This window comes from Neodiprion fabricii, chromosome 6 (assembly GCF_021155785.1).
Source record: "Neodiprion fabricii isolate iyNeoFabr1 chromosome 6, iyNeoFabr1.1, whole genome shotgun sequence".
NCBI lineage: Eukaryota > Metazoa > Arthropoda > Insecta > Hymenoptera > Diprionidae > Neodiprion > Neodiprion fabricii.
In genome coordinates, this window is record NC_060244.1 from 18,467,113 (window position 1) to 18,611,291 (window position 144,179).

Genomic DNA, 144,179 nt, shown 5'->3' on the forward strand with positions numbered 1-144,179 from the left:
GTATACCTATAACGTTGCGATATTTCACTCCAATCTTCTTCAACGTATAATGACATTGTAATTCTTCGTTGATAGTCTTCAATTTTCAATTCTACCAGGACCTCCACCATTAGCCTAGCAAACTCAAAATAATCGTAGGTCAGATTCAGTTTCGAATTTTTATATTTTTGACACAGGCAAGATCCTTCCGGTACATTGAGATACATGTGTAATTTTTCAACAGAGAATAATTGTAAATTGAAACTGATCAATCTTCGACAGATATGTGTTTTCATTTAAGCTGTTTGTCAAACAATAATTTATTTTATCTACTTACACATCCTTATTCAAGTGTGAATCGTGGAATTTTGATGAACGATGTATTTTTTAATAACACTGTACAATGTCGAACTTTCAGCAAACAGGAAATGTTTTCATCTTTACCGATATACGTACATAAATAACCGCGCAGTAAGTCCAATTTCAACTCGTCTATAATTGCGCACTTACTACGTCATGTACACAAGATAAATCCCATCGACACGGACAGTAACAAGGATGAAATTGAAACAAGTTCACCCACGCGTGGAGTATAAAAATGAGAGACAGAGAGAGAAAAAATGATAAAAAAAAACTCGATGTTAAATTTCAGATGAGTAATGGCGATGGAAAAATATTGGCTGAGAAAAAGATGAGGATCCGATCAAGCGGTGACTGGCTTGGAATTTATTCGCCATTTGATATCGATGTTTACTGAAGCAGAGCTGCGTATCGTGTGAAAAAATTGCTAATGAGAGTAACGTTTCGCGAAACGTCGAGCGTTGCCGTTTCGACAAGCTTCAAGCATTTTTAATTTGAGTAAGATTGAACGGCTATGTTGTCGTTGTTATTATTCTTGTTGTTGTTGTTGTTATTGTTATTATTATTATTATTCGAACACATTCGGTTGATCAATTTTCGCCAGTGGGTATCGATATTTTTATTGCGGTATTACGCCGTCGAACTTCCCACCGTAAGGGGCAGAAGGAGGAGAAAGAGGCGGAGAACAGGCATTCCAACAGATTGGATTTGCGTATTATTTAAATCAAATATTTACTTCGGGAATACTCGAAATTGCACGAATTCGCTCATGCTGGAGCACGAGAAAGCATCCACGCATCGCAGCGGCAAGAGTCAATATCCGGAAACTCATCCGGAGTACACGTGCGCATCGAGCCTGTTTTGTAAACTAGGCCAATTTTTTCGTATAACTCTATAACGTATTTTTATTTTATTTATTCATGTTCTTCGTGAGCGGTCGAATTTTTTCAATCAGAATTGGAAATTAATTTTCTGAACACTGCAAACCACCCCCCTCCCCCATCCTCTCATCCCTCACCCCGTGCAAATTCAAACATCCAACTCTCTGAAGAAATCAGCATATCTTGAAAAAAAATGCTACATGTCTGTCAAATTTTGAACGCAATTATAGCTTCAATATTACTGACGTAACTGCAACCTTCATTACGAGAAACTGGTGCCAAGGGTGGGATGTGCGTAAATCTGATTCGAGAGGTTGGTTAACCCAAATATGTACCTTTAATAATTTTATTACAAGTTTGTCTTATATTGAGTATTTGTCGAACACGTATAGATTCGAATGAAGATCACTTTGAAAAATACTTGAATAGAAAGAATCTTGGAAAGAAAACCTTAGAAGTCTGTGTTTTATTTTAAAACACCTCAGACTCATTATATTGGAAAAAAGTATTGTTTAAGAATTCACTTGCAAACTTTTATCTTTTATGTTGACATCATTGAATACTTGATTTTACAACATTGCACCAAGATTGATAGTCAGAGAAAAATAAGAATGTTGAATTGACAATGAGTACTGAAAGAAAAATAGTACATTTCAACGTAGAATATAGTCATCTTAATTTTCAAGCGATCCGAAATGAAGCATCGATATATAAACTTTTGTATTTAATCCCAGTATTTTGTATTATTTATTTTTTAAAACGATCTTCGCAGCTTACGAATGTAACAATTTGATACATATACTCGACTGTCCGTGTTGAATCTAATAAACTGTATCGTTATTTAGCAAACCAACCTCTTAAAATATCGAGGGTGAAGACGAAGCATTGTTTGCGAAAGCAGCGAACATTTTCTCGGGTAAATCGATGGCTTGTATTTTTTCACAAATCAATCTCACTGAATTATTTTTGAAACGTAAGCGATACGCGAAGACCACGTAACATAAATAACAAATTACACAGTTTCTAAATAAGTAATTTGAACAATTACGAAACGTTCAGCATCTCTTGAAATTGCTTCTATTCGCGTAAACGTACCCATAATTGGTCGTCAGACCAAAGGAATCACAGGGCCCAAGGTCTAACCTTCGCCAACCTTTCCTAACCTGCGCGTCGACCCCAGAAGCGTAAAACTATTCCTGGCCCGACAGCGCGTTCCCAAAGATTTTCAAATCCTCACGCCTTTCTGCCTCCGTAATGAGTTTGAGGCGTCAAAGGCACCGCGAAATCCAAAGTGAGGGAGGGTCATGGCGATAAGGGTGGGGGAGGGGGAGGGGGGGGGGGGGTGAAAAGAAGGACGGCAAGGGAAGGTTGAAGGGTCCCATCGGCTCCCTCGAGTCGCTCAGAGGTCCTGAGCGAAGACATTCGCCACTCCGGCCGGGGCGCTACCCTTGCCGTTTATTTTGCGGGTGTTTCATAGCTGCGTACACGCTGGGCGATTGAGGGAGGGCGGGGGGTTCAGGGGTTGACGGTTGAGACGCGAGTATCTGGTACGTAAGCGTCGCCTCCACCCTTTCGGGATTGTTTATCAGCTATACGTTTACCGGCGATTAATTGTTCAGTTAATTACCCGACGCGGAGAGGCGAGGCGAGGTCGCGACTTCATTTTACATTCTGTTATTCTCAGCCCTCCGGGATCTCATAATTAACATTCGCAAACACCTTACCTTCGCGCTATTTCATCCGCTTGCCCATCGGCAAATTTTCACTGATTAATATTGATAGGATTACAATACGGATTTACTGCTGATATTCATGTATGTATACTATGTATATATATTGTATATACTTTATTTTCAACGTAGTTTACGTCCGAATTGAGCTTCCCAAAAGTTGCGAGCACCGGCAGTTTCTCATATAATATTCAAAATAACTGTACAGTAATCATTTTTTCTTACAAGTCTACTCTGATGATCAATAGACTCTTTTTAGAATCTGAATAATTTCAGCTTTTCTCCGATACTCGGTGACTAAGTAGCTGTATTTGTTACACGAATTATTCACCCCTTTTTATTACACGGCATCTCTGCGTTTTTTATTTTTTCTCTCTTTTTTTTATCATTCGATTGCAAAGGAAAAGCTCTCGTATCAAACATCGGTAACGCGTTTGCCAAATTCTAGATTTGTCACTCCGAAGTTGAATACCTTGATATGTGTGTCGTACTCCCTCCCTTCCTTCTCTCTCTCTCTCTCTCTCTCTCTCTCTGTCTCTCTCTCTCTCACTCTCTCTCACTCTTATGCACTCTCGGCGTCTTCGTCAGTAAAACATAACTCGCGATATCTAGCAGGTTAATCAGATTGTCCGGAACTTGAGGCTAATTATCGCCTTATCGCGCGAACCCCCCGCCCATTAAAGCCTATTGTTCGTCGACAACGGTTGAAATTGGCCCCGGAAACGTAAATATCTGGAGCCTTTCATCCCCCAACTGAATCCGCCTTCCTTGAATCCAACGCGACCATCGCAAGGCCAATTTCTAAAAATCTCCACCATTACAATTGAACAACTCACACAGTTAAGTATGGATATTGTGTGCAATTAAGGAGGGCTCAAAGCTTAACAAGTTTTTGAATTCACTGATTCTGAAATTTATATCGACGGCTTATCACTATTCTTGAAACGACGCTTTCGGCAATCTTTTCAGAGATCTTCGTCTCTGTGTTTCGTTCTGTAGAGTGAAGGAAAAGCTTAATGAAAAATAATTCCAACTGATTAGATCAACAGTCCTTCTAAGATTTTCTACTAAAGGTTGAGATGACTGAAGTATAGTCTATGAAATTTCTGGAATTTCCACTTAAATACTTTTGAAACTACGAAGAAGAAAAGATTGTTTAATTTTTGAATAATTCGTGATCGAACATGTCAATGCGAGCTAGTCATTTTAAAGTAAGCAGCACGAAACCTCAAACAACCAAACTGACGGGCTTATTTTTATTTGTTTATTTTTTTTATTTGAGAAATAGTTTAACACTAGATTGGCGATAACCAGAGTTAATTATTATTCGGGAACATCAATCACATCGGCTGAGAATTTTTTATCTTCAGTTAGTCAGCTAATACAACTTATACGAAAGCTGCGAGGTAATTTTTCGAATACCGAGCATTCTTCTGAGAGATTAATTATTATTAAGATTACGAAAAAATATTAGAAAATAAGAAAATCACACGTACAAATGATATTGCAAACAACTCGACACTCCGTTCGCTTTTCTTTTCTCTAGCAGTTGAGGCCACGTTTTATTTACCAGAGCACTGTAACTATATTGAAATTTGATGAAAACCTTGATTAGGCTTTCACCGTGTTTCGCATAAGCGTTAACAAACAAGCCCAAACGTGTCGCCGGGTCTTACCGATTAAAATATCCACCAGGGTGGCCAACGCGATATTGGGAGTGAATCGAGGTGACCTTGAGACGATCCCGATCTCTCGGGGTGGTCAGAAACGGTAATGATACCCCGGCACAGCTAGGCTTTTGGCCGGCTCTTCGTCCGACCGCCCCAAAGGCTGGGGGTTAAGGTCGTCAGCCACATATTGACCAAAGTTTAAGGGCTATTGTAGACTGATAAGGAAGACGGCGGAGAATCCCAAAGGAAATTGGTTTGCATAAATTCAACCCAAGCCTCGCGCGGCGGCAAGAAACGGTGAAATTCAATTTTGCCCTGCAAAGTTTGCCTTGTTTATTTATAGTGGTTATGCTCGGGTTCTGCTAATAAGCCGCAAGGGGTGAACACCCGGCCAAGCCCGAATGCCAGGGTTGCCGTGGGAATCAATTATTTTCGCAGTGGCTAACTACTCCGCATACGTACTTCATCCCTCTTCCCCTCTCTGGCTATATAATTTATCCCGGCAAACGGACCGCCTCTGTCTCTCTGTCCATCCGTCCTCGGTCTCCAGGTTCCGAATTAACGATCCCTTGCGATGTTCGAATCCTAGGCCGCGAACAATTTTGGGTCCAATTAGCCTCACTCAGCTCGGCAAAACGCCGGTCTATGAATATTTCAAAAACATATTAGCCACAGCGGGTGAACACGTCGCTGAATGTATTCGCTCGTCTAACGTGCAGCCCTTTCAGACTTTTCACCTGTCACTTCACGCAGCCCTTCGGTTGGGGAGAAACCAGAAATCCAAGCGAATCCGGCCGGCGTATCATTTCAGATAAGATAAATTGCCCAAGTTCTATCCCCACCTCAATGTCATACCAGTTTCTAATCCATTCAACTATCGCGGAAAGGAATTTTCGGGCTTTCGTTGCGTCGTGTTGTGGAAGAATTTTAGTGCCCACATTGATATACCACGTATAGGTATGTGCAATAATAACCATTTCGTATAACTTATCATTTTTAGTCACATTTGATCTGCATTGAAAAAAAATTTCGTTCCAGTGGGTTTTTTTTCATTTCACTCATCGTAGTTAACAAAAATGGCTCGCAAATTAAAGAGCGGTGAAACAGATGTGAAAGCTTATATTCATTGGAAAATCGTGGTCTTGTATTTTGGTTGAAAGTTAATTCGTAGTTTTTTTAGATCTCCAAATCGGTCGATTCGTGAAAAATGATCATTTCTTTAGGGTACTGGTTTCAGAATTTAAGAGTGAATTTAAATTTATTCAGATTCACTTCTATCACAGGTCAGAGATGCTGTTTCAATCACATTCACTATCAATGATGTACTTAATCCCCATTTATCCTAAAAGTTACATATTCAGGGCGGTTCCGAGTAAACTCCGTAATATGTTGGGCTGCCTACCACTGAGGGGAATAAATATCGATAAAACAGACCTAACGAGTCATCACTTTGGTCAAGTACAGTCATATAATCACTTAAACGTGGCTCCGGAACGTGATCGCTGAACGCTTCGGCACAGATTTTAAACAGGGATACAACTACTCGACAAAATCCACAGAACTTAGCAACGCGGGAAGTTCCAGCTCACTTGCGAGGACTTTAAGCGCGCTACTTACCGATAACTCGATAAGTCTGTATTACCGATATTTGTTTCCCTCGGTGATAGGCAATCCAACACACTGCGACGTTTTCCCAGAAACACCATGTACACAGCCTCATCTAGAACACACACATGGTACACGTGGATTATATCAGAATTGCGCGATGCCTAGGCACGCGTTATAATATTTATGCGGCTATAAAATTTCTATGCGCGTATACACAGAGAGGGCGCTGTTATGCGACGGGAAAGGGCTGCGTCGTAAGAGGTCGGGCAGATATGGACTTGGTACGTGAATAGAATAAGAGGCGGGATTGAAAATACGTCCAACCTGACACCCGCCCAAACACGTAGCTCCTCATGGCAGCGGCGAGCTCTGCAACGGGCCGAAAGAATCCGTCGTAACCTCTTCATTCCACGTTTCTTTCGCGAGGTAACACATCTTCAAAATGTCTTCTCCGTTTGAAAATTGAGCCATTTTGTTTTCCTTCATATCCACCACATTTTTTAGTAATTTCAACAATTTTCAAACCGTTCATGTAACGATACCCATTATAATTTGATTTTATACTAATTACAATTTACTCTGTCAGTGTAACAGACAAGGTGTACCTGTTTTTGGAGACTTTCAGGATCAACTCCTGCAAGATATCATTTTCTCTTTTCTATATCCAGCTCCGTCCGTCCGTGGAACATGTAATGTTTCCCGGCAAATAACAGTAGTCCCATCGGTTTTGTAACGCGGTGAAATAACGCCGATTCACGCAGCGCGTAAATCATTTTCTCGTTATCTATTTTTTCTCGTTTTAGTTTGATACGAGATACGTATTCTGTACATCTATCTTTTCCCGTTAGATTCAGTGCCAAGGTAATCGCTGGCTCAAACCTTATCAATCGTGAAAAATTTACTTCCTATATTCTACACTGCTATACTTATAAAACTTTTCACATTGATTGATCACCTGTCAAATTTTCTGTACACTATATATTTCGAAATTTGTTCAATTATTTCAGGAATTTTAACATTATCTTAGAACTTTTCTATATTTCACAGATTTTTCGAAGTTTCACAGGATCCCATAAAATTTAGAACACTGTCAAAATATTTCAGATGATTACAGAAAATTAAAACATATGAGATGTCGGTCAATTTCAAACGATATCAAAGATTTGAATGCTCGGTGTTTATTCGGTTTCTATGAGCCTTGATCGATATCAAATTGCATATTCAGCGGGTGAAAAATTGAGGTATTAAAAATATGAACCATTTTTCAGTCCGCACAAAGCGGCTCTCTAACCTCATGGAATGCCTAATAGTATGAAGATTTTTAAATTCCTGAACAAAATAAACTGAACCTTCACCTACCCATATAAATACTCGTAACTATACTCGGAATTGACCACGAGGAATGCTGATGGAATGATAAAAAAAAATATATATATGTATATCGCTTCAACGGAGGTGAGTGTGATGAAGTGCAAGATCCGCACAGCCGAGGCGTTCGCATGGTTCTAAAACTAGGAGAACGAGAGGAGGAGGAATGGCAGGATGGATTATTCCATTCGTGCAGCAATGATGAAGGAGTTTGAGCGAATACAGATCGAGTGTACACCGGGAAGCTGGTTTCAAGGAGAAAGGTGAGGAGGATGAAGAAGAGGAACTAAACCAAGAGAAAACGAGATGAGTCGGAATGCATTTGAGCGGGTGAAGAGCGTTCCTCCCTGGTTCCTGCAGCGATGCGAGTAACAATGGAGCCGGAATAAGAAAAGAGCTTTTCGCAAGTGAGGCTGGGGGCGAAGATTCGGCCGGGAGAAACAATTGCATCTGCGCCCCCGAGGTGGGATCCTGCAGTAAACGACTGATGCCTCGAGAATTACTTTGCCAGATGTTTTTCGAATTCTTATTCGCCTGCAAGTATCTAGCGCGTGAAACTTTTCCGCGCCAATTGCAGAGACTTAAATTGCAGGGTGAAACCATGCAGATATCGCCAAGTATCGTTTCAGGATGTGCGTTACACGTTATATATGCAATTTTGGGCACACCTACGTTACACGTAAGCCTTGTATATTTCTTATACACGCGTAGTATATGTATATGGATTGCGTAACGGACCCACTAAATATTTCACATACATCCGCATGTGACCCTCGTGACGCGGACGGTGTAATTCGAAAACCACTTTCCTGATTAAAACCTGCACGTATACATGCATGTTTGATCAGGTGAAAAACCAGAGGCCCGCGCCAGCTTGCAGCAGAGATTGCGTGCTGATTTATAATATAATCTAACCGATACCTTTCCTCGTTATTTTACACGTTTGAAAAGTAATTTGATTGCGAGATTTGCTTAAATTCTATGCTGTGCGTTACGAGTTGGAAGGGTGCTCAACTGTAGCCGGATAAGCAAAAAAGCTTGGCTTTTTGCAATTACGGGTATGATAGTTGCGTTTTGAAATGGTTAACGATACCGAGGGAAAAACGGGTACATTCACAAAAAAAAAACGATTTGAAGTGAATTTTAAACGAAAGACTGTTTATAAATTTTAGGGAAATTCGTGAAGTAAATTAGAAAATCAAGTACTGTTTTAAAGCCTGAGTTACCACTATTTTGTAACCGGAAGTCGGTCGAGCCATTTCTCTGTAATTTGAGATAGACGTATTACTAATTGCTGTAAAATGTATAACTTTCCCGTCGCTTAACCGGAAGCAGTAGAAGCTTTGAAAGTTTCATCGATCATCTCGACCCAATATCTACTTGATTTTCCACCGCCTCGTCCAAATCGATGAAGCCGTCCACCCAGAATTCAGGATGTAACATTTCCTGAGTTCACACACACACACACACACACGCACTTGTTGAGAAATACTAGAAAACAGTTGTATGTGCGATGAAACGTGTTTACTAGTCAGATTTGTCATTTTTTTTTTTTTGCGAAGCGACGTTTTCCCTAATAAAAATAGGTACTACAATAGACATTCCGCTTCGCGAGCGCGTTTCAAAAGTATACCTGATCTTTATTATAGAAAAAGAATTTTATCTTTACGCTACAAAAGTTTCCAATAAAATTCAATCCATCATTTTTACTACAGCGATATTCAGGGGTTGTTTTTCCGAGCTACGCCAGCGTGTAAAACCATCTTCTCAAATAGGTATGTGGGGAAAAAAATAAGCGTTGACAAAAACGAGGTTTTTTATTTATTACCTACCGCACGCGCATTGTCTGCACGCATGCAACCGAGTATCTGCAGAGAAATGCAGATCGTATCGGACGCGCTGCGGTTGAATCGAAGGCAAAACTAAAACATCGTGGAAACGCATTTCCGAGATACGAGACGCGAGGAACGGGTCCGTATGCACCTTGTGCGGAGGAGCGGAGAAACAGGGTTGGATTGGGGCGGGTAGTTACGTGCAATATGTGAGCCACCCTTCTACCCACTTGGCTCGTCTCGTCGCGCTACAATAGGTGCAGTAATATCCCCGGGCTTGAGCTTACGAATATTACAAGGTGCAAGGCTGACGTTTTACACGGAGAAGAGCACCGCACCTGATATGTATATGTATTTTCCCCCCATATTCTGATATGCATATTACCGGAGCGTGAAACGCGCTGTGTCTTTCGGGCGTGACGAGGCGGCGGTGGGGCGAAACCTCCGAGCTCCACTTTCGGAAAAAACAGCGAGTCAAATTTTATAGAAATTGAAATATACGCTCGCAGCGAGCCGGAATGCGAGGCGGGGAAATTTTTTTCTCCGATTTCATATTTCCATTCTTTTGATACTCAATTTTCATTTCCCAGTTCGAATTTATTCAAATTCGAGCGAATGATTTCACGGCTAAAAATTTTACCGTCGTCCCGCGTATTTTAATATCGCTAATACGGAGGCTGTGGATAAGAAAAAAATTGCCTTCTTTTTTTATTCTCGACTGTAGGAATTAATCTCGACTCGTTTCTTTTTTCAAACTCATCCTTTATACGTTCAATTACAACATATTTTTATTTCATCCTTTCTTCATTTTTCTCTCTTCGTGCGAACGCGTGCCATCCGTTCTATTCGAAGAGGAGCCCCGCCGTGTCTTCAATTATTAACAACGGCAGCTGAGTGCCACTGAGGCGCCTTGAATAATAAGAGGCTTCGAAAATGGTGAAACGAGCTTACACCGAAGAACCGGACCTTCAAAGCTCGTACGCCATACCTGCCTGTGACCACAGGTCGATTTCCTTCTCATTTGCAGTAAAACTAATCCAGGTCATCGCTACGCGACATCCTTCTTCGATCAAAGAAAAAGTTGTCGAGTAATTGATAAGAGAGGGAGTCTGGAATCTACCGTCTGTTCGTAAGAAAAATATGGTTTGCTTTTTAGTTTCAGTAGATATAACAAAAGAATGGAAATCCCCTTAATTGCACCATTTGGATCCTTCGATCAATCATAATCAGGTAATTTTGAACTTAGGTTATACAGCGTGTTTCCGAATAAACGCCACAGTACTGCGAGTCGCCTACTACCGAAAGGTACAAATATCGTTAAGACAGACCTACCAAATTATCGGTAAGTAGCGCGTTTAAAGTCATCGCGAGTGAGCTGGAAGTAACCGTGTTGCTGATTGTAAGTTGTGCGCAGCTCACTGACGAGGACTTCAAACGCGCTACCTACCGAGTTACCTACCGATAAGTCAGTAGGTCTGTTTTAACGATATTTGTGCCCCTCGGTGGTAGGCAATCCAGCATACAGGGTGTTTACTCGCAATCACCCTGTACGACACGCATTGTACTGCCCGCAATGTTTTGTATGATGAATTGATTTTTTTATTTGAAAACATTAAGCCCGGATGTAACGAGTTTATGATACTGGACAACCGGGACGGGCGCTGGTTTCGTTTTTACGAAGCAGTATATCAAGCAAAGTCCGTCCAGCTCGCCGCTTATCTCTAGACAGATCACCCAGCTTACCATTAATACGGATGTCACTTACATTTCAGCTCAGGCAGTAAAGCGTGGTTTTAAATCGTTATTAAAAACCGGTTAAACGCTCAGGAGTGCGGTTTGAAAAAATTAGTCTCACCGTTCAATATTTTCATTTTTCGTTTTCTCCAACCAATCCAGATTTTCCCGCACACAGAGTTTCCAATATCCTGCAATTCGGCGACAGTATTTATCTTCTCTTTTCCATTTTTCAAAATTAAATGAAAAGCTCATATTTAGTCGAGATCCGCGTGAAAGCTTTGTTGGAATGGGACAGTCGAACGGTCAATTTTGATTCATACCTTGACAATGTACCCTCGGCATGATCGGACCGCAGCTCCGATAATTATTCAATTGTAGTTTTAAGTTGAACCGCGAAATTATTGTTTGAATAATGGGAAAATTTATCGCACGAGAATATATATATTGAATCGTGTTTGTAAACGGCGGAGCAAATACTCGATAGCCGTATTCATATAACTGTACGAATACCTTATCATTCTCGAATCGCTTGATTAACGGGCGAAATTTACCCTAATTATTTATCAACACGTACATTGCAGTCGGATTTGTCCCATGCGGCTATTCAGTATAAAATATTCACGCGTTTCCGATTATCCTACCGCTGCGGGAAGAACAGTTTCAACGATAATTATAATCTCACTGCAGTGTTGCATGCGAGTGAGTGCAAAATCTCTTTTACAGTAACGTCTATTTTGTTAAATCGCACGGCAAAGCCGCAAACTTTCTTTAAACGTAGTCAAACCGAGCGAATAAATAAGTTCCATGTTCCGGAACCGAGGGTGGCCAAAATACCCGGCCTGTGGTTCCTGCAGGATTGCGAAGTTGACGGGCACTCGACACGCCTTTAATGGACCCTTAGTCGAAGCGACGCGTCGCCCGTGTTTAGCAACCGTATACGACGTGTTGAGTAAAGCTAATCCGCAACTTTGCACGAAAGCTCTCGTTGTTCTACCAGTATCGTTTACCGGCTGCAGGTGTTGGTTACACCTCGAGATAGCCGCCGTTCGGGTGTGTGCGTCGAAATAACTACACGAACTACGATTGCAGGGTGAGGAGGCGTGTTTGTCTTGGAAGGAACTTCCCACCGCGGTGCTGGTGCACGTTCGAACGGATAGTCGAGTGCGAAGCCAAAGTCCATAATGCTCTGTACAGTGTGTTCCCTGCAGGTCGAACATGACTCGGGGAAACGTGACACCGGGAAACGAGGAGCAGCCCGATCGTTAAATTAATCGACTTCTGATGCAATACTTTGCACAGCTGCTGCAGGCTCATCTCCTCTCCGCACTCAAGTGGACCATGTGATTCCAACTTTCCCGATGAAACTCGACGAGACCAGAAATTACGGGTAATGGAAGGATAAAAGGAAAGAAAATCCTTCGCTAATCGTATCCGTTTTAAACTTTCGTCGATGGTTCGAGGCACGGATACGATTCCTGAAGGGAGGCTCTCTTCCACTGAGCTGTCGGGTTATTCAGAGATAGAATTTCGCCACCGGTAGGCGGTTGTTAAAAGACATCCTGTTGCCCTGCGGACTACAACCGGAAGCGCACAGTTGGTGACTGTAACGGAGTTGGAATAAGTTAGAAACCCACTGGATGAACGTAGCGGATTGCTTTCATTTGACAATCGCACGTAAAGTTGGTGAGTTACTCTAACGTGACTCAATTTTGATAATCCTCTAAGTTATACCTACTCTTGACACGTGCTAATGGAAACAGCGATGAAATTCTACGTGCCTACATACCTGAGTTATCTGTATGTATAATTATGTACTTCAGGCCTGACGTCGTATCAATTTAATTATGAAAATGCGCGTTTCAATTTGGATGTACAAGATGTAAAAAAATTATCAGTCGCCGTTTCAGCATATGATTCTCCAGGTCAAGGTCGGTTAAGATCCTGTAAGAGATGTCCTCGCAAAATTGATCTTGAGTTTGATTATCAAGGTCAAATGAGGTGAAAAAAAATTTATATTCCTAAAAAATTTTACACGTCGAAAGGAACAAAAGTCTGATAAAAAATGGTCTTTGAACGTATGAAAAAAATCCATACGATCAGGAATAAATTAAAAAGCGACATTCCACCGAATTTTTAGGTTATTTAGTGAATTCTCTTTATCTGTCAGTTCGAAAAACGGATTTTTCAGTCTCTGATCTATGAGTTATGACCTAACTGAGAAAAAGAACGTCTTCAAGACTAACTGAAAAAAAACAGAGAAGGAAACAGAACCCCGATGAATATCAGCACCAATGTTGCTTACGAGCACGAGTATTCAAATGATCTTGAAACTTTTGTGACGGTGAGAAATAATCCGATAATAAATAGGTAACTGAGTCTGATATCTTGTAAAAATTCTAACAGTAAGTAAACAATTTAACAAATGGTCACTCGAAGTAGATGGTTAAAAAAACAATTGTTTCTTGTGTGGTTACTCGGCCAACGAATATTATTTTAAAAACAGTCAGTCTCGAGATTTGAAAACGAGAACACCTGTTCAAAATAAAAGTCGCTTTTTCCATATTGTTCTTTTTATGAGACTTCTTTGGCTCGTTATTCGTTTGAAACGCACAGGGAACCCTTTATTTTACGTAGGCGGAATTCGTGGATTGCTCAATATTACAACATAAATAAATGAATAATTTTAAGTGACGTTCGGTTAAAAAAAAGTTTCAATACTTGTCAGCTCATACCATATTTGCTCCCATTTTCTGTTCCACTAAAACGTTAAAATTGTTTGAATAACCGTTCCCGTCCGCGATGTTAGAGCTAATATTCGTTGAGTTTCTATGTTTGTTTTTTACGTTACTCTTAGAAATCAGTTTTTTATCAGTTAGGTCCATATTTCATGAATCAGAGACTCGACAAGCCGTTCGTTGAACTGACAGTTGACGAGAATTCACTAAATAATATCACAATTTGTTGGAATGTCGATTAGTAAAATTTTCTATAATACCACTGGAATGTGAAGGAATTCTGTTCCTGGGTTACAATTTTTACACAAAACAAAGATCACAGAGTCTCCATTTCATAGAAATCACATTACGTTGGTATAATTTAAACGAACAGTCGATAAGTGTCTTGGAGAACGAAGGCTGCACGACTCGGGAGTTTAGAAGGATGAAAAAACAGGTGAGAATTCCTTATTCGATACCGTGATGTTTGGCTTGACTGGACAATATTTGAGGCGCGAAAACTTTGAAGGGTGTGTGTGACGAGGGTGAGGAGAGGGGAGAAGCAAAATAGTAAGATTCCATGAAACTGCTCAGCGGAGGTGGCTTGTGTCGTGAATAAAATTGGGGCTGTTTATCTAATCCAACCAACGGAAATTCCATTCCATTCGTTGGCACTCGCGGGCACCTTTATTGTCACTCTTATTTATTTCATTCCTGCCATTTCCGCGCCTTATTCCTTTTCTCGCGCATCCTTCCGTGCTCACTTCAACTACCTATGGGGTTACTTTTTCTCCGACTTTGCCTCCCCGAAACGGAAACCTGCCTCCTCATTCTCCCCGTGATCCTCATTCTCGGCAACTCGGTCTTCGCTACCCACTGCGGGGTTATAGCCGGTTACATATTGCTCACACCTTCGCATCCGAGAAAGTCACATCCGTGCTTTCTGACAAGCCTTACGCACATCGTTTCGTGCCAAATTTACCTAAATAATTCAACCCCGGAATCTGCTCAACGCCATCCGCTAGGACAGCGAATCCTTGACGGAGGGATAAACGGCTCTTCACAACCTGCGTGTGATATTGCTTTTGTGTATCTACATCATTTTCATTGGTTCTCAGGTGAGAAACATCCTTCAGTTTTTCAGGGACAGACTCTGAAATCTGGACTTTAAAGGAGAAAAGTTTGTTCACGAGTTCAATGATCTGACCGAGGCTTGGTTCAGTTTTCTCAAAATGAGAAGAAAAATTTGGAGGATTTATTCGATGACTTCGTTCCTCTCACTGGACAAATTTACTGGAACTGATACATCGACAGTGTACTGAAATCGAAGGAACCATTTCCGACCCGAGATTACATGTTCAGTTAGTAATCAGACGACGAAAGAATCCAATTACCGCGAGAATTGCTTCAAGATAACAGCCCTAATACCTTTGATTGGACTGTTGAACATTTTTAAGCTTCTTTCGTGGATTGGACTGATTCTTCTTCGAGAATCTTGACTCGGTGTCTGAGTTGTCTGAACGGTTACGATGAAATCTTAATACTATCGGAAACTTAAGCCTCTGGTGGAGTTATACCGGCTGGTGTGCTTTCTTCGTCCAGGCATTTGACCTGCCCAGGCATCCAGGAACCCGTCAACTAAATTAATTATGCAGTCACGCCTCTGGCTCGATTTTCGACACTCTGCATGCGGCTATCCATATCCATGCAAATCACGGCTTCAATTTCTCAAATTAATACCGAGTATAAGGTATTAATGTAATCGCGTATATATACAAACCGTTCGCTATTCGTAGACTGCTTGTGTTACATTCTATATTCACTGAAATTTTTCGAAGCTGCCTAAAACTTACACCACCATTAATACAAGAGCTGTGTTATTATCATAAATCCCATACGAAAGTTTCTTTAACCATATCTTGTTACATGGGTACAGATCTTATTGAATCTTTGACGTGGCTTACTTAAACTCGAGTATGCTTTTAAGTAGGACTTGAATGTTAGCAGACGGCTACAATAGTAGATATACATATAACGTACAGACATATAATTCTGAGAAACGGAAAAATGTTCGTTCTCTTTTGCCGTAGGTATATTTGTTTGTTATCCTTTTCTTTTTTTTTTCCCCCATTCCGTGCTATTTATAGGTACAATCCATACTTTTACCTAACGCTGGATTTTCCATAACAGAGACTTTATCCGGGAATCCAAATAACACCTCCTCGAAGAAAATATCCGCGCTACGGTGTCCTTTTGACAAGGTAAAAAAAGGTAGGGTATAAATCTTGTTGTGGAAAACGAATAAGCAAAATTACAAGAAATTCTCCATCCTCACAAGTAAGCGGCTTCCGTCACAAATCCTCGCCATATTTCGTCGCCTTTGGTAGAAACATGAATATAAGTATATTTATTATAATTAATACAACGCAAAGGATTTTTCCGAGGAAAAGTTTTGCTCCCTACGCCAGGTTAATTTCATCGTTTGATTCATACGCCAGACGAGCCTTTCTTCCTCTCGCTTGGTACAGCTCCTCCAGCTCTGACTTCTCGGCTTCTTTCCTTCTCCTTCTCCCCGATCCTTTGTCCTGACCAGGACATTTCCCCCTTTTACCCGCCGACCCGGTATACTTACTATTCAAACGAACTCCTTTGCAAAAAGCTTTGTGCACAGACGCCCTCGACGCCCGCCTCGCCGTCTTGCCGCACGTCCGGAGCTGCCTGATCTCCCTAATTTCGTGACAAAAAACCCCTTCGTTTGAAACGGGAACCGGATCTCTCCCGGGGAACAGCCTACGCGGGTCTTATAATTGATCCTGCCACGGTCACACTGAGTGAAAATAAATAATTGCGAACACGCGATTCGAGTCAATTACGCCGACAAGCCGGTGCAAATTTGATCATTCGTAACCGCGATCCCTTGGGATATTGAAGGAATTCTTTGACCGGTTCAACACGTTTCAGAACGGTCTCTGTTCAGTGAAAAAGACAAACGTAAACGAAAAGTTAGGGTGATTGATCGGCAGAAAATCGATGCTCGTTTTTATTTCATTACGACATAATTTTAGATTGAGTATTTATCGAAATTATTGTATTCCCAAGCATACGAAGACCTTCTTAAGAATATAAATATAGAAATTACTTCACTTGTTGAGAAAAAATTAGATATCGATCCGTCGTTTCAAATCGCTTCAGAATTGTAAAAAATCTGTTAAAGTCGTTCGATTCCACTCTGCGATAGCTTGTTTCATTTAAAAGACTATTTTCTACAAATTCGCTGGAATCAGTAATTTTTTTTTTATTCTGAATAGTACAATGCTGCTCCGATATTGATTACGATCAATAATAATGTCAATGTTAAAAATTTACTACTGTAGGAAAATAAATCCTGTTGCAATAGACCTAATTATAGAAAATTATAGGCGTTTGAATAAAATGAGCCATCATAGAATAAAATCGAACTATCATAATAGATTTTCAAAGAGATTATCGTGGCTTACGAAAAAACAAAAAACAATACGATCATCTCTTAAGAAAATTGATTAGGAGATAATTTCTACTCGATATAAACTTGGCAATAAATTTCAAAGAAGCTAGGGTGATTCGTGTTATGTTTTTTTTTTTTTCGTTTCGTTCATTTTTCTTAGATTAATCTCATCGGCGACCCTTTGAACGCATTATTCGGTTCCAGCCTGAGCGGCAATTCAGCGGCAACATCTTGGTGAAACGCGAGGATCAGGACGACAGGACGACAGGCTTGCGGGATAAAGGTGAATGAGGAAAGGACTAGACTCGGGTTCCAATTAAACCTGAATGGGATGCGATATGGGAGAAGGTCTTCGACGCGACGTACTTGAGGATTATTGGTAGGTACAAACGTGCAGCGTGTAAGTTGAGCCTGGAAGTCGCAACCTCGGATAAAAGTTCGCCCCATGAATGAGAAGAGAAAAGTAATTTCCTTCAAAGAGTCGGCGGTGATCTGAAACCGAGAAAGAATTAGAAGAAGGAGAAGAAGCGCTGCCGCTGCCGCTGCCGCGCAGGTTAAAAGTTGAAACTTGATGAATGAATCGGAGGAAAAATTTTCAAATCTTAATTGCGGGGAAATGGGTTGTAATGATGTAAAATATTACCCCAGGGCGGGAGGGAAAAAAGATGCTGACTCTTATTACCGGAGAAACTGAACCTTTTAATCTAACGGCCAGCTGCAAATGCTGACGTTGCACCTTTTCAGCTGATTGGCTACAGCTAGACTTTTTTTCGTAATTTATTTTTATTCTTCCTTTCTTTCCGGTTATAGGTAGTTTTCTCGATTTCGCGTTATTTTTTACTTGTTTATTTATTTATTTTTTTATTATTTTTTTTCATTTTTGTTATTCTTTTCAACTATCATCTATGTACGACTGAAAAACGATTATTTCAACTGCGCTCTGCTTCATCCTATGACATAATTTGCATTCTTCGCGAAACTGAAATCACCCTCTAATAGGTTTCGTAGTGTAATGTAGAAGCAAAATCCCAGAGTGGATGTAATTATGCTAGAGAATTATTCTTCGGATTCGTATTTTATTTAGAGCTTTTTTTTTCATTCCAGTTAAAGTGTGATGTGTGGAGTTTAAGAATTTTATCGAAGTAAGACTGAAGCTGTTCAATTATGAATTCAATTGAAATTAGTCAGTGACCCCCTTGTACGCAAAACTTCCAAATGCCCTTCAGATCGATTGAAAAAGAATGACTGTTCACAATATTGCACATACTGCAGTATTCTGCCATTTATTTAACGGTAAAACATATCCGCCATTCAATTCTGTGAAATGTGGCGTATCGTCCCATCACTGAATATCCTGAAGATCTTGTTAGTCAGTTGAAGAAATCTGCCATCCCAAATCGCTGTAGTTATTCACGAACGATAAGCTCATAATTTGATTGAAGATGAAATTGAATCATAATTTATAAAAACTCGGAAAACAATATACAATATTCGAGCTAATCAAATGATAGAATTACATATATGCAAAATCTTCAGAGTTAACGATACTTACTTCCACCTTTCTGATTGAAGTTCATAATCTACAGATTTTTTCCCGTATCCGAGTCAATTTTCATCCTATATAAAAATCAACATACAAATATGTTTGCAATTATTTGATCGTTACAAAAAATTGCATCAATAATTTTTCAACATGAGATCGAATTAATTGTTCGAATTTCCTATTTCTTCAGCGTCCACGTTTATTGTTTTTTTGCAGACTAATTTCGGTTTCGTCTTCGATTTTTTAACTGTCGGTAAATATCACACATCACGATAATCTAACGAAAATATTATTATTCGGATCAGTTTAACTGATGCCACGTAAATTGATACGTTTCTTCAATTCATTAATTGGTATTATTCGTGTGGAAATGACTGATTCTGGACAATCACAAATTCGTAAATCCATTGACAATTATTTCCGCTAAATCGTGAATTTGAAAAAAAATAAAGTCGTCATTATCGTTGTTGTTGTTTTACTTTTACGAAGACTAATAATTAAGAAAGCTAATATTGTTTTTCCAATTCGTGAGTACGAAATTTAGTGAAAAGAAAAAATCAACCAACGCAATATCTGTGACGCTTCGGCCATGTGCAGTTTGTAAAAATTATCAATGTTAGGCGCCAATTGCTTCCTGAAATAATAATTAAGAATATGGGCTATGCATAGACCTTGGGTTAGGTAAATGAGCGTGATGAAAAATGAATATGAGTTTATTCAAGCAATTATCACGATAAGAGGAATACATATGATGAGTTGGAGCAAGGGTGCTAGATATTTAAAAGTTAGCACAATTTCAAGTGTATTTGGGATGGGTGAGTACTTTGGATAATTCTACTTCCGCTAGCGGATAGCTGGACATGTAAGGATAATACTTAACCTCCAATATTGGAAAGTTGTACGCAGGAATAAAATGGTAACTAATAATAAAACCTCAGCTATCGGATGGTTAGAGAATAAATAATAATTTCGGTTTCGTTTTGTTCCTGTTAATCTTTACGAGGACCTGCTAACGAATTATAACTTTGTAATTTAAATTACGATGGTAACAAGAAGTGTTTAACTCTTGGTTAAATGTAGCGCGACGAAACGTCGTTCCGGAAGTTATATATATATTTGACTTTACTGAGCGAATAACGCGAAGCTAGGACATGAATTTAAATATTAAGATCTGCTACTTTCAAAAATCAATATCTTGACGAGCAGCAGGACCAAAGTCAATCGGGGCGCACGACTGCTGATTTAACTCGTGATATCAACGAGCCTCGGTGAGAAGAGTTCACTAATTCAAATTCAAACGTTGAAGGTAAATTCAAAACATATTGACAGACAGAAGGACCGAAGTAAAATTCACGATGCGCCAGTTCAATACATGTATACGAGCAGATCTGATTAGCTGCTTTTACCGATTGATTAAGCCCTAGTTATTAATAATAATATGCTAATTTGTTTATGGGACAATTATGAGTCCCAACAAAAAAGAGTCCGGTCAATCGCCAACATCTTGGCCGCCATTTTTTAACGAACCGACATTGTGGCGAGTTTTAAATACATATAAGTAGGTAGAAACGTTGATGTTGTATGATAAACATATTGCAATATTACACTGAGAAAAATTTCATTTGTCACAGTAACTAGAAAACTTGAGTAAAACAGCTGTCGTTAAAAAAACTGTTTGAATATTGTTGGAATTACGAAAAACGAAGTACGCGTAACGATTTTGCGCTATTGCCGACCCTTTTTTGGTAATTGCAACGGAAAATCAGTTTGTGAGGTTTACTCTACTTTTTTAGTTAAATAAGGCTTTAACGTCAATTTACTGTTGCACAAGCGTTAAATCTTCGCAACAGTTACAAGAAAATATAGTAACACTGATCGTAATGAGAAAGAATAGTAACGGATACTAGACTTTCCGGTAACAGCTAGAAAACTAATTTTCATTTTCTACCTAGAACTATATTTTTCGATTGTGGTAAAAAAATGAAAATAGTCAAGGACTGAGCGGTAACCGAAACTAAAAATTTCTCTCAGCGTAGCTTGTGATGTGTTCATTTATTATCATTAACGTTTCTACCTACTTATATGTGTTTAAAACTTCCCACAATTTCGGTTCGTCAGAAAATGGCGCTCAAGATGGAGGCGATTGACCGTACTCTGTTTTGTAGGGATATTAGATCGAGTGAAGCTCGTTGTTTTACCCCGCGCACTCATTTGTTTGCCGGTCGGCGGAATAAATTAATAATATTGTGTAAAAACAGCGAGTGAATTCAAATAAATTACAAGTGAAATTACATTAGACGTGGTCAGACACGTTACACATCATTGCATATTTTCATTCATATCTTGTGTGTAACAACGGTAGATACGATTAATTAACTATTACTTTCGCAAAATTACAATCCCTTCCATAACTAAGTCTGTAAGAAATAATTAATTGAAAAGAAGAACCCAAAGCCGTGCATCGTGACCTTTAGTGATGTACCATGAATCGTACAAAGTATCTACCGATAACCTATAAAAAAAAATAAAAAAATACAACAATACAAAACCCTCGTAACAGTTTACAAGACGGGCTGATTTACTTTTTCGGATCTCGCGACCGCGTCGCGGCGCTGCGGGGGCGGAGGGACGAAACGAAGCGCCTGCGCCGCCCCCAGATTCTCCAACAGTCTTCGGTTAACTCCCGAAAGCTTCGGACCGCGTCGAATTACCACCGATTTACCGGCACGCGTTTCACTGAAAAAAAAAAAACAAAAAACGTAAATGAGAATATTGTCGATATGTGAGGAATTTCGCCCAGGTTTCAACCATCGTGAAAACAACAGCAGCACGCAAATTTCCTCGTCACGTTGCGATGGTGATTAAACTGCTCCTCTGATCGCAGCTTTTGTGCTACCTTAGATTTGTGTCTGACCGTAACGGTTATAACGCTACTTAAATCGTTAAAAGTACTTGTTTCGATGTCGTTGAAAACTGTGGATGTTGTGTGAACGTGAAAATGGAATAGAATCTTGTATTTACCTTTTTTTTATCAATATTTAAAGTGACAGTTGGAATCTCCGAAGACTCAAGTCGAAATATTACGACCCCTGCACGTGTCCGATGTGAAATGAACTCGAACGGTTGGGGAATTCGGTGTGAAGAATGTAATTAGCGTGTAATTATTTGTGATAACTCGAGAGATGATATAGTATAATAAATTCGCATCGTGGAACGACGAGTGGAATTCGTACAGTGAAGTTGAAACTAAAGCCGAGGAATCAAAATCAGGAGAGAGAGAGAGAGAGAGAGAGAGAGAAAAAAATCGCAGGAAGAGGAAAAAAGGAGTTTATCACAGATGTGAATTCAACCCTTCGCTTGCAAGCCCCAAATGGTAAGAATTATTCATTCTATAAGGTACGGAACATTAATTTCAATGAAAAATAAGGAAGGGAGGATAAAAATAGCGGATGATAGAAAAGGCTTGCAATTTTTATCTCGCATATTGCGAGTTATAACGTTCAGCCACACGCCGATTCTATCCCGAGTCCTCAGTTTTTTTTTCCGTTTTTCAAATCTGACAGTGCCTATAACTATTCTTGGGTGATAAAAAGTCTACCTTTTTCAACCCCCCGCGGCACGTTTATTCGTGCAGCCATTTTTTTTCGCACATCGCCGCGCTGCGAACCTTTTCAAATAAAGAAACCCGGCGTCGTAAATTAAGTTATCCAAAATCTGGGAGCCGATATTGCGATTGGGGTCCTCCGCTTGGAACCGAACTTGGCTCTCTCTCTCTTTCTCTCTCTCTCTCTGTTTATCTCTCTCAAAGAATAAATGCTCCTCTCTTCCTCTCCACTCTCCCTCTGCCTCCTTCGATTTGCCATTGAACTCGATCCTTCGAGATCATCTTGGAAAACGATACAAATCGGTGAACAATCGAACAAAGATCAACAAGAGATGTTTCTGCCCGCTTCGAGTGGCCTTCATCATACATATACATATATGCGTGTGTATAATTTATGTGTGGAACTGTTTCCGATTAGGACTATATTTTTTACATATTTTATATTAAGGTGGTCTTTATTTAGGGCGTTGACAAATTTTTTACGTGTTGTCCCTCAAATCGACCGCAAACAATTCAAAAACAATTTTCTAAATTTTTTATATTGTTATCTCAACTCTTATACTGTCCCACGAAGCTTTTTTTTCGCCATAAGAACAACATGGGATTTTATGCTCGGTTTGAACTTTATTTTTTTCTCTACGGCAATTTTCCTGAGAAAAATCTAAATCAAACGGAGATTTGTCAAGTAGATCGTCAAAAAGAGCTCGAAGGCAATTCTTTTCAAATTATTTGGAGTTTATTTGTGGGGCGAAACGGAAAAAATTCGTCGACACCCTAAATAGGGACCACCGTGATGGTATATATGGATGTATTTTTTGCTGGAAGAAGGTCTAAGCGATAGTTTTCGTCAAAATTCCTACCTCTAAATCAAAGTTCATAATTTGACAAAAATCTTTCCGATGTATAGGATTTTTAACTCAAAACTTAATTTTCCGACCTAGTCTCAGTAATAGAGAAAAATATTGCCCTGATTCAAAACAGCCCAATACACATTCTTCAATTTCTATGAATCATTATTAAATGGCATTGAGACTTTGATCGATGATTTAGAGGAGTAAGTAATTATATCGAAGCCTCCTTGCGACAAAGCCAAGCAATTGGGTGATATAATTTGGCAAATATACGAGTTCCTTATCAGGTGATATTTGACGTTTGTTGACATCAACTTGCCTAAGAGGATACCGTACTCATCGTCATTCTTTACCGACCGTATAAAATGTCACGTATTTTGACTGTTATCAGAATCTTGTAGGCATCGTTAACGCGAAAAAGCCGATAGATATATTCCTGCAATTAGTGGTAATTCAATTATACAGGCTTGGTGTATAAGCCTTTTAGCATAACTGTTGCGCTAAAAAAGAATTATTCCCACGTTTCTGATCGACGTTGCATGCGGAATTCCGCGGTTTTTTTCCGTCAGCTTGGCACGCAAAGATTCTAGTAATAGTTAAAAACATAAATGACACTTCAAGCGGTCGGCAACGACTCATTACAGAGCCTTCTTAGTGCGAAATAATACGACGTTGGCACTCTAGATGAGTGTTGGCGGAAATGGAGTGCCTGAAGACCACTTAAAAGTATCGTTGTCATCCCTTTTCCGAAACGCGACTTTAATCTATGCCAAAAGAAGAATATTTCTTTCGGCACTCGTCGCATTAAATGATACGATAAAAAAAATATATCTATACCTATATAACACTTGCTCATCTGTCAAATTGAATTTTTTATATTTATTTCTAGTTTTCTCACTCGCCACGCTCCCCCGGCTCGATAATCCGTAATGGATTGACGGAAACTCCCGACGTGGCGAGGTTCCCTACCAATAAAAGATATTACGGAAATAAGGTTTCGAGTAGATATACGTCGAGGTAACTCGCGTTAGAAAGTTTCTAGAAAAAAAAAAAATAAAAATTCCAAATAACCGACAATATTTCACATCTTTCACCGCAAACCTGGCCCAGCTTTTTTTTTCTTGCCCTTTTTTAGGCGGGATTACTTTGTCTGTTTTCGTAAGTCTGAACGTTTTTTTGAACGCTCTTTCTCTCTCTCTCTCTCATTTAATTAACTTTTTACCTACATCGAGTGAAACGCTTTTCTCAAACGTGAAAACAACTTTAAAATTTGACTGAACTCTTGATGTAAAACCGCTACGTTTTCCAACCGTGATTATCCTTCATCAATGCCAATTTTCCATGAAAAAGGGATCGTGTAACAGCCTCGCACACTGTTGGGCTTACCTTCTGCAAAGAATTTCTGCAAAGTTCTGACTATGCTTCAACATTTTCGTTAACGTTTACTTTTAAAGGCCAGGAAGGATTATTTTGACCCTGGAAATTGAGGGATGTTTAAAACAATGTGTTGTTTCGCAATCGTATTGTCGATGTGCTGCCTAAATATTTGAAAAAAACGGCTGTGTGAATTATGAAAAGTGTCTCCAAATGCGAGAGAATTTTTTTTAATGTATACATACATACATATATTATTATTTTTTTTTTTTTTTTGTAGTGTTATAAGCGACGTTTTTTTCGCTGAAACACATACAATATGCGTCAGGATCGTGCCCAAAGAAAGAAAAAAAGAATGGAGAGAGTGAGAGAAGGCCATTAGGTAATTTAAATATTCACCCGAAAAAAACAACAATAATGCCAACCCTTAGGATATTATCGTAGGCAAAAAAGTTGGCACCTGGCGAGTCGCGCAACCGATTGTCACAGTGATTATCATCCTGTACATCAGAAATGTCAAGCTGGCTTATAACCGTATGAATAAATCATTTCTAATTATCTCTTTTTGGGAAGTGTGGGCGGGAAGGTGCGCCCCGGGATATTTCGCACTTGTCTCAGAATTGGTACGCCTGTAAAGTGTGTATGTATCTATGTATGTATGTACAAACGATATTTCGCAGCTGTCTGAAAACTTTTCTCAGTCATCAACATGCCCTCTCTCTCTCTCTCTCTCTCTCTCTCTCTCTCTCTCTCTCTCTCTCTCTCTCTCTCTCTCTCTCTCTCTGGATTTTAGCTATTCGCTTTTTCGATTGGACGATGGCTAACTTTCTAACCGTCTTTATAACTCTTGCGAACCATTTTCGATTATTATAAATATACGAGTACCTACACGTAATTACATATTTTTTATATTATCATCGATGATAAAATCGCATTGTTAGCCTAATGCCTCTGCTCGTTGTAAATACATATATCGCTAGCTAGATGCGTGCTCAATACAGGTTGTCACGTTAGGTATTCCAGTTTGAGATATAATCAAGAGGCAAAAAAATATACATTAGTCATCGTGCATTAATTTCAATACCTTTAATGCTTCCCCGTGGAATTTGGTGATCACGATCCGTTTTCATAGCTAGATGAACTTGGCTGGGGAAATTTCTCCGCCTGTTCGATTCTAAATTGCCGATCTTCAGCCGGATGCAAAAACGGACTCAATGGAGATTCGGCTGAAAAAGAATGAAATTTATGCATGATCTATGACATTCTGCATAGTGATGGGATTTTTTATCGCGAAACATAACGGAGAATGCGAAAAAGAGGGTCGAATAGACTCGCTACCTGATCCTGAAGACCCCTCAAACTACGACTTTGGCCAAAGCTTACAAATCCAAATTCATATCACATCCGCCGGTCAGTTGATTTATTTGACAGGTATATTATTATACCGAAAGCGAAATCGAGAAGAATTATATTCATTATTAAAATTGTAGACGAATAGTTTTTGGAATCAATGAATTAATTATCGGTTGATACACGAACTGTGTATTGAATAAAATATTTTCTCTGACCAGGCAATTTTTTCCTCGGTGTATAATTTTTTTTCAATGTTTCAAGTCAAGTTTCACATTGCAGAAAGTCCAAATCTTATCTAAATTCAATTATTTATACATTATAAAAAATATATGCCATCGATGAGGAAAATTTGAAAGACTTTCCGTCGTGTTTTTTCGATTTATCGGGAAACTAAAATGCATATAACGTAAATATCTAGTATTCCATCCGGTTCGTCTCGACTCATCCTATAAATTTCAGGTCGCTTGTTTCCCGCTGTATCAAATCTTCCAAATCGCATTACCGTTGCGGTAAAATTAGTCGGAAATTTCATGCCAAGAGAGAAAGAGACGGGGAGAGATTCTCTCTCGGGTATCTGGAATAGTCGAGGAGCACGTTACAGCGAGAGATGCTGGATGCTGCATGAACCGAACGAAGGGATGGGCGGGGTGAGGCATCAGGGATAAACTGCGATGGGTAAGAAGAGCGACGGTGCGCAGTGGAATATCGACTATCGGGGTGAAGCTTATCTTTTGGAAACATAAAATCACCCGCCCCCGCCCCTGGAATCAAATATCGATGCCGCGTTTTCCCGCGGTTTCCTCTGATTCAGCTCTCTCTGAACGATAGCAAATTCTAAGGAAATGAAACAAAAACAGCCGCGAAACGAAGAATCGTAAGAATTCAGAACCTACCATCCACGATAAATATGCAATTATTCAATCTAATCGATTTTTTTGAATAAAGCCTTTACCTTCAAATTTTTTGCCCTTTATATTGTAAATTAAACGTATACAATTTTTTTTTTTTTACACTTTTGTCATTTTTCGGGTACAAAATATATCTTCGGGTAGATAGATAAGACAAAAAGCTGTGGAGAATACACGTTTTTTATTTTTACGTTTTCAGTCCTCTGTGTGCGAAGGATCATAAAACAATTGTTTATATTTTATTGTGATAAAAAATGTGTACACCTTGGACTACCTCCATTGATTTTTAAAGTGGGATGAAAACTGGGTCGTTATTTATTCAATTTAAGTATTCGAAGGAACTTAATATTTATACCGATTTAATTACGATCCCATTTTTATGACACTCTAAAAATTGCACGAAATACTCGAAAAACTGTATTTTTTCATTCAAAAAAAAAAAGTAAAAACAATTGATCTTTTGTTCCTTCGCTTGCCCAGCACTAAAAATGTTTAAAAAACATATTTTTTCGCAGTTTCGGAGGGTCTAGCTGAAAATAGATTTCACATTCAAAAAGGTCGGGCTGTTTTACACGAAAAATACATTAGGTCATACATCTTTTCTGACGGTCGGAAATGCCAAAAACGATAAGAGACAGTTTCAATTCGAAAACGTGACAAAAATTAACAAACGTGTTTTTCGTACACGGTGAGGCCAAACGGCAAATAATCGCATGATTTTTACATCTCACCGTCAGTTGACATTCGAATTGAAGCCAGATCGAAATTTTCACACCAAAAAGCTCACCGAGAGTTGGTGATTTTTTAATCCGTAGCATGCAGGCGTCGATATTCTTCGCTTCTTGTCTTATTTCGCCTTTCTTCGCCTTTCTTCGCCCCTCGGGTCAACTTGTCCAATTTGCTGATCGAACATCCACACCTCAAGTTTCCTGCTCCTCGATCATTCTTCTTCTACCAAACGCCTCTCTCACACTTAATATTTTACTGCTGGCTGGTCCGTGTCATTCTCCACGAGGAGGAGGATGAGGCATTGAACGGTCCATGAAAATCTCACGCTTCCGCTTTACCTACACGCCTTATAACATCTTGCTTTCATCCGAACTTTCGAATCTCCGTAATCCGGCTCCGACGAGCTTTTGGCGTTACGCCCGATTCGAAATCTTTCAGCTAGCTGCCAAGGTGAAATAGGATTGCGCTTCCGATTTCGCGAGCTGGCTACCGGCAAGTTTTATGCACGTGTTTGCATCCCTGATCCCAAAAGGATGAAAAAGAAAAGTACACTCGGAGCTGTCCTGGTATCGATGGAAGCCAACGCGATAGGACAGAATAATATGAGAATTACCATTATTGATCTCTTTGACAACGTTATAGGTATAACGATTATTTATTCATGTATGAAGAATTTATCGGGTATAAAGCTTCTGGGTTACCGAAATTTTTAATGACATAATGTCGTAACTGCGATTATCGAAAAAAAATTTTCCACTTGGTTTCACGCCTAAAGTAAAATCTTACAGCACGGCCATCAATTATTCATTACTCATTTCACAGATCATTATACATTCTGAATATGAACTGAGAAATTTTACTTCAAGTCTAAAAGCTCGACGCTTTTTTTTCAGAAACTAACCGACGAAAGTCAGGGTTCAAAATTCTATGGTGCTTTAAAACTATATCGGTGACCTACGCATTGCTACATCAAAAGGTACGGATATTACATACAAACGAATGATATTGATCATCTCCGTCTCGATACATTTGTTACAAATCTACCTAGTCGTTTGACTAAAACGGTAGTATATCAAGCGGACAGACAGTCACACGTGACGCATTTGGCGCACCGTGTCGTAAATCGATTCGATTTTCTCGCCCCAATACTTTCGAGGTTACCCCTTTAAAATGCGATACAACGTGAAATGCGCAAAAAATCCGACTTTAACACCACCGATATCCTTTTTCCTCGTTCAGTATTCCTCTATTGACCGAGTCCCCGGAAACTGATAATAACAATACCGTAAATAATAATAATAATAATAATAGTAATAACAACGACCAGAGCGTGTGTTGCGAAATTTATCTTTTACCGCAAAACGAGCGAATGTAGTTGTATTTATTATTATAGTATAAATGTAGAAATAAGGACTGTTCGTTTTTCTAAAGAAATTTCTGTTCTTGAGAATGAAAATAAACAGTTTGTCCGTTTTAGAAACGATAATCATCAACGGTGCCATGCGGCATGCATATATTATTTTAAACGCTTGATCCTTGGTTAATGTTACGTTTACTAAATAGGTGTACCTATAATTTCTTAAAACTGATTAAGGTTGTGTGAAATTGGAATGTTCAACCATCGAGTCATCCGTAATAATAATCATCATTTTAAAGTGAAAAATGATTTTGTACGACGAAAAAAAAAGCATGAAAACTTTCAAGGCAATCCGTTCAACTGTTGCATTATTAGACTTTGATAATTCAGTTTTCTGCAAAAGAAAAAAAAATGTTCGTGGGAATTGAAAACAAGCTTAAAAAAAGTTATAGGTTTAACCATATTCCATCTCTTCAAATGATCTTAAGCTTTTACCTTGTGAAAAATTTATGAACATTTGGAGTGGAAGGAAAACTGAAATGAAGTGAGTAAATGTTGAAAAATCAAAGATATAAATCTTGGATGGCAAAACTTGAAAATTCGTTAATGTAGTGCGCATTTTTCCCAGCGAAAATCGACACAGTCAAATACAAGAAAGAAAGTTCTTGAAATATTCAAGAAACAGGAGAAAATTCAGCAACAGTCGAGAAGATATTTGCACAAAAAAGTTTTATAGTTCTCGGGGCTAAATTTTCGGCAGTCAAGGCGTCAAATCCATCTAAAGTGAGTCTTTGCCGTCTGATCTGTGAAGAGAAAGACAATTTCCGAGCTGTGATTGCCGGCTTAACTTGGAAGGACGTTGTAAGTCCTAAAAAGACCCAATAAGACCCACGCGAAACGACGCGAGAAGGTTTATCCGCCTGTTTCTTATTCTGTCCCAAATCGATCCAAATCTCTGTGAGAATTTCTGGTCTTCGTGCATTTTCGTTTTCCATTCTTTATGCGAACTTGCAGGCACCTTATAGAGACAACGTTTTATTCTTTAATAGTCACTGTTCTTCAAACACTGAGAGAAATTTTTAGTTCCGGTTACCGCTCAGTCCTTGACTATTTTCATTTTTTACCACAATCGAAAAATATAGTTATAGGTACAAAATGAAAATTAGTTTTCTAGCTGTTACCGGAAAGTCTAATATCCGTTACTATTATTTCTCATTACGATCACTGTTGCTATATTTTCTTGTAACTGTTGCGAAAATTCAATGCTTGTGCAACGATAAATTGTGATGCTAAAGCCTCGTTTAACTAAAAAAGTACAGAAAACCGAAAAAATTGGTTTTGCGTTGCAGTTACCAAAAAAGGATCGACGATAGCGCAAAATGGTTAAGCGTACCTTGTTTTTCGTAACTCTAACAATATTCAAACAGTTTTTTTTTTTTTAACCATACCTGTTTTACTGAATTTTTCTAGTTACTACAACAAATGAAATTTTTCTCAGTGAACGAGCCCTAATCCTCGCTAATTGCCAATCGTAATCAACGTTCGCGTCTAGTTCGGGTATCGCCATATTACGCATCCCGCGTATGGCCATAATTGAAAACGTATCAAACGAAAAGAATAAGGGAAAATGTCTCATCCAGAAGCCGAAATTTCAACCGCACGAGTAGCGAGCTTTCTCCGAAATCGTTTCTCCATTTTCTCGAGTATTCGCTATTCCCCCTGCAGATTTCTCTTCCACGCACAAATCAAGTGCGTTCACCGTGCCCACTTTGCGTTGAACGAGCGTACATTGAAGGAGGGAATTGACGTCGCTTGTCTAGTTTTATTTTTATTTTCCCCACTCTCGCGTGCGATGAAAGTCCCAAGATTGTTACGAGAACTTCGAGTGTCAAAACATTTCAAAGAGTTCTTCAATCGAATTTCAATGTATTTTCCATCAACCTGCAGTATCTGATAGAAAAGTTCGTGAAAAAAATGCGAGGAGCCTGAAGTACGTTATCAGAGAGTTTGAGCTTCTGTCTTCTGTTCTTGTAAAAAAAAAGAAACAAAAAATACCGTCCTTTCGATGCCTTTGAAGAAAAAGAAAAGTTACACTTATCGACGGAGACTTAGTACTATTGAAATTCGCAGACGAATATCGTCGAATCCACGGTATCGCAGACAGCGCAAAAATGAAAGCTGAAAGCCGTCCAAGTGATGTATCATGACCCGTTTTTAAAGTCTAAAAGTCGGGCGGCATATTTTTTCAAGGTAAAAAAAAAACACAAAAAGAAAACGGATCGTAAGACATTCTTGAAACGTCTTTTTGGCGTCATTCAGTATTCCGCACTCTGGGACTTTCCACGAAAATTTTATAAATTTTTGTTCTTTTGAAATTGAAGGAAAATTGAGAATTAGGAATCTTCGAACACTCTCGACGTCACGTGTGTTTCAAAGTGCACCGGAAAATGAAAAAATAAAACGAAATTACGCGTTATACAAAGAAGTTGCCGAGAGAACAGCGCAAAGTCTTATATACGGAAGTGACTTCACGCAGCCCGGAAATTGACGAAGTGCATTAACATAAATTTCACTCTGCCTGCAAGCAGAGAAAATATCCTGGCCACTTTCACATATTTGTATCTGCTCTCCGTTTGGCCCAGTCACGACGATATACGTGACATCTATATGTATACGTTTACCCGTTGAACAAAGCACTAAAATTTAGTGATGACGATAGGTTCGTTATTGCAAAGCTCTCTTGGCGTACGACGTATTATATCCCATCGTTATCATTTTCTTTTTAATTTCCTTTCCTTCCCATATTTCGCTCAGTTTTATTTCTATCTTTTCTTCCTCTTATCCTCATCTACACGTATGCATGCGGCACCTGCGCACATGCACATCGACCCTCCTCGCTCAGGATTCTGTTGTTCTAACAATTCCCCCCCTCCGTGTTAGTCGTGTTTTTTCACCTCTTTTTATCCCGTTTCTTTGTTTCCACCCTCTCTCCCTGGCCCTTTGTTTCCTTCTGACCCTCGGCGCGAATGCGTTACCTCTAACCAAACTCCGTCTACATTTTCTCACGTTGAAGGCCCTGATGTATCAATCTTCGAACCCTTGGCGAACCGGCCAAGATAAAGCTAGTTTTACCTGGTACCTATATCACAGAGCTGGACTTCAGATCCTATTTACTTAATTGTCAGCGATGTTGAGTTATGAGAATACGCAAGCTCAAGTCGGTACTGGTTAAATCGAGCCCTTTGCTTCCCTCTCTTTTTCAAATATTTACAGGTACTCGTAGTCAGTGGATTATTATACGAACACGTTCCTCTCTACGCACCTCGCGTCGTTCATCAATTCTTATGTATAGTATAATATAATATTCTTCTGCAGCTCGATACTATTGTTGGAATATACGTGTGCAGGGATTCCATTTGCGAGTGAAGGCGGAATGAAACCAGATTGCGAGCCGAGATATTCCGATAACAACGCGTCTGGCTGGAAATAAAAAAAAAACAAGATAACTTGATAGTTAGGAAAAGTAAAATAATTCAATGGTAACGGTATCAGTGATCAATACTCTGCTTCGTACTGGTTCGCGGTAAAAAAGAAAACTGTACCTGAACCTTTAGTCCAACTTATAACTTTCCATGCTCACTATGCCGATACATACTCGAAAAATAATGAAGTGAAAAAACTGAAACACACAATTTTTAAGTATCTAATAGTCGGTGAATCATTTCTCATGCCATCCTTGCCACGGTCAGTGATGCACTTGTCCCGCATCTGGTTACAGCGATATACAGAGCCACTTGTTGGCAAGATGTCGTTACGGTCTAAGTGCCATCTTCTTCTTCCTGCACAACTTGACAACTGTGCTAATAGGAGCACCGAGTGCCAGGGTTCACTGAAAAACGAAAAAAAAAAAAAAATAGACCTACCGAGTGAAAAAGAGTTCAGAGTCCGTGAAATTTATTCTGGTTCACCAATTAATGATCACGACTTTGTCAAGTCGTATTTTTCCTCGTCGTTCATGGGATTGAAGTTCGTAACGTTGATGTGACGATGCGCTTTTTAAAGACTCATTATTTTATAATTACTTTAGGATTGTCTGAAATTCCGCGAACCCTAATTAGTATTAACGTAGTTATATTTGAGAAAGTAAACTGCATCTTCGAAGTTGTATACCATAGTTGCAAAGCAGTGATTTTTCATTCACCATTACGTTGGTACGTTAACGTTACATCGCTGAAAGAACAATACAGTGAAAAATGTCCTCGACCTCCATTTAAGGTCAAGATGAATCATTAAAACCGTCATAGTGGTGATAAAAATGGTTAAACTATATCCAGCAATAACTCCATTGGACTTTGAAGTAGAAACTAATAGTGAAGCGACTGCTGCTACTCAAACCTACAAACGTTGTGAATTTTCATACCCTGTGGAACAGTTCTATTTACCATCTAAATACGAATGAAGACTGGGCTTCCTCGAGGTATCCAAGTTCACCAAACCCAACCAACCTCAACCAAAAAGGAATTTAACACGTCTGACAACACGCGTCGTTATCCTTAGACGCAAATCACTCGGCCCTGCAGCAACGTCGTTTTATAAACGGGAGTAAAAACCTGCAAAGTCGTTGTCTTTTATCATGGTTTAGAAGTTACCGGAGTCCGAAACCTTCCCGCAGGCAGGTTGGTCTGAAAATTTAGAAACGTGGCTTCTTGGTGTAACAATGATCTCGCGCCTGGGTTTCTCCTCAGGCCCCGCGTCACTCTGGCGAATGCCATGCATTCAATACCCTCCCAGTGGTACCACCATCCCCCCGATATATGCTCCGAATATATTATCGCCCCTTCGCCTTTTTTCGTACTCTTTGTTTTCCTCGCTCTCCCTCGGCTCCCTCTCCCTCTCTCTCTCTCACTCTTTCTCCCTCTCACTCCTCTTCCCTTTCTTTCGCACATCATTCGAGCTCTTTGTTTTCTTCCGTTTTTTAACCACTCGCCCGCCCGCCATCAAGAACCTCACCAGACAAGCACATCAATCTTCTTAGCTGGATGAATATAGAAGCAACCACCGAAGTCGGAGACCATGAGCTCGCTGAGTTGGGGGAAAAAGAGGTTCACCAACTATTTACTCTCGGTTTTTGCTCACTCGTAAACAGTGTCTGTAAATCCTTCGGGGGAAACATGGATGATCGGCCCCCATCAAGGTACGGGCAAAGGCTGCATCTTCCACATTTACCCGGAATAAAGGTTGAAGAGGTATTACGTATACATATTTACCTTTGGCGGAACGATTTTCACGGGCCGGCGAGTCTCGGGAGAGCTTTTCATTTATTTATTTATTTTTTTCTGTTTTTTATAACGCAGTATCTACTTCTTCTCAACTTTTTCTCGTACTCTTCTTTCGAAAGAGTTTACTACTCTTTTTAAGTGTACATATCCAGGGTGAAAGTCGGAATCCTTTAAACGTCGTATTTCTCATAGCTTCGGGCAGTCAAAGTAAAGGCGTCTGTTGTTATATTATGCTTCAGCAATACAGCTACGCAGTCTTAGTCGAAAGCCTTTGAAATCCAATATTAAAATTATCTCTAGACTCGGAAAAAATTTTCATTCGAATCAGCGACTTCTTTGTACTCACGTTCAACGAACATTCAACGTATTTGATCAAAAACTAATTATTCAACGAGTAGAGTCGAAAGAAGAACGGCTTAAGTTATCCAACGGAATTTTGAACCCAGCTCAATGACGATTAAATTCTGTATCAGCGTGCTTTGGAATTCCCAACTAATTTATCCAAGTCAACTCACGATCAGTGAAACGGGAATCAGTCAACTCTCAACGTGATCGTTGTAGAAGACTTGAACCTCCGAGTCAGCGAATCCAGTGGCTTATTATAAAATGCGAAGTCTCATAAAGGAACCGTCAGAGTCCAAACAGCTGTTGTCTAATGTTGACGAGATTATGAGACTGCACAGACGTCACGAAATCCATTTATTAAATAATTCATGTTTGACGAACCGCAGCCATTCGTTGAAAAAAATCCATCCCGTGCACAGCTTGACCCATTTCTCAGCTTTGCGGACTTCGTCGCATAAGCCGGGAAGGATTTGCAAACTGTCTTGCATGGTTCTTCATTTATCGGAAAATTGGTGCTGTAATATTCAGATAAACTTCTGACGCTGAATTTATGCTCGAGAGATCATCCTCTGGGGACTAAGAGTGACGTTGGATGAGAAAGCTAGGAGAGTGTAGGGAAGACGTCAGGCTGCATAACATCCAACGTCCGACGTTCTTGTCAGTCGCAGCATGTCTGGTGCAATAGTTGGGTAAGGTTGAAAACGTGGATGCAAAAGCCGTTCCCACACGCTTTGATCACCTACGAGATCCATAAAAGTCAACCTTCACTTTGGTCCCCATGTTTTATACTGTCACCGCCACACTTTCTCTGTCCGTGGTTATAATCTCTTCGCGAGATGATAGTTACCCTTATTTTTACATAAGGATATTGATTATGCGACAACTGATTTTTCTCCCTAGTCGAGTGAGACGATAGTGAGAAAGAAGAACGATATTCTTTTGAAAATTCGAGGTTGTGTAAAGAATGCTCGCAGGTGCCGGGTGGATAAATAATTAGGTACACTTTGTTAACAATTGCACAATAATCTTTTATTACAGCCTTAGCACGAATACATCTTCAATTCAGCGAGGTTCACAAGTAACAGGAAAAGAGGAAGAGACAGACGGTACATGTACGTCAGTTTCATTGGCTTAACGCAAGTAACGCTGTACACAGCGAATACCAACGCCCCCTGTTGGTCAGGTTTAACGTCGGTAATGTAGTAAACTACAGAGGTTAAAGTATCGCAACTGGATAGCAGTTTTGAGAACTACGGTACAACTTTTTTTATTTTCTTCTTGGCTTGGTCTGTTACTCGTAAATGTCCCTCAATGTCCCTACGAATTTGACCTGAAAAATAATTCAGATGAAATTCTAATGAAATTTTCAAATTTGTAAAACATCGCGGAGGCTCCATTTTTCTTTTTCTCTGCTTAATCGTTCTTAAATTCGGTTTATCGTCGCGTCGAGCGCCGCGGTGATTGGAGACGCCATATCTGACAGGCGGTGAGCTAAGTGACAGAGGTGAACCGAAGGGTTTAAAAATTTGTGGAGACTAGCAGGTGCGTCTGAAGCGCCGGCGTCGAAAGACGGCGGAGTTTATATAGGATCCGAAAATCATTGAGGCCATAAAAGCGAATTCCTGTTGTACCAGGTGTTCGGTCGTATTTATCGCCATGGTAGAATTTTCCACAAGGGAAACGGGACAAGGGCTGATGGTGCTGTATAGTGACTCATAACTTCGAGTCGTCGATTATCGAACGGTTCACTGCGTAATTGAAATCGTTTCCTTGAAACTTTCGAGGGTGGGATTGGCTTGTAAACTGTACTTTTGACAAAAAGAAAACTAACTCATTTTACTAGAACTTGCTAATGGTTTTCCCGATCGCTTTATATTAGTTTAGCGTTCATAATGTCCCTGGTTCATTTTACCTCCGCTGATGTGTGCATAAGGATTAAATTCTTGCCCACAGCTCGCAGTCTTCCCTTCGCCTTTTTCCGCACAAGTGGTACATTACGAAACTTCTCTGTAACACCACATTATGCCTATGTATAACTGTGAACTTGATTCACCCACTATATCACTCACTATACGTGGAGCATTCCAGATATTTTTGTAAATATTAGCTATTAACTAAGAAAAAAAAATACGGGAATATGATTTTATGAAAATTGATATTTTTCTTAATCTTGAACTTTTGAAACATTCCTCACTAATGAACGTAAAATCTGTAAATGACAAACCTGCCGTGTTCCACGTTTACTGGTAATTTAAGGGAAAAGTTGGGGAGATTTGTAAAAAAAAATATGCCGTAATCGATTCCGATCAAATTTCCACACAACACTCGACATTAGGAAATAAAAATTTTAAGACCAGAATGGATATGTCCAGAGTTCTAGTTTCGGAGTTACGAATATTTAAATAATTCGTTATTAAATAATGATTTGCTTTCTTTCAAGTCAAATCTTACTTATGGATGGATGAGTTTTTGATTTTCAGGTGACAAAACTGTGTGAAAAAAACAGATTAAAAATCTTCATTACATCCCCCCTTAAACTACGAGTAAACGAAATTTACAGAAATGTCTCCTTCACGGTGATAATACGATATGGCAATTTTTGAAAAAAATTCGCCGTCGTGAGTTTCGTTCGTTGGTTGAAATGAGCCGAAATGCCACATATTAAACACGCAATTCGGGACCACATCAAACATTAACCCCCAGGTTTACCCGGGCATGAGATACGATGTGTAAACATTTTCCACGCATGTTCACCGCGCACTAAATACTCAGCCCATTAGCTAATAATAGTCAGATTTTAAGGGCAACCTCACCATTATGTGTATGCCAAACTCGCAACTTAATTAGCCAATGTCAACAGCGCCGAATGGCGTAAAAACAGTTTTAAAAATTCGGAAACATTATCGACAACGAAAATTATGCGTAAAATAGTACACATATCGTTCTATCAAAACTTGTAGCTAAAACTAAATATTGTGAAATTTTGGTTAACAAATAGTGGTACCTATACAACCTATGGCCAAAAGCTCGGTTTACTTTGGTTGAAATTGTCGAGGGAATATTTACTGAATCGATATTGGACAGCCGTACCTTTAATTTGCGTGAAATTTCGCATTTCGCTGGAGTCTCACCGAATGCACAACAGCCGCGAAAATTCCACTACGCGTGTAATCGATGATATTCGTAAGAGTTTCAAATCGCCCTGGACAGCGGTAATAATTTCCAGGGACTTTTACTACAACGCTCTAGAGAAGGATGAAAATTTTTGAAAAATTTTCGAAGACTCGAACTTATCTCTTTATTTATATTCTTGCATTTTTGTGTATCTCTTCTTGTTTGTTCTTCACCAATGACGCCTCGTTTACTCCCCCTGAAACCACCGAAGGCTTCCATTCCGGGAAAAAAAGAAAAATTAACCTATACTTCAAAGGCGCAAACATTTGAACTTCGGTTTTCACCGTCAGGCATCGGTCGTACGAATTTACCTGTGTCTGTAAATATTTTGAGTCTGTGATACATATGAATATTGACGATTAGGTGTATATAAGTATATACAGGCACAACTCGAGGGTTGATTTTTGATTACAGTCACGAGGAAAAACTCATATTTTGTTGAATCGATAAATGCGTTTACAATCCTTCGTTTCACAGTATCGGGATTTCTTTCCTCCCTTCCTGTCTCACTTTCTCTATTTCCACTTATTTGATTTCATCGTATCCTTTTGACACCGCGAAATTGGTTCCATTCGTAATAAGAACGATATTCTTTCCATATACGGATCGCTGATAGATGTATCGTGTATACGAAAGATCTTTGAGCGTAATTACCAATGTTATTTTTTTCTATTGCCCTTTCGTCAACAATAATTTACACAAATATATGTATAACGGAGATTCGTCCTTTATGCATCGACCATTGTACGATGTTACTTTTGTACTTTAGTACGTCAAAGACGTGACCAGCAATTTGTCGTTGTTTTTTTTTTTTCAAGTTTCAAGCAAATCTCAAAGCTAAGATATCAAAGCGCTCGAGTTTCACTTCCAACGACTGCTAACTCTCCGTTTTGAATAGGTATACTTTCATTCGCAGTATAATATGTCTAAGAGCAACACGGCTGTGAGATTCGGACTCGCTGTGTGATCTTTAAGAAAAGCCAACGGAGGATGTAACTACTACGTGTACGCACCTACATACATATCACATATATATACGAGTTTCAACATCAATCCGAGAAAATATCGGTACATATTATGGGGCTAATTAAAACTTTTCCGCTTTTGTATAATATAACAGCAATTACTTTGTACTTGTGCAGAATCAAGCTCGTTATTCAAATTGCTCAGTGGCTATGGTGTAAAGATTACGGTACAATCTTTGTTGCCGCCAACTGAATTCTCAACAGCTGCTCGCAGTGCTTATACAACCTCGAACAGAATATCCACCGTTTTTTATTTGAATAATTATTATCAGAATTATCCTGCAGTATGGGATTCTATAGGTATAGATTATACCGATTAATGCACTTCTCCGCGAAGAGCAAAAGTTTCACTAACTATTATATTTCACTAACGTATTATAGTTTCCGCTGGGAAATCGCGGAATTAAATTATAAATATTCCTATATCTTCAACTGCGACAATGTTTTAATCATTCATTTTTTCTCTTCGATCACTGAAGCGATTGTCATCATTTATTTGCAAGCTAAAGACGCCGTGTTGTATCCGATGAAAATAATCGGTCTACAGTCTGGAAGAAATCCATCGGCTAACCCGCATTGCGAGTATAAAAGAAAAGGTATTATCTTCATTTAACGCATCCGACAACCCTTGTGTATCGATAGCCCTCGTCTCCAGACGCGTGAGGGTAAAGTGCAAGCACAGATTTGTGTGTATCGACCAATGATTTTGACAAACAGTATAGGAAATCACTTGGGTGAACACGCTGAACGGATTTACCCCACCATCCCTCCGCACTCCATGCAGGAGTTATTGAACATGCACTGAGAAAAATTTTTAACTCCGGTTATCGCTCAGTCCTTGACTATTTTCATTTTTTACCACAATCGAGAAAATATAGTTCTAGGTAGAAAATGAAAATTAGTTTTCTAGCTGTTACCGAAAAGTCTAGTATCCGTTGCTATTCTTTCTCATTACGATCACTGTTACTATATTTTCTTGCAACTGATGCGAAAATTTAATGCTTATGCGACGATAAATTGACGTTGAAGCCTTGTTTAACTAAAAAAGTAGAGTAAACCTCGAAAACTGATTTTGCGTTGCAATTACCGAAAAAGGATCGACAATAGCGCAAAATGCTTACGCGTACCTCGTTTTTCGTAACTCCAACAATATTCAAACAGTTTTTTTAACGATACATGATTTACTGAATTTTTCTAGTTACTGTAGCAAATGAAATTTTTCTCAGTGTAAGTGTGAAATTGGTGAACCGTGATTGTTGCAGCTGGAACAAGCGCAGTTTGAAAAATTACGTCATCGATCAAAGTCCGAACAAAGGGATTGACGATAATTCAAATAACGCCACCTAATTGATGTAAAAATATAAATATAGAAAATTGCCGACCTTTGGTGACAGCTAAAAAGTCATTCGGTTGTATCGACAAGGTTAACGTACCTGTGAATACAAAAGTAACATATTTCCGTGATTTTACCTTCATTCAGTTACATTCGAAAAGGGATCGACACGCGAGTCGCGGGTCGAAAGTGGTCGTTGTTCCAATGTCCCGTCGACTGTTTATCCGCAGTGTAATATAATCTCGGATAACGCATATCGCCCCCCTTTTCCGAGGACATGACACGCCCTGATCAATGCGCGTCAAAAATTTTTATCTGCAGCCGGTAGGTATTATGTGCACACGTAAGGATGATTGAACGGCTGTGATTAACGTTGACGTGAAAGCGGTGCGTTTTACCAACATGCATCCTGTCCCGCACAAAAGAACCGCGATTTATACGACGCGCTGATAACACGCTTCCACGATTACAATATTCAAGGCGCTATAATTCGACCGGACAAAATACAATACAAACGGGGAATACAATGGGGCTGCAGGGCTGAATTCGGGAGAAAATATCATATTCTCATGCTCAAATAATCAACGTTGCGCGTTATCGGGGTGATTTTATCCAGTATAATCACCTCGGATATATTCACCTCATCTTTTATTCTTACGGAGATAGTGTGAGTTACGTTTTCTAGTCTTCATTTTCACGTAGCTAAATCTGCTGTTCATCTTGATATTTTTTTACGGTAGGGAAGATAAGATAAACAGCTTACTGAATCGTATAAGGTGACGTCAATAGGACTCGAAACGCAGAAGTGAATTTTGCGAACGTAAATTATGCAACAAAAACGTTCCTCTGAAAGAAACTTCTCGCAATTTACTATCAATGAGCGAAAGGATTTGCTTCAGAAAAACATATTTCACCACTTAAATTACATTTCACTTGATATCACCAGATTTTTCGTCATTTCAAAAAAAAAGAACAACCGTCAAGACGGTCCCATTAAATCACCCTCGTTACCTCGACAAAAAATTATTCCCAGTAACAACATATCTTTTTCTGACGTCCGCAAAAAAACATTTCCTGCAATCAACATTAGTTGTATTTTTTTTTTTTTTTTTTTAAGTGTATTAAGAATCTCCCGTTCTTATGGTTATCTTTTTATACCACATTACGTGTAGAGATAATTGCTTGAGGAGCCGTATCTTTCATTTTACCTCGATAAATAATCTCATCTTCGTCTGATAGTAGTACTCGTTATCTTGCAAGCTACATAATTATAACGAGCTCCTTGAACTCGATTTTGAACCTCGCGCCCAAGCCCAACGTCAAAAACATGTCAAGCTCCGACCGTTGGTGAAAGAAATTTGGAAATTGTTCGCGCTCCGCGATCGCGTCTCAAGTATTTCCGGAATTTGATTCTAACCTTAGTCGTAATCCCGGATCGTCATCCCTCCGTCCCCCAAGATACCAGCCATCGACAACAGCAGATGTCAGAGCCCCGAAAGATGGCCGAGCGAGGGGAACTCGTGTCTATGAGACACAGAGGGTATAAGGGGGGCAGAGTTTTATTGCCCCGCTGATAACGGATGAGAACTTTTACTCCAGGCGGTGCCCGTGACTCATCGCATTTTCCTAGAGAAGAAACCCGAGGTCTGCAGGGGTGCGAGACCGGCGGACCCTTCGAGAAGGCTGGCACCGTGGCTCCGACGTCGATGACAGTACAAAACGGTACGGGGGATGAAACATATTGTGCTCCTTCCCCGCAGGAGTCTCATTTCCAGCTACATTTCCGCCCCGTAACCACCGCAATGAAATTCCTTTTTATTTCCGTTTTATTAACCACCCATTTCTACCTCACTTCCTTCCTTCAAATACTCTTTGTCTAGCCAGACTCACGCCCCAGTATTATCTCTTGGCGTTTCCTGTTTTAACGACTGTTTCCTCCTTCGTTTGAATTTCGAAAGTTGGCGAGTATGTCGCGTAATCGCCGAAGACTCGTTACTACTAATTTCAAGTATCCTTGCCTCGCGGTCATAGTGATGTAACAAACTTACCTGGCGTTGGGTAGACTTGATTATATTAGAAGCCCCTGCGAGGCTTTGAACCTTGTGTAGAGGATTGTATCATCATATGCAGGGCGACTTGTGATAATCAAGTGGAAGTAAAACTTCTTTAACGTACACGTTGACGAAGCTTGCATAATATTGCAAAAAAGCTGGCTATTTACATGCTCATTTGAGGCAGGCATTTTTTCTCATCTTTAATAGACTCGAAATTTGGAAATTGGAATTACTTGATTTCGATGAAACTTGCTACTTCAGAGTTTTTTGAGAAGCCTGATTACGGGCATAAAATTGAAATCCAAAAGTGCAAAATAGTGGATCTAGAGAGCCTACCATTTTCAAATCTTAGATTCTTAATTCAAAATTGTAATTAATGCCTTCAGAAACACTCAGGTACCAAGTTTCGTTTAAATCCAGTAATTTCCTGTATTTTAGTTGGAACCATAATGGATCCAAGCTTCAAGTTCGAGTTCGTAATTATCGACTACGAAAATCCCGGGTCTTCAAATTTCGATTTAATCAGCGGTCAGGAAAATGTAGGCCCCAATTCGTTGAATACAGCTTGCAGCTTTGCTGCATCGTAGCTTCATCCAATACGCGCGCTGGAAAACTTTCACTTAGACTTTACCATCCTCATTTTGCATGCACATCACGACTATTGGGCTGACGATCTGGGAGTTACGATACACGTTGTATAGAGACTACGAAAAACAGTTTCTCGACCATCTGGACCGGACGTACTTTTGCCACTTTGAATCCAACGAAAAAAAAATACAACCGCAAAAAAGTAGTTGCAATTGCAGACGCGTATTTATACGCATAGTTTCATTGATTGCAACCAAGTACGTAACGAGTGATGACAATAATTCGCGAAAAGAATAGCGGCCATCTGGCCCATCGTAAAAACCCCGGAGAATATCCGATGAAAAGACCACTCGTTCGAACAATAACTCGTTCACAGGGACTAGAAGTGGGAGGAATGAATAGGCAGTTTCAAGAAACGACAGGAAATCGGAAAACGGACTTCGGATTAATGACGTCCATTATCGTCAAACTCGATTATTATATTTTTGTGACGCGGAAGTAGTCATCGTACTTTGAGCCATAAGTGCAGTACAAGTACTCAGCTTCCCAGAACTGCTGTTTTCTTCAGCCAATGGACGATGCTATGGGGTACTTTTAACGTTACAGAAATTCTTTCGCCTCCTGCATTACAGTTTCAGCTGGGATAGATGTAACGGTTTTGATCACTTTACCACACTGAGAAAAATTTCATTTGTTACAGTAACTAGAAAAATTCAGTAAAATATGTATCGTTATAGAAATTGTTAGAATATTATTGGAATTACGAAAAACGAGGTACGCGTAACCATTTTGCGCTATTGTCGATCCTTTTTCGGTAATTGCAACGCAAAATCAGTTTTCGAGGTTTACTCTACTTTTTTAGTTAAACAAGGCTTTAAAGTCAATTTATTGTTGCACAAGCATTAAATTTTCGCAACAGTTACAAGAAAATATAGCAACAGTGATCGTAATGAGAAAGAATAGCAACGGATACTAGACTTTCCGGTAACAGCTAGAAAACTAATTTTTATTTTCTACCTAGAACTATATTTTTCGATTGTGGTAAAAAATGATATTAGTTGAGGACTGAGCGGTAACTGGAACAAAAAAATTCTCTCAGTGTACCAATCGTGGCCATATTCATTGCGTGTAACCTGAGCTGGTTACGACCAAAAACGGTACAGCGATGCTTCGATCTACGCAAACGCTAATCTTCAGACAGTGAACTGTACCAAGTATCGAATACTTCTGGCCAAGACCTTTTCAAAGTCGGATTTTGGTTACGAATCGAGCAATCGAAGAGATACAACGTCAAATTAATGTTTACGGGACTTTACAAAAAGTGACGTTCCAGCCTCGGAGTCCGTGAACAGGATGAGTCGTACGTTACTAATCAACGTTATGAAGCGTGACTTACAAGAAACGGTTCGGTCGTGGCGTATTACTCACCGTCGAATCCCAAGGGAAGCAGTCCCATTTCTCCTCGTCTTGTCATTCGTTTTTCCTGTCTCCTCGGTGTTCCCCGTCGTTCTATCCTGGAAAAGTGACGGACCCTGTATCAGCTCTCTTCTATTCCCGTGTTCCAGTCTTGAAAATTGTCCGGGGACCACGGCGTACTAACGAACGTGACAAGAGCCGAGCGGACTTATCATTCTTGGGATCATATCACGGATATTTGAAATCGGTGGTTCGGAACAGACTGTAATGAAACGTCACCCCGTGTTTGATCTCGGCGGCCGGAAATCCACTATAAATAATTCATCCGGCAAGATTCCGCCGGCTCGAGGTGCTCGTAGGTGCGAGTCCGGTTCCTCGCACTTCGGCACGTCTAATGAAACAAACCTGCTGTTCCTGGCCATGGTTTGAGTTATCGTTTCTCTCGTATCTCCGAGACCCCGCGCGATCGGAATTACGTGAGTGCGGTTGTGTGTCCTCGAATCACGCACCGGTTATTGATTCAAAGGTAGATTTCTGCGAGCGTTTTGGAATCGGAAAGAGGATTGAAAAATTTAACGTCATTTTACAACGATCCCGAGTTGTGTTACGAGCTTTGTTTCCGATCAAACAGACGCAGGTTTGACCGGCGGTAAATTAAGACGAAAATTCTTGAATACTCGCGAAGTAATGAAAATTCTTTCCAAGAGCGTGATTCTTTTACCATCGGGTGAAAAAAAGAAAGAAAGTTACACGAACGGCATTGCGAAAGTTTATCAAGAGCGCTTCTTGAAATTCATGTAAAAAGAATTTCCGAGATTATTTTCTAACATATACTACTTGCGGATTCTTTCTTTTTTTTTTTTTTAATCCTGTAGACGTAAAGAATCTAATTGAACTTTGATGACGAACAGCTGAACTCTGACTACGAAAAGTTTTCATACCCGAAGCATTTCCTCGAGAAGATCTTTCCGACAAATGGGGGAAAATACTGATTCGACCACGTTTGAATTATTCTCTACCGTATCCCGTAATTCTTTAGTGATACGAACGACGCCTCCGGCATCCAGAAACACGCTTCTGGCTCTTTCATTTTTACTTATTTCATTTTCCTTCAAGGTTCACTCATTTCACCCTCGTATCTCTTCAAGATTCTGTATACAGAACTGGTTTTGGCGTACGAGGCTGAAATTCTCAAGTCAGAAACGGTGCCACAGAGACTTACCGGTGCGAACATACATACACACGTATTACACACATATAATACATAGACACACCTGATCCTGCTAAGTAAATTGTAAATTTAAAATTCTGAACGTCAAACGACTAGCAAAGTATCCGAGGCTGCAGAGCCGCGCGTCTGCTCGAGGAAATATGCATCCAACTTTTGATACCTACATATTTTCTTTCCGGGCGAAACGCGCCTCGCGAACATCCTGCTCAGCCGTACCTGACCCTGATTGTTAATTCAGAGTCCATACCTGCAGTTCGGCGCAAAGTGCTGCAGCTGCATTCGAGCTTAAATCGTTCCTACGTTTTTCCCGTTCTCGGTAATTTGCGATGTGTACCTGTAATACAGTTTCCTCGTATCTTTTTTCCTTTTCCGTCTCTTCTTCGAATCGGGTGAGAGGAGAAGGGCGGATTTATGGCCTCGCCTGGAGTCCATGAACCACTCGATAAGCGGAGGGTATAATCGTTGATAGGATATCGTCGATAAATACTGCGAAAGCTCTAAAGCTCCGTTGCGGATCCGCGAGTTGTTGGTGTAGAGCGTAATTGCAATCAGCACCGGAACAAGTTGATAGTCGGGAGGTTCATTGTCTCCTCACCGCAAACGAGGGAAAGTGTCGGTAGCGCGGTGCACAACAGCATTGGCTGAGGGTGAGGGGGTGAGTTTCACGGCGTGATTAGCAAATTTCATGCAAATACCCCCGCGGCGCAGAATTCGCGGAGGGGGAGAACTACCCACCGCATGAATATTCCGCTTGCCATTCTCGCGATTTATCCAACAGATAAAGTAGTCCGTGGTGACTGGAGCGAACAGCCTCCTCTCTTCTCAACCCCCGAGCCAACAGAATCCGCGCCTCTTTGGACTCCCCTCTCTTATAGAAATTTCTAGTAATTATGGTCAACCGTAAAATCGTCAACCATTTTCAGTCCTTTACCATAACCGAAGAATACAATTCTTGGTTGAAAAATGAAAATTAGTTTTTTAACTGCGTAAGATGAGGACACGCGTATTTCACTGTTATTTTTTAATTATTCAAGGTTACGTAATATTTTACTAGATAATGTAGCTAACTAAACAAACTAAACAAAAGGATTTAACGCACGTTGTGATGTGACCAGAAAATTTATTACTTGTACCACATTTTCTTCTGGTTTGATCAATATGTAAACCGTTGTTGTAAAGATACCCGTTTAACTATAGAATTTTTCAATAACTGTAGCAATTGAAAATTTTCTCAGTATACAGACGACGAAATAACTATTGTTTTACGGAATTGTAAAAGGGATTTATTTTACCCAACTTGACAGACATTGTTTGAATTAAACCCTCGCGGATGAGCCATGCGATCTTTTAAGCGGCGGTAAAGTTTTTAACTGCGGAACTTGTGCTATTTCTGTATCAACTGATCCGGACTTACTATTCTTGTTAAATCGATTGAAAATTTCTAACCGTCGCGTGACGTTTTATAATCTTGCAAATTTTATTCACCTTCGAATAATTGAATGCCTATTGAATATTCATGTACAAGGTTTTTCGAATATACGTAGTATAGGTATAACCGTTGAAGGATTTCCACTTAGAAGAAACACGTCTTGCTACATGTACTTGGAAAATTCAATTAACATTTCAAATAAACTTGAAATTTTCTTGGTTTTCTTCATTATGTTTTGGTTTTCCTTTTTTTTTTCGAGATATTCCGTCGATACTCCGATTTTCCAAAGCTGTCCCACATAACATGAAATCTTTCTAAGAAACTTTCAATAAAATATTTTATAGAAAGATTATGAGAATTTTTTTAAGAACAACAACAATCAAAAAATCTTTTGCAAGTTTCTCGCGCGGACATTTTCAACTTGCAGCAACCATTTTTTGAAATATTTTTGAAATGTTTCTTTCTTTTCATGAAAGATTTCAGAAAGTTTTCTGAAGCATTCATCATTATGTGGGTGTGACTACGAAGAATTAAATTTGTGCACTCAAAAAGACCTCACACGGCATAATTTACTGCATTGTTTACATTCAAAATTAGTCGCAATCACCGATATATAATTTTTTCCGCGATCCGAACGATTGCTTTTTCCATAAAAAAGGTAAAATTTGACTAATTGTTAATTATAATACCTCGCGAGTAAAGCTCCATTGATCATAAAGAATATCTCGCAGAACGAATAAATGCGGATTCAATTTTCACCGGTTAAATACATTACACACTCCTCGGGCGATCGAATCTATAAATTAGTGACCAAACTAAAAGGAGACTGGGATTAGGATACAGTTCTGTGCCACTTCGCTTGCGACGAGAAGAGAAACTAATTGCTTGTTCAATGTCATTGGCATTATTCTCGTATCAATCATACAACCATCCGTGAAAAAGAATATGACGTAATGATGTATTGAAATGAGCAACTGTAACAGCTGTTCTTTAAAGTCTAGAATTCGATGTAAATCCTAATGAGGAAAAAAAAAAACCACGTGACGAAGAGAATCGAGGAAAAAGCAAAAATATAACAGAAGTTGGCAACTGCAAATTGTGCAGATAGTCGGGATCTGAAGTCAACGCGAGACTCGGGGATCTCACCTCGACCGCAATTCGCCGAGCAAACATCGCGACTGAGTTGTCACCGGTAATTTTACGATCGAATGTCAACTGAATACCCCGGGGAACATTAATCGAACGTTGCGTCGAAGGTGTGAAACGGCGTTGGATAGACCGAAATAACTCTCCGAGGTCTACTTAAATCTCGTTCCTCAATTGAGGTCAATTTTCCTTAAGCCCTCAGCTTGCGAGTAATCGGTCGTAACGACAAGGACTTCTGCAATTCTCGGACTGGATGCAGAGAGAAGATTTCTTATCCCCGATAGTAAGAAGAAGAAGTAGTAGATTGGTTATTTATCCGTCGTTTAAAGGTCTGCGGTTTATTTTATTTGCGAAATAAACAGTTTAATCTCTAATTTATATTTACGACGATTCTTGCGGTTATACGTACGGCATAAGGTAAAAGGTTAGCGAAGACATGCGATTGCCTTGAGAAACTCACGGTCGCGACGATGCCGTGCTTTATTTTTACTCGCGTAATCGAATCCATAATCGATTTATTTGCACAATTTATATCCGTCATCATAGGCAGATGTATTCCATAGCCGGCTTACTGCATTCACCGGGAAAACAACGGGTCCTCCATCACGGTTTGACAGCCTTTCTTCCGGTTCCGAAACCCGAATATCAAATAGACCATTCGCATGCACGACAGGAAAACGCTGGGATTATTATCATCACGGTAGAAGTCCGAAGGAAGACTCAGGCTGCGGATGGGCTGGAAGTTGTTGTTCATAATTAAAGCGGAGCCAGCAGGTCGAGTTCGTTATAAATTACTGTAAATGGGAAAGTTGAATGAGTAAAAAGCAGCTAGCCTGCGAAGCTACTTTTGAAATTCCCCGCCTACGCTTTACTTCAACCTTCAAAGCATCGGGCTGGCAATTTTTTCGCGTTTCTCTCTTCCAGCCCTCCTTTTACGCCCGCTGCACATCGCCACCGTGTTCGAATTCCAGCGCAGCTCTTCGACCCTTCGACATCGTCTCTTCCAACGTCCGCCGCATGCTTTACTCTGCTTTCATTCTTATTTTATCCGGCACCAATTTTGCACGGTCCCCTGCTTCCACCCCTGCAGCTAATTTACCTCCCCGACTAGCCCAGGTTTCATCTCTCCCACCGAGTTTTACTCCACCTGGACAGGCGACGAGAAGCCCTGACGAAACACCCTGTTGGTCAAGACGGACCGTGGGCTGCGGGGTAATTGGACCCGGAGGCAAATCGCTAGTTGGTTAATTAAGCGGTGAAACTATGACGGCCACCCGACGAACCTGAAACGTGCTCGAGGCTGCGGTGAACGGCGTATGATCGACGTCGATTTCAGGGATCAAAGAATCCGAATGAAGGAAATGTTCTTTGAGATAACAAGGTTTCAATCGAGATAGCAAAGATCATTGGAGATCGTTGCGAATCGGTTGAAATCACGTGACAGGGTTAAAAATCGTTGTAAGTCTTGTCGTAAAAGACAAGTGATTCATATTCATTAGCATTATATCGATGTTCGTCCTATCATCGTGTGCTTTCGTTAATTTTCAATAATTAGCTATTTATTTTTTGAGATTCACTGCGATTATATCCAATCCGGAAATTACTGAAAATCGCCAACATCACACGCAAATCATCGTAATTTAACGGAGATCACTTGGTAGACTGGAAACAAAGTAGAAATTAATTGAATTGAAACCAATTATTCGATTTCCATCATGTAGATTGTTTAGGAATTCCGATTATCACCCGACTGAAGACTCAGATACTTCACCTCGTGTTATCTACAGTGCAAAAGATACTCCGATGCGCTTTTCTTTCACTTGCTAATAAGCCCGTACACAATCATTGCTCCTGGTTGTAGCTGAAACTTGGTTGTCAACTTCTAACCAGCACGTAATATTGCAGTAAGTGTGTAAAGTTTCAAATATACAAGATGACGAGCTCTTTTGCGTACCCGCCCGGGCACTTCGAACATTCCCTAGAAATAATGGAGTATAGAGGAACAGCGAGGAAATTTAAATTGGCATAAATAAGTGTGCAGAAAATGGGACATTGTTTCAATTTACATTCCTCTCACTGTTCCTTGGACATTCGGCACGCTCCATTTTCGTCAGGGTTCACAATTTTAAATTAGGTCAAAACATTTTCAAGTGACAGCAGAAGCCTCAAAATACTCCTGAATTGTTCTGAGCCTTTTTCCCCCGTGTAAACGTTTTTGAGTTTCGAAATATTGAAAACCCTCTACAGTACGACCTTTTGTAAAATTGTTACAAATTTCTAAAGAGTGTATCTCTTTTATACTGATAATTTCAAGATCAATTCTACAACGGAATTATTTCTTCTTGATTATTAGAGTAGCCTGAAATATTTGTCGTTTAAAAACTTATAAAATCATTCTAAGCAACGTCGATTTCAATCGTCTTATCGGTTCAATTCCGTGATGGATTCATTATTTATTTCTTTTTGAAACACTGTAAAATCTTTGCTCCTTTCTAAAAATTTCAAAACGCTTCAAGAGCCAAGAATAATAATTATTTCATCAAAAAACCAACCGTTAAACGAGGGGAAAGAATACAATTTTGATATAATAGAATATTCTGAGAATTTTAAAAGTGGACGAACTGTTTGTTTTATTCACCCATTCTTCAAGTAGCCAGCGGCTGCTTGTCTATATAATAATATTCTTCATGATCCAGGAGGTTCCAAGTCACGTGTAAGATTTTGATACATGCGACTACAACAATATAAGAGTGGATCGTAAACGGATCATCAAACTCGTGGTATACGAGACTTTTAAAAGGTGGTTTAAATCGTAAATTTAACACAAACGGCGAGAACCTCACGTTGCAGTATTACTGCAATGTGTCTTTAATATTCCAGCAGTACTTCTAGAACTTGCATAAAACTACAGTATTCGTGCAACGTTTTCAACTCCAACCTCTGCAACATATAAATATTCTGACAAGGTTTATGCAATATTGCGTGCTGTGTGAGCGGAAGTGCTTTTGTCCCGATGCTCTGAGATCGTGGAATTCTGGGCCCTTTTCTTCCAGTAAGCACTGAGCTCTGATTTCTGTTCCAGGTAGAACGATTGCACGATGAAGACTACATAAGTCGCGCGACCATGAGGGCGTTTGTATTGATCCTCCTCTCCTTGCAACTCCTGGTCTACACAGCAGGTAAGACGTCATTTCTGGGCTCGTTCCTCGTCAAATAAAATCCGACATTCACCGAACTTAACGCAGGAATTCAAAAATATCTTAATTCGATCCCGGTAATATTTTCCTCCGATGATTGGAGGTCGTTAAACGCAGCTAATTGGCGATGGGATGGCTCGCCGTGTGTTTAACCGTCCAACCAATCAACCGGATGAGAGAAGTTGGAGCAGCTAGGAAGGCTCTGAAAGAAGTTTTATCTTTCCGATTCGAAAGTTGATTAGTGCAACTCGTCGTGCCGAGAAGAGACGCAATGTATTTGGAACGAACAAGCGGTGTCCCGTTTAATCTTTCCTATTTTCTGTACCCACTCATTCCGCTACACGGTCACCAATTTTCCACATCGAGTTTTTACCATTTTTTACCGTCGCACCGCCTCGCTGGAGATGAATCCTGCAAAGTCGTTCGGTATAAACCAGCCTGTGACTCGAGGATTGCAAAAAATTCTGACCCCGAGTCGTGGTCGAAACACCGCGTTATTTTAGCGGCGAAATTATACCCAACGCGTCAATATTATACGGGTAAAAAATCTGCTGCCTAAAGAATTTTTGAAAATATCTGGAAGTCAGCGGGCTCTTTTACCCTCCGAGTGGGTTCGGTCACCCCCTGAACCTTTCTGGAATTCTGATGGCAAGCGTTTCTCCCGCGGGAACCACTTATCTCACGACTTACTCTATTCCAAGTGGCTTGTTATTTGGCCTAACAAGTGGAAAAAGGTAGAAGAGGGGATAAAAGAAAAAATAAAACATATTTCAAAACGCATTTCTGTATTCTGCACAGTTATACCGTATCTATTAAGAGACGTTTCCAGAGGTTGTTGACAGTTTTTTCAATTCGAACAAAACGCAGTCTACAAACGTCGAATTTTAATACGTGAACGGTACTTATCGGTATTGCGTCATTATACATAACAATTGAAGAAAGAGCCGAAGTCAAGGTTGATCTCTGACTGACAGTCAGTACCTTCTCAGTTTTAACTTATTTTTACACTTTCTGATCCAAACTTTGGAAATGATTATATGCAAATTTTTCGAAAGTTAAGTAATGCAACTGAGAGTTTTGAACAAGGTACACTCAATTGGCGGCAATTCCCCGCGTGGCGTGTTTATATGTGTGAATACCGAGGCGCAGGAAAAAGGAAGAATCTCAAACTTGAGTGAATCCACTTGAGTGAATCCACTTGAGTGGCGTCGCTTGCTTCGACTTCCAAGTAGCAATTTTACTCCAACTTGTTCTACTTCCATTTTTACTCGCGGGACTGAATGTCGAATGGATTCAGCATCGTCACCTACTAGGCCAAATTTACAAAAGGTTTCCCAATTCAGAGCAGAGCAGATAAAAGGAATCATGTAAAACAGGTTCTTCGTTCGGGTAAAATTGTAGGTTCACCTATGTTCCGAAGGGTTCTGCAGTAGATGCGTGCACATGTATCGAATGCGAATGAAACGATCGGATTCTCCCGTTCTGGCCAGGCTTTCCGCCCCCACCGTGGATCGGCAAGTAGCTCCACATGCACTGCGGGGCTGGCACATGCCATCGAGTATGTGCAACGTACACCGTCCCTCTTCGACATAACCCAATTAGAGTGGGTATATCGAAGCTACCGCTGCAGTTACAAATAATGGCCACGGCGAAATTCAATCGCGCTTATGTAGAGTATAGGAAATGATTGACCACAGCGCTAGAGTTAATTACGCTCCATTATCGGAAAACGCCCGGCATTGCGGCGAGACATCGGCACCGATCAGCGAACATTCTGACCTGACTTTGACGCGAAAGTTATAATTCTCAATTTCAACAGATTGCCAAAATACAGATAAAGTTATGACGTTTTGATTACTTGGCTCGAACTCGGTCTGTGTTTTCTATATCGTAAATTTGGTAAGACGGTTACCGAATCCGTAATCCTGTATTTTGTACATCCAACCTTCTTAATGAACTCTGGCTGAATGATTCCTTTTTTACTGTACACACACTTTGGTGGAATCTTCGAGATGAAGTTAAAAGGACGAAATAAAAAATGCCAAAGCTCAGATTACTCCCAGGCTTCCGCATTCCAAACTGTGTCCGTGTGGCAAGCCTTAGAAAGAAGGGAAAATCAAGCGAACCTTCGCCACAATAGCAACTTGGTTTGAATGCGAATGAGGTCCTCGCGATCGAACTCTGCTCTAATTAAGAAAGTTCGAGCTCTCCCTCTCACGTTAGAAACTTCATAGAGATAGACCAGATCTTGGGCTTGGCTTGTGTGATTAAGCCCGCTGCTTTCAGCCATCTACACCCAGCCATGATCAGCATGGTTTTATGTGTGTGTACGTACTTTGTGCATTATGGGTTCTTGAAGAGTTTTCATGTTTCGACCGTAAAAGCTTATGAAATAGATATTGGCAAACAGTTTTGCCAGATTAAACCGTGTAGAAGGATCGTAAAAGTTACAACGATAGTATTTCTATATACATGACATGCAAGCTTCTTCACCTTTCCTCGAAAAATGATTTTTTCCCCTTTACTCTCTCCTTTTTCAGCTCCCAAGTACCGCTTGTTTCATTCAACCAATCGATTCACGACGCGTGATAAACGCACGATTCTATCGATCCTCCGGCAATTGTCAATTCACGGTTTTGCGACTACACCTACGTACGTACTATACCTAGGTATTTATCTACAGCGTGAATTGCTAATGCTACTGAATGTTCGGTCGTCCGCTGTAGTTTAATGCGCATGCGCTACAATCCGAGAGCAATTGTTTGCCAGGGCGACCAACCGTCGCGACCATAACCTCAAAAATTTTGACAGTGATCGTTGGCATTTGCGTTCAACATTTTTTATGTTACATACGTCGCGGCGAACTGTCGTCTAAGTTTACGAGGGTTGGTCGCCCTGGCAAACAATTGCTCTCGGATTGTAGCGCATGCGCATTAAACTACAGCAGACGACGGAACATTCAGTCGTTAGCAATTCACACTGTATATTCACGTTGCACAATATCCGGATATTCGAGCTTCCAATTTTCTCGGGAATGTGACAGTTATTTACATTTTAATATTGATCGCATTTCCACTCCGGGCAATCATTGCTCCGTGTACACATACCCACTTCAACCCAAGCTGCTCGATTCTCTGGGTAAATAATTACCGGTAGCAAAATTGCACGAGCCGATCATTAATTTCACACGCCGTTTTAATCGCTCGATATTTTGGTATAATTACGTAACATCACTGTACAGTATAATTGCATTATACTTGTATCGCTCAAAATTTAACGTCAGATCATTTTTGGGCAATAAAATTCGTTTCTTTGTCCATCGTTGTGAATTTTTTAAGACGCAAATATTTATTTACCGTTCAACCTGTGCAATCCAGAAAACAATATTCACTTGATAAACATGAATCTTATACCCGACTGAAATATAAAGATCGTTTGATTTTACCTTCAGGCATTTTCTTTTATCCATTGATATTCATGTGCAGTATCAAATAAATATTGACTCACAGCTATTGAAACGTACATCTGTATCGAACTTCTCAAAGAATTCTGCTTTCCGCTGTGCAGCTTTCATAGCTTTAGCGAATCGATAAAAGTTTAACTCACTCCGGACATACGGAACCATTGGATTAGATCAGACGTAATGAGATTTTTTGCAACGTTCGGAGAACACCTGTCGACCATTGAGAGTGAAATCGCCCATCGTCTCGGCGATCGTTTCGTTACGATTCTACTGGAATCGAGCATCGGAAACGTATGAAAACGGGAAATAGGAATAGAAATAGAAATAGAAATATAATACTTAATAACGGAACAGCACTTGCATTGAACGTAATATCGCGTATGCATCAGAATATACAGCAAGTCTGTCACGCGTGCGAGAGAAAAGACTTTTGGCATGGCTGAACGGTGAATAATTTATCTCTGTCAAGCGCAGGTATAAAGAAACTCTGCAGGCAGACGTATTATGCTTTCGGGAAGAAAAACGTAGTATGCCGCAGTGACAGGCACATCAAGGAAAACAGAAACCGATGTCGTATAACGGCGTTACTCAAACGGGCGACTGCGCTTGCAATCAGTATAAACCAGTCACACTATCGATTCGCCATTTTGAACGATTTAAGGACCAGGGTTCTTTTTGCAATATCTTTTGCTGCTACGAAAAATTCTTCATCATTCGCAAATATATAATCTTTTGATTACTCATTAGCCGTGCATTGCTTCGTTGTACCAAGTTGTAAAAACAACCATGCATGATAGACTGCAATTGACTTAAATTAAATAATGTTCTGTCACAACTTTTTTGTTGATATTCTCTAAACTTTTCCATACGCAAACGTTTTTTCTCAATGTCATTATCATCGGATACAAATTTAATTTTTCTTTTAACCATGTTAGTGTGCTTATCTTGATTGTTGATGATATTAATTTCTTCGTTCCTTTATACAAACTGTCCCACATTGACAGCCGAGTCTAGAAGAAAATAGCGACTAACCCACCCGTCCAATCGGCGCGTGAGTCAAATTTCAAGAATGCTTCGAGATTTCGAGGTTTCGATTTTGATCGGACAGAAATCTTTCAAGATTGGATTCAACGCAAGCGAAAATAACTGGAAGCTTTGTAACAAGAATGATCAAAAGTCTCAAGTTCTTGTATCGCCATGCTAAACACTTCACATAATCTCATCTAGTTTTACTTTGATCTACGTAAACACTAATTTTAAAACCACAAGGTATATCAATTATTGAAAACCGTTGTTCAAGACTGTCCGAAAGCCATGAAGCGACTGTTAAAAGTCGAACTGTTGAATGTAGAACTTCTTGTAGGTTGCAGGTACACTTAGGGACAATGAATCTGATAATGAGACGGCTAATTTTTTACACCAGACAGTTATGTTGGCAACACAGAGAAACCTACAGCGCCATAGTCGGCCGAGCGCGAATAAACTCGATCTTAATAAACATAACGTAACCCACGACCGTCGACTCTAACTTTAGAATACCGTGGGGATAATGACTTGTTGGATTGACACGTCAATTCTAAGGTTAGATTCGTCGATCATAGGTTATGTTATATTTATTGAAATTGAGTTTGTTTCGCGCTTGGCCGACTATGGCGCTGTAAGTTTCGCTGTGTTGCCAACATAAATGCCCAGTGTAAAAAATTAGCCGTCTCAGATTCATTGGCACCAAGTCTACATTGGAGTGACCTAAAAAGGGTAGACACCCGATTAGAGGGCAAATACATACAGAAGCCTCGATAACGGAGTGAGTAATGCGGTGAAAGAGTCGAATCAAGCTGTAGGTAGGTTGAATAATTACGTTGTAGGAAAACATTTGCAGTGTGTCACAAACGAGTCTTACATACCTGTAGGTATATTCGAAAGGATCTTGAGGGAAGCTCTCCAAGATTCACCCTCGGTCTGGAGGTTTGGTTAAGCTCCTTGCCAGCTCCGTTACACCGAAAGAGGTACCAGAGGAGAGTTGTGGTTGTTGGGTTTTCCCTCTTCCCTCTTCACTCCAGCAGCTGGCCACCCTTCCCACCGACTAAAACCGACCCTTTGATCTGTCTCGTCTTTCCTGCACCATCTCGGGATCCTAGTCGTCGGTTTTCCGTCTGGTGCGATACGCTCCGCAGCGCCAGCACGCGTCACGGGTACCCGGACACAGGTTTCTGGAGAAAAGGCATGTTTAGCTTGACAAAGTTGCAAACTAAGTTTGTTCGTCATTACAAACTACGGTACCACTGCCTCTCGGGGACTCGGTAACAACGAGACTCTGCGCGGACTCGACTCCCTCTGCTGCTGCCTTTTCTCGCCGACACTCTCGTTTTGTTTTATAACCACCCCGAAACACCCCGTCACACCTCTGAACTCACCGACTGGCTTCCGCCCCGAGAGCGGTTTGGCTTCCGCACCGCCACAGTTCTCAGGCTCACTGAGCTTCTCCTAAATAATTAAACGACCACCCTGATTAAAATCAGAACTTTTACTCTGTCGGGAAGGAGGGGGGGGGGGGGGGGGAGGAGAACTCGCAGAACCAATCAGTCCCTGATGGATTTTTTCGAATTGTTTTTTTTTTCATTCTATCTTCCTTTTACCTTTCCTTCTCTAATGTTCTCTTTTCTACGTGTATTTTTCACCTCTCATGATGTCAATATTTCATTCAACGTAAGCACGTGTAACGAACCTCGAATAAGCAAAATCCGGAAATTACTTAACTCATGCTTTTTCGAGATCGAAGGATAGACTCTCGTTAGGGATGTGAAACCGACGCTTTGCTAGCCCATTTTTACAGTTTCCATCACTTTCAGTAAATATTCGCTACATTTTTACTTTCATATTCCTTTTTCATCCGGTAATTCACTGTCACATGCATGCTGAACGCAGCTAACAGTAAATCTGAATCACTCGAGTTAACTTTTACTTCTAGTTCACAAACTCAAATTAGTTTCCGAATACAATGAGAGGTTTCAGAGATTTTGTTATTTCCAGACAGTTATTAAAAAATGTTCGGTTAAATAACTTTTGTTCGTCAAGCTCCTGACTTTTCGCTTGTAAGGTATATTTTACTGCATTTCCACCTGCTCGGACGGGTACAAATTTCACAGCTTTAGGCCGCAGCTAAAAAGAGAACGTAATTTTAGACGTGGAACTCGTGTATGAGAAAGCTGATTTTTTACCACCGTAAAAATTGTATCTCCTATATACAATCTTTCAAAACTTGACAGGAGATTGGGAAATGCTTTGAGTTGCGTTTGTCTGTGAAAAAAAAAATCTGATATCCTTAAAAGTGTGTAGACTTGTATGATAAGAAAAAAAAAAATAAACCTTCAGAATAGAAGAAATCCCAAAACCCTCGTCACAAATGAAACCGAGCATGTATTTTTCTTTGCAAAAGAGACAACTGATTCACTTGTAAAAACAGGAAATGGGATAAAATTTGTTCTAGCAGGTTACGTTCGATCGTTTAGACTGGGGGACATTTCTCAGAAACCCTTGTGTAAAAGCAGAACAAATCTTGTGTCAGGCACCTCCCCACCCACCTACCTCTTCTGAAATGAAAGACGTGGGTGAAATTTTATTTCAAGGTGTTGGCACTTTGCGTGAAAAATCTACTACACTTCGTTTCACCAAAATTCAAGCCATTTTCAAGCTCCAACGAGCTCCAATCGACCGTTGCGTTGATGGCTTGGTGCAAAAAAAGAACAATAACTCTTTCACTCTGAATTATCTAGTCAAAGGCAACAAGATCGACTCACAACTTGATCGCTGTTGTTCCAGAATAATGGAAAAAAGTGAATACGTGTAAATTACACGCCGAAAAAAAAAACTCTAAATTGTGAAATTTGATATTTGATTATAGCATACATTGACCATAGGACTGCAAAATTTACACACCCTGAATCTCTGTCGACATCCAAATCTGCACTTGAGGAGTCTCCCTCAGGCTCTCGAATATGTTATCGGCTAGGTTCTTATTTTAATTTTTTATATTCATTTTAAGAATCATTCAATGAGCCAAAGACTTTCCACGCGCCAAAGAGACGAGTGTATCAAGATTTTTTGGAATGTGAAATCTATTTCCACCTAAAATATCAGGAACTCCCGAAAAGACGGGTTTCTTACTTTAAATTTTCAGTCTGTACTTGCGAAGGACCGAAAAATTGATTGATGTTACTTTTTTCGAAAGGAGATAGACGTTAGGGAAAAATAGATTGTATCTTCGGAAGGATTGAATTTTTTTAACACATAAAATACTCCAGGCCATATTCCTTTACGACCACAGGAGGTGTTAAAAACTCAAAACACAAAGGTTTGATGCAAAAATATGATAAAATTTATCACATTTTATTATTATTCAATATGACTTCCACTCGTCAGAAAAAAAAACAAAATTTATGCTATCGAATCATGCTGTAACCAACAACTACCAACATCCTTGGAAGGATTCAGTAGACAAAAATACAAATTATGAAGTAAAATCGAATATAGATATTTTTCTTATTCAAGTAGTTACATTAATTTGATAGAATAAACTGAGAGGCTTCGGCTATAGTTTCTGTTGTTTTTCTTTTAGAGCTGCATGCCAATTGCAAAAAACAGCAGACATTTTAATCGGAGAGCAGAGACGAATCTCAGGGGGTTTGGAATTACTTCCTCGGGCCTAATTCACATTTCTTATTCATCAATGTAGAATGCAAGAAATACTTTCAATGACGCAACTGGGTTAGAAGTAACAACCTTTGGAGTTTCCATATAATCTCCGTTTATTTAATCAAAGTAACAAAGGCATAATTACAGAATTATGAGACATTTAAAATTATAGAATTCAGGGCTCTTAGAAATTAAAAGATAGTATAAGTAAATCCTCGATTTCCATTCATATTGAATGTGACTTGATATTTATTATTTAACTGCTTGCAATTCATGAAATCTATATCATATTTCCTTCTATCCTAATAATTCTCTACACTCACTAAAATTCAAATACAAACAAAGTCTTCTAGCAAAAAATAAATTGAAAAATTGTATCGATTATTTGATCATTGTTTAAATTTTAGATCATGAATACCGTCTGAAAAATATGTCAGCCAAATTCGAGTTTGGGAGATGAGGTGACCTTCCCTTATTTCCGTACTTACACTGGATCGTGCCAAAATTGCATCAAGATGAAAATTTCCTCTGTAAAAATATTTACCGGCAATCGGTCAATCGGCCCATATAAACATACGCATACTTTATAAGGTGCGACGTGGCTCTTGCAGGCATTAAACAGTCGCGAGGGTCGAGATTTATTTACGTTGAACCATCCCTTCCAGCTCGGCCGGCAACATACGGGTACAAGAGGCCCTCTTCCTCTTTCTCTCCTTTCCTAGAACGAAAGCACATACACCCATATCACATGCGTGTACATTGTAAATAGGCGGTGGGTATATACATAGATAGACCGCGTAGAGATAGACCCGGTGGTTTGAAACTTGGGTAGCGAAGCCTTGTACATTTAGCGGTCAGACGCTAGGTGTCCACACGTAGGCGTATATACGTAGGAGTTACATGTACCGAACGTACATAACGTATTTACCATGACGAAGTTGTAAACTAAGTTTACTCGTCATTAAGCCCTCCCGAGGTCCGGGAGATAGTCCGACACTTCGCACGGTGTCATTTCCTCGCGGTTTCAATAACCCGTTTTAGCACCTCTGTCCAATCATTTGTCATTCCGTGACACATTGCAGCTGATCGGCCAACCCGAGTCTCCCTGGAGGATAGATGATGAGATTGAATCGAAAGTTGGACGTTGAGGCTCCGTTGAAGCAATTACGAACCACCGTTAAATATACGAACCTTCGGTACTTCCATTGTGGTATCGTATAACGTCTGCTGTATCGGATCGCTAAGCGTGCTCAGGGATCTAGAGGCGGACAAAGGGGTGAAGGTGTTGAGATGAGAAAACAACGCGATCATATGTAAAAACTTCCGCTACCTCAATGGAACTCCCCTTTGTGTTTTTCAACCTACTTACACCACCTACCTCTTTATTCCGGCTTGTAGAAGCAGACAGTATTGAGCTCGAACTTCAATAGCTCTCGTTTGCATCGTTATTGGTTATTTTCAAGTACTTTCCTGCATGAATGACGCTCTCATACCGGCGCCTATTCGAGCCTGTTCCCAACGTCTTGTAAATTTCTCACAAGTACAATCCGAAACTTTTCTACGGATTTGACGACGACTTCTACCGCTGGGAGGTGACGATCGTGAACGAAACGACCGGGTCTTCTTGTTAAGATCCATTTTACGCCAATCTAACCGGTGCTTCTTTGCCAGGAGTATAAATTGTTGAATTTTTATTTCTCCCCCGCTGTCCTCGACGCGGAATACCATAAAGCTGATTGAAAAATTCCGAAAAACTGCCGCCTACCGCCTTTGGTGAGTGCAAACGTGTCAAGACTCGGTGATTAATTCGTTTCCACCTCAGTCGGGCTCGCGATTCGAAAACACTCTTTGCAGCCTTCACAATGTTCGAGCAACAGCACCGCAGAAGTTCAGCTGAAGGTAATGGACGGGACGATAAAGTGCCTGTGTGTAACCTTGCCTGCGTCGATGAGTGAACCTTGTACTCTTTGCGTGAGCCTTATATACCGTAAACGAGAAACTAATCCGTGGCAAAACTGATTTATACTTGTATTTGTCTCACTTTTTTCACTACTTTTATGACGGATAACCCACCATTCATGATTTATCGTTTACTACAAGTTTCTGAACTCACGCGTTCCTTTTGCTGCCATATATAACGACGAGAAGGCTCTTTTTACGGATATTTGAATCCAAGCTACTTCGAGTATCGGCAAGGTACAAAAAATAAAAGAAACTCAAGCAAGTTGTATCATGTGAAAGACAAACCAGGGCTATAATAATACAGTAAACAATACACAACGTTTTGACATTTTGGAATAAATGGTTCCTTAGGTTGGATTATTATTTCTTCGGTCCAGAAGCGTCGCTCTGATATAACCGGTATTTCCGTCTCTAATGGACGTCAGCTTTTGGAGTACCAATCTTTCACATGTAGGCTTCTCTCAAGAGGCAATTCAGTCTTGCGCGAATTTCATCTTTGCAGCCCTTTCACCTTTTTCGTCTTCTATTTTTATATACGTTCAGGATAATCCTTGACCTTTGCACCTTTCAGGGTCTTCGATTGATCGATTCGCCAAAAATTTGAGAACATCGTTCGATGACATTTTTCCCATACTGAAAGACCCCCATACGTTGTTATCGCTAATGTGATTCTACTACGTACTGCGATCTTCACCGAATCGTCGCAATCAGTTTGGCTTGTCGATTTAGTGACAAACTGACTCGCCGTCACATTATGAGGATTAGTCTTGCACTGTATAAAACAATGTACCACAGTTGTAGTGAAAACAGTGTTAAAGAATGAGAAAAATCGTGATACCGCAACAACAAGTCCATCCATAGTTACTGTGTCCGCATATGCGAATTTCCGGTACACCATTTTCTCCGTGAATTCAATTCTCAAGGCCGAAGAAGCACCGACCAATTTCAACGAGTTCCTTAATACAAAATCGTCGAAGTAATTTCATTTTCACGCTTATCTTGTTCGAATGAGAAAGTCGTTTATTATACTTCTTCGGAACTAATAATTGTCTGAATTCCTAATCTGCTCGGTTCACCCTCCGGAAAGCGAAGGGTTGAACGATAATAACTGTTGATCATTGCGCCCGTGGGAGGGTGCTTGAAAGAGACGCCGGTCTCTTATTAGGTGAAAAACGTAGGATTTCGAAGGGTGGAAAGGACGAGAGGGAGGGTGGGAGGGGGTGGTGGTGGTGGCAGGGGGTAGAATAGACATTGCGTGAAACGATTTATGCGCGCGGTTAGTGAATATAGGTGGTGAGCAACCGAAAGGGCTGAAAAGTTTCCTGTCTCAACAACCATGCGGCATACGGAACGGCCGCAGTATGTATTGGCAAAGTTTTCAGACTCTGCTTGTTTGGTGGAGAACTTTTTGACGTGGGATTTATTCGGCACCCCTTTCTACACTCCTCTACTCCTTCAACCCTCAACCTCTCGACTCGAGAGTCGAACTCTCCAGCACGCGATGCGATGTCTCGCCCCAACTAAACTATCTGCAGCTCACGGGCCTCCCCAATCCCGAATTTCCAATCCGAAATACGGATCGATGACGCTTTTGTATATATATTGTATAGGGTAACCCCTACATATCATCATATTTTTGTATTTTATTCTTTTTTTTTTTCATTTCGAAAATGACTTTTATTATAGTTGTTTTTGATAAGCCCACCTTTTGATACCATGTCAGCTTGCGATTATTTATCTTGTTAAAAAATGACGACCGATCAAAATCAAACAATGAACGAATAATAACGAGCAAGCGGTTCTAATTATTGTTTTATCGATAATTATTGAAAGAAGGGCCACATTTTCATGTAAAACCTGCCGCAATTTTCTAACGTTTTGTTAGCCATCGACGGTGTATAAAAAGCACCAAGTATTTACCGATTTATCCAGACAACGAGTACCTGTTACGTATAATGCATACGGGAAGTGCCACAAGTGAATAATGAATGAGATTGGGATCGATCGAAGCGACGCTGACGCAGAGAATATTTTTATTATTCACGTTCCGCTGTAGCGCACACACACACACACACACTCATTCGGTTGAATAGATATAGCATAGATTGTGTCTATGCCCACGTGTCCCTGTAAATGAATAATGATCAACAGACTAGAAATGAATTGTAATGCTGTAGCATTAAAAGGGTGGAAAAATAATCAACCATGAAACTCTTGCTTCTGAAATTGAAGCGAATGATTCAATGCTCGACATACGAGTACGTTCGTACCCAGATGTATAATATACGGATTAATTTGTATGGCGAATCAAAGACTGTCGAGCTGCTGTTTTTGTTTTTTTTTTTTTTTTTCTCTTCTTTTTACGATTTTTTCGTACAATTTTTTTCTCATTAATTTTAACTTTTCACTCACACGTAAACAAAGCAGCAAACAAACAAGCAAACAGATAACAGTGCTGTTTATTCCCATCCAATAAACTTTCTCACGCAGCAAATAATAAGCTCTAATTAAAATTTGTCCGATGATGCGAAGAGAAGGTAAAATTAAAAAACGCGAAGAAGCTTGTAAAGTAATAAAATACTTGCTAAATTCACCCGGCGTGATTGCGCCTACTAAAAACAACACGCGAATTTTACAGAATATCTGAAAAATTTACTCTTTCAATTTGAAATCCTGATTCTTTGTAATTTGGAAATGAAACAGAAACAAAAGGACAAGTGATCAGAAATCGGTTGTCAATTGAAAAGGTTGGTTGACGTAAAATCGATACAGTTTATTGACTTTATTACGGGACATACATTGTTGTACATTGAGTATTTATTAAATTGATGCATTGTATGTAAATATACAAAAATAGAAAATCGTCGCATTATTAATGAAAGCTCGTGCATCGATGCTTCGTTTTAAATTGCTTGAAAATTTTCAAAACTCTAGTGCATTAATTCCTTCGACCTTTCTCTACGATGACTTATTGACTTATTTTATTTAAAAGACTGTTTTCCTCAAGGTCACTGAAACAGATTTTCTTGTTTTTTGGTAGTCAATTCTATACTTCCAGTTTTCGATCATATTCAATATCGGTGCAATATTGTAACATAAACAATCGTCAATACCAACATGGCAAAAAAAAAAAAAAAAAAATGCTGCTGAGCGAAATCGAACGAATCTACTACATTTTTAACCATATCGGAGTAATTCGAAATCAAAGATCGATGTAGATCTAGGCTTCGCTTATAATTCCAGTATTTTCTATTTAAGTATGTTCAAAGAGATCCTCATAACTGATAAATATAACAATTTTATAAATACTCAATGGACGACTACCCCAACCTCCTTAACTCCAAGTCGCATAAGGAAACAATTACAAAGATCAAGGCTGAACACCTTCGAATGTGTTCAGACTTCATCGACAGAGAGCAGATGCTGAACGGCGATTCGATAATCGGGCATCTATACGTATAATATAAACACACAACGTAGGAGCTGGTAAATCTCTGTAATCGTTTGAGCAAAGAGAGGATTAATGGACCAGCCGCATAACCGAGAGGGAAATGCATGCGCAGTTACATAAGAGGATTACGCAGTTTGCGACCCGACAAACCAAGGTGAAGATTATTCAGGACTGGAAGGAGCTTTGCTCTATGCACTTGGCGTTAATTGACTGCGGTATTCTCACGAGTTAAACCCACCCCTTGATTACTGCCATCTGACGTCGTCTCGACGTCCACTTTCCCCGTCGTAGAACAATTTCTCTTATCGCAGTTTAAGGATCCAAATTAGCCGAGGTGCCGTGGAAACCGGAGAAGAATTATGGGAAATAGAAGAGAAAAGAAGAGAAGAGAAGAGAAGAGAAGAGAGGAATACTTCATTCGCTTCGGATAATAAGAACGAATATGGAATTTGAAAGTCGGGACTTTTTCACGCGATAATTCTTACTGAGAACCGTTGTATTCTGAATCCCAGGAAAACCGCTTCATCGATTTTAATCATAGTTCGGTGGAAAATCAACTGTTGGGGCGGATGATTCACGAAGCTTTCGGAGCTTCCACCGCTTCCGGTTCTGGAAAGGCACATTTTTTAATTTTTCAATAACCGTTTCGTGTATCTTGAATTACAGACCAACTTTTACCAATGATTTCGACAAAATTTTAGCGATACATCAAGTATTCGGTACGTGGGGACGTGTCACGAAACTTTTGAAACTTCTACTAGAGTTAGGCTCTGCATACAGGCTGCGAGACACGTTCGATTCGCTGCTTGATTCGAATTCGAATTCGATTTACAAACCTTGCGATGTCCATGCCTGCAAACTCTGATATTCGGTTCGTTCCGCTCGTGAATTCGGTTATTCCGGGTCGTGCCAACTATCACTGTGCGTGATTAAAATAATTCTTTCGACACAACACTTCGATTTAAAATACACATTTATCAACAAATAACAAGTTCTTCTCGATCAATTCTTAGCGCCAGGGTTCAATACTTGAGTTCGAAGTTTCTGAATCTAAGGATTATTTGATTTTAGTTTATTTGCTCTGCACGTAAATTTGAAATTGATTCTAAGTTTAATTTAGTTCTGTACTTTTCGATGTTGAATTTCGTTCCGAAGTCTAGAATTATTCTCTACCGTCTGACGTCTAATTACGTTTTTTATTCATCGATTTAAAAATACGTTCTGCTTTCTGTCTATCGAGATTTCTGGCAAGATGGAATTAAGTAGAAATAGTTTGTGAAGAAGTTCGATTGGTCTATAAAGGCCAATCGGTGGGTGCTGCTGACAGGACATCGTGTTATTCGCGTTTCAGTTTGCAGGCTTACCTTATTTGTCTTATTGTGTCTAAAATCGGTTGCAAGATTTATTAATCCGAATCTAAGATTACGCATCCTGTGTGCAGCCTAATGTTGAAAAACGATATGTCGTTTAAATGTGAAAATGTATATATGTAGTATATATACTGCTTAGAATTGCGTATCTACGAGTTGGTTTCCCTTGATATTGCATAAATCGACGTAAATTCGAACAAAGTTTGGGAAGAAAATAAAATATTCGATACAGATGTGACACAAGTTTTTACTTTTAATATATATCTAGACTTCCGGTTGGAATATGGTGATAGGCCAAACTTCAAAAAAGTTAATAATTCTCAGAATTTTCCACGAATTTTCCTATACTTTAGTAGAAGACCTTTCGTTTTCAATTTATAATTATTCGCCCTTACTTATTCAGGTACAATTTATTCCATAACGTTTTACTTGTTTGTTTGTTCAATTCCTTGAATTAATTGATTTTTGTAGCCAGTTGGCGAAAATTTTATTTGATCCGTAATAGTGAACCGGTTTTAATCGAGCTTAGAATAAAGAGATCCCCCCATTCAGACGAGGAAAAAAGTCTGTGGGGTATAAAAATAAAAAGGGAATGAGACCGCGAAAAAATCCTTTTCCGTTAATGCGATATCGCAGAGCCGGCTGTGGCGAATAATTCGTCGTAAGTTTTTGAGTAATTAAATTCAAAGAAAAGGTGTAATAAATATCCAGGCCGTTTTCAGTCGCAAAAAAACCGCAAACAATGCTGCCGGCGACTGATAGAAAAAGGTGGTTAGGGAGGTATTTTAAATGTCCGGGGTTTAAATTTTATCAGACTGCCGGTACATATCGCGGTATGTAGGTATGCGCGTAAATTACCCGGCATTACGTGTGCAAACCTGCGGAAATTCAGTTCTAAACTGAACAATGGCTTTTAAATAAATTAAAGACAGGGTTTCAACCAGCTTGAAAACGGTTGTCCATGCCAGTGAACATACATTTGAAAATTCATAACAAAAGTTTGTCTCGTCAGATTTTCTTTTTGATTTTTTTTTTTTTTTATTTGAGGGATGGGTTTCGTCAACAATTTCAGTACCTACGTGAAAAAAAATGAATCGAAGACTGTCCTTTCATTCAAGTATGTTTTCTACTTGAAAAAGTACACCCAATGTAGTCGAAAAAAATTCTTGTCATTTTTGTTCCCATTCCAAATCTTATAGGTTATTCAGAGTTAGTTTTTTGTTTAAAAAAAAAAAATATTCATGTGTCTGGAATAGTTTTAAATGTCACGTAAAACAAATATATAAGCTCGGCACCTATTAACGTAAAGTTGTAAATTTAAAAAACTTTACGTGTCCACTGTAATGGAAATGCGTACAACTTTTGATAAATATTTAGGATAATTCTGACAAAAATTTTATTGTTAGTCGAAAGATGCAGAATTGAAATACGTTGAAAAAAATGTTTGTCCACCACTAGATGTAATTCAGTTTTGAAAAGGTGAAGTGGTCGCTATTAATCCGCGTTAGGTATTCTCTGCTTCTGTCTTAGGTTACATCTTCTTCAAAAATCTACTTTAAATTATTTTGAAAACCACAAACAATTTTCAAATGTAACAACCTACCCCACACGCGTTAAACATTATATATTTAGGCAACGCGAGAATATTAATACGCCGCTTGGCAGGACGCCCATTCCTGCAGCTTCGCCTGTAATTCCAGGTCTCACTAGGTTCTAAAATATACACGTGAAAAAAGACTTATAAAAATCGAACTACGCTTTCTCTCCAATAACCATATGTTAGGATATTTTTGCGCACTGTATTTGGCATTTATCGTTGACCCAGAATAAAGGTTTTAAAGATTTGTTTTTCTTCTTTCACTGTTTTTGTATAAATCTATTCAAATTATAGAAGAAGATGCAGGGGTAACAATATCGAATTTTCGAATATAGAAGAAGCAATTCAAGCTGCAGAAAGTTAAAACGTAAAATAGGAAGAATATATGTGGGTAACGTAGGTATACAATACTAAAATATAGAACCATCGGTCTTCTGAAGATTTCATGATTCGGCTCAATATATAATTCTCATTCATGCTCAAGACTCTATATTTTAGGGTGGCTGTAAAAAATTAGAATAGTCGATTGACAAAAGGACCAAAATATCGAATTTTGAAGGAGGTTGGAGTCTAATTCTAGAATTATGAAAATGTAGAAAACCCAAGTACAGAAAACTGAAAATATAGAAAGCAAAAATGCAGAAAGAGAAAATGTAGTACGGTCAAAATCTAGAATCTATTATACGATTTTATATTATAGAGACGAATTCTGATGATTCTACGTTATGGCATTCTACACCACGGGCCAAAAAAAAACCAGACCGATTTGAAACGTGAACAAATTCCGAATACGTCGACCGATTTTCATCAAATTTTTTTGTTATAAATTAGGAGAACAAACTTTTCGTTTTTGCGTCTGAAAATCCGCAAAAACCACTCCTTGCTGAGGTACACGCTTTTGATAAACAGGTATTTAAAAAAGTCGCTGGTAGGATGGCAAAAAGATAATATTAAAGAATGTTCAACTTAGTTTCCACCTTAAACTCTAAAACGAAGTTTGATATTGGCATTTCAGCAGTTCTCCTAGATTCTATTCACATGACATGAAACGTTTCTAGTGATATTAGAGTCGAAACGCGAGCTTTGAGGTTAAACTTCTGCTCTCGGGACGTTGTCAATGAAGTCCACCGTCAAAAAAATCAACTGTCAATGATGTCGAGAATTTAACGAAAATTGATAAGTATCAAGTAAACAGTCTGAATAGTTCAGCGACCAGTTAATCAGAGAACGGTCAGAATTCAATCAGGAACGACCAAACACCAGAAGATAAAACCAATATTATCGACATTTTTCGAGACGGTGTTACGGCTGACTTTTTTGATATTGGCGAATTACTAAGAGAATCACATTTGCAGTCGTAGGGGAAAATTCTTACTCTTCAGTGAAACTTTGTTGAGAGCAGCCCTTCTGCCCTACTATTTCATTCCCCGTCTGACGCGCCGTTTTAATATAACTTTAATATTACAACAAACATTTCACGTCATGTGAATATTATCTAAGAGAATTGCTAAAATCACAGAATCAAATTTTAAATCTCACTCGAAGATGGAAGCCAAGTTGAACATTTTTTAGTATTAATTTTTCTAATTCTCTCAGCGACTTTCTAGAACGGATATCTTACAAGGATGGTATCCCAGGTCGATCTCTCCGATTTGATTTCTTTTGTTATATTGTATAGTAGACTAAACACTAAGCGACACGTATTTTTTTTTTTTTTTTTTTACTCTGCCATTAAACATTTTGAGGTGGTGAAACTACCCTCCAAAGTAAGACGTGTCAACGAGTGATTTGGCAGTTTCACCTACAAGAACATAATACTTTTCAGCCACTCCAACTATAAAAGTCTTCTCATAACGAGAAATAAAAAATATAATTCTCTCAATTATAAAAAAAAAATTGCCAAATCGCCCTTTGACATGTCACACTTTGGAGGGTGGTTTCACCTCCTTAGAGTGTTTAATAGCAGATAAAAGACCACACGTGTCGCTTGGTTTGTAGTCTACTATAACAGATTACAAAAGTAATGACATCGGAGAGATCGACCTGTGATACCTCACTTATCAGTGAAGAATTAGTGGGTCTCTTTATACTTTTACCCCCACCCTTATATTTCGGGAGTTTCTGTACTTCAAAATCATACATATAGACTCTCCAATACTTGGACTATTCTACATTTTGAAATCCTATAACACAGACTTTCGTTATTGCGACCCTCCTATTCTCCAATAACATTTCTACATTCCCACCCCTATCCGCATCCGTCACGAGCCAAAATACCGAACACCGGCCTGCAGTATGAGCGTAATCAAAGACGAAACCCTTTGAATTCTCAGACGCTGTGGTCCATCGACGACACGTCGGAACACAAGAGGGCGATACTAACGCACTGGATGTCTCGGGTCCGATTAAGGAAGTCCTGGCACAGACAGGCGGAACGGCCGCCTTACCTTGCAAGCTGTCCGACCCCGGAGCTGGAATCGTGAGTATATCGTACGTTATTTGCCCCTGTGCTAGATGCAGGTACAACCCCTATGCCAAGGGCATCTTTGAATAAGTAATTCGAACACACGCCGCCATGCCTCGGCGCATCGAGGAGTCTGCACCCTTGGCGGTGATAAATCATTTAGATACGAGAGGAATCTTGCTCCCCTCTCTGCAGAGGAAATTTTACCGAAGTTCAGACTGAAGTGGAGTATCTTGAGCGACACGATTCCTGACTCCCCCCTCCCCCACCCCTCTCTATCTCTATCTCTCTTTTTTAGCTGAGAAAGCGAGACGAAGCAATAGCTTTTGTCCCTTGTTATGAAACTGACGAGTTGTAAACTTGGACAGGGTGAGTGCGTCGTTTCGTTCTAATCGTCGCTGCGAAAATTCGGAAGTCGTTACCGAGTTAATTGGCTAATTGGTGGAACGTGGCCAGTTTTTTTCGTCCGCCGTTTCAGCGGAGCGAAATTTTTTTCTTCGGGAAAATATTAGGGGTTGTGTTGGCCTACCTTCTGTTTTAGAAACCAGACTAAATCGAGGATTATACGATTTATGTATAAATCTGGTTATCGAATTTAGCTTTTACTGTGAGATTTTAGAACTGTTATTCAGTTTTCGAAGCGCAATCTCTTTTTTGCAACTACAAACCAACCGAAAATGGCATATCCCACTTTCGTCCCGAAAACTGATTCAACGTCGAGATAATATATTTCCGGGTTCCAGTATTGCTCCCTCGCCGTAGACTCAAGCCTGCAGATTGATGATATCGAAACAACTTTTCCCGGGCTTTCATATCCATTGAATAGCCGAGTGCTTCATGCATCCGTGTGCGTAAACGCTCAATGGCTCATATACTTCTATGAGGCGTATTCCCGTAAGCTTCAATGTTGTACAGTAGTGAATCTGATCGAAAGCACCGCGGTGGAATAAATTCATGTGAATATCCGGCACGTGGTTAGATTTCTAATTTACTTTATTTCTATACCGTGTATAATATCGTGTATGATATCGTGTATAATATCGGCCATTCCAACAATTTTCAGCCAGCCACGAGTAGCTTCCAAAAATCTATTCGCCTGCTATTTTCGTATGTTATTTTATACGGTACAGAGGTAATGGTCTGTAAAATATTAGCCCTTCATCTATACAATCGGTCTTCGAGATAAAGAAATTTTTCTTTCTTTATTTCTATGGATTATTGCAGTTTCGACTTTGTTCAATGATTTTTCAGACCCTTGCGGGGTGGCTTGTAGGAAAAAGTATAGAATTTATGCTTTGATGCGAAAAGAAGTCCAAATATTTCTAAAAAGATATCAGTTTTACCATTGGGGTAGCTTTTATCTCTGCAAAGTTTGCGTTTTAGGAAAAGACCGTGTATTTTCAGATTCTGCAGAACAAAAATTCATTTTTATCTTTTCTTATGAAGGTTCGTGTTTTTCTTTGAGTAAAACTCAATTTCGTAGAGTGGGGTTCAAAGGTGCCGGTCTTTAATAAATTTTACACATTTCTTTCGCTCAACGTTTTTTAAATTTAGTATTTTTTTAAAAAATTTCATTTTCAATCAAACGAAAAAGCTCCCACCGTAACATCTATAGCGAGAAATTTCTGTTGTGGAAATTTTAAAAATTTACCACCTACATGAAAAATAACTACATAAATATCGGATAACGTTTAGAATAAATATAAATTTTTTTGAATAAAACAAAGAACGGAAAGAAATTTTGTTCAATCCATTTGACGTCTATCCCCTTTAAAACCACCGTCAAAGTTTCACTTTGATCGAAAAAACGACAGAAACTTTCAGGAAAAAAAAAATACTAAAGTGAAGTTTCGTTCTGTGAAACGTAAAAAAACACTCCGTTAATCAAACAATTAACATTGCAGGGGTAAAAGAGATCTAGATTTTTTGGAAAAATTATCGGTTGTTTACATTGAAAACACTTTTTCTATTTGTTTTTACGAGTCAACTGTAAATCTGACAAGTCATTGACCAAAGTTGAAACAACTGTAATGCACAGAAGTAGAAAACAATTTTTTTCCACAAAGGCCAACAGAGTCAAAGGGCTACGATTTTATAGATCATTCCTGAGCTATATAAAAATTTTGAAAAGAAGTGCACAGGGTATGTTTGGTCAAAATGAATTACGCGTACAGATGCACAACAACTGGCTGCAACAGCGGTCATCTGCATTATGTTATAACTGTGGTGCAAAATTTTCATGCTCCAGCCTGTAACAACGCGGTGAAAATTTTCGCCTGGCTTTAACGTTGCATCGCGGTATTCCCGAGCCATTTGTGTTGTTGAATTATCGAATTGAAAACTTGTAGCAGGTGTGGCATGTGATAGAAGCACGAAGTATTGCGAATTTTAAACAGAGCAATTCAAATATCAAGCGATGTATAATACAGACATTTAGAAGTATTAAATGTGGAGCGAGCTTCTGCGAAACGATGAAATTTTTCGACATCCAAATCGTTATTATTATGTGTATTCTGCTCGTTGTATAAATTACACTTGTATACGTGTTTCGTAATTAATTTGACTCTTGAATATTTCTTCGGAGGTATAAAAAGAGAAATGAGAACAAGTAGGATATTTTATCAGTATACTTGTGTTAAGTTAATAAAGTTAAATCAGACTAAATGAAACGAGTTCGTAATAATTGTCATCAAAGAATACATCCGGAATATTAAATTTATAATTTACGAACGACTGTTCGAACTTCTCATCTTCCTCCTTCTATACATCTTACGTGTGAAATTGCAATATCGCGAGCCGCATTCTTTCCTCGATTCCTTGAATTTCTTTCCAATTCAGGTACAAATCAGATGAGAATTGCAGAATTGATCAATTTTTTCGTAATGCATAAATTACGGAATTAGTGACAAAAATAAAAATACTTCAACGGTCCTTATTCTAGTTTTCATTCTTATATAATTAAAACGGTTTAAGAAAAAAAAAGTCGGCCAGTACAGAATGCAATTAACAAGCTAAATTAATCAATTCCTCCGAGGGGCTACTCACTTGCAAATTATATGACAAGCGATTGGAAAATTTCAATAATTTCACTCAATTTCATGCGATTTCAACCGATTTACCACGAGTTTAATTCCGAAGATATTCATTGATTGCGAACACCTCCAACGTGATTTAAAACGAATTTTCATTCATCGTCTTCAAGTGATTTTCAAACGATTTCGCAAAAATCGTTTCTCACAAAAACTGGTTTGCGATTTCAAGAAGTGAAGCGCTGCTTGCAAATTCCTCTAATTAAAATCAAAATAAAAAAAAAAATGTTCAATCAATGGACAATACCGCAGAGATATTTTGTCTATACCGGGACAATTTCTTGATACTTGAAAATCAACCGCGCAGGCGCGAGTTTTCAGGCTAACCATCCCGATTCTTCAACTATCAAACTGTTTCTGGCGGCGACGTAGTTGATACGAATTTTCGAGGTTAGAATCTCAAATAATTGAGGTGGTAACTCGGAAAGATTTGGGAAGCATTTGTTATCGGGTCGGAAAGTTGATTCTTCAAAGAACGGTCGGAATTTAATGCTTATGCTGTTTGAAAATTCAAACGTACACATTTTGCGTACGTTGGCCCGCCTGCGTCGCAGTCAGGAATATCACTGCGGCAAGATTTCGCCGACCAATGAGATTGGATTATTTGGCGCATGCGCGGTTGATTTTCAAGTTTCGAGACATCGTCCCGGTATGTATTTCACAGGAAGTGGCGATAATTCAATCATTCGTTATTGATGCGACACCGGACGAATAATACGGTAACGATTCGATGCCGAATCGGTGAACACTCATCATCGCGACGAGCTCTTTCGCTGACGTATATCATCGGTACAATGCGGCTTGCACGTGAAGCACGTCTGTAAACATACATACATACATACGTGTATGTACAATGTACACGTATAAGCATACACTGTTCGGATATGCGCTGGTGTATTCAGGCACTCGTACGTCATGCCGGCCCCTGACGTTATAAATAGAGGCTCCACCTTGCTCTTGTAGAAATGTCAGGTATTGTGTGTAGATACCGGCCGGGGCCGTCTTGCGGCTTTGACAAAGGATTTTCCCCTCCCCTCGCTGATATCCCTTCTAGCAAATATCTATATGCACAGTATGCATCACCCGCAGGGAACTTTTGAGGAAAGTGTACGGTATGTCTATAGAAATCCATAGATAGATATGAGGAAGAAAAAGCTTAATATAGAAATACTTGAGAAATACAGCTTCTGCACGATTCAAGTGAAGAGAAAAGTATATTAGTACCCTGGAAATACTCGCGGGTATTTCGTTCTTTCTTTGTCAACTGGGACACTTTTTTTATATACATACTTTTTTTTTCAACGGGTTTTCAGACTCAAACACTGGTTGGAGAATAAATATCCCTGTAATTTCTTCAGGTTTTTAAACCAGGCTGTCGTATGGAAGTGCACACTTTTCTCACCCAATCAGTATATTAAAGAAAAAGAAAAACATCTTCCTGGTTATATCGTGATTTTTTATTTGAACTGGTGCCAGCGGTGGGATGATTTGTATATTTAATGGATACTAATTGGGGTGAATCGGAACAAATCTAGTCTTTTCTATTTTTATTTTTCATAGTTTTTTTAAATCCAAAAATTGGCTACAAAGTGGAAATCCCAGAAATTTCTCCAGGTTCTTCAACCAGCTTATTTTTTTGTGAGTACGCACCTCCTTCTCCCAATCGGTAAGAACTTTAAAAAAAAAAAAGACAACTTTTTAGTTCCTTCGTGATATTTTTTTGAAATTAGTGCCAGTGGTGGGATGGTTTGTAAATTTGATCGACAATAATTGGGGTGAATAGTATGACGTTATTTATCCCGTTGATATGGGCATACATTTTGATAAACATTGTCTTCGGCGCGTAATTATTCCAGCACATTATTATAAATGATTAAAAATTCAACAAAAATACATATATAATTTCATTTATTCCCAATGCCAATGCCAATGGCAATGCAAAATCGTTGATAATTATTTCCAGCTAAAATTCCTGTGTGGTCCTGTGGATTGTTAGAACAAATATCGGCAATAAGCAGAAACTAAACATGAAAAAGATATTCTAAAAATTATATAAAATACTAAGCATGGAGACGTGTATAATATTTGAAAAATTTCTACACGCAAGTTTACATAGTTTACAGAAAATATTGGAACTTTTCTCATTCGAACAATATCACGTCAGCCGGCAACCTCTTCCACTTGACTCTGATAATAATTGATGAACTCGTGAACGAGTTTCCCGGATATATTCTTTGCATAAAGAAGTATGCCGGTAAATAGGGAAGATTATGAGTGGAGCATGCGAGAGGGTAAAAGTTCGCGTTTCATTATTTGTCGTTCCTGTAGAACTAATAACTACGCAGCATTTACACCCACGCTTCGTTAAGGCTCGATCTTTTTTTTATCCGCAGTTCTTTTATTCTTCACTTTTAATCTATTTCTCGGATAGATAAAAAAAATACGAAAGCAGGGAAAAAAGAAATTGGGGAAAACCCAGGCACCCCGTTTAGGAACCGCAGCTTATACGTAACCCGGTCGTTAAAAAAACAAGGTGTCGCCAATAAATTTGGAGATATGAAACTTCCCGAGCAAGGGAATTGGAAGAAATAAAGTAAGGGAGGCGGGAAGGTAAGAAACTTTTGTTGTTATTCATGCTCGAAGAAGGGGAAAAAATACACGTATACAACGAGAAATAGTACAGGAGCCTGGTGGAGAATGAAATAAGAGGGGAAATGCGTTAACGGTGTAAAATTATACAGCGAATTAAAAATGGTAAACGGTATCGAGGAATAAAGGGATGCACATAAAAAAAACCATATAAACAGTGAAGTAAATTTTTTGGGAATATATCACATCTAAATAAGTAATAAAGAATAATAACAAATTGAAAATGAAAGGTCTTGTAAGAAATTCTTTCAAAAACTTCCCGGACAAATGGAACGATTCTTCGAAAATCTGTGAGAAAAAAAACAAAAAAAACAGAATGATGACATAATTTGTTCAGGTTTCTGAAAGAAAAAGAAATTTGTCCCAAATTTGAAACAACGGCTTATTAGAATATCTCGAAAACTCGAACTTGTTTTCAATTAGCTAACACAACGTTTAATTTCGCTTATTATAACAGATCTGAATAAATGCAACAAAAAACTGTGGTATATTTTATGAAGAATTTATTATTCAGATCTGTCATCCCAACTTAGTGAAAATATATTTGATGTAATTGTGTTTTTACATTTTTTAACCTCAAGATATTATACATGGAATTTGTTTTTTCGAATTCGGAATAATCTTTCTTTTACTGAATTACCACTTTAAAGGTCCGGTTGTCACGAGGCTGGTGATTTTTTCTTACTTACAGGGGTCACGTACACAGGCACGAATTATTTGTTAGTGTAAGATTCGAATCGGAGAAGTGCAGAATATTCAAATGGTGTCCAGAAAGTCAACCCGTCGCTCTCCGCGAAATCCTACCGATTATCAACAGAACGCAGTAGTAAATCGCATTCACAGAAGGCGCTACATTATAACTTTAATATGGGAACCCCAAAGAATAGGAAATGGATATAAATAGGAAATAAGAATACAAAAGGTTTCTACTGTACATATTCGAGTGGTCCAGATTAAGAAATGCCGGTACAGAAATTTTCTACTTCACGTATCCGAGCGGTAGTATTATTTTCAAATTCTAGTTCCAAATATAAAACGATGGCGGATGAGAAGTTAAATTCGTGGAAAATTCAGATAATTATGAACTTTTTTTTTTATGTTTCAACGACTTCTGCTTGCCTAAAAATGTCAAAAAAAAAAAAAACGAAAATCTCACGATAAAAATACGCAGTGATGGGAATACAGCTGTGCAATATGCAGCGATCCGGGGTCGACGATTCGCATTCCTGATTAACGCGGAACGCATGAGAGGCATTACATGTACCCAGGGTGTGTATTCACCGTTAGTAAATAACGCCGGGCGGTGTCGAGCTGCCATAGGTGGTATTCGTTAAAGATTCAGCGATAGCTGCAGGGCTTGTTCCTAAAGATCAACCAGTGCGCCGGAGTTTGAACCCCCGAGCGAGGCGCAGGCGGCTTGCACCGGCAATCGGATTGTAATCGTAATGAATTCCAGCTCGTAAATCACCCCGCGGTTCTCCGCGGGAAACGAAACGGGATTGGAATATGGGGGTCGCAGGGTTGAAACGACGGGAGAATATGTCACAGATTCCGAACGATATATGAATACGTATAACCCGAGGCCTATTTTAGGAACGTGAATATCTGGGGACGATCTCAACCCCCTGTTATACGTGTATATATCTACGTGCGAAACGGAAGAAAACCCTCCTCTCTCTTTTACTTTTTACATCTCTATCCCCTGACAATGAGCTCAACCCTCTGCTCAAGTCACCTGCGGATGACAGCGGTTAATTAATTCGCCTTACAAAGAATCGAGCAGAAAATACTTTCCATCAGCAATAACTGTGCTCGGGAGGTAAGGAAAATTTTTTTAAACTTTCTTCGACCGTCTTGCGGGACCTTTTGTTCTGAAGAGTTACCTATATACTACAGAGAATGCGACACACCCTCCGAAATCGTCGCATACCGGTTCACAAAAGCACGAAATCGGAAAGCTTCGGAAGTTATTCCGTTACATTTTTCTGGCTGTAAGAGCTTTCAAAATTGGTTTGATCAGCTGACTGCTTTTTTAATAGGAAATGGTTTAAAGACGGAATTTTACGTTGTACCTAAACTATTCCGGGCAGTTTAGCGCAGAAATGATATATGCCAATCAGTTTCGATTCATCGGTAATGAAAAATCGACTGCCCTGGTATCACTTCCAGCCAATCTGAAACGAATCTTAAGTTTATCTCGGAGAAAGGAAACGCGAACCGATGCAGGGCCAATTCCACTAACTTACTGGCTTACAGGGTGAAAAAAATTGAAAATTCTTTCAAGGACTACCCGAGCTGTGCACACCCTGTACCAATACAGGTTATCTCGACTTCGTCCTCCGATATCTGTCCGGACCTTTCAATGCTCCGGTTTTCCTATCTCCCGTTTTCTCGTTGCGCGTTCCGGGTCAGATTAATGGCGGCAAGATAATATTGCGCGCTGTATAAAGCGCTCCTTTTGATGCCTATCTTCGCCCGGTTCTCTCCTGCAGGATTCGAGCCGAAAAAGGGTGACGTAACGAGGCCCAATAACTGCCGCAAGGGTGCCTCGTAGAGTGAATTAGCTTCCCCGTTCCCACTTAACGTGCTTCAGCCTCCCTGCCACACGCGAATCTTGCGATTAGGATGAGGGCCTCGTCGCAGAATCACTGCTCTGGATGTCCCTTAAATCCTCCTTGACTTCACTACCAGGATCCCCGATGTTATTCCGCTTGCGAACTTGCTCCGAATCTCGAATTCAGTTACATGCAATGCAAAAAAGACATCTTATCCTTGAGTTCAGAAGTTTTGCGCATCAAATTGCAACCGTCGTGACTTGGCAAACATTTTTTTTTTTGCAATATGGACGTCACGCTTGCGCCAAGGAATTGCAAATATAAACGGTGAACGATTTCCCGAGTTTCACAGGCTGCAGGGTTGACGAAAGCGTTAACTTCAGTTTCGGAACTTCGCCCTTGAGTAAAGAGCCCCAGAATTTCCCTTCATTTCCGACGGATTTTCACTACTTTTTTGCTTCTTTAATTTCGGTTCCTTTTCTCGATTCCCTTTTCTCGTCGCGAATCCTTCTCTGCTGAGCATTCCTGCGATTTATTATGTATAACACTCGCGGTATGAGGTTGGGCTTGAGTACTTTTCTACGATTTGTGGAATTGTTTATTGTGTGATATTGCAGTGCGGAGTGAGCCATTATACAGTGAGAATATTATAGTCGAGTTGTAATCCCCGGTGACTTTTCTTCGCATAACGTGCATTCTACGTAATACCGTACACGCCTTAATTTTTCACTGTAATAGAATACGGGCTACGATTTTTCACCATTAGGTAATTCCCCAGACTTTTATTCCGCCGACCCAGGATTCAAACAACATTTTTCATCTTTCGTGCATCGATGTAATTTATTATCGTTGCAACTGTTGCCTGATTTAGGTAAACGATCGTGGTTGAAATTCAGAGCGAGTCGAGGGCGGATCCGTGTTCCAGTCATTAAAAATCTCTATTAAACTGAAAGCTTTCTTTTATAAAAACTAATATTTCCGTTTCGTCGTTTAACGCGCGAGACAAAGATTGCCGATAAAAAGTTGAACTTTCTAAACGAACTTATTATTAATAACTTGCAAGCACCTCGCCACCTGACGCGAGATATGATCTAAGGTTTTATCCATCTCACCGTGAAACTTGCTAGTTTATTGAAGAGTGCAATGTTTCGACACAAACCAGTTTTTAACTAACTTTAAATTAATTCAAAGACTGTTTAGTCACTTCGAATTCACTTTAACACGATTCCGACCATAATCATCGCGTTTTTAAGTCATTCAAAGTAACTTTTAACTGCCACGTTATCAATTTCACGCAATTCTAAACGATTTTGAACGGATTTTAAACGACGCCAAATGCCTTCGTATATCAGTTTGAATGATTTATAATTGATTCTGATTTGCTTCGAATTACTTGGCATGACTTAAACAATATTCAAAGCAACTTTAAGTAACTTTACGGATCTGTAAAATAAGCTGTACGTGATTTCAAATGGTTCCCACAGTGTAACTTCTAAGATATTAGAATGACTTTAACACGTTCGAAAGTATGTTCAAAGAAACTTCTTCACAGAATGAAATACATTCAGGTGAAAGCATCAAAGGCCAAGACTTTTATCAAAGAAAACGATCATATAACAAATAATAAATATAGGAAAACCGAAAGACAAATATTGATTTGCCTTTCAGGGTCGTTACCACAACTTATGGATATGAATCTTCTTCTCAATGTTTACATGCGAAATTTTTCATAACTTCCTTGATGCTTAATAGAACTGGCAAAAAAAAAAAAAAACATGCAATAGGACGATCGGTACAAGGAACCGTTGAACCGAACTCAGGAACATCTGTAACACAATATCTATGTATAATACACAATGTACATAATACAAATGGAAAAGTTTGGTAACGTCACGAAAGATTGAAACATCACTCATCGTAAATCACTAGTTGTTACCTCTCTTATGCCCTCGAGCTATACAGCAATACATATGCGTGTGTGTGTGTGTGTGTGTGTGTGTGTATCACCGAGGAGCAAACATTGACTTGCAAATATTATGCTAGAACGCGGTAGGACGATATTGCCGTTATTGGCATCCATTCCGCATACGGGTATACTATAGGTATATACAGTATGGGGTTTTGCTCGTTCCTTTGAATTTTCTTGGCATCGGTACAAAATAAGGAAAGAGAGGAAATACAAGAAGCGGAAGAGGGATGAAAATGTAAGAATATAGGAACGAGGAGGAATAAATCGCTTCGTCGTCGCGGGTTAGTCACAAACGGGCTGATAATATACAGCGTGTATATCGTTAAATTTAACGTTATTGTTATTCGTATCGTTACTTTTATTATTACCATACCTATACCCCTAGGATTTCGACAACCTGCAAAACTTTTCGACCGAATTATTCATTGCGCAGCGCCTGCTCTGTGGTCGTGAAAACTTACGCCTTTGGCTTCTGACCATGGCTCTGAACTCGTGTAGAATTTCAAAAAACAATCTGAAATTATGTTATTTTTTCGATGGGATTAATTTGTACCTTAGAGTTGACGAGCTGCTTTACAGAATGTCCCCGTTTCATTTCTACCGGCATACTTTTAACTCGTGACATTTTTCTACTTTGAAATAATCCCTGAGACGATATCTTAACAGACTCGAGCGAGTCTCGTTTGAGTGACGCCTTGTTGCCCGCGGTCAGCGAAAAATGGTTGAAAAGAGGGTTGGAAAACTTTATCCTTCCCCTTCCTTGGGTGTGATCCCTGAGGCTCGTTTGAGTTTTTCCGGTTCTTCGCGGACGGTGTTAGACAAGTCAGAGTCACTTCGCAGAGCTTTGTCTTTCCTTCCCGAGTCCCTCTTTTCATTTTGAGCACGTCCCTGTGAAAGGGAAAATCTCGTTTCCCGATTGTTCCCTCTGTTCTTGCGCCCTGATAACCATGGAATCGAGTCGCCGAAATCGCGAGGGATTTGCAAAAATTCGGTGCGGTTATTCCAGCCAGCCAGAAATTACTGCATTAATCTTTAACTTTTTGAAATATTTGTTTTAATTATAACTGCGGATCCGATACCTCAGGGGTTGAAAAAGAGAAAAAAACATAGACAATAAAAAGGTATGACGAGTACGCGCGGCGTTTACTTTTACCGACTAATGGGAAGTTACGAGTATAATAACGGATTTTATATTCAAATCTAACGAGAATGCATTAACAGAAACGCACTCGAATTTTTTCATTTCTCTTATAAACAGTAGGAAAAAATTATTAGCTCCAAGCGTCAGAAGTTCAGATCTTCGATCGATGATAATATTAAATAATTTAACCAAATATATACATTTTATTGCAAAATACACGATTCTTGCAAGCCTACAATTTTTTCGGCGATCACGTTATTTCGATTTAAAAATCCTGTCGTATATATGTGAACTAATGTTAACATAGCGATATTTTTAAAATAATTTTTTTTCCTCTTTCATTTGCAACAGTGTTCTTTCTACGGAAATCTTCATTTTCTTTCACCTAAACTAACGCGGACATCGGAATCCTAAAGTTTTATGCGTTAGAAAATTTGTGAAAAACAAAAAACGGCATAAAATTTACAGCCCGTCAGTCTCAGAATTTTCAGACCATTTTTTCGTTCGATCTCATCTTTTTCTTCCATTAAATCCTTACGTATTACCTAAATGAAACGGTTTTTTATTCGTTTATAACGGAGTTCAGTTTTTTTTTTACCAAGGTGTATGACACAAATGCGAACGACATTCCTTTTTTTTTTCTCGACGCTTCCTTTCCTTGAGATCGGACTGCTTTCAGGCGTGAGATAAGACGAGATACCATCTTATACGACGTACAAAAAGTGGACCCTTCTCGCCGTCCATCAATTTACCGGACGCTGATACAGCTTCTGGAATATGAGTCGCAGCTCTTTTATTTTACGTGCGTCCAAACACTTACTATCCGTGCTTAAAAGTAACGGAGTACATGCGCTGCAAAGGAGAAGAAAAAAGGGAAAGAGGGAAATAAAAAGAATCTAGCGAGCTTGCTCCGCGCATGTTTTTCTCCTTGAGGCAAGATGATGTGAAAGAGATAAATTATTCGAGTTGAGAAGAGGTAGAAAAGAAAAGTACACCCATCTATATCATACCTGCGATACGAAGTGCTTATTATATTTCACTGAAAATTGTTAATCTTTGCGCGCCTTTGAGCACACAGGGAAATACTCGAGGCCTAAGGTCATATCCCGCGTAATTAAACTTTAAGAGTTCGGGGAAAAAATTAAATGAAAGGAAAAGTCAAGAGGGAATGTGAAAGAAAAAACTGTCCAGCAGGTTTTCTGAACAAAACCTATCTCGCAATGTTATAGTTAGACATGAGCGTTAAGTTGTAAAACTGGAAATGGCCGGTTTTAGAAAAGAATCGCGCGCTGTGTAAAAATTAATTTTTTTATAGTAAGTAGAAATTTTTTTTTTCGTCGACATATGGTCAACCAAATACCTTAGTGAGATATGTCTAATACACTGAAATAAGACTCAAAGTTTTGAGTATCGATTAAGTCTCATTATACAAGTATTTATCTGTCTGTTCAGATTGATTGATCAAAACTTGGTGATCCCAAAAAAAACTCCTTCACGCGTTACAGTTTTTGCCAGAAAAAATTTAGAAACAATTTCACAGATATCTTGCAGGTAATTAATTCAGTTTTTATTTCTGTAATTATGAGCTAAGATTTTGTTGAGGAGAAGCGAAATTTTTAAGCACAAGGCATAGATGTTCGTCTTATTTATATGTATAATTAAATTTTTCCAAATTATCAAACTTTGTTGAATTGAAAGTACATTTAAATATCCCTAATTCCAGATGATTGGCTTTATTTGATAGGTAATCAATATTTAGGGCCATTATAATGCTGAAAAATCAATTCAAACAATGAAAAAAATCTTATCGATAGTTGAAACTTCATATAGTTTGTAATTTTTTTCGAAATTCTCACTGACGCGTGCTCTCATCGCACGTAATCGGGCAATGCATCATTCTTCTCGTCGTGAAAGGGTGATTAAAATTGTAAGGTCTGCTTCCAGTGCTCCTAGCTACATATATTTTTAAGGAAGAAGCACGGCGCCCGTCGGGCTGAGAGATTGGAATAACTGGCGAAGAAATTATTCCGGATTACAATCACCGTTCCCACTTTGCTGACTGGGCGCTTTTCGAATTCCCATCAAGTTTTTTATCTTCGTTTCTTTTTTCTCGAGTCATTTTTCTCTCCACTTTTTCCTCAGTCCTTTATTTCCTCGATCTTCCTCATCTCGCTTTCACGCCTTACACAGAATCAAAATGATTTTACGAATCCAGACTCCCTCCATCATATTCTCATCCTTCGACGTACATTATTATCCTTTTACCAGCCCCCATTATTTTATTCGCCGGTTGATTGACTCCGGTTCATTGCTATACTACCTTATATGTATCTTTTCTCTAACCACCGATATTCTTTTCCCCTTGCTGTTGATTGAATTCCGAACTGATTTCTTTCCCTCCTTTCTTTTGATTTACTTCCTACCCTCCTTTGCTCATATTTTATTCCCCCCCCCCCCCCCCCCCCCCCCCATTGTCTATGACTGATCCCCGCGTATAATCTGCAGTTGTAGGTATCTGTGTGTTTATTTTCTTATTACACCTCAGCTTATACAGTTTAATTGTATACCCACCTTTGTATATTTAATATACATTTTGAAAGCTATGATTAAGCATAAATATGTATCTGTCGCCTCTTTCGCTCTTTCCTTGGTCATTTAATTCCGTGTACGACAAAAGTGAGAAAAGAAAAAAGAGTTCGATAATGAAGTACAACAGGAAATCCGTGTTCAGGGGGAGGTAAAACTTTAGCCCCATGGCCTATATTTATACCACGATATTATTTAATGCTGACTGTATGCGGTATAAAAAAATTATCGCGTGCTTCTCGTCCGTTTTGTTAAATTTCAACAAACTCGCTGTTTGTTCAATGCGACTGATTTCGCACACCTTCGCATATCGTATCATACGTGTATTACACCTTACGCGTGGTTATCGCGATTTTGCACATCATTGGCGTGTTTGACAAGCAGGAATTTATTACAGCGTCGAAAGCCGTAGATATTTACCACCTGCATCCAGCCTAGTCGATATACTTCGGAAATACCGAAAGCTCAAAAAGACGGGAATAAAATAAAAGTATATACAGCAGATATATTATATGCAGGACACGTACTTCGCGTCACCGCGTTTACATACAAATTCACATCCACCTCGTACAACCTATCTATATACGTATACACAGTGTGAATTGCTAACGGCAGAATGTTCCGTCGTCTGCTATAATTTAATGAACATGCGCGTCAATCCGAGAGCAGTTGCTTGCCAGGGTGACCAACCGTCATAAATTTATACAACGGTTCAGCTCGATGTAGGTAACCTAAAAAAATTTTGCAGTTGTCGGTGTTGAACACAACTGCCAGAGACAACTGTGACAAAATTTTTGAGGTTACATACATTGCGGTAAACTGTTTTCTCGAACACAACTGCCAGAGACAATTGTCAAAATTTTTGAGGTTATGTTCATGACGTTGTTCTCCCTGGCAAACAACTGCTCTCGACTTGTAGTGCATGCGCATTAAGCTGTAGCAGACGACGAACCATTCCGTCGTTAGTAACTCACGCTGTATATAAATATTGGGGTGATCTTTGAAAAAGTCATTTTTCAATTTCGACCAGCTCACGCCCCAAATCGGATCCAAATAATTCGAGAATAATTCCCTTAGTTTTTCATAGCTTCATCTCAACTCTTACCCGTGCCCGCAAGAGGGTGGATTTTGTCATTTAACCCTTTCTGGGGTACATTAAATCTACCGAACGGATTTTGATAAAATTTGGTACAGATACATGTTTTGAGGTCGCTGATTACGAATCTGAACTCGAAATTACAAAAGTAAAGTTCAGACTCGTTACGAGTGATCTCAAAAACCCGGAGCACCGAGTTTTATCGAAATCAAATAACTTTTTGGGTTTTGGTAAACCATATGGAATCCGGTATTTAGGAATTTCAAATTTTGAAGTTGGATTCGTGATCAGCGACCCAAGAAATCTAGATATTCCAAATTTTATGATAATCCGTTCGATATATTTGCTCTGCCCCTGAAAGGATTAAACCGAGAAATCCACCCTCTTGCGAGCAAGGGTCAGAGTTGAGATAAAAAATCTGAAAAGATCAGGGAATATTTGTGAACTATTTCGAGCTGATTTGTGGGCGAGCAAGTCAAAACTAAAAAACGATCTTGTTAAGGTCCACCCTAATATACACATGCAGAACCTGACGCAGAATAAATTTTTCAATGCGGTGAAATTCTGTTTACTTTTAACATAGTACAACATCCGGCCAGTCCTGCTTCTGAGTCAAAAGTTAGGAAAATAGGAACAGAGGGAAAAAATTTAAAAAAATCGACTACATAAATTTTCGTCCAGATATATTCCTGCTGAATTTCTCGCTAATGAATCCACGGTGCGTTTTACACAATGCATCCGCAGCATGTAGGTATCGTATAGATATTGCAACGGATTGTATGCTCGTTATATCTGAGTAAAGACAAACAATGCACCCTCGACTGGACCCGCGGTCGGTCTGCTGCTTCTCGTTTAATCCGCATCAACAAGGGCAGGAATAAAAAATGAATAAATAAAACATTGCTGATAAGACCTAGAAAAAAAATGTTAAAGTATGCGGTCCTGGTTTATAACTCAAAGCTCTAAGTTGCAAGAACAATTGCAATCGCGAGATATACGCTTGGAGTCCACTATTTTTTACCATCCAATGAAAACGACCGAAAAAGGATGGGAACGAATTTCGGATTACGATGTAATCTCGTTTCGCAGTAGCGTATAAATATACGGGTGCATGGTGAAGACCTTATACCCACGTCGAATAAATTACTCGTTATAACGTGAATTTGCAGCCTGCGTGGTTTGCTGTGCTACGCTTATCGTGTAGAAAAATATATTTTTCTCCGCCGAGTAGATATTTGAAGCTTTTCTGTGCATGGTGTAAAATTTTAACAGAGATGAAACCTGGGTCGGTTTGTTTTACAAATCGAACCCCATCGTCTGAAAAAACCGTCAATGTGACAAATAATTTTCCTACCTGACGAGTTAATTCGATGAAATGAACCGAGACAAACTGTGGATTGGCTTGAAAAATTGCGAAATATGTAAAGTTTCTTCAATCGCAATGATCTTGTTTTCTTTTTACAATTTATAAGAAAGAAAATAAGAAAATTTATACTTGGGCTACGCGATTAATCAATTCATTGTAGAACTTCGATTGATTATTTTTTCCATGAATTGTAATGAATAATTTATAAATTGTAATGATATTTATTTTACATTTGATTCTTGCTACAACGGGAAAACTACTGTCAGAAATTCCGATTATTTCTTTAATCGACTAATTAAAAAAAAAATCATAATCAAGATCCATATAATCACTGAACGGCACTAATTTACACTGAACACTGAATTTAAAAATAAAAACGGTTCAATCTACTTCCATTCAAGTTTATCAACTTAAAAATCTTGGCCTGAAATAGATTCAAACATTGACCGATGCGGCGAATTAGTCCAGCATTGCAATGATTAGCCTTTTCGTGAATTAAAAGAGTATACATCGGTCAAAAGGGTGAATGGGATGAGGGTGGAAAATAAACGTACATGAAAAGCGCAACTCGTTGCGAGGCGCGCAGATTTCCCGGCTTTTCTGTAAAAGTATTCCCCTGGCTTTCTTCGTCCCTGGTTTTGGCGCATGTAAAACCGTTTTGCGCCTTTTTCTGCAGGCTGCATCTTCGAAAACCCTTTTTCCTTCTTTGCAGGGAAATGAGGCGTAAGTGTGGAAAGTGAAAAAGGACTGCTGACCGAGTCGAAACGTTTGCTCGTCTGGGAAAACAGACTTATTTTTATAGCCGGAAGCTCCAAGCTTTGATGAATGGCGATTATTTGCACGAACCCGTCGCCGGGTAACCGGATGTTTGAATTTTCATTCGACGACGCGTCGCGCTTAACCTTCGGCGAGAGAATCGTTGTCGGAATTTTCACGTTACGTCGTCCTCCTCTGACATGCCCGCAGTCCTCGCGTATCCCGCGGGACCGAAAGGGATCAGCTTTTCATCCTGGAATAACATACCTATCCCCGCCACATCCGGGCATTACAGATCATGTGTTATGCTACACGTGTACAATATGATACGCACTATTCAAGAGCTCCTTTCAGAAACTAGTAAGGAACGTTCAGGTTGAAGATGTGTGGAAAGAATCATTTCGAAAATTATTAACATCAGTCCGTTTTTCAATGAATAACAGAAATAACAGGTATTATCGTATATCATGAATACGCGTTGGGTGTTATTTTTATTTCGAAATCGGTTACAGATTTCATTCCGGATTAGGCCACAAATTAATGCGTTTCATTAACCTTATTACTGGATAGTTGCATGTTGAATATTTATCACATTATAATGTGATATTTAAATTACAATCAAAAGCTGATGCATATCGATGTTTCATTTTAAATCGTTTCAAAATAGTGATAAATCAACCAGATTTCTTCGATCCAACACTAGAATAGCTCATTTTGTTGACTATCTTCTACAATCCTATAGTGACATTCTGTTCTTTTTTTTCTATTATTTTGGCATCATTATATTTGATGTTATAAAATTGCAACGATATTGGTGATTGAAATCGATAAATGTCAACATTGAATTGAACTGATGCATGACGTATGCAGAAGAGAAAAAAAAATCCGTCACGATAAATTTTTAGTAAGTAAAATTAAACGAATCTACTGAATTTTTAACTATTTTGAAGCGATTTGAACTTTAGCATCGATATCCAAGCTTTTTTTTAATAATTTCAGTATTATCTATTTTATTTTATTTTTTTTTTTTTTTAAAGATACCTTCATCGCTTAGGAGTCGAATAATTTGTAAAATAATAAACTTACTATGATCTCATGATTATTTTTTTTTTTTTTTTCACAAGTATCGATATTTAGTCGACCAACTTCCTTTTTAATGACACGCTTGTCCAATTTTTGGCATTCGTGATCTGGCAATGGCCAATACTGTAAAAAGTGACTTGGGACCGTTTCCGCAGTGAATCTTTCATTCGGGAATTATTGACGTGAAGTAAAATGCCTTGTACTTTGACCTAGCAACGCGATCCGGCATTCGGTATCCAATCAAAATCTCTTCTGTACGTGCATTACGTACATACCTGTATTTCGAGATCCTTCTTGACAAATGATTCGTCCAATCGAAGAAGTCGACGACTTCGATCCTGTCGGAAATTGAACCACAATTTGATACCTCCCGTCTATATAATATATAACACACATACGTATATGATCGTTGAGGAAACTGTACAATTATGCTAGTTGAAGCCTCTTCCGAAGAGTTGTTACAGTTATTTCCTCTGATCCAAACTTCAGAGTTAAAGTCAATCTTTATTACATACGGCGCAATTGAAGCGTGAAAATTAAGCTTACGGTAATCGGTGAGGGACGGCAAATCTGCGTATTTATTTAATAATGACGACCATCGCGTGTAGTAACTTAAATTATATAAGATGTAGCGGAGATCCATCCGTACGCCATTTATTTGATAAACAATTTATGGAGCAGCACGTATTCCGGATACTGTTTTATTCAAAACTTTAGCTGAAAATACGGAAGAGCTTTGAAGGCTCTTTCCATTATAAATTCGTCGAATCACTTAATGTAATATCAGAATATGCGAACTTAGAAAATCAAAGATGTGAATTAGAAACCGATCTTCGGTGTTCACATGAATAGTAATTATAATACAGCTAATTCGACCGAAAATCGATTTTCGAATGACATTCATAATTTTTTCATCCTACAAATCGTGATAGGACATCATGGCGCTAAAAGCTCCTAATCTTTTTACCAACTTTTTTAAAGTTTGTTTCTTAATTTTTTTTTTCCTTCCATCTTGCTCTCGCAGAATGAATTTCAACCTCGAAACTGGACTCTTGCGCATTTCTCTCGAGAGTCTTCGAGAGGTCTGCGATATAATAATTGAATGGCCCGTTTCAGAGAAGGATCGCTGAATAAATACGGCTGTAACAATGCTGCCCGGATTTTTGTTTCTTATTCTTTTTCTAAAAAAATGTATGCTTTATTCACTTTTGTTGTTTACCTTTTAACAATGCAAACAATGAAAATCTTTTCTCCATGTATAAATATGATACAACCTCACGGTTCAAATAACTGAACTCCTATTTTTGTACCGTAGTGTAACCGTCATTAATCCAAAACCGTTGAAGGAACAGTGTCCGCGTCCCTTCCCTCGATGTTATACTTAAGGCGAAAGGTGGATTTTCATCCAGCGTGAGAGAAAGAGAGAGAGAGAGAGAGAAAGAACCTCCAGTATCTGGTTCAGCCGGCTATGTAATGTACCCAGAAAGTACATCGTGAGATCAAAATTTAACAAACTGATCAAGTTCTAGGTATAAGAGTCAAGGCGAGCGTGACGCGAACTCTACTCGAGTGTTTTGTCAAGAAAAATTCGAATCAATGGGAGGGGGGAGCAGATGATACTGTCGATAAAGTTTGTATTGCATTTCGGAGACAATCTGCCATCCGAGCCAGAAAATTGGAGAACTTCCCGCATCACGTTCGAGAGAGAAATAGAGAGGGAGAGAGAGAGAGAGAACAGCATGTGATATAGCGAAAGATGATGGCCAGGGAGAAGGGCCGCTGGGAGATGAAGAGACACGAGGGATTGAGATAAAGGCTGATAAAGAGGGAGTCTGGCGAGTGTGTGCAGAGGCGAAGGAACGCAGTAGCAGCTGCTCTTTTATTCAGCCTTTTCCTCCCGCATGCCGTATCTTGATTCTCGAAATATTCATGCAGCGGGGTAATTCATACCGGAAGCTCGCGGAAGATGCGCTCAAAAGACAAACCGTATGTTACGTGTGTCGCAGGGCGTGCGGAACTTCCGTATTCTGTGAACCTGCACTCCTTGGAATGACATTTGAAATGTAGCGTTTAGCTTGGCGGATTGGACGGGCCATTTTACTTGGAAACTTTTCCTCGCCGAAAAACTCTCCTATTTATCAGTTAGAACGGATCTGAAAATCACGGAGCGACGTCCCGGAAACAAATGGCTTTATATCGTCAGATAAATTTATATCAAATTATATCTCGAATTCGACCTGATAATATTATATAAAATTATACGCATACAATTTTACATAATTTTGTATAATTTTACATGGTCTTACATAATTTTATAATATTTTACCCAAATTTATGAAATCATGTAAAATTATATCAAGCTTACATTTTTCAAAGTTTCGTATGATTGTAGAAAATTTTATAAAGTTCAATATAAGAATTCAAACTTAGTTAAACCTACGTAAAATTATACGAAATTGTGTGAAATTATATGCGTATATTTATCTTTGTCAAATTCGAGATATAATTTCATATAAATTTATCTAACCTTTTAAAAACATTTTTTCCCGAGTGGCCCATCAGTTTTAAGCGAAAAAGCATCGTTTTTGGTCATAAACTTGTGGTATTTTATTTCACGGACACGCAAATTTACCAGGCAAATTAATAACGTTTATGATAAAATCAATTAGGTTGGAAAGAGGGTGAAATTCGTGCTGATACTAGGCTTAATTAAATTAATAAACTCTGTCCTGATTTTCATTACAAAAAATAAAAATTGATATCACGCACTTGAATAAAGACAATTCATTTATTATTATTGAGAGTTGCTTTATCATTTCATTTTCTCGATACCAGAGTTAGTGTTGAACCGGGCTTTTTTCATTCGCGAATTAATTTTCATTAATAAATTTCAGTACAAGTATATATTATTTACTAATATGTATTTCGTTGAAACAGAACTCTTTTCATGTACATTACTTACGTTGATGACTATATAATTTAATGATTGTGCAAGCGACACTTTTGTGAATATTAATACTTCGTTAAAACTGAAGCACAAAGGTTACGTTATAATTTCCAAATTCAAAAAAATACTGCAGAATATTCTATTTTCTCTAAAATTATGACTGATCCGACTGCTTCAGTTTAAATATTCCTGGGTGTTGAGGATCTTTTCTATCAGCATCAAGGAGACATAATTTTTTTGTTTCAATCAGCTTGATTAACCTTGATTAAGGGACATTTTGTCCGTCTTAAGGGATATATTTTTTTAAATTCAACGAATCGCAGACTCGAGAGTTAAGTTGCAGCAATATTTAGTCACCGTACATGTTCAGGCTAGTTTTCTCGAAGACTTCTCGGATCGAGAATAAGTCTAGAAATGGGAAACCTTGTTTCCAGCATTAACTACGGCGATCGTCCCGAGAGCTATGGTATTTACCGTGTTGTTTCCGCAGATGGGTTTGCGGATAGGCATATGCATGCATTAAACATACCGATATGTGAGATTTACACACGATAGGTGCACTCGCTACCCAGCTCATAGGTACGTACCTGTAACCGCAGTGATTCAATCATATATGCGGACCGCGTATGATAAGCCATCACGATTCACGCATATATACATACGTATACGTGTTTACATGCACGTATGCATGTACGCGTGTGTGCGCATATGTATAATAATGAAGCAAGCTCAGACAGAGCCGCTCGGGGCGCTGCATTTCCATCCCTGTCGTGGCAACGCGGAGCTTGTTCACCCCCTTCTGCTCTGTCTCGCCTCTATCCACGACCCGTAGAAAACCCGGGATAACCGTAGGTATACACGTGCATATAGATGTACGTCGACACCTTTGCAGGTGTGTATAAATATATATACATCTATATGTATGTATGTATATACATGTATCCGCATTCGATGAATAAAACATGATTTTCATCTCACTACGCGAGCCTCGTCGTTGGCATATTGATTACCCTGATACTTTTTGATCACCCGATACATGCGTATGTATATATTATATGCAGTCTATATATATATACATACATTATGTAACAGAGGTGAGGTAAACGGTGTGTACCTGTAAATACGTAGAATAGAAGAAACTATTCAGGGATGATAATCTTGAACACAAGGTTCTTTGTTCGAAATAGAATTTAATATTGGAAATTTTACAACGATTTTTTACATAGTTTTTCAAATTGTTATGTCTAATGCATCGAAGGTACGGATAGAATCTGATGTATCAAGAGAGCTGGAAAAAGCTTGGATCCTGATAAAGAAGGAAAAAATGTAATGTGTGTAACTCTAAACTAGCTGCCAGTTCAATATGTTCCTTGGTTCACGCATCTCACGAAGGTAACACACGCGGTGGAATAGCTGTATTTAATGTTCCGACGAAATAAAAATATTGAGGTATTGGTGTTGACTGGCAATGCCGATATCCTCGGATTTTACAAAAAAAAATAGTAATACATTCAACTATAATGCATGTATGCGATGATGTACAATGATGTACATGTTTTTAGACAATTTTAGTAAAACAGTGACAGCCCGTAATCAAATCAATATCGATTTCCAAATTTAGTTTCTGACTAGTCCCCGACGTGTTTGGTTCTTGAAACGTGTGTAAACCAATTTTACGTCTCTCTTTTGGTGACCGTTCACGTATACCTATGCATACACAACAATCTGCGATTAAGCTTGCATTATACGTAGATGTACCGTAACTTTTCTCGAAGCTAGTGATTTTTACGGAAAAATTCATGGAGTAGAAAGAAAATAAAAACAAAATGCGAGAGAAGAAAAGAGTGTAAGAGGAAACAACGTCGCGTTATACCCTGCAAATCTCGAGAGGGGTTAAAAACACATTGAGGGATGGAAAGTGAAGGTGAAGGAATTAAATTACGCCAGGCAATATTCTTTCGCGTCTGATTGCAAGCATGGATGCCTCGATAGCTGGAACGTCGCGACGCTGTTCGCGAGTCGTTGAGCCGGAGGAGCAGGAGACCTTTCTTGCTTCTTCCTGCTTTCGTTTTGTCGTTTCCTTTTTTTTCTTTCTCGCCCTCCTCATTCCTTTTTATCGCCATTTGCATATTTCTACAGAGAAAACGACGCCGGACGGTTTTTACGGCATCTTGGCGCCGGCGTCGAAGATACGCGACTGTGAAAAATCCGCCAATATGTGACTGCGCGCATTATGTCACGGAGACTTGGAATCCTCGGCTTCCGGTTGTGAAAATAAAGTACATCTCTCGATTCAGGAATTACACTTTGTCGTCGGTACCGAGACTCTCTTCGCTGCACCGAGAGAAATATCTAATTGTGGTTAACCGTGACTATGTTTCCATTTTTTTTTCTTTAACCATAACCAAAAAATGTAGTTCGAGCTGGGTACGAAATGAAAATTAGTTTTATAATTGTGACTCATAAATCTAGTTTCTACAACAATCCTTATTGACTATGATCGCTTATATTAAGTTTTTTAGTCACTATTGCAATCATTTTCTATTGTTCAGCAGCAATAAATTGAGGTTAAGGCCTTACTTTACTGAAAAAAATATAGTCAACTGAACAAACAGATTTAATGTTGCAATAACCAGGAAAATGTAGTATTCACAACTATACCCATTTACCCTAAACAGTTATTCACATACCACATGTTCTTATGATTTCAAAAATATTGAAACCATTATTGTAACGATACCCATTTTACTAGAATTTCCTACTATATAGGTGATAAATGAAAGTTTTCTCAGTGTCCATAATGTTATAAACTCGTCGCGTCCTTACGCCATGTTTTTCATTTTTTATATCACCAGCTAATTTCAGTGTTCCCCTCTCCTGTTCCACCATTCCTTCCCGATTCCATTGTTCCTCTCAAGTTCCACATTCCCCCCTCATTCCATCGTTCCTCTACCGTTCCACATTTCTACTATATTCCCTCGTTCATCTACTTTTCCACATTCCTACTCCATTCCGTCGTTCCTGCAGTGTTCAGCATTCCTATCCCTATTCCAACGTTCCTCTCGTTTTCCCCCATTCCTGCTAAGCCGCTCAAACTTGAATCGCAACAGAGTCGTCCCAAAGAACTATACTTTGTCCTTCAGGGAAAACGAGACTCTCTTCGCTGAGTAAGCCAGTCCCAAACACTGATCTCTAATCAGTGGTCCCAAATCTCACCCTTAAAACATGAAGCCTTAGCAAAGGTGTCAGCTTTCTCGGTACTTCGTATCGTTATTAAACCCGAGAGGGCTGAATCGCACTCATTAACCGACTCGGACTCCCGAAAGCTTCTTGACCAAGCTCTGCAAGCTCTTCCCGTATGTCGATTGTTGATTTTTCAAAATTCCTTGAAAAAGTTGAAATAATTATATTTTTTTTGTAAATATTTTATGAAATTTGAAAAATGTCACAGACTTCGGGAAAATTTCAATTTGGCAATAACTATCCTCCAGACGTTGTTGTAAGAAGAATGAAACAAAAATTCCATAACCTCAAACAGTCCGGTGCTTATTCATTGGTAGACTTTCGGTTATCGACGCGTTCCATGCACATTCACCTCGTGCCTATCGCATCGGAACTGGTATCGCTTACACCCGAAAGACTTTGCGAATCTGCAGAGAACGCTTCATGCTGCACTATGTAGGGAGAACTCGAGGGAAATAATGGGACAAACAGGTCAGTTTGCGGTGGACTGGGTCGGCCGGAAAATACGTGCGCATCCTTCGCTTTGTATATTTTGCATGCCCGGACCATATTACATGCAGCCTGGCCAGGGGCGAAACCTACACGTGTAAACATAACCTGTCGGTCTACATTATACATCGCACGTGATTCGCATACTTCGTCGAGTTTGGCTGCAACGGCCAGACTCTTCGTTCCGTCACGTTACCCATTTCTTCGGTAGACGGTGTATAATAAGGTAGGTAAATTAAATGACGATTCACGTCCATACGCTTGTATCACGCACAAAAGGATACATGCTTTTTAATCTAATTTTCAAACTAATTACGTCGTATACCTACCGGTGTAAAAACACGCCCACTCTGAATTCGTCCGCACCGCACCTCAGTTTTCGTCGAGTTTCGAGCCAAGTCGACGAGTTCCGATTTCGCTCATCAATTACGAAAAGGGATAAACAGATTTGTTGCCATGGGTAGGGAACATTTCTTCTTCTTCAGTCACGATCGTAAAGCGGAGTGCCTGTTGTGTCTCTCATCGCGAGAATCGTCGCGTCGGTTTTGAACAAATAATTATCTTCGAATTGGAAACTCGTTTCATTTCGTCCCGCTCACAACCAATTTCGAATATATTCCAATGTGTGTACGTATACATACAGATAATTTTGTATCCTCAATTCCGGGAAGACGGTCCCATCAATCCGGATGGAAGTTACAGAATATAAAAAATCAAGTACCTAGGTATAAGGCTGAGATGATATGTGACTTTACAAACTTCTATCACTTCCTGTTATCGAATAGCGAATTTGTAAACTTCCCAATAAAAATTTCGCGTATCATGAATTACAAAGAAATGGCTCCGACCGATTTGGACGAAATTTTAATGATTCATCAAATGTTATCGCGAAACTTTTGGAACTTCTACCAGTCCCGGTTACATATATTTTGAATTCCGATTAACGAACGACCAAATCGATTCGAATAATAGTTCGGGAGAAAATTAAGTATTCGTTGAAAATAAGCCACAATATTTTCGGATGTCTCTCGACTTCCGGTTACGAAATGATAGTAGACCGAATTGAAGAAAAGCTCGTAATTCTCAGGATTTTCCCGAATTTTTCTTAAAATCAGAATATGATTTTCGGTTTCAATTCATTATAATTCACTCTTACTTAGTTATAATTTATTCCGTAACGATTTGCTTGATAAGTTATTTTTTTCTTCTAGTATCCGTATGTTTCTCGATAGCTATCGTTACCACATGAAAATCTTTCTTGTACGACACATTTTTTCTTCATAATTCCCTGACATACACGATGCTTCATATATCATACAATAATTTGAATCGGTCCACATGATTTATCTTTTATATACGTTTCATTACGTAACTGTATTCTATTTTGTTTACGGCAAGGTAAGAAGCAGGTTTAATAACCCGCAACACCCTATCCGTGGATGGATGACGTAATATTCGACGAGACCCCAACGCTCTTCTCGTTTTCATTTATCTTCCTTATTCAATCCTCCCCTCCTCCGCCCCCAACACAGACATGAACATTTTATTGAAGTTGAAATAGAGGGATCGAGAGCAAGAAATAAAGAAAATGCGACAATAAAGGGTTGAGATACAAATTGCCCGGTGCTCTCTTTCTCCGATAAACGAGTCAGCGAACTTCAAGTTGCATATGAAACAGAAGGACTCTACTTGCTGTGCATCGTTCATTTTTCCCCATTCAGACAAAGGGGAGAAGTAATCTCTCGCGTCTTGAGAAACTTGAACTTTGAGAAAAAATCGGACAAAGATTTCACCCCGATTCATTTGCAACTAAAGGATTACTTCCTGTCTGTGACTACTCTCACATTAAAATACGATTTGAGCACTTCGCAAGACATCGAATAAACGAACTGTCAAAAGTATCCAAACTTCAATTATATACTCGATCGGGTAGAATTTGACAGCCATTGCCACTCCTGTATGTCCAAAAAACTGTGCCTGCATTATTTGCAGTGACAGTGCCAAGGCTGTGGCAAACAAGCTTTCTGAGTCTGTCTAATGGATTTTCACTCACAACTATAATTTTTTCACATAATGGAATTATTATTTCAGCTTTCAAATCAATGCTCCAAGCCTTTAATTATTAATTTCACGACATTGTGTGATTAAAAATAATTGGTAATCAAAGTAGAGCACAAATGACTAAGTCCAATAATTCGCGCGTCGCGGAGTAAGTGAAAGCAGCGATTCAGTAGTAACACTCTACGTCGGATCAGCCACAGCTGATGCCGAAAGTATATTGGAACGTTTCACGCTAGACCGAAAAGCATCTTGAAATTACATTCATTCTTACATATCTGACATATTTTATTCCAAACAATGTCAGAAAATTTTTTAATATATTCAAAAACGTCATATTCTCTATTGCAATTAATCTTTAATCAACCTTCCGATAGATTTCATTATTAAATTTCTATTTTTTGGAATGGCGTGGAATTTCCCACAAGTTGTTAAAATTTCGGCAAAAACTTCGGTTTTTGGTCACAAACATCGAAGTGTTTAAATTTCAAAATTACTTCGGGACAATATTCGTTCGTTTATTATTTCTTGCGGTGACGATAATTTACAACAAAAACTTGTGTTATCAAGTCGCGAGCTGCTTGTAAAAGGCGGTGTGTTCAATTACAGCCTTCCTTCCTTCCTTCGCCTCTGCCAGCGTAAAAACGCATACAGCACCGCTCTGATAGTCCAAGTCTAGGAACAGCGAAATCATTAAATATACGCGGTCTGGAACGACCCTGCGAGTGTATATACCGCAAGCTTAAGTACGCGCCGGGTATATTACGAACGTCATAAGAACCCCTGCAGCGATATGATACGGGGGTTATTGTGTCGCTCCCCCAAGTGTCCATATGCAAATCTGGCCAATTGTAAAAAATTTTAAGACCAAAGAAACTGCTTTCTTTCGCAGCGGCAGTCTGGTACTGCAGGATCAGGCGTGTCAAGGGTGCAAGAGAGAGATCGCCTTCTTTTTCTTCCTAAAAAATTTGAAGAACCTTTTATTTTCCCACGCGCAAGCGGATTTATTGCGCGTAAATATTATATCATGTACCTTCTCGAACGAAATGTTTTATCCACGTGCAGACTGACTACGTATGATATACACGTACGTATCGTGACCCATGTGATTATGTAGACTGGTGGTTGTTAACGGTTTTGGTGTATGCTTATACGCATGCGTGCAATACCTATCCGCGTCTTATACATAGCTACGAACTGTGAAGATGAACCGAACGGGATTGGAAACCATTCTTCTCAGCCGGGACAACATTAATTAAATAGCGTGCAATGGCGATGTTATCGCATTTTCGCACGTTCGAAGAACCCCATGATCAATGACCCCGCCTCGCATTCGGATAGGTTATCTCTTATGCCTTCTTCACATTTGCCGGTTACGGTTTTTAATACCTTGGCCATTCTTTCAAGCATCCTGACACTTTTTCATCGAATTGCACTCCACGTGCACAATGGTTTGCCAAATTTTTTAAATCAACTACAGTGCTTTCCTCAATTTTGACGAATTTACGAAACTTTTTCTTTCGTTATGAAGTGCAGTCCAAGCAATATAGAATAAAAAAAAATATATATACTCATGTGAAAAACTCTGAAATTTTATACTTTACGTAAATATTACAAAATGCGACAAATTGTTACATAAACAACCGTCCATTCGAACATGCTTCGTTATTTTGAGATAAGACTTTGCATCGTGTTCGTTTTTAGTATTGAGTGTTTTAAGTAAAATGTAATATATTTTCTGATAATGAGTATTGAATTGTAGAAGAATCACCGCTAGATACGTATTGGGGCATATCTATTACGTAAGTTGCTATTTTTCTTCCCTATACCTACGGGTCAATAGTTGTAGCCTAGCTGTATATTGCTCTACGAAATGAGTCATCCCGAGTGATTACGCAATCCGGAACGTTAAATAATCCAAGAGATGACAAACTAGCTGAAATTCGAAATACCTCGATTTCCTGTAACCGAAAATGTGGTTTATCCTGACCGCTCTTTGACAGAATCAAAGTGTAAAAATCGACTCGAAAATATCAATCGGCTTAACACTCAAGAGTTCCTTTCCTCAAATTCATACGTTGACTTAATTTAAAGGAAGTATTTTTCAAATCAGCCAAACTATTATAATCGAATAACGAAATATGGCAGTAATGGACTAAAACAGATTCCATTTTTCGAATAATATAGATGTGGGTGATTCCTAGCTGAGCTTTCCCCCAAATTTTATTCATCTCTACGAAACTGAATATTGGTACCACGTATTACACTTGACCCGTGTTTCTGTCAAAGGTTACGTGGCTGCGGCGCAAGGACAGGCAGCTACTGACGGTGGGAACGGCGACGCATTCAGTGGACAGTCGGTTCATGGTGAGACCGTCGACGTCGGATTGGACGCTGCTGATCCGGGGAGTGACTTTGCAGGACGCGGGTCTATACGAGTGCCAGGTGAGGGTGGAAAAGAAAAAACAAAAATTTCTCGGGGTCCTCGACGGTCTGGTTATCGGCCGGTCGCCAGTTCTCGCAAATTCCAACAGGTGTATAAGATGCGCATAATACCGATCCGATTAACTTCACCGGCGTCCTGATTAATCACCCGTAATTTATTGCAACTATGATGTGATTCCCACTTCCACTAGATGTACAAGGCTGGTTCTGGATATAGATTTCTGTACCAACATTTTACCGACGCTTAGCCAAGACACAAACTCTTCTCTGGAATGTTGAAGAGTGGAGTATATCCCGGTATAATTGACTTTATGGATCATCGGATCACTTAGTTGAGTGACGTTATCGACCGTCCAATAATTTTGTTGTTCTGCCTTACCAACAATTTGCTCTACCTCACCGTAATTGCAACCCCTTTCTACCCTACCAGCGTTCGAGGTCTGGCACAGACGCAAACCTTTTTTTCGGGAATGCTTAACGATATCGCTGCTATCGACCTTTTTTTGTTACCACGGCAATCTTCTTCCAACAATTTCTTTTGAGAATAAGAGTGCGAGAAAAGGGAGACGGCAGAGTGAATAGAATCGAGCAGAATTTATTGAAAATATCCATGGCAATATTGAGCAAGGCGAGAAGTACAGTTAAAGAAAAACTATTGAAATGAAATAAGTCATTTTACTCTGTATTCTTTCTTCAACTGTATTTCTTTAACTGTACTTCTAGCTTTGCCTAACATTTCCATGGGTAATTTGCACCTATCTTAGGTGAGTAGGTAGGCATTATAGTACGAGTAAAGCGAGACAGGTAAGCACAGAAGGAAGAGCAATAACGCTAACAGAAAATATACAAAGCAGATAAGTAAGCGCGTATAAAATACATAAATAAGTAGAGTAAAAGAAAATAAATAAAGTAGCATAACATAAATGAGTAAGTAAGGAGGTTACAGTAGATAAAAATAAATGAGTGAGTAGAGAGATAAAAGAGAGAGAGAGTGAGAAGTATAGAAAAAAGTAGAGCAAATTGTTGCCGAGGTAAAGCAACGAAACTATCGGACAATCGATGACGTTGGACAACTAAATGATCCAATGATCGATAAAGTCAATCAACGTCAGGATATTCCCCATCCTCGAACATTATCGAAAAGGGTTTGTGTCTTAACCAAGTGTCGATAAAACGTCGGTACAGGAATCTGCATCTAGAACCGGCCTTGTGTATCTACTCTTCTCGATCCCCGAATCTCGAAGAGAGCGGCTTTCATTTTAATCGAAACCTCGGAGGATATCATGTTGGCGAAGGGTCCGATCCTCGCACTCGACGCTCTTCGAAATTTCATCCCCGCCCGTTTCCCCGGTCTCCAGGTGCCCACTGTACCCGTTCAGCACCAGTTCGCCCGGCTTAAGATCACCGAGGCGTACTCCGTCATCCCCGGGGCGCCGGACCTCCACGTCAAGCAGGGATCCAGCCTCCGGCTTGAGTGCCAACTCATCTCGGCCACCGAGCCCCCCATTTATGTCTTCTGGTATCGCCAGGGCAGGATGATAAACTACGACGCTGAGCCCGGCGTCAAGGTGGAGCCAACTAATACGGGCTCCATACTCATCGTCGATAAGACGAAACCGGCCCACGGTGGAAATTACACTTGCAAACCCAGCAACGCCAGGTCTGCCTATGTCGTCGTTCACATCATTGAGGGTGAGTTCGATGGAGTGGATTAGAGTCTCCTCGGGGGGGATTTGTAGCGGCCACCGTGAATGATTTGCGGTTAGGTTCAAGAGTAATCGGCTGCACTGTCTAAGTCGAATGTTGGGAAAAGAGGGAAAACCGTTTGAATAATCTACAACAGTGTTATTTGTGACAATGGTGGCGAACGCGAATTAAGCAACATACCGACTATGTGCAAATGAAATGGTTCTCAGCAATTCCAAATTACAGATGTTAATCGTACTCTCTGTACTTGAATCAGTAAATATTCATTGATTTGCAGCGAGTGTATAGTGATTTTTCCTGTGGCATGCTTGCAAATGGAAATCACTGAATTGTTACTGATTCAGAGAGTGAGATATCAACAATTTTCGAAGTGGTTTTTTTTTATTAATACGTTCAAGATACTTCAACTCCGATGTTTTAAATCCAATCCTGATATCTGTGCGCTCATTCTGAACGTTAGTCAGTTTTCCACTAATTGTCTGAGATTAGATCAAGAAATCTTACCTTACAGCACGGTTTTCAACGCGCAATAATGCAATTGTTGACCAACACTTTTGTGCAATACGAACCTAAATCTATTTTCTTTCGCTCTGAAGCCGACCGCAGTTTGTAAAACTTTTTGACAATCTCGGAAAAACTCCACCATGAAGATGCTAGGCGCCAACATTAGAATCCCATCAAAAACGCCAGAGTTCAATCATCTTAAAGGCTCCGATTACAAAACCTCTATTGGCATTGTTGATATCAAATTATTAACTTTTATTATTCAAATGTGCATCACTTCCATTAGTTGATACGCATGCTGTTTCATTCGCAGTCACCGTCATTGGCATAAGTAACCCGATGGAATATTTTTTAATCGGTTCGTTCGCCTTACCTAATTTTTCTCACTCCCGTCGTCCTTACTCACACCAGAAAATACCTCGAATGAAGAAATGAAGAAATATGGTACATAATTAATAAGTAATTGACTACTAAGATATGGCAGTGAAACTCCTTGAAAGTTTGACTGAAATATACAATCACAAACTTAGAAAAAGATTCTTTTCGAACAGATGAAACTTTCGAAGTACCTGAACATTCAAGTTCTTAAAAGATTAAAAATGTAACATCTTTTTATTGAATTTGATCAGCAAAAGTTTTTGTTGAATCTCGTTATAATTTTCGTTCGTTTAATTTGAAGAGACAATGGGTTTGAAGAAAAGCGAATATAAAAATTATCTATAATTGCCGAGTATTGTAATAATTGGGTGGAAAATACGACGTCAATTAGACCAAGATTTGTATCCACCTGAGTCTAAATGCTAAGAATTTTCATGGAAATCTTCCTTCTATAGCTTTACTCTGTGCATGGATATTTTCTCCTTTCCCTTATAAGGTATCATTTGCTTTCGTTTTATGTTGCCTTAAATGGCTCCCCAGGTCCCGATTGTGTAGGAAATAGGAAAATTGGCGACTAGTGCAGCAGAACAAAGACGAGATTTCTTAAATGAATAACCCTTACTTAAAACTAAATTGACAGGAAAGTTGCGGCCTGATTTAAAAACAGAACGAAACGCAATCGGGCTGTGAGATCCACTTTATACTAATCGTGGGATAGGACCCGGATGCAATTATCGTTTGTCGAAAGCCGGAAACCGGTCGGAGAGGAGGCAAATTTAGAAACTGTTGGCTCTCGCGAATTTTCAATCCTCCACACACACCATGCGGATCTAATTCGGTACAACAGAAACGCGAGGAAATTACGTATCGCAATTAACTTTCGTCTCCCGGATGAATTCGGCGCAATTTAGATTTTTTTTCGCGTTACTTTTCATCACTACACAAGCGAAACCAATTCAATTACTGCAACTACTATCGAGTATGATTTAAACCTTTCGTCGTTGAAATTCTCTTTTTTTATGCCGATCATTTGAATTTCAAGAAGTTCCTGTAAATTTTAGATTTCTTCATCCAGCCGTTTCCGAAATCATCGCGGAACAGAAAAACCTGTTTTTCTGATGTCTGCGGTCTGAAACGTAATGATTCATTAAAATTGAAAGAAGTGATTTTTGACCGAAACCAGAACTCTTCTTACATCGCTATAGGTGATGAGAAGTAAAAATTGAAAACCACGAACTGCAGGGTATGCAGGGTAAAAAGTAGAAAAGAGGACTTCCTGAGCACGTGACATCATACAAATTGATAGACGTAAACTTGCCTCGCGTCGTCGGTCTCGATATGTTTTACAATTTCACTTCATGCATCGTTTTTTATTACCAAATAATTATTACGGTCACGTGGCAAATATATAAGGGTGTGCCATGTGAATATGACTTTTCACCCTGCAGGTACACGTGACACCCGGTCCCTCTCGTACGATAAAATTCCTGGCAGAAATTCCTCTTTTCCGGTGTCATAACTCCCCCTCTCGCATTTCCACCTGATACATTACACTTCCCTGCATGCATACACGCAGGGTTTCTATAAATATCCGAGTATCTGTACAATGCTTTAGGGTATAACCAACACGAGCAACAATACGTAGCGCAGACCGCGCGTGAATCAATGACGCTTTAACGTATCGCGTGAAATGAAAATTTTTACCACGTAACCGGATTCTTATCATGCACTGTTGTTTCCAACGTTTTATCTTTCATTCTTCTGGTCAGATATTTTATTCCACTTTTTTCTAAACTCGATTGAAACTATTCTATTTATGGAAACCATACCACTATAATGAGGTCAAAGTGCAGATTGAAAAAGAAAACAGAATTACGTTTAAATTACGCATATAGTTTGCAACAATAGTTACACTGTCAGAAATTTTACGTGTCGTACACATAGATATTACATGATCTAGTGAAATGGGTGCTGTCACGATAATGGTTTGAATATTGTTCAAATTATAAGAAAATTTGGTACAACTAGCTATTTAGTGTAATTATAATATCGCAATAATAACATGAAATATAATTCGAGTGACGATAAACAAGAAACTGTATTATTTGGCAATATTAAAAAATGAAAATATAATCAAGGAATGCATAGTAACCACAACTATGAGTTTCTATCGGTGTATGCACCGAAACTAGAAATTTAATATTTTTTATTGTTATCTGCCATGAAAGTGGCATAGAGAAATTTGAAGGGAGCAAAAATCAGTAGCCTCAATTATCAGTATTCATTTCTCTCTTTGTCCCACTACCTCTCTTCTAATTAAATCATTCACGATGAACATCACGCAGTTTCACCGATCTGTGTACGCACACAAAATTCAATTAATAACGTTTCTGATACCTGCACGCAGTATGAAATGAAACTGACAATCCAATATCGCGTATTAATTCTTTTTCATATTCTATATTGTTTATTTATCCACTTTCCGACGGAATGCATCAGGGTTTGTATATCGTGCCTGCCGGATGACAAACAACAAATCGATCCTTCGCAAAATCGGTATTTCTCTCCACGAATGTATAATATATTCGAGTCGGTTCGAGTGGTCACGCAAATAGGGTGAAAAAATATGAAAAATACATATCTGATCTGTACAAGTATCAGCGTGGCAGAAAAAAAATCACAAGGAATATCCAAACAACTGCAGTATTTCAATAGCAGAATATTGTATAAACAAGAGTGATCGAAATTTGGAAATAGGATAAAAAAAATTAAGATAATAATTCGTATAAGTTTCTGCTACTTACGATGCATCGATCCATGTGCAATACATGTATAGGAATGTATCGTACATGAAAATTTCTACGCTTATTCAAAGTTTGATTCGACATACCAATGTAAATATTTTATTCCCTTAACGAGAAAAGCTAATTGATAGGTAGAGAGAATTCACTTGTCAGTGTATCAACTCCAGGACAACGAGAATTTCTGCACAACGTAGCGCATCGCAATACTTGAAATATAGCAAACCTTGTAACATATCGTTTGTCACGTGCGTGCATTTTTTGTTGTTTTTTTTTTTTTGCCAATTAAAATAACAAGGCTGAAATTTTTCCGCTTCTCTTTCTCTTCATCTCAACTTCATTGCTAATCCCTTGCAGGGAAGTTGACGCGACTCTCCGGACGAGCACCTGCCTCTTCGGCAGATCGCGTAACCGACTAATTCCTTCCGTTTTCCGGCTTCTCACCGTGGCGGGTGACTCGCTTTAATTTACGTTTAATTAGCCACCGGTGTCGGGGTATCGCTATACGTATGTACTACGTATATGTATATATGCGGGCGGTCTGTAGGAGGAGAAAATTAAACTGCTAGGAGGACAGAACGAGGAGGGAAAACGCCCCCTGCAACATCCGCATTGTTGCACGGGGTACGAAATGATCGCCCGAACACTCAGCGTCTCTTTACGTACGCACTGCAGGGATACTCGGTACGATCTTGGCGACGATAATGACTCGCTCCGAAGGGACGGGCAGCGAAAACGGGATAGGGAAAGGGACTTTCGAGGGATTTAATTAGAGCGAGCCGGAGAGAGAAAGATACGCGGTGGTTGTTTGTTCTCTGCAGTGGCGAACGCCAAACCCCAAGAAAACTCCCCAATTGCTGTTTAATTGTTACACCGTTTCAGGGGAAAAATTATTTCGAGATATTCAAATTGAGGTTAACATATTCAGGGATTGATCGACGGCTAAATCGTCGGAACAAAAAAAAAAAAATAAGGAGGAGGGAAAAATCCGTACGGCAAATATTCTCGAGCAGTGTTATTATAATTTGCGCAAGCAATCGTTAACAAGAAATTAATAATAGCCCTACTATGCAATGGATATGATTAAAAACAAATTCGAATAACACAATAGCTCAATTCTTGCAGTTACAGCTTTCAATGGAAATTAAAAACTCGGACCTAATTATTTCAAAATACTCGACTTCATAAGGCAGACATAAAAATCAGGTATTTTTTCGACACGGAATTTTCCTGTCATGACGTTTAGCGTGTACTTACTGCGGTTATGCAGAACTCCAATTTCTTGCGGTCCAAAGCCTACATTTTCTGTCTCGACACATTTTGCGTTAATTCATCTTTTCTACTAAAGCATAAGTTCATTAATTATAACGAACCACGATTTTGCATATAACGTTTTTGTGGTCACCTCCGGTACCACAGTAAAAAATTCACCTCACTCTCTAAGTATGATTTAGTGTGCAAGGACTATATTCACTGGAAACCAGTGACTATTTACCGATGCCAGTGAACTGACACCGCTTCATATTCCAGGATTCTCAGCGATTTGTAAAAAGATTGATACACCAAGAAAATCAGCAATGCAACAAATTCATCCAAATTAGACGAACGTTACATGTCCGGCATCGAATTTTCTTTCTTCTTCCATGTCAATCAAATTTATCTTGATAGAATTTAGTTCACAGACCATATTTTATGACAGATTTTATTCGTTCTTGTTTGTCTGGAAAAATGTTAAAAAATAAAAAATCAGTGAAACTTCTGAATGACATTGAACAGTTCATATTCTTTCTTGTCTGTTTCCAGAGGAAGAGAAACCCGCCGCAATGCACGGCGGGGATCGTAGAAGCTCTTCGGGCTCTGCACCATCCCCAAGCATTCTACTGACGCTGATTTTCCTCCTCAGTGCGAGCTGGTTTCATCGAACGATCTCGAGGCACGTTGGACAATACCGATCCACCACGTGACTAAATGGAGTTGAAAAATTCCCGAGTCGTCTATCGAGTGAAATTTAGGCAGCATTTATAAACGTACATTATACAATACTTGTGTAAAAAACTTATCTTCCTCCATTCGGGTGTGTTTTCGCATGTCTATTACAATTGTACAACAAATCTTACGAACAATTTGAGGCCAGGTCACGTGCAGATTATTTTACTTATCGCCCTCCGCCCCTGAAGGAAAGAATCCTCTTTACTTCAACCTCAGACCTTGCTTCGTGCACGCTGTGTAAATCTGAATAAAAAATAACAAATGGCTTTGGTAATTGCCCGTTGCTCGGCTCTGCGGCATCGGAAATTGGAAACGGTAGGTATTACAAGTACCTAGGAAATATAAGTATACCGAACGAGATAACGAGGTAATAAACCGCAAATAAATTCACGGTCCATGGACCTGTGATTACACATGATGTGGATATTACCTGTTTGCCAATTATGGTTACACATAAACGTTGAATTTTTTTTAATGCCTTTTAGAACTTTTTTTCTTCCCTACAGGTCATTACGATATCTCTCGATAATTTTGAGCGTTGGAGAAAACGGGCTATGATTTTTGTCGAATTCAAATTGTTAAAAAAAAACAAATTCTTTTTCAAATTATGCAGATTGAATTATAATGCTGGTTATTTTTATTAAGTAATATATAAAAGTCGGTATATATCTATGCAATTCTTAACAGAATTAAGTAACCCAATGAAGTTTGATGGAAAGTTATTTTATTCCTTCAGTAATGCATCGTTGGAAATTCAATTGCGTTTGTAATACTAACTTAATCCGGAAGGTTAAATTATTCTAGCTGAGAAAATTATAATGCGAAAGTCAAATACATGAACGTTTTTAACTAATTTGAATTATAACCATGACACGGTTTGCGTTTGTAAATATATAATGTAAGATATGATTGTTGTGCTCTGATCGAGTACTTGAGTATTTAATATACATATATATGCTGTATACTATTGTATACCCTTCGCCTACGTAAACTAATGCGTAGGTCTCGTTTTTCCAATCGTCTAATCGCTAACTGTAAATTTCGATAACAAATCATGTCATTTTTTTTTTTCCATTCCATTAGTATTTTCGACAGTAATAGCGCAAGTCGAATTTTAGATTTGAAAACTCCGTCTGATCCATTAACGCCCATAATCCCAGTAACGCTGAATTTCCTGAGAATTTACATAATACGCGTATAATTAATTGTACATGCGCGTACATAGCAATACCGCTACGTGTAACTATTGTATACAAGCATAAATTCCATAAATATTCATCGCATGTACAATGGCGGTAGATTTTACCCTATGAAATATTCATTATAAAAATAACTTGTCAGTCATATAATGCTTAATTACAAATTTTTATTGTTGTATAATTTACGCGAAACATACTGACAAATTAACAAACTAATTACAAATGAACAGAAGATAATCGTAAGTTTACGTTGCATAAATTATAAATATTATATATTACACAATATACTTATAAGTATACGGAATCGAACCTTATAATATTATATACCTATACATATACATTAAACATGATACGATAAGAAGTAACCGTTAACAGAGAATAAAATAATTATTCCATAACAATAATAATAATAATAATAGTAATAATAATAACAAGCTCATTCAATGTTTAATGTGATCGGTGTAAATAAACTTACAACATAAATTACGCATGGTACCATATACCATCCATAATTCATTAGCAGACTTATGCATGATACATTATTCCTTAACTTTACCCTTATAAAATTACAGTCGAATAGGTGGATGCTCCTCGATAAGAATTTAATTATTCCTTGACCCAGTTCAGAGTAATGCAGTTATAGTTGGATTGAATAAATCGTCCAGAAGCCTTGCCGAAAGTAAATATTTTACATCCGTGTAAACCTTCGATCGTTCTCGAGTGCGGGGCTTCAAAACTATACAAGATTCAACGTAGCTCAGTCAAAGAGACTGAAGTAATCTCATTCGTTTGATTCGACGAAGCAATACTTAATTCAATGTGGCACCGTAAATAAATCTATAATTTTAAACGGTACACGACTATAATTTCATTCTATCCGATGTAATTTCTGATTAATTAAATAAATTACACCCGCAGTAATATTTTTCCAATAGAGCTTGAAAAATATCATCCAACGGTATCAAGTGCTCAATCGACTGTAATAGAAATATGCGACTAGCTTGAATATAAAATCCCTTGATACGAATTAATAAATTTATCAGAGTGGATTGAACTTGATAATTTGAAATAAAACAAACCGTATGACGTCACAAATATATTCTCATTTTTTTTTTTTATTATACTCTTTCAGGACATCACTTCCGGCTACATAACCAGTCCGCAGTGGAATATCGCTACTTTGTTCATAGTAGCGGCGATAATTCTCCTCCACGACAAGACTAAGCCCAGACCGGGAATCCTGGAGATTTTCGCAAGCACTTCTATATGCATAATCTCCTGTATACGATAAGAACAATCACGACACTTATATACCTGCTCAAGACTCATCAGACGGCACAAAGCCTCCTGAGCTATCTAGAATGTATCCTGCATATGCCGGGATTCTGGCATTTCGAGAAGAGGAATTACTTAAACGAGCCGCCACGGCGGCGGCTTAACGTCCCGACGCGACGTCTTATTAAGCTCTACCGCGAATAATCCAGAATCGTCAGACAAGTTATCGTTCTTCGCGAGAAAATTTTCGAGAGGTGGCTTAATCTCTGAGTTACTTAAAACTACAACGCACGTAAGCATCTTATAGGCAAGAAGACTGAGCTCGGTGTTGTTGGAGCAGTTTATTCCCCATGTCGTCAAATCACGTCGAACCATCGCGTTCGTCGTTCGTCAAACAAAACTGCCTTTTTTTCGTGTCAGAGAATATCGAACTATTGGAAAATCAGTTAGAAATTCTTTTAATTTTATTAAAATATATTGAAGAATCATAGTGAAAATAATTAATGTCGAACGTGACACATTCATAAGACGTACAGTTATGTGCAGGTCAAAAAAATTAGTAAAGCGGAAGTTTCAAAAGTGCGGTCATTTGTAGTAACAAAACAACACGAAGGAAATCGCAGAAGCGTATGATTCGTCAGATTTCGATATTAACGATGCCTAATTTTGCACGTGAATTATGAATCTTCTACGCATTATCACAGATAAATCTTTTTCTTGATCGTTACCTTTGATAAATAAAATCCAGATACCTGCGATATTGCGTCCAAGATAACCGGTCACCAACTCATAATGGCAACAAAATGATGTTATCGTTATCCAAAATCTATCTGACAATGAAACGATACGTAAAGAATTGATTAACAGGTTAAAATATATTTTAGAACAATGTGATCTCTGTGACAAGATGTTGTTAATAATGACAACAAATTCTTTTATGTTCTTACATGTATACGAGAAATCCAAGCAGGCAATCGGAGAATTGTTGAAATTTGAAGAATCGTCGGAAGACCTTGAAGGAGAGACGAAAGTTAGCGACGCGCGATGTCACCGTATACGCCAAAGCTCGACATTCCCTCGACGACTTTTACCCTACAGAGAGTGAAAATGGAAACTCGACTCGGAGCGTTTGCAGGCGAGCGGGGCGAGCCGGAACTCGCGAAATTTCCAAACAATACCCGTACTCCGAGTCTGCATAACGGCGATAGCTGAAGTATAAGGTGCAGAGTGAATGCAGAGTGACCGAGACGCGGCCTACGAGTGTTCGGGACGGCTGCCCTCCGTTGTTCGCATTGTGCGAGTAGAGAGAACTTCCTGCGGCCTGAAACTCCCCGAAGCATTGTCTCCACCCGCATAATACAGGCGGCGATGACCGAGTCTGCGGGAGATCCGGAAGCTGTGAAAAACCTCGAAGGTGGTGAAAGAATGAAAGACTCAATCCTCTTTGTGGCTTAACCGCGTACAGTGTACACTTGTATTACGGCATTGTGCAAACGCGGTTTGCGCAGCTTCTAAGGCGGGGAGCGAAGAGAGTCGGCTCGAGAAACCCAAGGAAACCAAAGTCCGCGGCACACAGAGCGAGGTGCACGAAAATTAAAAGGCCCCGCTGCGCGCTTTCTTCGCATTCTTTCTTCGAATACAAAAATAATCCGTCGAAAAAATCTCGCTACTCGAGAGGTACGCCTTTGCCTTTGCGCTAATACTTTTTTTTACACAACGAAGTGCTTCTGATGTTCTGAATCAGCTTCGTTATCCCGCCGACTTTCATGTCGAACGTCTGCAAGCGGCGAGGGTAAAGATTTAAGGATGTTTAATGAAAAATTGTGAAAATAGGAAAAACCGTTCGATACATTTTGGAATGCGAAGGCGCGAAAATAGAGCTATTTGAGCCTACGTACCATCGTAATAAATTTTGGAATTTTGACTTTGGATTCGTTATCAGTGACCGGAAAAACCCCCGCCTACTAATTTCTATCAAAATCTGAATATTTTTAGATTTTTTCTCGCCATATTAGACTTGCCATTTTGGATTTTACAAATATGCCCTCAGATTCGCGGTCAGTGACCCCAAATCCTTGGGGTACCAAGGTTTATCCATTCTCAAGATATCATCATTTATATTTTATTTTTTGTATAATTGTTATTCAAATGATTCAAAAAGTACTGAACCGATCAAAAATCTAATCAATTCTAAGTTGGCAATAGCCGCGTCGATTGAGATCAAACTCGTTGAAATCCGATAAATCGTTCGTGAGATATCGTCGACGAAAAAATTGATTACATAAATACGGACGTCCATCCGAAAATGGCCGAAGTTGATTCTCTAGATCTCGAAATTTTGAGATCAGGTGAAAACTCAAGTTTTCATTTCCGGGGTTATGTCAATAACTTCCTTTTATTCTCTGGAAAACAGAGAAACGGGAAATTGAAAATTTCATAAAAAGTTTCTTAGTAAGAACGTTCAAAATCATTTAAAATCTGATATTTTTATCTTATTCTATAATTTCCTTGGGCCCATTCTTCTCGCTGACGGTCATCCAAAAAATCTTCGAACAGTTCCAAGAAATAAAAAACACTCAGAAGATAACTGTTTGTCAAACTATTTTCGACCTATTTCTATACATTTCTACGGTGAAAAAAAAACAGTAGAAGACATCGTGTGATGAATTGAACCTCGGACAATTAAGGGAACGGGAAATTAGCGAGATACGGGGGTTGAGAGAGAAGAGCGCGTGATCTGGGGTGAGACTTGATGAATATATTGTGTCGTATCAACGGAATCTTAAAAACTAATTAACAAAGAGGCCGGGTCCCCGTTGCGACCGGCCATGTTCGGGTCGGTAGCATTATTCTCTTAAATCTACTTAAAGCTGCGTGTGTGTCTGTATAGGAGTGTGGGGTGAGCGGAAGAGAGGTGGGCTTATCGGCGAATGATTAATTATTGTGAGTGGAGGAGCACGCTGGCTGACCTTGGGTGTGTGGGTGTATGGTGGCGTCACTTCGTCTTCTTCTCTCTTCCGCGGGTTTGGGGCTTATTGTGACATCTGCGTCCATGTGGTCGTGCAACGTCACAATCGAATCAGAAACGTCGTAGTTCAAGCCTTTTCAACATTTGACTATAAAGCCTTTCTCAAATCGTTGACATCTTAGCTTGTGCTACTAAAATTTACTCAGATTCACTTTTGTTGCATAGCTATAACGGTGTTCTATCTGAAATCACCATCATTCGCGCAAACAATATTGCTGGAGAATTTGTGTACGTTTTTTTCTCTAGTCCCAATTTCTTCATTAGATTATGCAGAGTCCCATTTATCGTGAACTCACTTATGCCTTCCACTCAAGGAAGGCCACAATAACGAGCCTCCTCACCTCAGTCTCAAAGTTGGTTCCTTAGCTTCTGTATTAACGTCACGGTTTGCACATTATTCTCTGCACAAATACTTTCAGAGAACCGTTATAAACGTATAATAAGAAGATGATTGTGGACGAAACTCAAAGTTATGGTAACCGACATGAAAATGAATGGGTCTTTTGCGTGTATAAATGTTGACCATTCAACAGTTTCGAATATTATTCTGCCGAATGAGGTACAGTAATGTTCATTAATAGCTCCCCATGACTCACTATTTTTTTGGAATCAAAACCAAAACGAGATCTTCTTACATAAAAATTTCACATCTCTATGATTAACGTGTGGTTTCATTCTCCTGTCACTTGCGTCGCTAGTCATTGGCACATAAAATTTGATTGGAAAGGAAACTCGTTCCAGTTTTGATTCCGAAAAAATAGTAGGCCACTGGAAACCTATTAATAAATATTACTATATACGTTGTTCATTATAAATTTGACATAATACCCGTTCGTAAGATGTTCGACCAGTCGATCATCAGAGGTCAGAGCCTGAACCCAAACACTATGTTTACTCTGTCTCGAGACGCCGACCGATGAACAGCTACGGGCTAGCGGTTATATTACGCAGTTTCAATTCGTTCGTTTGCCATGTTTGAATATTTGATCGTTGCCGGCGTTAACTCGAATCAGCAATTTGAAGACAGCTGTAAATTATTAGAGGACAGTGGTACAAGAACGGGTGAAATGTGTTTTTGAGAACAACATCGTGATGCAAGTGATTTTATACGAGTGCCAATGCCTCGGAGGTGCGTTGTCGTCGCTTTTGAAGAGCTTTCTGCAGCCGAATCTTGACATTGCGAGAACCTGAAGCACTACGTGAAGAGTGTGAATTGGTGCACAAGCGTTCCATGTGAGTATCCTTGTGCTCAATTACGAATTCATGCAAGCATTGAACACGTAAGCTCTGTTTTCAGTATACATAACGTGATTTCTCCTCTTAACTTCGATCGATGAACACGACAATCATTGAAGATAGTCGAATTCCTTGTTTTACATTCGTTCACGTGCCGACTTATTTTCAAAACTAGTTAGACTATATTCTTGTGCTTAGTGATTCAACAGCATTGTCTCGTTTAATAGCCTCAATTCATTTCCGATGTGAGGTTAAATGAGGGAAAATAATAACTCCTGTGGTATCTTTGAGGGGGTGGAAATTAAGGCAACCGTTAATCGTGTAACAATTTCCTACGAATAGATTACGGTAATCTTGTATTAGCCTTTGTGATCACTCGCGTCGTACATTACAAAGTTACCTCGTGAAGCTCTGTAATTTCCCCAGGCATCTTCGTGACTTAATTTAAGCGGACTGGTAGGGTAGGTGTATACTATGTACTGACAAAGAACACCAGTATAGTGTCCACCTTCGAATTCGTTGTAACTCATTTATGTTGTAAAATATTGGAAACTGATAGACATGTATTTTTTTTTATCAGCAAAAAAAACGGTCCGATAGCGTGAAAACAACACCCAAAGATGAGCACCCAACGGGGTGACGTTTTGATGTGGTTAATGTATTTGAATGGAACCATCGCTGAGATGTTTCTATCGATGAATGAAACATTTCAGCGTTGGTTACATTCATATGTATCAAGCGCTTTTATCCAAAACTGAGAAACCACCCCGATGGCTGCTTATCTTTTGAAGTTGTTTTGAATCGTTTAAACCGTTTTTCCGCGGATAAATAAACGAGTCTTTTAGTTTTCAAAGTTCTACAATTATCATACATCATACATCATATCATACATCATACATCATACACCATATCATACAACATACATTATATCATCATACATCATACATAGTATTAAAGTTCGAAACCAAAGTTTGGATGTACGGATGTGCGGATGTTCAGAAAGTGACGTCACCGAAATTTTTTTTTCTCTTGACGTCATCGGTCTATAGAAGTCATCGACGACGAAAATCAGCTAGCCGAATTCCTCAGTCTGGAAACAACCGCGCAACAGAGCAGACGTATGAGAATCGCGCTCCGCAGATTTCGCGTATCGGGATCTGTACCCCCTGGATCCTGCGCTCCGGGTTCGCTTTCTGGTGCAACTCGACTTCCAGGACAAGCGCTCCGTGGTTCCTGCGCTCCAGGTGCGCTACCTGGTAAAACTCGACTTCCAGCACAATGACATGAGTTGCAACGAAATCGGAGGCGGACACCAAACTGATCTTCCTTATCAGAGGTTTTCTTTAAAGGACCTGCACGTCCTCTAATGAGTGAGAGATTATGGTTACGATATAAACGATATACACAAATAAGCGGTGTGTTTTACGTTGAGTGGGTGACATGAGATCTGTTCATTTAAATTCGGTTAGGTGAAGCCATCATAAATTTTATATTAGCCTGCGAATACCAATTTCGAGATTATCAAATAATGCAGAGTGAAAAAACGGTGAACTGTGATATTATTTGTTCATCCGAAAGAGGTTATGTTTGTTACGTCGAAGCTAATGAATCTAAAAATAACAAACTTCAAGTAAATCCACGTGAGTTTGACGTTTTAATGAAAAATGATTTTTCGTTCGTTGATTTAACCTTTTACTACAATTTATCAGTTCAACGTTCTGCATCTTTGTGGTATGATATTCAATTTACGCTTGTTTCAACTAACATTACCTAATCATACCCGTCTCGCGTCAATTACTCGCGAGCGAATATAACCTGTCGCTAACTGTCACTTGTAACCGGTCGATTCTAGGAAATTTACTCTTGTTCGTGAAAGTTTACTTCAGGCTGCGAGCACGGATGTCAGCCAATCAAAATTAAGCAAGTTGAATCGCGTGCGCTACGAGCAGGGTCGTACAAGAAAACCTCTCGGTATAATCTACGTTGGCTTGAATAAACAAATACAGAGGTAAATGAGAAGGATTCAATTTTGTTTTCAAAATTATCAAACTTTCCGAATAAACACTATTCAGTATTTTCAATTGCAACAAATAATCGGAGTTACCACGTAAATGGCAATGTTCTGTAATTCACCAATCCACGATTTTATCATATGGAAATCAATAAATCTCTGCATGGATTTCATCCTCTTCTAATAACACATATTATCAACGAGATTGTAGAGTTGCCAAGTGGCAAAGTTATACGCGAACGTTGGCCAAGAAGACTTAGCAATTCGTCGTATAAAATACATTCTAATTAGATATTAGTGATATCAGTGCCACTTTTCCTGTTAGGTTTTCCTACAAAGTTTCTTCAGCTACTTGATATCATCGGCACACACATCTGTGTTACCCAACAAGACTCAACCTAGAATGAGCGAATAAGTTCTCATATGCTTTTAGATCAGTGCAGAGTCGACTGCAGAACACTCAGGAACAAATAGAACCCGTATAAATACGGTATAAATGAATACATTTCTCAAATTTTTTTTTTTCGCAAATTTATCTGGGGATCTGATCAACAAGCAAAATGAGTCTAAAAACATGAAAATTTGGAGTTTGGTCATTTGAGCGTTCTAATTCTATCACTCTTTCTAACTTGTGATTCAGACTGTGGGTCCCATTCATTCTTAAGAGGATACTACAGTCATTCGTTACCAATCTCGTTCTATGTCATTTATTTTGATTATCATCAAAGCCTACGCATCACAGATGTAAAAATAGCGCAGCCAGCGCAGTTCCAAATGCAATGCCACATGCAATAATGCCAAAAACTGCGTTTCTGTAATTGAAATTACCATTTATATCGTAGAAATACATTTCCTGCCGTTGTTTTCGTATCCACATCCGGCGTTGCATGTAGAATTACGCTGACTGCGGCATTTTCACATCAGTGCTACGCAAACTTTGATAATATACTCAAAATAAGTGAGATTTTACCGAGTCGGTAAATACAAACTATAACATCTTCTTAAACACGTCTAGATGGCTTTCGTACATATGCCTATGTACACGCCAAGGAGCTTAAACCGAGAGTATGAAGTCTTGGACTCTGCGAGGTTGAGGCTTGAATTTACTGAACATGTCTGACAGACTCGGAAAGGAGTTGAAAGGGGGTGAGGCGGGGTATGTAGATTGTAGCCTCTCCATTTCACGCGTACAATATAACACACGCGCAAAGTTTCTCAAGTCAACTCACCCTTGTTGGACAAATTGCAAACACGACCGGCACCCCAAAGATATCGGCTGCAGGCTCGTGATTCTCGCACTAGATCGTTGCTCATTTTTGCGTCGCTTTTTATAACGCCTTTGCAAATTGGCAAATATTTTATTCAGTTATTCCATGGTAAAAGTACAACAGGACTGATCGTTGCATGATTTACAAAGTTGAGTGGGGGCTTAAACTCAAACTTTAACTTATTGTAGGATTAATCGGTGTTTGGATTTCATTATCATTACAATATCAAATGAGTTGGGAATTTTTTTTTTCATTTTATTTTTTTTTTTTATTCTGTAACAATCGTTACTTGAACACTCCTAATCTTTCTGTCTTGCTTTATTTTCCAAATTTCGGCAATTTCACATCGGCTGAAAATTTCGAGCTCAAAGCAATTCATCTTCGCTTTCACCCTCGATTAGACGTGTAGAGTTTACTTCCCTCCCTTGGCAATTCGAGGGGAGCAGCAATCGGCGGAGAGGCGGATATTTCTCCGCAGTCAATTAATTGGTAAAATTAGCCGTGCGTTAATTAGCAAATTACTAAATTCAAAAGCGTTAATTTATTCAAGCCGAAAGAAGAGTCTTGGACATAGTTCTCAGCTCTTCTTCAAGTCTGTACCCCATCCCCTGCGCGCTGCTTTTCACTTACATAAATTCTTTCCCACGGCCTCTGCTCTTTTATACCATATAAACTTCCCCAATTACCAACAAATTCGCTTATACTCATTACCAACTGAAGTGCATGATACCTGCAAGTAGAGCCTGGCTATAACAGTAAAACTCTCGTCGGGTCTTAACATATCGGGGATAAAAATTCTCGCGGCGGCGGAATATCGAAAATTGCCACGGAACTCCTATAAAGACCAATTGGGTATTCTCAACGCGACCCTAAGCTGTTTTCGCAACTGGATTCGACAAATGAAACAGGTTGAACAGATTGGACTCCATTTATGGGCTTATGCAATAAGTGCATCTACAATCGTAACCGTAACGATTTCGATTTTTCAAATATCTATTGACTGGTTCGGAGAGGCGTAAAACATGAACTTTTGCTGGTACAACTGCCGGCCAACAGATGCCAGTTAATACTCATAGCTCCCGCGAGAAAAACATTTTCGTCGCCACACTTTCATGGTCTGAAACCGAGATTAGCTTAATGAGAGTTAATTTTTTTCTCTCGAGCTCGGATTTTACCTTAACCCAACTACGATTATTTATGTTTTACGGATTTCTCAATGCGTACCTTCGTTTTTACTAGTGCTATGAAATCACTTGCCCGCGTCAAATTCACATAAGTTTTCGACTCTGCGGTATCCCAAAGCAAATAACAAAAAAAAACAACAAGATCAAAATCAGCATTTTTTTTTCCGCCAATATTCTGGGCGGCGCAACCATTATGATAGGTGTGGAGTACCACAAACTGCAAAATTTAGTACATGTGGAATTCCACACCCCAGATACGTGCAGTGTCAAAAACTTTAATTTACTTTCAATTACTTCAATATCAACGATGCTACGAGATCACTTGAACTTGGTAGCTATAATCCTTATTCACCAAGTTAGAACAGAAGAATTAGATCTTGACCTTCTGATAAACGAATGTATCAACCTTAACAATTGTAGAAAAGTGACTTTCGGTATGTCAAAGTGAAATGAAAGTGTACTTTGTACAGAAAAGACTGAAAAGTTTAACGGTGTTATTTTATGTTAGTCAAAATTAATCCCCACACGCCTAAACTCAGCTCGACACCTCGGAAATACACGTCCCGCCGACCCCGTGCGTAGCTATAATATAGCAACATATGTTAATACGTACTCGACAACCTTTTTCCACGGAACGTAACGCTTCCGAACGAGCTTCAGTGAGAATACACAATTAAAACGGAGTGGCAATAAAATTGACACTGCGTGAACACTCGGCGCAAAGTTGGAAGCCACTGCGGGGCGTAAATTTATTCAACCCCCTCGCACAGCCCGCCTTGATTAACCGAAAAACCCAATTCACGTTGCTCGGATATGGAAGTAGGCCCTGTGCCCTTTTTTCGGCTTCGTGTATACATACCAAACAAAAGCTTATATGCAGAGCATTATGGTAAAGGTATATGAAAAGCATTAACGAGTAGCTGGCGTGCTACCAGCCACAAAAATGAGGCGTTCAAGCTTGCGAACAATTCGGCAGATAATAATGAAATAAATTTTACAAAGACGAGAAATGTTATTTCCGAAAAGAAACCGTTGCTTGACATTCGTATTTTCTTCCATTCGTTCTTTATTTTTTTTATTACTTTTCTCTCTCTTTCTTCTTCGTCGCCACAAATCTCTCATGTATAATTATCCTTCGCAAAGGCTTCAGAACGCTGTTTATTTATTCTACTCTCTTTTCCCCTTATTTCTTTTTTTTCTCTCTTTTTCGAGCTTGGCTTGTATAATAATGAACACCCGCGAGTAGCAAGTATTGTCACAAGAAGAAAAAGAGGCGAAAGAGAGTAGATAGGTTGTTCCATCTCGAGGATTTATAACGATGTATTATACCTCGTAACACGTGTCACCGTCTACTTTTCGTAATTCCGCTTCATTTTTTTTTCCCTTTGAGACTTACAAATTTTTAAGGAAAAATTTTAACGACATCTCTTGCTGCTTCGTTGAATAAACGCAGCTCAGCTGCGGTTCTACCACACCTACTTGGAATCTTATTTCTCATTATTGGAGAAATTGATTCAGCCGACTAAATTTTAGTTTTATTGTTCGCATATGATCCTATCAGAAAGTTTATCTGCCACAGGTACAACCAAAAATTTATTTCCCTTCAGCACTAAATTTTTCTATTTATGATAATGAGATGCGAACTAAACTCTGGATCAATTTCGGTAGTCAAAGTTTACCGAAACTTCACACTTGAGTAGTAAAGCGGCAAGTTTTTACCTTCTGAAAAAAGTCACGCAGTTCTCAACGCAATCTATCTAAAACTTACCATTTTCTCATAAAACTTTGCAAGGAAATTCGAGTTCCGAATTGAATTGTAATCACTGTACTAATGCAAAAGGCTCGGCCAACACTTGAACGATAAAACAATGTATTTTAGATAAAAATATTTCGATAAATCAGGGAAAGAGCACGTGATCTACGATCTACGGTAGTATTAAAAAAAAACACAGGAACCGTTTTGTACCGTTGATATTAATTCCGTAAACGCCTCCAGTATATTTATCACTAGTGTGTCTCAACGCCGAAGTTTTTTTTTTAACAAAAGAACCGATTCTATCTTATCGAATTGATACGCGTTTTTATTGAAGAATTATGGGGCGCATACGCAGTTGGTGGTAGGTACATTTTTTTTAGATCGTTACATTGCCTAACCTGTAATACCGTCGAAACATCTACAGGCGCATCTAAAAAGACGAGAAAATAAAGAACTAAAAAAGTTACCAGTTCTGAAAACTCCGAGTGATAAAATAACCCGTTATAAAGTAGAACGAAAGAGGAAAGTAGGAGTTGAAAATCAACTACAAGTCGGAACTACGTAAGCCTGCAGTACGTAACTATATTTTATATATATATACACGCATATATATATAAGCATAGCTGCTGAAGGAAGCGTAATTGATTTATTTTTAATGCGATTAAAAGCTGCGCTTTCAACCGTTAAATCAAATTTTGCCGTTCAGCTACCCTTATTTTCTACCGCCGGTATATTACACCAGCTTTTCTCCTCTCCTGTTCTATAATGTGTCCGATGACCAGCGGGATCTTCGAGGTGTTGGAGCAAATTATTACACGCGATTATCTTACCGTCCAGCACCTGCAATTACGATATGAAAGACCGAATCAAAATCACGCCCGCGCCGCTAGAAGGCCTGTTTTCGTCCTAGCCATTACCGGAACCAAACCCTCTTCTCCGCCTGAGCCAGAACGCCATTCACCATTGTTGCGGTGCGGCTGCTAGCTAAAACGGTTTATCCACTCCTCAGGCCAGCACCTGTTAAGCTAAAAGCTCTGCAAGCTGCGGACACCTCGTTTCCCTCGCTCACTATCTCGGCATAAACAACAACGTCGGCGTGCCGCACGTGGCGTATGCAAGTATATTAAAATGTTTCGAATTAGGACAATGTTTTTCCTTACTGCGGTTGAAAAAATCATCTTTAAGGATAAGCCTTATGTACATGTATTCGTGTGGATAGTTAAACTGTTTAAAAAAATAATAATCAATTTTTCTTGCATTGGAGAAATCAAAAGGCCAAGTGTCACACCGCGCAACACGATTATGCTAGAAAATTTTGGAAAGAAAGTGAAATGAGTATAATTCCTTCTACATCTTCTACGACGTATGCAAAAAATCGTGTGTTTCGTAATGATACGTATCTCGGTATTAACCAACGTTATACCTGGTTTCGGCGAACAAAAAAATAATACTATAATCTGAAAAAGTCTAAATTGTATGTCAGCGTCCAAGTCCTGTTCTAAATATTGATATTCCGCAGCCAGTGTCGGAAAACAGAGAAGAGAGATCGCTGCAAGCCTCGAGGGCTGGAAGTGCGATTGCAAACTTCCGGAAATCTAGTATTGTTTTTTCTCGCTTTTTGTTCCTTGCTCTCTTATTTCCAAAATTTAACATCCCGGTATATGTACTACAGCAATTTAAGTTACGGTTAACTACTCTTTGCCAAAGTTACAATTTCATCGCCACCCTCTTTCGCGGGTCCTGGACCTCGGTGTTCGCCAAACCGACGACCCAGACTGTGGGAGGGTCGAAAGGCCGGCCAAAAAGCGGTGATGAAGGGGGATGAGGGGAGGGGGGGGGGGGAACAGATTGGAAAGGCCCAAAGCCTCACGAACGCATGGGCAGCGTTAATTAGCGGTGTTAGCATTTCTCGGCAAATGTAACGTTACAAATGGAAAAGCCATTTATAATGAAAAAGCCGTTTACGAAATTGGGGACACAAGGCGAACGTATTTCAAGTCTTGCCGTATTTAACGAAGCTGTCGAACGCAATTTCATCAGGAGAATATCTGGTCCGAGATGTATCGAGAGGTTCTCTAAAATGATTTTGCTCGTAGTGCGCGCGATTCAACTTGACTATAATTTCGATTGGCTGGCATGAACCAAACCTTCGCCAATAAGAACAAATTCTCTAGAATCAACCCGTTGATGAGTGACAGACGATCATAACCTTTTCCGTATTAAAAATCGCCGGCTTACGGCGCCACCGCGATTCACTACGAATCGGTCACTCTGCCTACTGTACTAATAACATTCGTACGAAGTTGGCTATAATGCATATAAACCATGAACCTATCGGCATATAAAATTTATATATTTCATCCACGATGCTTATCCTTCAGTCATTTGTTGCGTAACCTTATTGGATGCCACAAACTGTGAAATTATGAGTTATATGTTTTTTCCTTTTCATATCTGTTCAATTCTGTTCTATTCTCTTTCTACCCCGCCTAAATTTATAAAAAAATAAATTAATCTTCTTGTTACAGATTATTTAATGTCGCGTAATTGGCGCCGGGGGAATTTTGACTCGATTGTTACGGTCTGTTACATGGGGGGGGAGGGAAGTAAAAAAGACTGAAATAACGTTACGTAATATTTGAACGTTCCCTATTTCAACGTCCCGCTCTTTTTTTCAGAGACAAAGAGGATAAGGGTGATTATTATAATAACTCCAAAAATGAAAAGTTGTCGTTTCGCTATCATCGAGAGATATTTTTAGTTGTGGTTATTATTCAGTGCTCAGCTATTTTCATTTTTTTCCACAGCTGGAAAATATAGTTCTGAGTGCAAAATGAGTTTTCTAATCGTAACCAGAAAATCAAGTGCGTACTATTATTCTTTTTCGATATGCTCATTCATAATAGATTTTCGTGTTACAACTACTTTGGTGATTTGATGTTGGTAAGACAATAAATCATTCTTTAAGCCTTAGTCTACTTAAAAAATGTAGTCAACCTAGATAAACTGACTTAACCTTGCAATTAAATGTCAAACGAAATTAGTCATGCAATCTCTGAGTTATTTCCAAACGCCAAATTTTCTTTGTGCAAAACTATTATTTTCGCAAACAACGAGAATATCCGGAAGTTAACTGCTTCTTTCAGACCCGACGATTTCATCTGACCGTTTTTTTTAATTTTTACTATTATTTTCGTCTTGTTTTCAGTAGCTGGGAAATTCCTCTCCGCTTCGTCCAAATCATTATAACATGTATTGGAATTATTTAAACTAAACGATTCAGAGAAATATGTATATATTATTGATGCAAACGCTTTATCCAGAAAGGTTTGTCACTTTCACCCCCAAACTTTTTTTCATAAATCTTCGAGGTTCTGAGCTACCAGCATCCAAAAAATACCATTTCTGTTAACTTAAAATTTCTGAAAAGTATATATAAAAACAAAAAGTATATAAAACCGTAATCTTTCCAATTTTGAGAAATTGTACGTCGTATCGGAAAACGTGACAGCTGACCACTTTGAGGAATCCCTAGTGACGTAACCGCCCCTCTGGCAGACCGCCCTGTAATCAAGGCGAATATTCCTCCGGTGTAGGATTACCTCAGGCCAAGGGATTACAAACACCCCCGGTAACATTTAAAGCAAAGAGCAACGTCGTGACGGTAGGCGCCAATGATTAATCCGACCAAAAATATATGTGTGCCTTGTACAAACCTGTGCAAACTCAATCAATCCGAACAATAAAACCAGGGCTGGTCTTAATTTTTTTTCAATCTCCAAACCCCCTGATTTTGCATCTCTCTCTGCTTTTCCAGCCGTTTCCGAAATAAGCTAAGCTTTAGTGGCTGTATTATGAAAACGTATCGATAACACTGCTCTCTTATGATCGTCGCTAAAGAACAATGGCCGGTAATTTTTTGAAAATTTTTGGACGACAGAATTTGCCTGCAAGAAAATTTCGCAACATGTTTAGATTTTTTAGAGTAATTTTTGGATGAAAAAACTGAGGTAAATATATTCGGCTGTGGTTGCAAGCTCAGCTCACGAGAATGAAAAAAATATTAAAGTAACTCCAAGGGCTGCAGAATTTTTACTTTCCTCGAGCAAATATCTATAATATGATTACCTATTTCCATTTTAGATGATTTTTTCAACTTTTTTACCAATAATATTCGTATCATTTGTAAAACTCGACTTCTCTCTTCTTATAGCTGTGTGTAATAAGACCACGAATGAAATATTCTTCCGTTGAGCTAGTGAAAATCGTAGAAATAAAGAATGGGAGAAAACGAAAGAGGAGAAGGAAGATAGGAGAAAATCCTGTGGCAGTACTTAAGAGGTTCGGAGAGGAAGAGAAACGTGACGCTATTAACGTCAGTGGAAATAACACGCAAAAGTATGACAAATGTCTGGGCAATGCGTGCGAAAGTTTGTTGTACCTTTTTTTTTTTTTTCTTTTTCCTTCTTCCCTCTTCTTATTTTCGCCGAGGATGTCGGTGAGAACCAGAGTTTCGCTGGAGGGAGGCTCTCAACGACTTTGCGTCTCTTTTTAAACTCCCCTCAAGTCTTAAATCTCATCTCATTTCTCAGCCACCTACACACGAGGGCACGGAACAAGCTATAAATATTGGACTCACCTTATACCCCCTGTATGGCGGGTTCTCTGCCCCCCACATTCGGTGCTCGGTTTGATTAATACTCGTTAGGCCTTTGAGCCGCGTCCTCCGCGAGACGCGAACCGATTCAAGCAAAACCGTTTACCTAGATTTAGACTTCCATTTTAGTCACGTCACACGTCTTAGTTTTAAGTAATTATATGTATACAGGAATGTATTTATGCAATTTGGATGACGTATTGTCTCGTTGTTCATGATTGGTCGGCTACTCTACACTCCATCCATACAATGATTAATCATGAGATAATTGCCGATCGGTAGGACTTACCCTAAAGTAGTAACATTGACACGATATAACCCGGTATATTACCTGACACGAGGACGTAACCCTTTCGTCAAAACACTTATAAAAAGTCGTGAATATGTTATGTACGTGAATTACAAAATGTTGAACAAAAAATGTTAAAGTTTTTGGACCTTGCATCCAGATTTTATGAAGGTTATCTCGCATAAGTTGATCTCTTCTATGATACTCAACGTTAACTTGTACATAATAAATTTCTTTTAACGCAAGGGATCATCAGTTTTAAGCAGCTTTCGTAAAACCAATAAGACATAATTAGAAGTGATCAACGGTTATTCAAGTTCTTGGATAAATCTAGGTGCTGCGATACAGATGGAATTTAAAAGTTAATTTCAAACCACAAAATAAACCTTGATGAGAGCTCAAAGAATATTCCTAAACACTTTACGTTCAGCTCGCAGCATGGACGTTGAAGTTGTTTTCCAATAACGCAACGTATTCCCTTTGTTTAATTCAAGGGAGATATTATTGTAATGTACAATATTACGCTTATACAAGATTGGAAATTCCGTTCCAGTAAATATTATACTTATCGCTTTATGAAGCCCCGTTGTGATCTCGGGAATAATTCGTAAAAGAAGCCGAATTTCCAAAATACTGTTGAAGAAATGCTATTTTTTATTCGGCCATTTTAACGTGTGTGTTAAGAATTTTTAGAATTAGTCAACTTTTTAACATATTTGTGCAACGAAAAAAATATATCTGAAATTGCGACTCTGATTCCATAAAATAATTTCCTTTCAATATCCTTCAGTAGGCGGCAAATTTCAATGTGAGCAAATTTTCGCTGATTTTAGAAAATACATCAACATTATTCAAAACTGACTGTACTCGGTTTTTTTGTGTCGCTTAATAAAATAAATGTATTTCATAAATATTAATTAAATTTTTTCAATATGAAAAAAACAATTGGCTACTGAGGGGAAGTAGTAAACGGCGAAGTTTTTAACTCGAGTAAACATTTTTTCATCTAAATGAAACTAAATAAAGAATCACAATCTGAAAAATATTTTTCCAGTGCGCCATATAAAGTGAACACAAAATCAATAGAAATAAACTTTCATTTAAAAGTATAAAAAAAGTCTGCTCACCCAGAGAACCAGACAATTTATACAAGAGGCTTGTACCGAATGAACGACTGCATTAAATGAAACGAGTAAATACTTTACTTTGAATTAGCAAGTGAAAACCAACAAATGGTTATCTAGTCTCTAATAGAAATTTCTCGTGCCACAAGAGCGTATTAAATTCAAGAATTATTCAACAGACTAGACACGTAATCGAGAAAAAAAAGGTACTATAGAAGAAGTGTTTATTCTTGACCTCGATGCATGTGAATTTTATTGGAAATGTAGGTCAGTGGGTAGACAATTAAAGTTCACGTTTCGGCCCGAGTGAGGGCCCAGAACGTATATTTTAAACCATCTACCACACAATATAAAACCAAACATAACAGTTCTTACATTTACTAATGACCATGTACGATAAGGTTTATTGAAACTTATACCATTCTGGAACTGTCGTAAAATTAACATGTATGTATAGAATATACTTATTATTATTAACAATTTCATTGCTACGCGGTATGATAACGCAAAAATTAGGATCATTGTTCTTTATCAAGGTACAAAATTTATTGATCTTTTTCACGTAATTTCTGCTACGGTATTGAACGAGTGTTGCCATAGTTTTTTGTAGATGTGAATAAGAACGTGTTTCTCTTATAGCCTCGCGTTCTGGGAGCTTTCATCATTTTCAAAACTGCCTTACCGCCGGCAAAAAGTGTCAGACGGGCTCGTAAATTTCAATGATTTTACGAATCGACTCCTTGAACGACCCGTGACTGCAAAATTCCGTCGTTTTTCACGAGAAAGTCTCGCATCCTTTTTTCTATGCAAATTTAACAGATCGCATATAAGTGAAAGAAAAGTATTAAGAGACGAGAAAAATGGGGCACACACGCATGCGTATTCTGCAAAAGACTTCTGTCCCATCGCGTCGTTGATCATTCTACACAAGCATGGGATGTTTGATGCAAATTGAGGCGATTTCGCATCAAACAACGCTGTAACAGAATTGCAAGGTCCGCGTGCAAATTCCCTGCAATGCAGCTATTTGGACCGATGAAATATTCGCAGTTTACACCATCGTGGGTAAACGCATTCCTGCAGAAATGCGACTATAGTAGAGGATTACATGAACAGTGCATTATCAAATCGAAACTGGCGAACATTTCATCATCAGATTAAACCGCTAAGCCCTGCAACATAAACCAGATCCTTTAATCTCTCGTACAATCGATTACACAAAATATATTCCGAACATCGTTGCAGTGACGAAAACGTTCAATCCGTTAATGATCCCCCCCTGCGATTCGCGTTATTGTTACAGAGTGAAAATTGCTACACTTGGAAAATTGTAAATTCGTTTCGACAAAATATTAGATTCGTATTTTCAGCTTGTTACGTACTGTTTGAACGCACATTAGAACGTCGCGATAAGATTGACGCGCAGCTCGGTTTTTTAATTAATTTCGAGTAATTGTTACGCCCCGGCATACCGCGGTGCTCCGGTTTCTACTGCTTCTCGGTGGTTTACTGCTCTTCAGCGTCGTCAGCTGCTCGGTGCACCACGTAAATCACTCGAGTAATTTCTGAGGAAACCGTGAAAACGAAGTAATTACATTTTTAACGTTTCAGGTACACAGCTATACTGTATGTATATCCGTTTGAAGCAGCGACGGTCGTTAAGCTCGATTTGTTTGAATTTAAAAACAAAAAGCAGGAAACACGTTTTGGAAGCGAAAATCGGACTAATTTAAAGGCTGATACGATTCACAATTCGAATTCACCATCGTCGCGTCGAATTAAGGGTCGTGCTGATTGTCACGCATGGATGTATATGTTGCATATGTATAATACACGCGGAATTGGAGAGGATTTTCCTCCGACGAATTCGAGAGGACACCCGGCTTGTTCAATCAGACGTAAATTGAAAAACAACAGATTAAAGGGGGCCTGACCGATTAACCCTCCGGCAAGAAGCACGAAGACGTCTTTTGTAGGGTGAATTGTACATTGGTACGTTAAAGGCGCGTGCTATACTCAAGCCGTTTGTTAAACAAACGAAGGCTCCGGGCCAATTTTCTTTACCCCATGAAATATTGCCACGATGTTCGCTAAAGCGCACAGAGTTATAGACGTCGTTAAGGTTTATGTTCGTATGCAGAAGGGGAAAAGGTACGTACCTTGGCACGTACATACGTATCGTACAAAAGTACAGCAGGAACGTTACAGTGCAATTTTCCTAACGGAGGGTCTAGTGCAAAGAAGCGCCCGTCCTCAAGGATCATCTTTAAGTATACGTCAAACGGTCTGGAAGTACAAACGTAGGAAAACACAAATTAATGTGTTTTCTCAAAGAATGTCTCTTAGTTTTTTTATTTGATGAAAAAAAAAGGTTACTCATGATTGAAAAATAAATTGTTCTTGTAACAAATCTATCTCATGTCAGTATTTCGTAATAGAATTAAACGGAACCGGATGTTCCGGTTTAAAAAAACTTGCGTAACAATCTAACGCATGGCTGTAATAGATTTTTTACAATTCATTTTCATGGTATTCAAATGAATTATTATTACACAAATTATGCCTGTCGGGAATTTTTATTTGTTTCTTTGCTTTGTTCCTGCCTTCGACCAAATTCTCTCGATATTTCCATTCAAATTTACTCTAACCGTGTAAAATTTTCCTGCACTGGAAACCAGCATATATCTCTCGAAACTGAACCGTAATACGAATTTACGAAAAGTCGTGAAAGTTTATTTTATCTCTGAAACGAATAACAAAAAACCTAGATTCGGCAAATCTGTACGAGAAAAAAATCACAATTCTTTGAAAATATACTCTGCCGTAGGATGCAAAAGTGATTCCGTATGGCTGAGCAGAAGCAAATTGTTGAAAATGGGCCCGTTAGCTGCAGAGAACGGGAAATGTTGGTTTAAATTAGCGGCTCTCGCGGATTCCCGCCTCGTTAGAGGTGCGCGATCACGCTTTAAAGTTCACCATCCAGACCTCTGCAGGCCATTAGCTTACACCGGTAAACCTAATAGGCGTTATTCGGGATTAAAGGAGAACGAAACGGGTACTGCAATTTGCAATCACGCAGTGATGAAACTCGCGGTACGCTTGTTTCATGTTTTTTTGACCCTCTTCACTTTTTACATTTCTTTCCGCGAGATATTACGAATTCATGAAGTAAAGGGTTGAAGAACAATGGCGTTCGTATGCACCCCCAAACCGCCCCACGCTTCGTCCTCCGGACGTTATGGTATAATATGTATAGAATACAGATGACCTGTTTTTTATACGTCAAAGCGCTAAATTACGAGGCTGTGTAGAAGAAAATTTGTTACCCTAGCACATTTTTTTTTTTGTGTATTATATGTGCGCGACACGGTCCAGCTGCCAACGACGAGCTTTGAAAAACCGACGGTCACGGGGGTCACCCGTCATCATCAAAGATACGTCGGGGGAAAAAAATTCTCCTTTCGAATACCGCGCGTGCAATGCGGCGTATGTACAACTTGAAGTACATAACGTATGAACATACATAAGCGATGATTCCCAACCATCTCCCTTCATTTCTACTTCATTATACGAAAATTGCCTAACTGCCTGCGAGATTTAAAAGTAGGGTACCAATTAGACAACGTTGTTCAGCCTGCATCTCATCGTGCAATTTCTCATAAAATGAGTTCTGGGAAGCCTAGCTGCATTCATCCTTATCACGTAACTGATTTTTCCCTCGGTATAAAGTGTAAAGATGAGGAGAGGAAAAAAAACTAGTGTAACTCATAATTATACTGCAATTTTACGTGAGGTCCCGTTTTGTTGAAATCAAGTTATCCAACTAGACGTCCTTGGTGCAGTCAGGGGAGATTTTTCCAGCGCAGGATACATTCATATATACATAATAATAATAATAATATATAAATGTATGTAATCTGGATTTTCGGGCAAGCAGTTGAAACGCGGAGAATCGAGATTGCGTTAAAACTTTCAGAAGACCCTCATGAGAAAATGACTACTCTAGGTGGCAATCTTCCCGGATACATATATGTATACACTTGTTAGAGATTCCCGCCACGCGCACGTCCCGCCGGCAAAAGATACGCCGCGTCGCGTCGCCGGACGTCGCGGGGATAGAAGAAGGGTAGGGGTCCAAGGGTAACGAGATTTTCTGGAGGCTGCCGTCCGCGCGTGTAAAAAAGAGAAGGACCAAGCGTACGATAAAAAAAAAAATGGGAAAAGGGAAACCGGGGAAGAGGATGAGGAAGAGAAAGAGGAAGAGGACGAGAAGAAGTGGGAAAGGAGGAAGCCCTCAACCCTTTACGCATGGCAGACAGTATCACGTGACATACGTGCACATACAGGTATCGTACGGCATGTAACGATCGTCGCTGGGCATTGCTAACCATGGTGAACGACTCGATAACGGATCGAAGACCATAAAATTGTTACGGCAACGAAAGATCAATCAAACTAGTTTAGTGTTCGGCGACCGTCGACGCGGCTGATTTTCACCGGGTTAAATCGTGTCCTGAATATAGTATGCTTTGCAGATATCGCTGTAGACGAATCCGATCGTTAGGTTCGCCCGATGGTAAAAATTTCAAGCATTTTCTGTTGTTCCAAATTCGTGATTATTCCTCCGGAATTAATGTTACACTTATATTTAAAAGAATTTAATGCACGGGGTACGAATTTAAGAGTATATAATACATGATTTGAATTAAGATACGTGCGACTGTACATTTAAAGTACATAATATGTTACGCAGTACGGTCTGAGTATTATAATAAACGATGGAAATTGCGCCTCGAGTAACACATTACTTCTTCGGTATGATATGAAGTATGATGAGACTCTCGGATGCTTTATTCCGGAACTTCTTGATAGTTAAAAACCGGCGATAAAGCGTTAAATTCTTGCAGGGATGACAGTTGACGAAGCGTGGTTAGGTATGTCGGGTACGAAAAATTTCCATCTCACCGCAACGCTACCAGAGAGAGAGTCTGTAAGTAGCCCGGAGTGACTAATCGTCAAGGAGCTTATTAAAACACAGCGCCACGCGTCGCTGGCTTGAAAGACTTGAAAAATTTCCTCTTCGAAAGAATTAACTGAGAAAGATGATGCTGATGCACCACGAGCTTCAACAGTACTTCCGGTACTCGTTTAACGAGGCCATACGATACACCCAAAACAGCAGGTCTTGAAAAGCGCAACAATATTCACGTTCCGTTTGATCGGGTACGTAGAACGGAATTTCAGATGAAGCTTGTTTCCGTGTATAAACATTCTCAGAAATGCGAACCAAGCCTACCTCGACATTTTCACCAGTCTGTTTATAATTAAGCGTAATTCATCGAGTTAATTGTGTAAATGTATTTTAGTACCGGCGAATCTTTGAGAGTCGCCTGGCTCTGATCGACCACAACGGTCTGCTAATTCCAATTAAAACGTTGCTAGGCATCCGGAAACACGGTGTCGAATGAATTACTTACAGTGCTTGCTGCGCAAGCCTGTTATGAGAACTTAAACCAGGGTTATTTCTGTATCTTTTAACAGAAATCCTCCCGACACGATTCCAGACACGAAACGTGGCCGGGAATTTCGCAGACACTATCGACCGCGTTCTATACGGTCCGAAAATCCCCTGTGAACATGTGCCCTTCTGTCGTTTTATTGGACCAGTTTGAGTCCGTTTACCGATGGTTTTGACCTGCACTTGCCTCGCAAGCTACGCCAAAACAAACTTCAACTATGTCCTTGGAGGCCAGGCAAAAGCTTGCAGACTTTGCGAACAAACGTGTGCAGCAAAAAAATATAGAAATTCTTTCACGTTATTCTCACTTTATCCCCGGCCCGTCCGCCGAATCTGTTATGTCTAACATCCCGAGCCCCGAAGCGTTTACAATATATATTCCAACTTTCGCAATATTCGTTCCGTGGTTGTATTAAAAACAGACTAATATCGAGTCACGGACATTTGAAGAATTGGTTACAGGAACGAATGCATTTGACTTCTTCTCTCCGCAATACTCTAATATGCTGATGATAACGTTATACGGATGTAAAATGATAGCCTGTAATTAAATGGTCGACTGAATAATTGTAAGCTCGACTTGTATCGCGTGAGTATCGAGATATCAGGACGAAGAGCAAAAACAAACGAAAGAAAAAATACGACCGACAAAAAAGGCGAAAGGGAAAAGAGAAAGGGATGAAAAAAGTGGGGAATGAAACAAATCACAAGTCCACTACAGGGCATAAATCGTGAAGCGATTTCTAGACGGAGCGTAAACGTTGGCTAGGGGCTCATCGTGAGGGATTACATCTGTCTTCCGAAAGCTCAGGTTTGTGTGGCTTGCTCGTTGTAGGTTCGTTGTTATTTGGGATGGCCCGCCGTTTATACATACATATGCCAGACCGAATAATAGGGTGATAAGTCGCTGCTCTGCGAATCCTCCTCTCTAAACTAGTGAAATGCAAAACTATATCCATAATTTATATCGCTTGCCACATCAGGCTTATATGCATCTGCATATCTATTATACGTACGTGTATTAATGTACATGAAACTGTGTGTTACTTGAGCACCGATTGTTTCTTTTTTAGAAATATCTGTACGTAGCTGAGAGTGATGTAAAGCATATTTGGCAAATCTTTATCTTGGTTAAACGGCTGTATTCTTGACAAAATACTAAAGAAATATATTTAATATTCAGTCTCGTTCCTGCACAATTATTTTCTGACAAAAACGAGTTTTGTCGAGTGTTAGAAAATACCTGTAACTGTAATCTTAAAAGTAAGGGTTCAATTTTCTTGAAAACAGTTCAATTTATAGATCATCAAAAATTGATCGTGAGTTAGATACACCGCAGAAATGAACGCCTATATTTTTAAAATTTGTACCTTCATTATTAATTGTGTAGAGCAAGTTCGCACAATAATATAATTGAGGCTGCGAAGCTGTATCGTACAAATAATTATTCCAGTAAATACAGTGAAACCAGACGCGTGGTGTAAGCTTAGGAAATCATCGAGTATTAAGAACTTTGAAGAATTATGACAAACTGAATTTAGCCGCGCCACAACTTGCGCCGTATATACCCATGCAGTCTCGGTACCTAATTGCCAGATAAATTACCAACCCCTTGAAGTAACCTTGCTACGTACCGGCACCGAACGGTTAACAAGCACGCGAGAAGGTGGATGAAGCCAAAAAAATAGCAGGACGAAGAGGACGATCCTGCAAACGCGAAGTTGGAGACTCGGAGAATACGTAGATATCGGTTTGAATTGCAGCCACCAAGCCAAAGCTACTGATAGATGCATGGACGTGCTTCTGTCCGCGGAAACGGAATTTTAATTGGGCCGCCGTTCGTTTGTTCCATTTTCTATTTCACACGGGGCCACGTTTTTCTACTTCCTTTCCATTGCCACGCTTATTTTTTCCCGTTTTCATTCTCCTTTCTCCCTCTCTTCGAGCTCGCGCGAAGTGGAATTCGTTGTTAATCAAAAGGAGATTCTCTTAATTAAACAATATTATTTTAATCGAACATTTCCTGATTGAGAAGGAAATCTTTTATTCAACACAAACGGCAGCTATATGTATGTTTGCTCTCGATTCTTTCATTTCACGTTTCGTCGGACCGAATCTTCAATGTACGCGACAAAAGTAGGTATTATTACTGTACAGCACTGCGAAGTATATATATATATATAAGTTAAATATATTGAAATAATTTTACTCCGCTATATCTAACTATACTCACCTCTAAACTGTTTAAACAAAAATTAACTGCATTGCAAGCATAACAATTTAGTCGTCACACAAGTCCTTTGAAATATATCATCACCTTTGACCTCTTATTCAATGAAATTTATTGCGTGTAACTGATGCGAGTATGTAATTAAATGAATTTGGTCAACATATTTCACGAACATAAATATTTATTGAAAATAACAAGTTACCTTCTGTAAATATTACCGGAAAACTCCAATTTCCAACTCACGCAGAAATGTAAGCTGTGACTACAGGCTTTATTGGATGTGCTTGCATCCACGTTAATTGACTTACCATGCTTAGAGACTTCCTTGATTCCAATGAAAAATTTTCACTATCACTATATTTGACTGCTTCTGAACTAGAAATTTGCACAACCACTCCGAATAAGTAAGCAGTGCATGATAAGGTCTACTATTCTGCGCTATGTAGCAACGGAAAGTAATGAATCCCGACTGTCGGTAAAAGTAACTTACCTCATGAACAAAGCGATTATAAAATACTGGGCAAGTAAATTCTCACATTGACTGATTGTGAAGCTGGATTTTCACGGGAGTCGAATCGAAGCGACGGCAACTTGATGCGACAGCGTCCACTGATTATGAATTCTAATATCCGTCGATGGGAAAAGTTGCTCATAAAAATAGGTACCGACCGGGTACTCGTCGAGTCCCACGTGGTTAGATTTCAGAATTTAAAAATCTAGGTTTGTTAATTGGGCGTGTGAAAAAATGAATAAAATGAAAAAGCGAGATCAAGTATAATAGCTGATGGCGTATTCGGACTGCGCACAATCGATTCCTCTCGCAAGATAACGTCGATGTAGTGCATCACAAAATCTATTCCAGCATTTTTCAAAATTGTCAACATTTTCAGCAATAATCCAGAAGGTTTATCCTTACTCTTTTTATAATTTTTTTAGCAGAGAAACCGAATCTATTCATATGACTCTTATGAAACTAATCAGACATTAAGGATTCCAGACAAGACAATTAAATCGTCGTGGGTCCAACAGCTGGCAAAATGCAGAAACAAATGGGTAAATTCAATTATTTATTCACGTCAATCCAGGATGTAATACTTTCTTGCATCTCTTTTTGACTTTCGCTCTAACTCTATTCGGTAACTTGTTAAATCACTACACACGCACACCCAAAACACTTGTACTAGAATTAGGGCATACAGATTGAATAACCAGCTGAAAATTGTTGGATATAGATTTGTGATTTTGCCTCCCCATCTTTTCAGAAACTCCTCCAATCACTGCCAAGCACCACCAAACACCTCCTATGTTGACTGAAGAACATAAAGACGGTTGCCCAAGTGATTTTATTAAAGTATAGGTACCCGAGAGGAAAATGTATACATAGATCATGAATAATAGAAGATCAGTTGTAATAATGATACAGAGACCAAAAAGTATATACGTATATGCAGTCCACGCGTGATATTATTATACATATATGATCCATTTACGATTAATGCGTAATGCATACTGCAAGACTGAGAATTTTCCAGGAGAAAAACTAGGTTATCTACAATAATACGTCTATAGTAGGAGAACAGAAGAATTATTCATTTGAAATGGGATTCTATTCGACTCGCGCTCAATGTATTCCATAACTTTGATATTCGTAATTGTTCCAACAACTTTTCATTTGCTCTCTCGATCTTGAATTTTCATAGGCATAGAATCGAAACGCTGTTTTAGCTAGTCGCAAGTGAAGTATCTACGTTGGGTGGAGAAGCAGAATTGTTTTTCGAAAAGTGTTCGTACGGAAAAAGATTCAGAGTAACTGTGATACATCACGGATGCGCTAATTTTGATCAAGATGAGATCGATGCTCCGTGTATGAGACAGTTTTTAACGCGTTGTCCTGATTTAAAGATCTAAAAAGGTGATTGTCGGCCATTTGTTTTTTTTTTTTTTTTGACAGGGAGAGATAGAAAGAAGCTTCTTAAAACTTCGAGTGTAATTTAACACACGTTTGAAAGGTACGAGCAAAAATTCTTATCATCCAACTATCGCGGAACGGCAGCGTTATTATCTGACCGATTAACTGAAAAATATATGTTCAGTGAAAGGCTGACCATCGAAGGGCCGAGCCGCTTGAATCAGCAGGAACGATAACGTGCGTATTTCTTGTCTGTATTGTGGAAACTAAAATCATTATACATCTTGTCATATGATACATCATACATCATACATCACACATAGTATTAAAGTTCGAAACCAGAGTTTTAATGTTCAGATGTTCGGATGTTCAGAAAGTGACGTCACCTAAAATTTTTTCTCCCTTGACGTCATCGATCTATAGTAATCAGCTGGCCGAAATCCTCAGTCTCGAAACAACCGCGCAGTAGAGCGGACGTATGAGAATCGCGCTCCGCAGATTTCGAGTACTGGGTTCTCTACCTCCTGGATCCTGCGCTCTGGGTCTGCTTTCTGGTGTCTCTCCAATTCCAGGACAAGTGCTCCGTAGTTTCTGCGCTCCAAGTCCGCTACCTGGTGAAACTGTACTTCCAGGACGAGCACTTCATGGTTCCTGCGCTCCAGATCCGCTGCCTGGTGAAACTCGACTTCACGACCAAGAGGTGGAGGAAGAGGAGGAGTAAGTGTAATATCTCTATAATATTTAAAGGCAATTGTAATTATATTGTATCTAATTTTATTAAACTTATCATGTTTACAATAAATTATTTCAATTCATTTTTCGCGCAAGCACAAATTCAGTACCGATAAATGCGCTAGTACAATTTATTCTACTATTATTTAATTAATTAATCAATTACATTGATGCTTACCCAATATTTTTGATGTGTTCTTATACGGAAAATATTTATTACCATTGCAGGTATAACCCGAAGTGGTTATCAGTGGTTAATGGAGGTGTTAGACAGTGGTTGGAGGTGGTAGGAGGTGGACGAGGAGGAGGACGAGAAAGACCAGGAGAACAAGGTGGATGAGGAAGACGAGGATTTGCACTCGGTGAGTTCACGATTTTTACAATATTTAATCGCAATTGTCATTGTATTGTATTTGAAATTTTTCAAACTTGTCATGTTTACAATAAATTATTTCAATTCAGTTTTCGCGCGAGCACAAACTCAGTAACTCAGTATGTGCTAATAAAATTTATTATATCCTTAATTAATCAATTAATTATACTCATCCTTACATAATATTTTTGATGTGTTCTTATACTGAAAATATTTATTACTATTCAAGGTATAACCCAAGTGGGTGGCGGTGGTTGGAGGTGGCCGGAGGTGGACGAGGAGGAGGACGAGGAAGACAAGGAGAACAAGGTGTACGAGGAGGACGAGGATTTTTGCTTGGTGAGTCTATCATTTACATAATATTCATTGGCAATTGTAATTATATTTTATCTAAAATATTTCAAACTTGCCATGTATACATTAAGTTATTTCAGTTCATTTTTCGCGCAAGCACATATTCAGTAGCTATCAATGCGCTAATAAAATTGATTATATTATTATTTAATTAATTATTTACATTAATCCTAACACAGTATTTTTGATGTGTTCTTAAACTGAAAATATTTATTACTATTCCAGGTATGATCCGAGGTGGTTGGCGGTTGGCAAAAATCAATGTAATGCCATCTGTAAGGTGATTGGACTCGTATTTGCACTACGAGAACTCGTTGGGCATTTTGCGGTGAAATTTGAAAACTTGTTGTTCAAGAAATTAAATAACTATAAAAGTGGATAAAAAATGTTATCTCTAATAGTGAATGTAGCTAATACAGCCTTAACCGTATATTGATTATGTTAATGATCTATTGTGACAAGATCGAAATTAGATAAGCTCTCTAAATACTTTTTTCTAGTCTATTAATTTATATCATGTATATGTAAATGTATATTTCTTCAGTTTATACAATCACTGCACTAGGATTACCCTTGCCATGTTTTATGGTGCGCTTGTGTAATTTGTATATTATTAACCTTACGTATTACTCTATTTAAGACAAGTTGTGAGTGTTTCTTATTTCTTGGCAATTATTTATGTACTGTATGTATGTGTATATATGTATATGTATACTTACGCATGTGTATATGCATATATACACATGTTTAAAACTAGATTGTGACAATAAACACAGAGGTTTTAGTATATTCACATACGGATTTCTGTGTATAGGTACACTTGAACTAAAATATCCTTATCTCTAATACGGAGTTCTTCGTAATTCGCATTTGTTCTCGTAACCCAATGTCCTACATACAATGGCAAAAATCGAGATCCAACTTAACTGAGTCTCAAAGCCCTGTTGACATAAAAGCAGCTATTTGATAGAAATTGTAGTTTATAGTTTACACAGCCCATTGCATGATATTTCATTATAAATACATTTGTTTCAATGTATTTAGGCATAATTTATCAAATATACAGAGATCATGTGCAAATAATAAATGAATTCGACCGCAGTTTGATGTATTCATTAGAGCTTTAACAATAAATTTAAGCTTTGTTACTTCTTTTATTTTATTATGGATAATCAAAAACATTTCCGACTATTCGTGCTGTGGAAGCATGGGGATTAAACCAAATGTAGCAAAGGATTAGCAACAGTGTATGTAGAGTACGGGTATTTTTCTAATAATGCAAACACGTGCCGCTAGTTTAGTTTTGACATATCTAGAAGACCACGCCTTGCGAATTAGCTTTCCAGACAGAGATGAATTATGAATTTTAAGGACTGCATTATCGTTGTTGAATACTCTATGCCTCATGGGAAACGAAAATCTGTAACGATAAAATTGATGCACCGGATCATCGTCGACTTTAACTTATGAACTGTCCTACCATTTCCGAACACCTCCAACCATCCTATTTACCTATATTACTAGATTAGTTATGATATGAAAAGTGAAGAATTATTCATTTCGAAATGGGATTCTATTCGACGCGCGCTCGATGTATTCCATAACATTAATATTCATAATTATTCCAACAACTTTTCATTTGCTCTCTCGATCTTGAATTTTCATAGGCATAGAATCGAAACGCTGTTTTAGCTGGTCGCAAGTGAAGTATCTGCGTTGGGTGGAGGAGCAGAATTGTTTTTCGAAAAGTATTCGGATGGAAAAAAATTCAGAGTAACTGTAATACATCACGGATGCGCTAATTTTGAACGAGACGAAATGGATACTTCGTATATGAGACAGTATTTAACGCTGCGTAGTGATTTAAAGACCTAAAACGGTGATAGGGAGAGATGGAACGAAGCTTCTTAACACTTCGAGTGTATTTTAACACACATTTGAAAGATACGAGCAAAATTTTTCATCATCCAACTGTCACAGAACGGCAGCGTTATCAGCTGACCCGTTAACCGAAGGATATATCTTCAGTCAACGGCTGACCATCGAAGGGCCTGGCCGCTTGTGTCTGGAATCGGCAGGTGAGATAAAGTGTGTATTTCTTGTATGAAATGTGAAAACCAACATCATTATACATCATATCATATCATCATACATCATACATCATACATCACACATCATACATCATACATCATGCATCATCATACCAAGGATAACAGTTCGAAACCAAAGTTTGAATTTTCGGATGTTCGGAAAGTGACGTCACCAATCTAAAATCGGCTAGCCGAGTTGCTCAGTCTGGTAACAACCGCGCAGTAGAGCGGACGGTTGAGAGTCGCGCTCCGCAAATTTCGAGTACGGGTTCTCAACCTTCCGGATCCTGCGCTTCGGGTCCGCTACGTATTTCGAGTACCGGGTTCTCAACCTCCCGGATCTCGCCCTTCGGGTCCGCTACGCGGTGAAACTCGACTTCCACGATAAGCGCTCCGTGGTTCCGCGTTCATGTTTACAATAAATTATTTCAATTCGTTTTTCGCGCAAGCCTGAATTCAGTAGCTGTCGGTGCGCTAATAAAATTTCTATAACTTTATAATCTTCTCGTAATCTTTTTTTTAGAATATGTCGATAAGAAAATTATATTAAACCTTACACGGTATTTTTGATTTGTTCTCAGGCTGAAAATATTTATTAGCATTCGAGGTATAACTCGAGGTGGTTGGCGGTGGTCGTTGGGGGTGGTTAGGGGTGGTTGCGGGTAATCGCGGTGATTCAGGAGAAGAGGGACGAGGATTTCTGCTCGGTGATTTTAACAATTTTATAATATTCGATGGCGATTGCAATTATATTTCATCTAATCTTTTTCAAACTTGTCATCTTTACAATAAATTATTTCAATTCGTTCTTCGCGCAAGCCCAAATTCAGTAGTTGTCGGTGCGCTAATAAAATTTCTCGACCTCCAGGATAAGCGCTCCGTGGTTCCTCGTTCATGTTTACAATAAATTATTTCAATTCGTTTTTCGCGCAATCCTAAATTCAGTAGCTGTCGGTGCGCTAATAGAATTTCTCGACTTCCAGGATAAGCGCTCCGTGGTTCCTCGTTCATGTTTACAATAAATTATTTCAATTCGTTTTTCGTGCAATCCCAAATTCAGTAGCTGTCGATGCGCTAATAAAATTTCTCGACTTCCAGGATAAGCGCTCCGTGGTTCCTCGTTCATGTTTACAATAAATTATTTCAATTCGTTTTTCGCGCAATCCTAAATTCAGTAGCTGTCGGTGCGCTAATAGAATTTCTCGACTTCCAGGATAAGCGCTCCGTGGTTCCTCGTTCATGTTTACAATAAATTATTTCAATTCGTTTTTCGTGCAATCCCAAATTCAGTAGCTGTCGATGCGCTAATAAAATTTCTCGAATTCCAGGATAAGCGCTCCGTGGTTCCTCGTTCATGTTTACAATCAATTATTTCAATTCGTTTTTCGCGCAAGCCTGAATTCAGTAGCTGTTAGAGCGCTAATAAAATTTCTCGACTTCCAGGATAAGCGCTCCGTGGTTCCTCGTTCATGTTTACAATAAATTATTTCAATTCGTTTTTCGCGCAATCCTAAATTCAGTTGCTGTCGGTGCGCTAATAAAATTTCTAAACTTTATAATCTTCTCGTAATCTTTTTTTTAGAATATGTCGATAAGAAAATTATATTAAACCTTACACGGTATTTTTGATTTGTTCTCATGCTGAAAATATTTATTAGCATTCGAGGTATAACTCGAGGTGGTCGGCGGTGGTCGTTGGGGGTGGTTAGGGGTGGTTGCGGGTAATCGCGGTGATTCCGGAGGAGAGGGACGAGGATTTGTGCTCGGTGAGTAAAACACTTTTATAATATTTGCTGGCAATTATAATTATATTTTATCTAAAATATTTCAAACTAGTCATGTTTACATTACATTATTTCAATTCATTTTTCGCGCAAGCACATATTCAGTAGCTATGAATAAGCTTATACAATTTATTATATTATTAATTAATTAATGAATATTCTTATAATATTTAATGGCAATTGTAATTATGTTGTATTCAAAATTTTTCAAACTTGTCATGCTTACAATAAATTATTTCAATTTGTTTTTCGCGCAAGCACAAATTCAGTAGCTATGAATAAGCCTATGCAATTTATTATATTATTAAATAAATTAATTAATCAATTACTCAATTATATTAATCCTTACACAATATTTTTGATGTGTTCTTATACTGAAAATATTTATTACTATTCAAGGTATAACCTGAGGTGGTTGAAGGTGGTCGGAGGTGGACGAGGAGGAGGACGAGGAGGACAAGGATTTGTGCTGGGTGAGTAAAACACTTTTATAATATTTAATGGCAATTGTAATTATATTTCATCTGAAATATTACAAACTTGTCAAGTTTACAATAAATTATTTCAATTCATTTTTCGTGCAAGCACATATTCAGTAGCTATGAATAATCTTATACAATTCATTATATTATTGATTATTAAATTAATATTCTCGTAATATTTATTGGCAATTGTGATTATATTTCATCTGAAATATTACAAACTTGTCACGTTTACAATAAATTATTTCAATTCGTTTTTCGTGCAAGCACATATTCAGTAGCTATGAATAATCTTGTACACTTTATCATATTATTAATTAATTGATTAATTACATTAATTCTTACACAATATTTTTGATGTGTTCCTATACTAAAAATGTTCATTACTGTTCCAGGTATCACCCGAGGTGGTCGGAGGTGGACGAGGAGGAGGACGAGCTGGACGAGGAGGAGGACCAGGTGGACCAGGAGGAGGGGGGGGGGGGTCGTGGGAGAGGACCTCTCCTCTCCTCAGAGGAGGGGTGGGGGAGGGGCAGGGAAGAGGGGGCGGTGGGCGGGGAGGGGGAAGGGAAGGGGTCGGGGAGGGCAGCGGGGAGGGGCGGTCGGGGGGAGGGGGAGGGGAAGGGGGGAGGAAGGGCGGGAGGGAGGGCGGGAGGGCGGGAGGGCGAGGGAAGGGGCCGGAGGGCCGGCGTGTTGTTTTATTAACTCTTGTGGGCTTGCATCGTCATCCGTCCTCCACTCTTTCCCTCCCGCCCTCCCTCCCGCCCTCCCGCCCTCCCGCCCTCCCGCCCTCCCTCCCTCCCTCCCGCCCTCCCTCCCCCCTTCCCCTCCCCCTCCCCCCGACCGCCCCTCCCCGCCGCCCTCCCCGACCCCTTCCCTTCCCCCTCCCCGCCCACCGCCCCCTCTTCCCTGCCCCTCCCCCACCCCTCCTCTGAGGAGAGGAGAGGTCCTCTCCCACGACCCCCCCCCCCCTCCTCCTGGTCCACCTGGTCCTCCTCCTCGTCCAGCTCGTCCTCCTCCTCGTCCACCTCCGACCACCTCGGGTGATACCTGGAACAGTAATGAACATTTTTAGTATAGGAACACATCAAAAATATTGTGTAAGAATAAATGTAATTAATCAATTAATTAATAATATGATGAAGTGTACAAGATTATTCATAGCTACTGAATATGTGCTTGCACGAAAAACGAATTGAAATAATTTATTGTAAACGTGACAAGTTTGTAATATTTCAGATGAAATATAATTACAATTGCCAATAAATATTACGAGAATATTAATTTAATAATCAATAATATAATGAATTGTATAAGATTATTCATAGCTACTGAATATGTGCTTGCACGAAAAATGAATTGAAATAATTTATAGTAAACTTGACAAGTTTGTAATATTTCAGATGAAATATAATTACAATTGCCATTAAATATTATAAAAGTGTTTTACTCACCCAGCACAAATCCTTGTCCTCCTCGTCCTCCTCCTCGTCCACCTCCGACCACCTTCAACCACCTCAGGTTATACTTTGAATAGTAATAAATATTTTCAGTATAAGAACACATCGAAAATATTGTGTAAGGATTAATATAATTGAGTAATTGATTAATTAATTAATTAATAATATAATAAATTGCATAGGCTTATTCATAGCTACTGAATTTGTGCTAGCGCGAAAAACGAATTGAAATAATTTATTGTAAGCATGACAAGTTTGAAAATTTTTGAATACAACATAATTACAATTGCCATTAAATATTATAAGAATATTCATTAATTAATTAATAATATAATAAATTGTATAAGCTTATTCATAGCTACTGAATATGTGCTTGCGCGAAAAACGAATTGAAATAATTTAATGTAAACATGACTAGTTTGAAATATTTTAGATAAAATATAATTATAATTGCCAGCAAATATTATAAAAGTGTTTTACTCACCGAGCACAAATCCTCGTCCCTCTCCTCCGGAATCACCGCGATTACCCGCAACCACCCCTAACCACCCCCAACGACCACCGCCGACCACCTCGAGTTATACCTCGAATGCTAATAAATATTTTCAGCATGAGAACAAATCAAAAATACCGTGTAAGGTTTAATATAATTTTCTTATCGACATATTCTAAAAAAAAGATTACGAGAAGATTATAAAGTTACAGAAATTTTATCAGCGCACCGACAGCAACTGAATTTAGGATTGCGCGAAAAACGAATTGAAATAATTTATTGTAAACATGAACGAGGAACCACGGAGCGCTTATCCTGGAAGTCGAGAAATTTTATTAGCGCATCGACAGCTACTGAATTTAGGATTGCGCGAAAAACGAATTGAAATAATTTATTGTAAACATGAACGAGGAACCACGGAGCGCTTATCCTGGAAGTCGAGAAATTTTATTAGCGCTCTAACAGCTACTGAATTCAGGCTTGCGCGAAAAACGAATTGAAATAATTGATTGTAAACATGAACGAGGAACCACGGAGCGCTTATCCTGGAAGTCGAGAAATTTTATTAGCGCATCGAC

The 144,179-nt window shown here is 39.0% G+C and overlaps 1 protein-coding gene and 1 long non-coding RNA gene across 3 annotated transcripts; both read left to right on the plus strand.

Moving 5' to 3' along the window:
- Window positions 1–28,660: 28,660 nt before the first annotated feature.
- On the plus strand, window positions 28,661–109,420 carry LOC124184775 (igLON family member 5-like). Its single transcript, XM_046574854.1, has 6 exons — window positions 28,661–28,701; window positions 51,185–51,281; window positions 70,168–70,313; window positions 99,615–99,770; window positions 101,129–101,462; window positions 106,964–109,420. Exons 2-6 carry the CDS (start codon window positions 51,227–51,229, stop codon window positions 107,122–107,124), a joined length of 852 nt encoding a protein of 283 aa, XP_046430810.1. The 5' UTR covers window positions 28,661–28,701; window positions 51,185–51,226; the 3' UTR covers window positions 107,125–109,420.
- A 26,253-nt stretch (window positions 109,421–135,673) lies between these two features.
- LOC124184292 lies at window positions 135,674–137,192 on the plus strand. 2 transcript variants are annotated; one of them, XR_006871157.1, is made up of 4 exons: window positions 135,674–136,070; window positions 136,264–136,550; window positions 136,794–136,927; window positions 137,168–137,192. It is a non-coding gene; the product is annotated as an uncharacterized LOC124184292 (long non-coding RNA). The 2 variants fall into 2 exon arrangements; XR_006871156.1 differs by having other exon boundaries at window positions 135,674–136,550.
- Window positions 137,193–144,179: the final 6,987 nt, after the last annotated feature.

Bases quoted from the DNA above. Each gene is read 5' to 3' on its own strand.
- LOC124184775 (XM_046574854.1), top strand. From the start codon at position 51,227: ATGAGGGCGTTTGTATTGATCCTCCTCTCCTTGCAACTCCTGGTCTAC. The intron at 51,282-70,167 runs GTAAGACGTCAT...TTGAATTCTCAG, and splicing joins ACTCCTGGTCTACACAGCAG to ACGCTGTGGTCCATCGACGA. The intron at 70,314-99,614 runs GTGAGTATATCG...TTTCTGTCAAAG, and splicing joins CCGACCCCGGAGCTGGAATC to GTTACGTGGCTGCGGCGCAA.